This window comes from Bubalus kerabau, chromosome 5 (assembly GCF_029407905.1).
Source record: "Bubalus kerabau isolate K-KA32 ecotype Philippines breed swamp buffalo chromosome 5, PCC_UOA_SB_1v2, whole genome shotgun sequence".
NCBI classification, from domain to species: Eukaryota; Metazoa; Chordata; class Mammalia; order Artiodactyla; family Bovidae; genus Bubalus; species Bubalus kerabau.
Genome location: NC_073628.1, coordinates 2,425,568 through 2,564,512, shown reverse-complemented (window position 1 = coordinate 2,564,512; position 138,945 = coordinate 2,425,568). Strand labels below are relative to the sequence as shown.

Here is a 138,945-nt window from a genome sequence, read left to right as displayed (position 1 = left end):
CACCACCTGGGAAGCCCCATAAATATATGTATACACATATATAGTCAAAGCTGTGGTTTTTCTAATAGTCATTTATGGATGTGAAAGTTAGACCGTAAAGAAGGCTGAGCCGAAGAATTGATGCTTTTGAACTGTCGTGTTGGAGAAGACTCGTGAGAGTCCCCTGGTCTGCAAGGAGATCAAACCAGTCAATCCTAAAGGAAATCAGTCCTGAATATTCATTGGAAGGACTGATGTTGAAGCTGAAGCCCCAATACTTTGGCCACCTGATGAGAAGACCTGACTCCTTGGAAAAGAGCCTGATGCTTGGAAAGATTGAGGGCAGGAGAATAAGGGGAGGACAGAGGACGAGATGCTGGATGGCATCACTGACTCGATGGACACGAGTTTGAGCAAGTTCCAGGAGATGGTGAAGGACAGGGAAGCCTGGCGTGCTGCAGTCCATGGGTCTGAAGAGTTGGACATGACTGAGTGACTGAACAACAACAACAAATACATACATATTCTTTTTCATATCCCTTTCCATTGTGGTTATTATCACAGGATACTGAATATAGTTCCTTGTGCTATACAGTGAGACCTTGTTGTTTTTCTGTTTTGCATATGGTGGTGTGTATCTGTTCATCTCTAACTCCTAATTCATCCTCCTCTCACCAGCACTTCTTTGGTAACCGTAAGTTTGTTTTGCAGCCTGTGGGTCTCCTTTGTTTCCAAAGTCAGCTCATTTGTGTCACATTTTAGATCCTTGGATAAGTGATCTAGGAGGGTGTTTGTCTGTCTCGCTGACATCACTTTGTTTGACCATCTCTGGGTTCATCCAGGTCTCTGCTGAAGTCTTGCCCATTTTTATATTGGCTGTCTGGGTTTTCATTTTCTCATTTTTGATGCTTATCTAGAAACACTGATAATTGTTTATAAACGTGGGGCACAAGCTCTTTGTGTCGAGTATCTGGGCCTCTTGTGGACAAAGGTCCTTCATTTTAACAAGGTCAGGTTTGTGGCTGTTTTCTGCCAGGGTTGGTGTTCTTCCTGTCCTGAGTGAGAAGCTTTGCTCAGCTGGAGAAGGTGTTCTGTCTCATGAGCTGCCAGAAGCTTCTCTTCATCACTTACAGGACCGCAGTGGTGCCCGTGTGGTGTGAGGTAGGGGTTTTTCCCACTGCACACACGGACCACACCACATCGTTCTTTGAATCCAGTCTTCCCCGCCCTGAGTGTTACTGGGTTGTCAGTGAGCACCGTGGCCCCCTGGGCATCTCTCTGTTCCAGGGTCCATTCCGCCTTCCTGCTGGCCTTCTCCTTGGAGCCGGAGTCCCCATTGTCTCCTTCCCCAAGGTCATCAGACCGTCCTTGGATTCAGCATATACGTTTACATTTTAAAATAAGCTTCTTAATTTCCCTCGGATTTGAATAACGTAAAAGTGTTTTACTTTTTATTGGAGTACAGTTGAATTACAATATTGTGTTAGTTTCAGGGGTACAGCAAAGTGAATCGGTTACACATATATCCACTCTTTTTTTTAAAGATCATTTATTTAATTTTTTGGTTGTGCTGCGTCGTCTTTGCTGCACGCAGGCTTTCTCTAGTTGCAGAGAGCGGGGCTACTCTCTAGATGTGGAGTGTGGGCTTCTCATCACCGTCGTGTCTCTTCTTGCTGAGCGCAGGCTCTAGGGCACACGGGCTTCTCATCGCCGTCGTGTCTCTTCTTGCCGAGCACAGGCCCTAGGAGTGCGGGCTTCTCGTCGCCGTCGTGTCTCTTCTTGCTGAGCACAGGCCCTAGGAGTGCGGGCTTCTCATCGCAGTCGTGTCTCTTCTTGGCGAGCACAGGCCCTAGGAGTGCGGGCTTCTCGTCGCCGTCGTGTCTCTTCTTGCTGAGTGCGGGCTTCTCATCGCAGTCGTGTCTCTTCTTGCCGAGCACAGGCTTTAGGGCACACGGGCTTAGTTATCCTAGGGCGTGTGGAATCTTCCCGGACCAGGGATTGAACCTGTGTCCCATTCGTTTGCAGACTTAATTCTTATCCAGTGTACCACCAGGGAAATCCTATATCCACTCTTTTTTAGATTATTTTCCCATATAGCTCATTACAGAGTAGAGTTCCTTGTGTTACACAGTAGATCCTTATTAGTTAACTATTTTATATGTAATAATGTGTACGTGTCATTCCCAATCTCCCAGTTTATCCCTGCCCGCTCCCTCCACGCCCTCCCCGCCCCCCGCCGTCACACACACACACACACACACACACACACACACTGGTAAGCTTGATTTTGCTTCTGTTTTGTAGATAAGTTCATCTATAACCATCTTTTAGATTTCACATACAGGTGATAACATATAATTGTCTTTCTCTTTCTTACTTACGTCACTCAGTATGACAATCTTTCTATCCATCCATGTTGTTGCAAATGCCATTATTTTGTTCTTTTTATGGCTGAGTAATATTCCATAGTATATATGTGCCACATCTTCGTTATCCATTCCTCGTTTGTTTTTATAACTTTTCATTTTATATTGGAGTATGCACGTGTACGTGCTCAGTTACTAAGTCATGTCTGATGCTTTGCGACCCCATGGACTGCAGTCCACCAAGCTCCTCTGTCCATGGGATTTCCCAGGCAAGAATACCGGAGTGGGTTGCCATTTCCTTCTCCCTGGGATCTTCCCGACTGAGGGATCGAGCCCAGATCTCTTACTTTGGCAGGTGGATTCCTTACCTCTGTGTCACCTGGGAACCCATGTTGGAGTATAGCCGATTATCGTTTTCAGTTCAGTTCAGTTCAGTTGCTCAGTTGTGTCTGATTCTTTGCAGCCCCATTTACTGCATCACGCCAGGCTTCCCTGTCCATCACCAACTCCTGGAGCTTGCTCAAACTCATGTCCATTGAGTTGGTGATGCCATCCAACCATCTCATCCTCTGTTTTCCCCTTCTCCTGCTGCCTTCAGTCTTTTCCAGCATCAGGGTCTTTTCTAAGGAGTCCGCTCTTCGCATCAGGTGGTCAAAGGATTGGAGGATCAGTGTCAGCATCAGTCCTTCCAGTGACTATTCAGGATTGATCTCCTTTAGGATTGACTGGTTGGATCTCCTTGCAGCCCAAGGGACTCTCAAGAGTCTTCTCCAACACCACAGTTCGGAAGCATCAATTCTTTAGTGCACAGCTTTGTTTATGGTCCAACTCTCACATCCATACATGACTACTGGAAAAACCACAGCTTTGACTAGACGGGTCTTTTTTGGCATTATAGTTTCAGGTGGACAGCAGAGGGACTCAGCTACACATATACATGTATCCATTCTCTCCCAGTGGAGAAGGAAATGGCATCCCACTCCAGTATCCTTGCCTGGAGAATTCTGTGGACAGAGGAGCCTGATGGGCTACAGTCCATAGGGTCACAAAGAGTTGGACACGACTGAGCGACTAACAGATTCTCTCCCAAAGTCCCCTCCCATCCAGGCTGCCATGTAATATTGAGCACATTTCTCTGTGCTGTTCAGTAGGACCTGTTGGTTATCCATTTTAAATTATAGCAGCATATACATGTTGATCCCAAACTCCCTAACTATCCCTTCTCTTCTGTCCTCCCCCCACTAGCAACCATAAGTTCATCCTGTGAATCCATGAACAAGTTCATTTGTATCATTTCTTTTTAGATTCCATATGTAAGGGATGTCATACAATATTTCTCCTTCTCTGTCTGACTGACTTCACTCAGTGTGACAGTCTGTAGGTCCATCCAAATTCCTGTGAATAGCATTATTTTGTTCTCTGTAGTGGCTGAGTAATATTCCATTTTAAGTATGTACCCCGTTTTCTTTATGCATTCACCTGTTGATGGACATTGATGTTGCCTTCATGTCTAGGCTATTGTGAATAGTCATGCTATGAGCATTGGGGTGCATGTATCTTTTCAAATTAAGAGTTTTCTCTGGATATGTGCCCAGAAATGGGATTACAGGATCATATGAGAGTTCTATATATAGTTTTTTAAGGAACCTCTACACTCTTCTCCACAGTGGCTGTATCCACGGATACACATTCCCAAGATGAGTGTAGACAGTTTCCCACTTGTCCATGCCTTCTGCTGCATTTATTGTTTGTAGAGTTTTTGATGATGACCATTCTGAATGGTGTGAAATGATAGTTGATTGTAGTTTTGATCTTTATGTCTCTACTAATTAGTAATGTTGAGCATCTTTTCGTATACCTTTTAGCCATCTGTATGTCTTCCACAGAGAAATGTCTATTTAGATCTTCCACCCATTTTTTGATTGGTTTGTTTGGGTTTTTTTGGTGCAAACTGCATAAGCTGTTTGTATATTTTGGAGAGTAATCCCTTGTCTATTACTTTCTTTGCAAATATTTTCTTTCATTCTGAAGGCTGTTTTTTCATTTTCCCTATAGTTTCCTTTGCTGTGAAAAGCTTGTAAGTTTAACTGGGTCCCATTTGTTTTTGTTTTTATTCTAGGAGGTGGATCAGAAAAGATCTTACTCTGAGGTTTATCAATGCCTCTTCTGCCTCTGTTTCCCGTAAGGATTTCATAGCACTCAGCCTTACATTTTGGTCTTTATCCATTTTGAGTTTATTGCTTTGTACAGCGTTATAGACTGTTCTGCCCATTCTTTTGTGTTTACCTGTCCAGTTTTCCCTTCACCACTTTTTAGAGAGATTGTCTTTTCTCCATTGTGTATTTTTGCCTTTTTTGTCAGAGGTTAGGTGACCATAGGAGAAGGCAAAGGCACCCCACTTGAGTACTCTTGCCTGGAAAATCCCATGGACGGAGGAGCCTGGTAGGCTGCAGTCCATGGGGTCCCTAGGAGTCGGATACGACTGAGCGACTTCACTTTCACTTTTCACTTTCATGCACTGGAGAAGGAAATGGCAGCCCACTCCAGTGTTCTTGCCTGGAGAATCCCAGGGACAGGGGAGCCTGGTGGGCTGCCGACTATGGGGTCGCACAGAGTCGGACACGACTGAAGCGACGCAGCAGCAGCAGCAGGTGACCGTAGGTGCTGGGTTTTTCTCTGGACTTTCTGTGCTGCCCCATTAGTCTTTGTTTCTGTTTTTGTGTGAGTACCATACTGTTTTGATGACTGTAACTTTGTAGTGTAGTCTAACTCAGGGAGCCTGATTCCTCCAGCTCCGTTTTTCTTTCCCAAGATTGCTTTCGCAATTTGGGGTCTTTTGTGTTTCCATACAAATTGTAGAATTTTTTGTCCTGATTCTGTGAAAACTGCCATTGATAATTTGATAGGGCTTGCATTGAATTTGTAGACTGCTTTGAGGAATACAGTTGTGTTCACAATGTTCAGTCTTCCAGTCTAAGAACATGGGATATCTCTCCATCTGTTTTTGTCATCTTCTATTTTTTTCATCAGTATCTTATAGTTTCCAGAGTATAGATCTTTTGCCTCCTTAGGTAGGTTTATTCCTCAGTATTGTATTCTTTTTAATGTGGTGGTAAATGGGATTGTTTCCTTGATTTCTTTTTCTAATCTTTCATTGTAGGTGTGTTGGAATGTAAGAGATTTCAGTGTATTAATTTTGTATCCTGCACCTTTACCAGATTCATGGATGACCTCCAGCAGTTTTCTGTAGCATCTTTAGGGTTTTCTACGTATAGTGTCATGTCCTCTGCAAACAAGGACAGTTTCACCTCTTCTCCAGTTTGATTCCATTTATTTCTTTTTCTTCTCTGTTTGCTGTGGTGAGGACTTCTAAGACGATGTTGAATATTAGCGGTGAGAGTGGGTACCCTTGTCTGTTCCTGATCTTAGAGGAACTCGTTCATCTTTTCACAGTCAGTGTGATGTTTGCAGTGAGTTTGTTGCGATGACCATTATCATCTTGAAGTAGGTTCCCTCTATAACCTGCAAACACTTTTAAAGGCTCTCTTAACAGCAGAACTAAGGCAGAATGAGGAAGGGCTACTCTGAGAATAAAGAAGAGCCTTTAAGCAGAGTGAGGGTGCTGCGTGGACGACTTGCTCCTTCCTGCTCAGTCCTTGGTGACAGACCACATCAGCGCGGCCGAGTGTCCTGAGCTCTGATGGGCCTGCACTGCACCCAGTGTCTGCGTGGCCGCAGCTCCTGTGGCTGCTGGGAGCTCAGCAGAGTGAGGAGACGCCCCAGTGCTCATGGCACGCGTCTCCCCAGGGCGGGCCCTGCCCTGCCCCTTGGGCCAGTGCGGCCCAGCCTGGGTGCCGGGAAGACGGGCCATCCGCCCTCCCAGGCTCCTCCAGGCTCTGCCACCTGCTGGCCCAGGGGTGTACCTGCAGCTGCCCCCCACTCTCCCCTGAGCCTCTTGCTGCCCTGCTGGCAGGTCAGACCTGCTGCTGCTTCGAGGGACCAGAGCGAGATACCCGACGGCCTCTGAGCCCAGGGTTCCGTGAGAGCAGGAAGGATGAGCCTGGCTGCCGCCCACTGGGGAGGTCCTGGCAACCGTCAGCGGCAGGGAAGGAGTGCGTGGTGGTTTGGAGCACATCGGTGCTGCCCCCACTCCTGAGATAGCAGGTCACTCGGGTGAGGAAAGCATGCCTGACCCTGTGACCGCATCCTCTGTTTTGCCTCCTTCCAGGAAACTCGGGGTCATCAGGCGGCGCCTACCTGGGTGTGAGAGTGGAGGTTTACATTTTCATCATCTTCATCCTCAGCATCGTCCTCGTGCTCATCATCGTCATTGCTGCCGTGTGTTATTTTGTTGTCTACCCTGGAAGAAGAGGTTGGTCCGAGTCGTGTTGACCTGGAGGAAGCTAGGTCAACAAGAGCATCAGGAGCTCAGAGAAGGGGTCTGGGGTCGGTGTTACCGAGCAGGAGCCTCTGGTATAAAATACAGATCAGTTCACATTCTAACGGGGCCTCACGTGTGTGTGAGCTCAGAGCCACCTGCTGTGTGCCTCCCGACACGCAGGGCTTGAGGCCAGAATCCCAGGTCAGCTGCTGGACACAGGCTGTCCCGGGCGCCCTGGGCCTGGAAGCAGGGAGAAACTGGTGCTGCTCCAGCCAAGGCGCTCCTGGGGGAGGCAGCCCTGCGTGCTGGGGAGGCTTACCGAGTGAGTGCCCCTCCTGTGTTCCCAGCTGCACAGGTGTTCTGGTCAATTTTTTTTTTTTTTTTTTTTGCTGTAACTGTAAATACACTTTCTTTATTGTAAATTTAAAGTACTTCCTCTCGCTCACAGATGTCAGTATAATAGTTTATATGATTTGTTTTTATTTCTCTCTCCTTTTTGATCTGCAGAAAGTCGGAATAAGCTAAGAGACTCTGTAAGTATTGCCCCGGATTTGTCCAGGGGAGCCCCAGGAGACATCCCAGAGTGGGCGGGACAGCCCCAGGCCTTCCTACCTGCATCCACACCAGGCCTGTGTGGTGGAGTCTGGGCCCGGGGACATCTGTTCTGGATGACTTGAATTCTGCTGAAACAAAGGGGGCAGGGGGCGTCCTGTGGGTGCCTGGGGCTGCAGACAGATCCCGATAGAGGGGGACTTAAAACCTGCAGCACTTACTGTTCCCACAGTTCTGGAAGCCAGAAATCTGAAATCACGGGTTGGCGGGGCGGTCCCCTGGGTGCTCTGGGAGAGGGTCCTTCCTTGCTGCTCCTCGTGGGGGCTGGACGTGCCTGGCGCTCCTCGGTTGGTGGCTGATCGCTCTGCTTCCGGCCGTCTTCTCTCGGCCTCTCCTGCTGTGAGCCTGTGTCTCTGAGTCTCTCCTTGTGAGGACACTGGTCTCGGAATGTAGGTCCCAGTCTTATGCAGTGGAACCTCGGCTTCACAGACGCTATTTCTACATAGGCCCTCTCACAAGTTATAGGGGTGAGGATGTGAATATATCTTTGGGGACCACCATCCAGCCCCCCCACAGGTTGACCTGGGACCCCCAGAAGCTGGTGGCAGAGAGGAACCTGACCCCGGCAGTATTCCTTTCTAAAATTGCACACGCTCGGTTACCTGTCATTTATTCCCTAAAGTGGCTTGAGAAGGGCTTGGCCTGCAGGCTCCTGTCAACAGAAGGAATGTCTTTATCCTTTAGTCCCAAGGAATCAGCCAGTCCAGTGACCTTGAGAAGGGCCCACCAACCCCCAGTGAGGACATCAGCCTAGACTCGGTGGAGAGCTCAGCCCTGCTGGCCTCCAAGGGCCCTGGAGGTGCTGAGCTGCTGCCCGGGGACAATGGAAGTCTAGCAGCACCAGGGGAGCCAAGAGAGCAGACCCGAATGTTCGAGGACCCCAGGACCACCGGGCCAGGCAGAGCCAGCCACTCCATGGCTAGGAGTAGGTGCGCAGACTGTCCGGTGAGTGTGAACCAGGGCCCCGCCATGCGGCAGAGCGCTCGCTGAGGCAGGCCTGTGTGGGGGGCTCCTGCCGAGTTCCCGCCTCAGTCTCCTGGGCTGCTGTAACCACCCCACACCCGGGCAGGGAGTGGGTGTTCAAACACAGATTGTAGTGTCTCATGGTCCTGCATGGGAATACCAGACCGCCTGACCTGCCTCCTGAGAAACCTGTATGCAGGGCAAGAAGCAACAGTTAGAACTGGACAAGGAGCAACGAACTGTTTCAAAATTGGGAAAGAGGTATGTGAAGGCTCTGTAGTCTCTCCCTGCTTATTTAACTTCTGTGCAGAGTTTAACATCATGCAAAATGCTGGACCGGATGAATCACAAGCTGAAATCAAGAGTTCAGGGACAAATATCAACAACCTTAGATATGCAGATGATCCCACTCTAATGGTAGACAGTGAAGAGGAACTAAAAAGCCTCTTGATGGCGGTGATAGAGGAGAGTGAAAAACTTGGCTTAAAACTCAGCATTCAGAAAACTAAGATCATGGCATCTGGTCTCATTTCGTGGCAAATAGAAGGGGAGACAATGGAAACAGTGACAGACTTTATTTGCCTGGGCTCCAGTATCACTGTGGACAGTGGCAGCAGCCACGAAATTAAAAGACGCTTGCTCCTTGGAAGAAAGCAAACCCAGACAGCATGCTAAAAAGCAGACACATCACTTTGCCAACAAAGGTCAGTCTAGTAAAAGCTATGAATTTTCCAGTAGTTATGTACAGATATGAGAGTTGGACCATAAAAAGAAAATAGAGCTGGGAAGAATTCATGCTTTTGAACTGTGGTGCTGGAGAATACTCTTTAGCGTCCCTTGAACAGCAAGGAGATCCAATCGGTCCATCTTAAAGGAAATCAACCTTGAATATTCATTGCAAGGAGTGATGCTGAAGCTGAAACTCTAATACTTTGGCCACCTGATGTGAAGAACTGACTCATTGGAAAAGACCCTGATGCTGGGAAAGATTGAAGGCAGGAGAAGAAGGGGATGACAGAGGATGAGATGGCTGATTGGATCACCGACATGATGGACATGAGTTTGAGCAAGTTCTGGGAGTTGGTGAGGGACAGGGAAGCCTGGCATGCTGCAGTCCATGGCCTCAGGTCAAATAACAGGGAGGGAACACAGCCCTGCCCATCAACAGAAAATTGGATTAATGATTTACTGAGCATGGCCCCGCCCATCAGAACAAGACCCTGTTTCCCCCTCAGTCAGTCTCTCCCATCAGGAAGTTTCCATAAGCCTCTTATCCTTCTCCATCAGAGGGCAGACAGACTGAAAACCACAAGCGCAGAAAACTAACCAATCTGATCGCATGGACCACAGCCTTGTCTAACTCAATGAAACTAGGAGCCATGCCGTGAATGGCCACCCAAGACGCATGGGTCATGGTGGAGAGTTCTGACAAAACATGGTCCACTGGAGCAGGGAATGGCAAACCACTTCAGTATTCTTTCCTTGAGAGCCCCATGAACAGTATGAAAAGGCAAAAAGATAGGACACTGAAAGATGAACTCCCCCAGGTTGGTAGGTGCCCAATATGCTACTGGAAATCAGTGGAGAAATAACTCCAGAAAGAGTGAAGAGATGGAGCCAAAGCAAAAACAACACCCAGTTGTGGATGTGCCTGGTGATGGAAGTAAAGTCCGATGCTGTAAAGAGCCATATCGCACAGGAACCTGGGATATTAGGTCCATGAATCAAGGCAAATTGGAAGTGGTCCAACAGGAGATGGCAAGAGTGAACATCGACATTTTAGCAATCAGCGAACTAAAATGGACTGGAATGGGTGAATTTAATTCAGATGACCATTATATTTACTACTGTGGGCAAGAATCCCTTAGAAGAAATGGAGTAGCCCTCATAGTCAACAAAAGAGTCTGAAATGCAGTACTTGGGTACAGTCTCAAAAACAACAGAATGATCTCTGTTCGTTTCCAAGGCAAACGTTCAATATCACAGTAGTCCAAGTCTCTGCTGCAACCAGAAACGCTGAAGAAGCTGAAGTTGGACGGTTCTGTGAAGACATACAAGACCTTGTAGAACTAACACCCAAAAAGATGTCCTTTTCATTTTAGGGGACTGGAATGCAAAAGTAGGAAGTTAAGAAACACCTGGAGTAACAGGCAAATTTGACCTTGAAATACAGAATGAAGCAGGGCAAAGGCTAATAGAGTTTTGCCAAGAGAATGCACTGGTCATAGCAAACACCCTCTTCGAACAACACAGGAGAGGACTGGAGTGGAGTCCGTGAGTCGGGCACCCTTACGCATCGTCTCAGGGAGCCAGCCTGAGGCCTTCTCCGATTCTCCAAGGGGCCTGAAACAAATAAAATGCTGAAGTTGGGACCCCCAGCTGGTGTCCGTTGGGGACACTGGGAGGGTCAGGGTGGGCAGAATGCCAGGGCCTAAGGTCTTTCCGTTTGAGAAAGGAGAAGCTTAGGGAGCTTTCTTGTGGTCTGAAGATCCGCCTTTTCACATTCACCAGTGACATTGGAGCAACACTGATTTGTCAAATAGAACTTCTGTGGGGTTCATCAGGAAAAGGTAGAATGTTGGTTTTATTTTATTATACATTTGTGGGGGGTTTTTTAAGTTTTTTTTTTTTTTTTTTTTTTTTTAGTGTGGACCGTTTTCTAAAGTCTTTTGAATTTCTTACAATATTACTTCTGTTTTATGTTTTGATTTTTTGGCCACATGGTATGTGGGATCTTAGTTCCCCATCAGATGTCGAACCTGCACCCCCTGCATTAAGAAGTCCCAACTATTGGACCACCTGGGAAGTCCCTACATTCTTGCTTTTAAGCAAAAACATGAGTCATGATAGGAATTCTTATCTAACTGTAGATTATCAGGTCCCTGTTGACCGGGTTGCTGTGTGTTCACTGGCACAGGAATCCACAAGAGTCGAGATTTACCCAGCACATACTTCCTGCCGGGTGCTTTTTATAATCTTATTCTAACAGCCCTGGGAGACTATGCCATCACACAGATTTAAAACATGACCACCCAAAGCTCAGAGAAGCTACAAAACTTGCCCGAGCTCTCACGACCTGACCTGGCCCAGCATGCACAGCAGGAGGCTTCCCCATCCCAAGCCCCTCAACACGTCTCTGGGTGGCAGGACAGGGCAGATGCCCACGTGTGCTGCATCCGCAAGGCTTCTGACTTGCCTGCATTTCCTTGGCTCCTTCTAAGCTCACTTGCTCCAGTAATGAATGAGCAACGGACATGTAAGGAGACACGGCAGGTTGTAGCTAGACGGCTTCCTGGCCTCTTGGCTTGGTCCCTTCTTCAGGATCATCTGAGCTGGCACAAGGCCTCCCAGGTCATGGGCTGTGGTGTGCAGCCCAGCGCTGAGCCCTTGGGGCAGGTGGAAACGCCTCTAGGAGTACTCTCCCAGGGCAGAGTCACTGGGTACTCTTGTCTTCCAAGAATGTAAATAAACTCTTCCTTTTTTTTTTTACAGCCATCAATAAGAACTTGTGCAATTTGTCTTTAGTTTGCAGAAGTTAACTGGAAGATATTTATGGGCTTTACTGGATTTGAAGAAAATGACAACATCTGGAAAGGCTCCTCAGGAGCAGGGATGAGCTGGCTAGGGAGGGTCATTTGTATGTTTTGTGGGTGTTTTTTTTTTTTTTTTTTTTTTTGCTACATGGCATAGCATGTGGGAGGGAGGGTCAAAAGGGAGGGGAAGTGTGTGTTTCTACCACTGTTTCAGTTTCTTGTACAAAAGAAACTAAGAATGTTAGTAATTATACACTTGGGTTTTGTGTTTTTTGTTGTTTTTTTTTTTTAAGAGAATGACGTGCAATAGAGACCAGACTGTGGGTTGTCAAGGGATAAGGGGAATGGGGAGGGATGAAGTGGGAGGGGGAGGGATGAAGTGGGAGGTTGGTGTTAGCAGATGGAAGCTTTTTAATATAGATTATCCACAGTGTCCTACTGTATAGAACAGAGAACTATATTTCCTATCATACTATATTTAATATGACAAGTCATAAGTGGAAAGAATATTAAGAATGTATATAACTGTCATTCTTTACAACATTGTTAATCAGCAATTGTACAACAATGTTAATCAACAGTTCAGTGGCTCAGTCGTGTCTGACTCTTTGCGACCCCATGGACTGCTGCACGCCAGGCTTCCCTGTCCATCACCAACTCCCGGAGTTTACTCAAACTCCTGTCCATCAAGTCGGTGATGCCATCCAACCATCTCATCCTCTGTCGTCCCCTTCTCCCTCCTTCAATCTTTCCCAGCATCTGGGACTTTTCCAATGAGTCAGTTCTTCGCATCAGGTGGCCAAAGTACTGGAGTTTCAGCTTCAACATCAGTCCCTTCAATGAACATTCAGGACTGGTTTCCTTAACCTGAATAAAAATTGAGTAAAAAAAAAAATAAAAGATTCCCAGCATGCCCGGGGACAGCGGCGTCTGCGCGCGGGTGGTTGCCTAGCGACCGGGCGGATCCCGGAAGGCCGGCGGCTTGGGGGCGGGATTTCCGGGGCGGTGGTTGCATCAGATTCTGGGAAGCCGCGGCGGCCTCCGCGAGTGCGGGATTCGGGTGATGGCAGGGTCTACCACGGAGCACGGTGAGCGCGCGCGAGGGGCGGGCGGGGCAGCCTGGGCCGCGGGGCCACGCGGGAGCCGGGGGCGCTGGGTCTCTGAGGGGCGGGCCCCAGGGCGCGCAGAGGGCGGGCCGGGACCCCCGGGTTTTCCCCGGCGGGTGCGCTCTTCCAGCCCCGTCCGGGCCCTGCCGGGGCCGCCACTCCCCAGGTCCTCCCAGACCTCGAGGCCTCCGGGTCCCCCTGCGCCCCGACCTCGGGGGCTGGTTCTGCGTTCCCCTGCCAGCCGCTGGGCCGGACCTCACCGCCTCTTGCCCCCTGGGATTTGGGGGGGCAGGCACAGCCAGGGTCATTTGGGCCCGCCCAGCCCCACGTTGACACTTAGGAACGTGGGGCCGAGGGAGCCGGACGCGGACGCACGGGAAGGGGTTGGGGTTTCACGAAGGCTGTCATCTGCGGCTGCAGTGGCCACGGGGACCTGCCCGGTCGCGGCGTTACTGCCCACCCTTAATCGCCGCCCCCGGGGTTCCGTGAGCGTCTCAGGCTCTGTCCCCACGGATCACTCGTGTCACCAGCCGGCAGACAAGCCGCCACCAGGCAGCCTCTGGGGCATGCTGGTTCCCTGCTCACCCTCCCTCCTGCAAGATCGCGGGGTGCCAGGCAGAGCGGGTGTAGTCCCCGGATTCTGGAGTCCGGGGCAAGCTTTCCTTGGGAAGCACTCTCAGGGTGTCGTTTTTATTCTCTGGTTGCCCTGCTTAGACTGGACACACTTCCCTGGCCTCTGGGGTCCCCCTTGTTCCTGGGGTTCCTGGCTGGGAGCTCTAAGCAGCTGGACCCGGTGACGTGGGAGGCCCCTGATGACAGGGTTGCTGGGGTACCCACCATCCAGGCACCCCGCATTCCATCGGACAGGTGTGCCTGGACTCCAGCATTGGCCCCACCCACCCAGATCCTCGGCCTCCGAAGTCCCCCCGGACTCCTGAAAAATAGCAGCTTGGTTGATAGCCCAGTCTCTGGGGCCGGCAGGGCTGGGGTTCCACCTCTGCCCCTTCCCCACGTGGGGCAGATTTAAAAAGTCGCACCTAGGAGGATGCAGTGAGCCTTATAGGGGTTGGTAGAGGTTAAGAACACTTGGCTGAAATGGGTGCTGTGTCCGGGTTGAAAGCCCAAGATTGTTTCTTTTCTTCCTTCCTCCGTCTTTCTCTTCCTTTTTCATTTGAGATCAGAAATGACATATTCAGTTTTTTAGTTCTTTTTAACTGCTTCAGAACTGGAGATTTTCAGAGCCTTAGTAAGAATTGCCCTGTTTTTGGAAGATTCCTGCATAGATTAAGTTGTCTGGGGGGCTGACAGGTTGTCCCGGTCCTAAAATTAAGGGCCACAGCTCCTAGCCCACACTCTGCCCTCTCTTGTTTTAGAGCTGACGCCCCCCCGCCCCCCAACCTCCCCACACACACCCCTTGTCTAGGCTTTTCTCAAAGACAAGAACCTCGGACCATCCCCTGAGGAAACAGGAAACGAAATGGTAAGGGCTTCATACAGCTGCCAGAGTTCTAGATGTTCCAGGTTTCCGAGTTCTGAATGCTTTTTTTCCCCTTGAGCTTAGAATCATCGATAGTGACCATTTTCCCAGAATTTTTAAGGAGTCCCTCATTTAGAATAATCTTCCCATTTCGTATCGTCTTTCTTAAGTTGGTGGTCCCTGCGATGCCACTGGAGTTAAAGCTTCTCCTTTGTACCCTGAACACGAGGCCCGTTCCTGGGTGTTTTAGAAAGTTGAGTCTCATCCCTCATGACCCCCAGGGTGGACTGGGCACATCTCAGAGGCCTTGCCCTGCAGGTCAGGCCTCTTCGGTGGCCGTGAGTTAGGTCAGACCTGCAGTTTAATTTTTTATACTGTAGATTTCCAAGTTGTTCGTAATAACAGTTGTTCAGTCGCTCAGTCGTGTCCAACTCTTTGCGACCCCGTGGACTGCAGCACACCAGGCCTCGCTGTCCTCCATGATCTCCTGGAGTCTGCTCAAATTCTTGGCCATTGAGTCAGTGATGCTCTCTAACCATCCCATTACAATACAGGAGCATTTAGCATTTTTCTGAGCATGAGTCTGTGCTGAACACATCTGTGGGGGCCTTTCATCCTCGGAGCATGCCTTCGTGGTTAATACTACCCTTGCCGTGCAGACAGGAATCCTGAGGTTTAGAGCAGGTGAGTGATTGGTCTGAGGTCACACAGCTTGCCAGGGTCTGTACGACAGTAGCAGCAACCTTGGCTCTGCTTTGGTGACTCTGTTCAGATTAGCACCAAATGCCCCAATTCCAGAGTGGGTCAAGGCAGACAGGGGAGCAGGCTGTATTTTCTATGTTTCCCAAAGAAAAATGAAATGCATGTGTGTGTAGACTACAGATATTTGCTCATCCATGCACTCACGTCTCCCGGTATTCCCAGTCTAAGAGTCAGGGGAGATAGTGTCCTTGGGTGGTGATGAAAGCGCCCAGTGTCCACGCTCCCACCCCGCCCCACCCCTCCCCAGGCAGCGGTGCCATGCAGACACGTGTGTCCGGGCATCAGATGGTGATGCTCCCCAGGACCAACGAGTGCCCCGTGAAAGCTCACACCTGCTGTTTTGGGGGGAACTTGTCCAAGAGTCCTCAGCAGTGTGCTCACATGGACGTGTCACTTCATTTGTTCAGGAGACATACTTCACAGCAGGGCACTTCCGTAGGTCTTGGTTCATTCGGGGATGTGCTTCAGGCATCGGCTCTGCCGGACGCTGCTGGGCGTGGGGGTGCGGCCGGGGGCAAGGCTGGGTGTCGGGCTTTTCTGGGCTTAACATCCAGCGGGAAGGGGTGGCTGGAGCACAGAAGCCCAATGCTGCCCCAGCATGGACCATTTCTTTCTTGGTCACTTCCCCGTGTGCGTGCTGCTGGCTGGCCCGAGTCCGCGGAGGTGGTTCAGGGCCAGGGCCCCTTCCTCTGAGGCTGCAGAATCTGGCAGAACCTCGGCGAGTCCTCCCCTGCCAGCCGCCCACAGCAGGGTGGAGCACAGGCGATCACTGTGGAGACTCTACCGGGCCAGGTCTAGACACGGCGGTGGGCATCCATCCGTCTTCCGGCCAAGCCCAGCCCTGCAGCCCAGAGACGGAGCGCCATGTGGACAAGTGACATCTGGATGTCCAGGGCTGTGCTCAGGGAGGTGGGGCCCTCACTCCCGGGAGTGGGTGGTGTTGCCGCTGGTGCAGGAGAGCAGGGGTGCATGCGTCTCTCTGGTCCCCCAGATTCCTGTGTGTGTGTTGGGGGGGATGCTTTTGTTCCAGAAGGCTTATCAGACTGGGAACCCCCTAGGAAAGAGAAATGGGCCTGAAGGGGTCCCCCGGTGACAAATGGGAGCAGAGGCAGGTTTGGGAGCTGAAGGGGCCTTTGCAGGAAGGGCCTGATCCTCAGGGCAGGGTGCTCCCAGGGCCTCGCAGCCAGCGAGGGACAGGTGCAGACCCCCACTGCGCCCAGGCGGTCTTGGAACAGAAACAGACCTGGCCTGGGCGCTTAGGAGGAAGGCAGGCCTGCGGGGAGGAGTCTGAGCATCAGCAGGCTGCCTGTGGGCTCTTAGCCACTGAGGTTGGCAGGGCAGGGGCCAGGGTAGCCGCCTTACCCCCAGGCTCTGATTCTGAAGGTCTCGGAAGGCCTGGATCAGGTGCTTCTCGTAGCTGGTGGTGCTGCCTTGGTGCTGGAGCTTACCCGAGCAAGAGCCTAGCTGGAGCGGAGCAGGAGGTGTGTGTGGGGGGGAGTGCTGTTGGCAGGCACGGGCAGCTGTATACGCTGTGGGGAAGGAAGGAGCTGGGAGGCCACGACCTGCGTGACTTGGGCTCTCACCTGGCTCTCGGATCTGCGTAAGTTCAGTTAAGCGTTCGCTAAACCGTGATGACCACAGTGCACGCTCAGGGCCTTCCCACAGTCAGAAGCTGTGTGTCTGGGTGGCCCCGCAGTGGGCTGGTGGATGCAGTGCTGGGAGTCGTGTGTGCGCGGGGCTCCCGGGGGAGGGGGGTCAGGGAAGCGATGGGCACCCCGCTTCTGTGTCCACTCATTGCCTTTGGCATCATGGGCTCACCGCCAGACTGCAATCTGGCCCAAACCCACAGCCACTTGAAAGCTGACCTATTTTTAAATTTGTTTCCTCAAGTTAGGCTGGAACGCAGCTACCACAGTGACCTGATGACTGGCCCTCTGCCCTGCGGGCTCCCTGCTCCAGACGGGACTCTTAGTAATAAACGCGTGTGTGATCCCTGGGTAAACTCCTCCAGGGCTGTTACCGCAGCAACAACACAGGAGCGAGTAAAATAATGATAATAATAGTAGCTGATGGGCGCTGGCTGTGCGCCCGGCAGTATTTCAAACGGTTGACAAGTATAATCTCACTAACACCGCGGCTTTACGAGGCGTGCGTGCGTGTGCATCTGTTTACCTGGGAGGGGGACCGCCCAGCCAGGGAGGGGTGCAAACCTGCCGAGCCCTTGTCCCCTGACCTGTTCGTTAGCGCTTTAAAGCCATCCAGTTGGTGAAACATTTGATGTGTTTTTCTTACTGTGAAAAGGACCTGTACTTATTACAGAAAACGCGGGCAGTGAGAGAAAAGAGGGAGCCTAAACGCCCCGGGAGCACCTTAGCCCAGGGCAGCTACTGTCCAGGTCGGCGGGTCCTAGGGGGTGCCTCTTCCCTGGCGTTCACCTGGAGTGAGGGCAGTCTGTCTGTCCAGTGTGGTTCTGGGGGCACGAGGTGGGGGGCATGGGGGGGCAAGGCTTCTTTGTGCTCCGGTCCTGGCCCAGGCGGCTGCAGCAGAGACAGGGAGGGTGGGCTTGGGGGGCAACGTGGGGCAGCCAGGTGCTCAAGGGCGATGTAGCCCCCCCAGGACACGCACTGGCCGTCCCCCCAGCTCCGTCCACCCGCCGGCAGGCCCTCGACGTAGCTTTCTGAACTGAGTCTCATCCAGCACGAAAGAGGAGCCCGCCTTCAGTGTAGGGAAGCGGGCGGGGGCATCCATGTGTCCTGAACTAGGGAGAAGAGAGAGCAGGAGGGGCCAGGCCCCGGGTGCAGCCGGGCGCCTCCCGGCTCGGCTCCTCTGTGGAAGGAAGCGAGACCAGCCCGCTCCCCACGTCCACGGGGCCTGGTGCCTCCGCCTGCCCCACTCCCCGCAGGAGGCGAGGGCACCGGACAGTGGCTGGAGCTGTGACACAGGGTCACGCAGTGACCAGGGGGCAGGAGGGGGGCGGCGAGCGGGCTGGGTGGGGTCGGGGCGGGATCTCAGGGTGGTCAGGGCCCAGGGCCTTCTACTAGCAGAGGCTGCCGGCTGGTCCTCGCTCAGGCTGGGGTTCTGTCCTCCCACACCGGTCCTGTGGCTCCAGGGCAGAGCAGTGGCCTCGGGCCCCTGCCAGGGGCAGGCCTGTGCCAGGCGCTGGCCAGTTGGCTCCTCTCCGGGCAGGTGGAGCCACCTCGAGCAGGCGTTTCGGGTCAGGCTGCGGGCCTCCTCGGAGCTGGGCCTTGGCCGCTGGAAGCCTGGCCAGTGCCGGGTTTGGAGAGCTCCGCATTTTTCACCGCTGCCCGTAGCCCACCCGGGGTGAGGGGACCGGTCAGCACTGGCCGTCTGGCACCCAGTGCCTAGCAGGGGTGTGTGTGTGTAATTGAGGTGAAAATTAGCAGCCTGTGTGTGTGTGTAACGGTCAGCACTGGCCCTCTGGCACCTAGTGCCTAGCAGGGTGTGTGTGTGTATGTAATTGAGGTGAAAGTGTGTGTGTGTGTGTGTGTGTACTTGAGGTGAAGATCATCACCCAGTGCCTAGCAGGGTGTGTGTGTGTGTGCGCGCGTGTGTAATTGAGGTGAGCATCACCAGCTGTGAGGTTAGCCATCTCATTGTGCAGCTCACGCGTCTAACATTCACAGCCTCCTGCAGCCGTGTTTGTCTGGTTCTGAAATGTCCTCGTCCTGCCTGGAGCCCACAGGCAGTCGCTCCACACCCGTCCCCCCGCCCCGGGCTCCCGCCCGTCCTGGGTGTCTCCTGCCCGGAATGGGGGGCCCCATCCCCGATCCTGGGCTCACCCAGGTCCCCGGGCCCACTGACACGCATCCTCTGTCTTTGCAGCTCCCGACTACACAGCCATCCTGGGCATTAGTGACGAGGCAGCCCGGTTGCGGGCGCTGGACGCGTACCTCAGCACGCGTAGCTACATGCAGGGCTTTGCCCTGTCCGAGGCGGACGTGGATGCCTTCAGGCAGCTCTCGGGCCCTCCCGCCGACCCGCAGCTCTTCCATGTGACCCGCTGGTTCCGGCATGTGGCTGCGATCCTGGGCAGCCCCCCCACCGCAGGCCCACCCTGCGGGCTCCAAGCAAGTAAGTAGCAGAGCAGCTTCTGGCCGTGAGACCCTCCTTGCTGGCCGCGGGGGGCCTGCCAGCGCCCCGAGGGGAGGTTAGGATGGGAGCCGAGGCGCCGACCCCCAAGGATCACATCCCTGCACTGCTGCGGCGGAGCCACTGCGGGTGGGGGCCCGCCTTGGCTGTCAGCTCCCTGACCCCGCTTGGACTTGACTTGCTTCTCCTTAAGTTTTCCCCTGAGGTCACAGGTGTGTGTGCGTCCACCATCGGATCCTGAAGCAGTGTTAGTGGTGGGAACCCTGGGCACCCAGAGCGAAGGCGTTTCTGGGCTTTGAGAGGAGGGGGCTCAGAGCTCTTGCTCCCCCCGACCCCGGTTGTGGTGTGCAGGGGCGTCTGGCTGCTGGGTGGTCTCTCCCCTCCCATGAATCTGTAGATGAATCCGTAGTGGCCTGTGCCCTCGAGCAGCTGTCCCAGCCTGGCTTGGGGTGTGCACCCCCTTGAGCGGGGGGCGGGGAGATCCACGTGTGGTCTCTGTGGTCCCTGCTGGACCGGGCAGACTGCAGGGTCTTTTCTAGATCCTTCAGCTGGGACAATCCCCTGGAGAAGGAAATGGCTACCCACTCCAGTATCCTGGCCTGGAGAATCCCATGGACTGTATGGTCCATGGGGTTGCAAAGAGTCGAGTGAGCGACTTTCACCTGGGACGCTGGGGCCCTGCCCTCTGCCAGTCCCCTCTGTAACGGGGTGGAGGTGGGGTGGTGTTCCTCCTGGGTGGGGTGGGCTTTGGCTTCTGGGTGATCCTGCTGCAGTTGCCCCTTCCCCAGTGGAGGTGGTGCTTCTCCGAGGTGGTGCTTCTCCCCAGGGCGTGGCCTCTGGGGTGGGGTCACGGTGGGCGGGGCGCAGCCTTGGCGTGGCCATCTGTCTGGAGCTACAACCTCCAGCCTGGAGCTTGTGGGGAGAGTGACACAGGCACCCATTGGGAAGGCAGGTACCCCCCTGCAAAGGAGGGCGTGGGTTCCCCAGGGCAGGGAGGCCTTCCTGGTGCCCCGACACGGATGCCTCCAGGGTGCCCTTGGGGACCCCGAGTGGCAAGATGCCTGGTGGACTGGGGCTCAGAGCCCTCAGGGTCGGTATCCTCTGCTGAGTCCCTGGGTGCCAGTGGCCGAGCGTCTGCCTCGCTGGTGCGTCTCAGACGTCCCCCAGCCTATCCTGGGCGGGTGCCCCCCACCCCGGGGCGCTCTCTGCCGCCCCCCACTGCCCCATCCCCCTCCCAAGAGGAGCTTCAGGGCCTGCTCTTCCCCACAGAGGGTGGCTCGTGGCCCCGCGGGTCCCCAGGGTGTGACCCTCTGAGCCGCCCCTCTTGCGAGGCTGCGGTGCGTGTGGTGCCCAGGGCACGCAGTCGCGGGCTGGCACGTCCCCTTTGTCCCCCCACTCCCGACACCCCCTGCCCGGAGCCTCACTCTCCGGGCCTCGGTGAGCCGGGTGTGCTGGTGGTGTGCTCGTGGGTCAGAGCTGCGTTTCTGCACGTGCCCGGGCGGGGGTGCCAGGCGCAGGCATGTGTGCTGTTCCCAAGCAGCCAGAGGAAGGCTGGGCACAGCTAGGGGGCTGCGCCCGGCAGAGACCATTGGTGCCGGGCGCGGGGCAGCGGGTCCCCAGGGCCTCTGGCGACCCTCCCATCTCATTAAGCCAGGGCCCCGGGGACGCCTCCCGACTCTCTTAGGCCGCGGGATTTTGAGTGCCCATTTCTGTGACTGCTCACCAGCTCTTGGGCAGTAGCCGCTCTCCGGGGGGCGCGGAAGTCCGAGTGTGACCCCAGGTCCTGGAGGGCATCCCCCGCCTGTGCCGCTGGGTCCTGCCGCTGCCAGCCCCTCCCACGAGCCTTCAGTCCTGCGAGCCCCGCCTTCGCCCTGGCTCCGGGCGTGCGTGTGAGCAGCTCCGGCCAGCTCCCCGTCACCCCCCGTGGCAGCGGCATTTCTTGTGTGGGGACCTGCAGCTTCTCGGTGGGGGGAGCAGCAGGCGGCGTCCCAGCGGGCTCTGAGGAGTGTCTCCGGTGAGGCCTGGGTGTCTGCTGACCACAGGAGCCCTTCCGTGTGTCCGTGACTTGGGCCTGGAGTCGGGAGCTGCTGGGTGGTTCTGTCTGTCCCCCCCGCACCTGCTGGTGCGCGCACACACACGCACACGTACACACGCACAGCCGTCTCCCACCCCTTCACCGGCCGGTTGTGTGTATCCTCTGGGTGGCCTGTAGCCGGGCCCAGGGCTCAGGTCTCCGTGACCCTTGGGGAGCAGCGGGCGGTCCTCTGGCGGCAGGACGGTCGCCTTGCAGACACGGCAGCGGGGTGGGGGCGGCATTGAGACCAGAAGCCTGTGCCCGCAGGGATGCAGGGGGCGCGCAGGCCGTTGAGCTCGGCCAGGTTAGGCGTGCAGCAGTGCCTCGGGGTGGCGGGAGGGTCACTGGTGCTCCGAGTGGGGGTGGAAGGTGTAAAGACTTGGTGTCTCTCCCGGAGCCTTGGGACACAGCTACCCTCCAACCCCACCCACCTCCCAGGCCCTCGTTGCAGACCGTCAGGCCTGCCCTTCATGCAGTGGGAGGCTCGGGCTCACAGCCGCAGGGCAGGGGAATGGCCAGGAGGAGATCGGGGTCAGGGAGGAGGGCGGGGCTTCCCTGGTGACTGTAACCGGAGGAGGCTGGGCTCCGTGAGCCCCCTCCCCGCCCCCGTGACATGGCCCGCGGGCTGTTCCCAAAGGCTCTGGGACCAGGTGGAGCCCTGGGCGCACATCAGAGCCGTGCCTGGGAGCCCGCATGTTTCGGGGGTGGGGAGCCAGCCGCCTGCTGGTGGAGATGAGCCTGGGCCACAGGCCATGCCACTGACCATCCACGGCCATGGGCCAGTGGCTCTTTCTAGCCTGACCTGGCTCCTGGGCCTGGAGATGGTCCCCATCCCCTGAAGCCTCCAGAGAGGTGTCCTCCCGGGGGCGGGCGGGCATCAGTCCAGCCCTGTGGCCTGCCTGTGCACCTCCGGCCTCACGGGTGCCCCATGCTTGGAGCCAGCGGGGGAAGGTGGGTGTGGCGGGCCAAGGGGAAGGGGTTGTGGGACACGCTGCCGCTCAGACATGAGCAAGCAGAGCAGGGGTTGGGGTTGGTGGCGCTGGATCGGGCCACACTGTCAGAGCCCCATGGTATTCCTTCATCCCGCACTGACCCAGCTGTGCTCTCCCCCAGCAGGCAGAGGGCGGCGTGCACAGCCCGCATGGTCTCCTCCAGCCGGGTCTGAGCCATGCCAGCTCCGCCTGTACAACAGCCTGACGCGGAGGAAGGTAGGGGGCCGCGGGGGGCAGGGGTGGCTCTGGAGGACCCCTCGGCTGGTGGGCGAGCGTCCTCCGCAGGGCTGTGTTCAGGAGCGCGCGTGCACACCCGTGTGGCACACCTTGAGGGGCTGCCCGTCAGCTTCCTGGCTCTAGGTGTGTGCAGGGCCAGGAGTCTGCGTGCCCTCTGGGGGACATGTGGTGGCATCTGTTGTCATGGTGCCAGCCAAGCGGGGCCATTGCTTTCGGGAGCCCGGCAGGTGTGAGGGCGAAGGCTGGTTGGCTCTGGACTGGCCAGGGCTTGCTCAGCAGGATCAGGGCCTCCAGGGGTTTTGAGCAGGGCTGACAGGTTTCTATGGGCCAGCACCCTGAGCAGATGGGCGGCAGGGTCCCCCTTGTGGACTGGTTGGAAACAGCAGGCCCTGAACTGACCTGAGACCTTGGGCAGTTGGTGGGAGGCCTCACGTCCTAGGCCGGCTCCTCCAGGAGTGTGGGCCCCGGGCAGCTGGGAAAGGAAAGCTGCCTCCTCACGTTGTTCTGGGAGCGAGTGCTGGACAGTCAGCGCGCTCGGCTCTGGCCTGACTCACAGCAGGTGCCTGATGAACGGAGGCTGCTCTCGTTAAAGCAGCAGAATCAGGACGCTCGTCTCCCTGACCCCTGGCCTGTGTCTGTGAGTGGAGTCCCAGGGAGGAAGGGGCCTGCTCCCCGGGCCCCTGGGTCGTGGAGCTCACTGTTAGGGGTCCTGTGCTGCGCCCCAGCTCTAGCCCAGACCGCGGCTTTCTGCAAGCTACGCGATCTTGTGAACGTGCGCGAGTCACTCGTAGCCGCCGGCACTGGTCCTGCGCCCCTCGTGACGGTCATTCCCTCGTTTCCAATCAAGGACGTGTTTGTGCCGCAAGATGGAAGGAGGGTGACATGGTACTGCTGCGGGCCCACCGTCTACGACGCCTCGCACATGGGGCACGCCAGGTAGGAGCACCCCTGGGCTGAGTGGAGGCGCGGCGCCCAGCTCTAAAGGTGGAAGCTTCTCATTCCGCTAGTACTCCCTGTAGAAAAGCTAGAGTCCAGGCAACCAAGCAGAAGTAGTTCCCGCAGCCCCGAGGCTGCCCTGTGGACTCTGACCAGACGCTCTCCTTCCTGCGCCTGAGAGTCCTCCCCACCTGCTTCCCTGGGGCAGGCCGGGCCCCTCTCCCGCCGCGCTGCTGTGCGGGTGGAAAGGCTGGCCCCCTCCCGCCGTGCTGCTGTGCGGGTGGAAAGGCCTGTCTCCCGTCGCCGCAGGTCCTACATCTCCTTCGATATCCTGAGAAGAGTGCTGAGGGATTACTTCAAATTTGACGTCTTCTACTGCATGAACATCACGGACATTGACGATAAGGTAAAGGGAGTTCTTAGGATTAAATTTTAAATACAGCAGATGGCATGAGGGAAGAAATGACCTTGGATGAGTTAATAAACCCATGTTGGCTTGAGCCAGCTCAGCTCAGTACATGCTATTTGAACCCCCGCCCCCACCCTGCGGTACTTGTATTGCGATTTACGCGATGACGCTTTGTGTTCACCTGCTTTGATGCTGTTGAAAACCCCGGTAAATGTGAGCGACCCCCAGGGCAGGGGTGGGGGAGGGTGGGCTCGGGCTGACACCCTCCCCCCCCCCCCCCCCCCCCCCCCCGCCCCGCGCTCAGGAGGGCGAGGGGGAGCAGCGTTCTCGGATGCCGCCTGGAGGAGCCACCCTGCCCCCCCACCTGGCGTTGCCCTCTGCGCGGGCAACGTGCACCGCCCGGCTGACCCCGCTTTCCTCCTCTGCTCCCAGATCATCAAGAGGGCCCGGCAGAACTACCTGTTCGAGCAGTACCGGGAGACGCAGCCCCAGGCCGCGCAGCTGCTGGAGGATGTGCGAGCCGCCCTGCAGGTGGGTCGCTGCCTTTCAGGGTTCCCATGTCCCTCCCGTCCACCCCATCCCCAGCACGGGGACCGTCGTCAGCGGGCTCCGTGACACGCAGGGTCGCGAGGCCACCGTCATGGAGCTCCCCCGGGCCATGGGGAAAACCACCAGCAGAGGCAACCGAGGGGGGGGCGGGGGCGGGGGGCGCGGGTGACCCCTCCTGCCACTTACGGGAGACGCTCAGTGCAGGTCACCCTGGTCAGCACTGACCTGGGAACCTTCCACATGGAGTCACAACTGAATCAAAGGCATGTGACCAAGAGGTGAAGCTGCCGGGCTTCTTAAGTGGGTGGTCCTGGAGGTTTTCAGAGTTACCTGAATAAATTAGTTCTCTCCAGTCTAACATTTTGTTTTGAAAAAACAGTATTACAGATTATGGTTATTATATTTTGAGGTCAGATAAGGCAAGTTCTCTTTCTTAATCACCACCTTTAGTAATTACAGTAAGGATTGCCGTTGTGCTTATGATGTATTATCTCCGCCAGAAAAAAAAGGAATAAAATTAGAGCTTAGCAGTCATCCTCTAGGCTGAGCGGTGGGGCCTCTGCGATGGAGGCGGCGTGGGGGACACCTGTGTGTCCTGGCCGTGGCCTTAGGGCAGCTGCCTCAGTCCAGGGTCACATCAGAGGGATGGGCCCCGGCGCCCTTTGCACCATCTGCCTGCTGGGGACACGCGGGATGACGCCCTCGGGACCCAGACCCCCGGAGGCCGCGGGCGGGGGGCAGGACCGGCCTTTTCCGCGTGGAGCCGGCAGGGAGCCCGGGGCTCTGCTAAGCGGGGCTAACGGTGTGGCCTTTCCTCACACGCACAGCCGTTCTCCGCGAAGCTGCAGGAGACCGTGGACCCGGACAAGAAGCAGATGCTGGAACGCCTGCAGCGCTCGGTGGCGCAGGCCGCGGAGCCGCTGGAGGGCGCGCTGCGGGCCGGGCAGGCAGGGCAGGAGCTGGATGGCCGCGTGCAGGTGAGGCTGAGGCGCGTCCGGTCAAGGCGGCGCCGTCGGCAGGCGCGGGGGGCTGGCTTCTCAGGCTTATTCCGGCCTCCTCGGGGTCTCTGGCCAGCGCTTGTAGCAGCACCGCCTGGAGAAGCCGAGTGGAGACGCCGCGGGTCCCCTGGGGAGTGAGCGTGGTCTGCTGCCCCTGAGGGCAGTGGCGTCCTTGGGCCTGAGTCGCACACCCCGTCCCCCTTTGCGCACCCCGTCCGCCTTGCCTTGGCACGTCCCTTCCTCCGCGGTCCCCTCCTCCTCCGGCCTGAGCGCCGCCCCCCCTCCCCGGCCCTTCTCCTCGACGCCGGCGCCCCCTGCTGGCCGCTCACGGAAGGTGCGGCCGACCAGGCCGGGGGAAGGTGCAGCCATGTAGGGGTGCAGGCCTGCAGGGCCCCCGCTCCTGGGTGTGCGTGTCCCGAGCGAGGTGAGGGGTCGGGGGCACAGGGTCATGGGGACGAGGCTTTCCCGCGCCTGCATCTGAGACCACACACAGGATCAGGGATGCCTCAGGCCGGCCAGAGGCTGGGTACATTTCTGTTTCCAACAGCGATGCTGGGAATTTTCTTCGGCGATTGCAGTAATGTCCTTCTTATTAAAATTGTACAGTACGCGTAACATGCGGGTTCTCAGCTTAACCGTTTTTAAGCACATTCACGTCGTTGTGTGAACAGCATCACTGCCCATCTCCAGAAGTGCTTTTCATTTTCCGGAGCTGACATGCTCGCTGTCTCTGGGAAATGCTCACTCCTCACCCACCCCCAGCCCCTGGCCCCACCAGGCTGCTTCCCACCCCCGTGGATCCAGCTGCTCTCGGGACCTCACAGATGTGGGCTCATTCGGGATTCTTCCTCTAGTGGCTGGATTATTTCACGTAGCAAACTGTCCTCAACGTTCATCCAGGTCGTAGCCTATGTCGGAAGGTCCTTTCTTCTTGAGACTGAGTAATATTTCGTCACGTGGGCTGGACCACGTTTTGTGTATCCCTTCATCTTTGGTGAACGTTGTTTTCACCTTTGTTGTGAACCTTACTGCCGCGAGCACAGTGTGCAGATCCCTGCTCTTTGTTCTTTTGTGTGTATCCCCAGAAGCAGCTCGTACAGAAACTCAGCGCGGTGTTCTGAGGGACCACTGTGTTAGTTTGCAGTAGTAAGTGTTACTTCCTGGCTTTGCAGGACATTTGGTCCATGCCAAGAGGTCCTTGAAGTTTGGTTCCCTGATAGCTCAGTTGGTAAAGAATCCACCTGCAATGCAGGAGACCTGGGTTCGATCCTTGGGTTGGGAAGATCCCCTGGAGAAGGGAAAGGCTACCCACTCCAGCATTCTGGCCAGGAGAATCCCATGGACTGTAGAGGCCACGTACAGTCCACCGTATAGTCGTGTAACAGTCCACGGCTGAGCAACTTTCACTTTCACACGTCCATGGCCATACTTGGTCCATGCCAAATGGTTGTAGGTACAGCCGCCCTTCAGAGCCTTTTGGTGTGACTGCGCCCTCCTCCTCGCATGTTCCCGGGGTCCCGCTGGTGTGCCTGTCCAGCAGCGCGTTGTGCGGCCAGGACCGTCCCTGTGTGTCAGATGTAGACTGGCAGGTGGTGAGTCCCGCGGGGTGAAATTCTGTTTCTCTTGCCTCTCGTGGGACTGAGTACCCTTTCGTGTGTTCACTTCCTGGTCGTCATTCTGCACAGGCATCTTCCACGCCGTTTTCCCCTGGGCGGTTTGTCTTCTTACTGGTTTGTAAGTATGCTTATGTTTCCTGGACGCTAGTTGTTTGTCATTTAAATGTGTTGCAAACATTTTCTCCTAATTTGTGGCTTCTCTTTTAACACAGAGCCTTAGTTTTAATGCAATCAACTTTATCAAGCTGCTTCTTTTATCCTTAGCATTTTTGTCTTAAGAAATTTTTCTTACCCTGAAACATGACTATATTCTCCAGTATTTTCTTCTAACGATTTTAAAGTTGTACATTTCACATTTAAGTCTTTGATCCCCCAGAATTTGTTTGGGTTTTGAAGGTTTTTTTCTGTGTGCGTGTGTGCGTGCGTGTGTGCACGTGCACGTGTGCATGCACGTGTGTGCGTGTGCGTGCGCGTGTGTGCATGCGCACGTGTGTGCGTGCGTGTGCGTGCGTGTGTGTAGCTGTGCCAGGTCTTAGTTGCGGCACGTGAACTTCTTTTTTAGCTGTTTATTTTACATCGGGGTGTAGCCGATTAACAATGCTGTGATAGTTCAGGTGGACTGCAGAGGGCCTCAGCCATACGTATACACGTACCCACTCTCCCCCCAACCCCCCTTCCTTCCAGGCTGCCACATAGCAATGAGCAGAGTTCCCTGTGTCCGTCTTAAATACGGCAGTGTGTCCGCCTCAATCCCAAACTCCCTAGCTACCCCTTCCCTGCATTCCTTTCTCCCTGGTGACCGTAAGTTCATTCTCTGTTAGTCTGTTTCTGTTTTCTAAATAAGTTCATTTGTATCATTTCTGTCTCGGTATAAGTGAGATTTCTGCTTCTCCGACTTCCTTCCCTCACTGTGACAATCCCCGGCTTCATCTGGTGGCATGTAAGATCCAGTTCCCTGACCAGGGATTGAACCTGGGCCGCCTACACTGGGAGCGTGGAGGCTTAGCCACTGGACCATCAGGGGAGCACCCAGAATTAGTTTCGAAAGTCATCTGAGTAGGGATCCAGTCCTCCCCAAACATGGCAAGCCCTGCTGTCCTCGGGGACTGCAGACCCGTCTGCTGCGTGTCGGGTCTCAGCTCTGCCCGTCTGGTCGTTTAGCCGCCCTGCATGAATGTCGTGGTGTCTTGGCACCGATGCTGGGAGGGCAGGAGGCCTCACCCTGGGTTTGTTCTCCAGATGTGTTGTGAATGCTCCTTGGCTTGCCGATTTCCCACACAAGACACCTTGGACTTTAAATGTTATGTATTGAAGGATCGTTTCAGAGATCCGCCTGTGGCTGTGTGGAGCCTCTCTTTCTGTTTCACTAAGACTTTTAAAAAGACTTTTATCTTAGAGCAGTTTCAGGTTCCCGGTGAAAGGGACAGAACGGCGCAGAGGTTTCCCGTGGCCCTGCGCGCCCCAGCCCGCCCCCACGCACAGGGAGCCCCGCCCCCGTCAGCACCCCAGAGCTGCTGTTTGTTACGGCTGGCGAAGCTCCACCGACGCGTTGTCACCGCCCAGGCCCCCCGTTTACCCTGGGCTCTCTCAAGGTGGTGTGCCTCACGCAGCTCTGGACATGTGTGTGATGGCACGTCTCTGCCCTCATGTCCTCACACAGAGTAGGCTCCCTGCCTGAAAGTCCTCTCTACTCCATCTGTTCGTCCCTCCTCACCCGTGAACCCTGGTGCCCACTGAACTCCGTCTGTTCATCCCTCCTCACCCGCGAACCCTGGCGCCCACTGAGCCTTCTGCTGGCTCCAGAGTGTGGCCTCCTCTGAGTATCACAGACGCGGACTGTTGCAGCGTGTGCCCTGCTCAGATCGGCTGCTTTCACTTAGTGATAGGAACTGGAGGTTCCTCCAGGTCTCACTGGGGCTTGAGAGCTAATTTCTCTTTGACACTAAAGGTTAGTCCACGTCTGGATGGACTGCAGTGTACCTATCCATCCACCTACTGAAGGGCACCTTGCTTGCTTCCAAATGTTGGCAGTTACGCGTAATGCTTCTGCAAACACCCACGTTATGTGTGGACATAAATTTTCAGCTCCTTTGGGTGAATACCAAGGCGCTTAACTGCTGGACCACGTGGTGAGAGTACGTGTAGTGTGTTAAGAAGCCTGCAAGCTTCCGGAGCGGCTGCACCCCCTCCAGGACGGTGCGAGTTCCGGTCGTTCCAGCTCCTCGCCGGTGCCGGTGCCGGTGGTCAGCATCTGGCTGTTCCAGTAGCTGTGCAGCAGGCTCTTGTTTTCATTTGCGTTTCCCTGACAACACGTGAGGTGGGGCACCTGTAGGGGTGTTTGCTGCCTTTTATCATGTTTGGCGGAGTGTCTGTTACCATCTTTGAACCAATTTGCAATCAGGCAGTTTTCTCTTTATTGAGTTTTGAGAGCTCTTTGTTTATTTTGGATAACAGTCCTTTATCAGACGTGTCTTTTGCAGATAGTTTCTCCTGGTCCGTGGCTTGTCTTTTCATTGTCTTGACAGTGTCTTTCCCGCAGCAGAAAATTTTAAAAGAACCCAGCCTATCAATTCTTACTTTTCAAGAATCGTGCATTGGTGGTGTTGGGAGGAAGTCATTGCTGAACCCAAGGTCATCTAGGTTTTCTCCTGGATTATCTTCTAGAAGTATCATAGTTTCCCGTTTTATGTTCAGGTCTGCGTTCCAGTTGGAGTCAGTTCTCCTGAAGTGTGTGGCGGCTGGCTCTGGTTCGTGGTGTCTGTGAGGTGTGTGGCGGCTGGCTCTGGTTCGTGGCTTCTGTGAGGTGTGTGGCGGCTGGCTCTGGTTCGTGGCTTCTGTGAGGTGTGTGGCGGCTGGCTCTGGTTCGTGGTTTCTGTGTGTGCGGCCCAGCTGTTGAGCACACTTTGTCAGAGACCGTTTCCGCTCCCTTTTCCTGCTTTTGCTCCTTTGTCGACGAGCAGTTGACTGTGTGTAGGAGTCTGTTTCTGGACTGTGTTCTCTTCCATCACTTTACTTGTTAGCCCCACACTGTCTTTTTGGTTTTTTGCTGCGTCGGGGCTGCAGGGTCGTTCCCTGTGGTGCGTGGACTCTGCAGTTGTGGCACACGGGCTTACTTGCTCTGCGGCATGTGGGATCTAAGTTCCCTGACCAGGGATTGAACCTGAGTGCCCTGAATGGCAGGCGAATTCTTCCCCACTGGACCGCCAGGGAGGTCCCAGCGCTACCCGTCTTGATTGCCTCAGCTCGACGGCGAGTCTTGGGGTTGGGGAGGATCAGTCCTCCAGCCTTGTTCTTCTGCCTCAGTCTTGTGTTGGCTTTCCCGGGTTTTTCGCGTCCTGTCCTTGTAAACTTTAGATTCAGTTTGTCAATACCCGTGAAACGACTTGATAGGAATTTGATGAGATTGAACTGAATCTACAAATCAAGTTGGGAAAATCTGATACCTTGACGGTGTTGAATCTTTGTACCCACAGACGTGAACTCTCTCTCCATTTCTCTCTTCGGAGGTTTGTAGTTTTCCTCATGTAGATCTTATACGTACTTTGTAAAACTCACATGTAGGTATTTCATTTTGCAGGAGCTAACGTAAATGGCATTGAGATTTTAATTTCAAATCCCAAATGTAGTCTTGGCATATAGTTCTGTCCTTTTCCCCAGTCGATATGCAAATGGTCCCCGACCCTGGACAATACGACTTTTCAGAGTTTTTGGTTTTAAAATGGTGCAAAAGTGATAAATATCTGGTAGAAACCGAGTTTTGAACTTTGATCTTTCTCTGGACTAGCGATAGGCAGTCTGCTGCGGTCCCGGGTTGCTGGGCGTCAGCAGTGAGCCTCAGCTCCCAGCCAGCTACTCACCAGGGTAAACAACTCACGTACCAGATTTCCCTGGCGGCTTGGTAAGGAATCTGCCTGCCGGTGCCAGGGACATGGCTTGAATCCCTGACCTGGGAAGATACCACATGCTGTGAGGCAACTAAGCCCACGAATCACAACTACTGAGCCTGTGCTCTGGAGCCCGGGAGCCACAATGAGAGAAGCCACCGTAATGAAAAGCCCACGCACTGCAACTGGAGAGTAGTCTTCACTCGCTGCAACTAGAGGAAAGCGCGTGCAGCAATGAAGACCCAGCATAGTTCAGCTCAGTTCAGTCACTCAGTCGTGTCCGACTCTTTGCGACCCCGTGCCTCCCTGTCCATCACCAACTCCCAGAGCTTGCTCAGACTCATGTCCATTGAGTCGGTGATGCCATCCAACCATCTCATCTTCTGTTCCCTTCTCTTCCCGCCTTCAATCTTCTCCAGCATCAGGGTCTTTTCAAATGAGTCAGTTTTTCGCATCAGGTGGCCGAAGTATTGGGAGTTTCAGCTTCAGCATCAGTCCTTCCAATGAATATTCAGGACTGATCTCCTTTAGGATGGACTGGTTGGATCTCCTTGCAGTCTAAGGGACTCTCAAGAGTCTTCTCCAACACCACAGTTCAAAAGCATCAACTCTTCGGCGCTCAGCTTTCTTCACAGTCCAACTCTCACATCCATACATGACTAGTTGGAAAAACCATAGCTTTGACTAGATGGACCTTTGTTGTCAAAGTAATGTGTCTGCTTTTTAATATGCTGTCTAAGTTGGTCATAAATTTCCTTCCAAGAAGTAAGTGTCTTTTAATTTCATGGCTGCAGTCATCATCTGCAGTGATTTTGGAGCCCAAAAAAATAAAGTCTGACACTGTTTCCACTGTTTCCCCATTTATTTGCCATGAAGTTATGGGACCAGATGCCATGATCTTCGTTTTCTGAATGTTGAGCTTTAAGCCAACTTTTTCACTCTCCTCTTTCGCTTTCAAGAGGCTCTGTAGCTCTTCACTTTCTGCCCTAATAGTGGTGTCATCTGCATATCTGAGGTTTTTGATATTTCTCCCAGCAATCTTGATTCCAGCTTGTGCTTGCTCCAGCCCAGCGTTTCTCATGATGTACTCTGCATAGAAGTTAAATAAGCAGGGTGACAGGATATAGCCTTAACGTACTCCTTTTCCTATTTGGAACCAGTCTGTTGTTCCGTGTCCTGTTCTAACTGTTGCTTCCTGACCGGCATACAGATTTCTCAGGAGGCAGGTCAGGTGGTCTGGTATTTCCATCTCTTTCAGAATTTTCCACAATTTGTGTTGATCCACACAGTCATGGCTCAGCTGGTAAAGAATCCGCCTGCAATGTGGGAGACCTGGGTTTGATCCCTGGGTCGGGAAGATCCCCTGGAGATGGGAAAGGATACCCACTCCAGTATTCTGGCCTGGAGAATTCCATGGACTCCACAGTCCATGGGGTCACAAAGAGTCAGACACAACTGAGTGACATTCACTTTCAGGACTTCCCTGGTGTCTCAGATGGTAAAGCATTTGCCTACAATGCTGGAGACCTGGGTTCAATCCCTGGGTCAGGAAGATCTCCTGGAGAAGGAAATGGCAACCCACTCCAGTATTCTTGCCTGGAAAATCCCATGGATGGAGGAACCTGGTAGGCTCCAGTCCGTGGGGTCACAAACAGTCAGACATGACTGAGCAACTTCACTTTCTTTTCTTTCTTTGTACACAGTCAAAGGCTTTGGCATAGTCAATAAAGCAGAAATAGATGTTTTTCTGGAAATCTCTTGCTTTTTTGCTGATCCAACGGATATTGGCAATTTGATCTCTGTTTCCTCTGCCTTTTCTAAAACCAGCTTGAACATCTGAAAGTTCACGCTTCACATATCATTGAAGCCTGGCTTGGAGAATTTTGAGCATTAGTTTACCAGTGTGTGAGATGAGTGCAATTGTGCGGTAGTTTGAGCATTCTTTGGCATTGCCTTTCTTTGGGAGTGGAATGAAAACTGACCTTTTCCAGTCCTATGGCCAGTCCTGCGTTTTCCAAATTTTGCTGACATATTGAACGCAGCTCGTTCATAGTGTCGTCTTTTAGGATTTGAAATAACTCAACTGGAATTCCATCACCTCCACTAGCTTTGTTCATAGTAATGCTTCCTAAGGCCCACTTGACTTCACATTCCAGGATGTCTGGCTCTAGGTGGGTGATCACGCCATTGTGATTTTCTGAGTCGTGAAGCTCTTTTTTGTACAGTTCTTCTGTGTATTCTTGCCACCTCTTCTTAATATCTTCTGCTTCTGTTAGGTCCATACCATTTCTGTCCTTTATGGGGCCCATCTTTGCATGAAATGTTCCCTTGGTATCTCTAATTTTCTTGAAGAGATCTCTAGTCTTTCCCATTCTATTGTTTTCCTTGATTTCTTTGCATTGATCGCTGAGGAAGGCTTTCTTATCTCTCCTTTCTGTTTTTTGGAGCTCTTCATTCAAATGGTATATCTTTCCTTTTCTCCTTTGCTTTACACATCTCTTCTTTTCTCAGCTATTTGTAAGGCCTCCTCAGACAGCCATTTTGCTTTTTTGCATTTCTTTTCCATGGGGATGGTCTTGATCCCTGTCTTCTGTACAATGTCACGAACCTCATTCCATAGTTCATCAGGCACTCTGTCTATCAGATCTAGTCTCTTAAGTCTGTTTCTCACTTCCAGTGTATAATGGTAAGGGATTTGATTTAGGTCATACCTGAATGGTCTAGTGGTTTTCCCTACTTTCTTCAGTTTAAGCCTGAATTTGGCGATCAGGAGGTCACCCTCATCTTCCACCACAGTCTGGCCCCAGGTTACTAGCAGGGCATGGCTTGGTTTCACTGAGTTCGCCCAGGCTGTGGTCCGTGTGAGCAGAGTGGCTAGTTTTCTGTGATTATGGTTTCAGTGTGTCTGCCCTCTGATGCCCTCTTGCAACATCTACCATTTTACTTGGGTTTCTCTTACCTTGGACGTGGGATATCTCTTCACGGCTGCTCCAGCAAAGCACAGCCGCTGCTCCTTACCTTGGACGAGGGGTGTCTCCTCACCGCTGCCCCTCCTGACCTTGAACATGGAGTAGCTCCTCTCGGCCCTCCTGCACCCACGCAGCCATCGCTCCTTGGACATGGGGTTGCTCCTCTCATTGGGGTTGCTCCTCCCGGCCAACACCCTGACTTTGGGCATGTGGTAGCTTCTCTCAGCCGCTCCTGTGCCAACGCAGCCTGGCACTCTCGGTTGCCGCCCCTGACCTTGGGCAAGGGGTAGCTCCTCTTGGCCACGCTTCTGTGCAGTCTCAGCCAGTGTGCTTCTGTGGACAATTCTGAAAGAGATGGGAATACCAGACCACCTGACCTGCCTCTTGAGAAACCTGTATGCAGGTCAGGAAGCAACAGTTAGAACTGGACATGGAACAACAGACTGGTTCCAAATAGGAAAAGGAGTACGTCAAGGCTGTATATTGTCACCCTACTTATTTAACTTATATGCAGAGTACATCATGAGAAACGCTGGGCTGGAAGAAGCACAAGCTGGAATCAAGATTGCCAGGAGAAATATCAATAACCTCAGATACGCAGATGACACCATGCTTATGTCAGAAAGTGATGCTATGCTATGCTAAGTCACTTCAATCATGTCCGACTCTGTGTGACCCCATAGACGGCAGCCCACCAGGCTCCCCTGTCCCTGGGATTCTCCAGGCAAGAACACCGGAGTGGGTTGCTATTTCCTTCTCCAATACATGAAAGTGAAAAGAGAAAGTGAAGTTGCTCAGTCGTGTCCAACTCTTAGAAACCCCATGGACTGCAGCCTACCAGGCTCCTCCGTCCATGGGATTTTCCAGGCAAGAGTACTGGAGTAGGGTGCCATTGCATTCTCCTGGCAGAAAGTGAAGAGGAAGTAAAAAGCCTCTTGATGAAAGTGAAAGAGGAGAGGGAAAAAGTTGGCTTAAAGCTCAACATTCAGAAAACGAAGATCATGGCATCATCTCCATCACTTCATGGCAGATAGATGAGGAAACAGTGTCAGACTTTATTTTTTTGGGCTACAAAATCACTGCAGATGGTGATTGCAGCCATGAAATTAAAAGATGCTTACTCCTTGGAAGGAAAGTTATGACCAACCTAGACAGCATATTAAAAAGAAGAGACATTACTTTGCCAACAAAGGTCTGTCTAGTCAAGGCTATGGTTTTTCCAGTGATCATGTATGGATGTGAGAGTTGGACTGTGAAGAAAGCTGATCACCGAAGAATTGATGCTTTTGAACTGTGGTGTTGGAGAAGACTCTTGCGAGTCCCTTGGACTGCAAGGAGATCCAAGCAGTCCATCCTAAAGGAGATCGGTCCTGGGTGTTCATTGGAAGGACCCATGCTGAAGCTGAATCTCCAATACTTTGGCCACCTCATGTGTAGAGCTGACTCATTGGAAAAGACTGATGCTGGGAGGGATTGGGGGCAGGAGGAGAAGGGGACGACAGAGGATGAGATGGCTGGATGGCATCACTGACTCAATGGACGTGAGTCTGAGTGAACTCTGGGAATTGGTGATGGACAGGGAGGCCTGGCGTGCTGCGATTCATGGGGTCGCGAAGAGTCGGATGCGATGGAGCAACTGAGCTGAACTGGCTGAAATAGCAGGGAAGGAATGCAGCCCTGCCCATCAACAGAAAATCATCAAAAGATTAAAGATTTACTGAGCATGGCCCCGCCCATCAGAACAGGACCCAGTTTCCCCCTCAGTCAGTCTCTCCCATCCAGAAGCTTCCAGAAGCTTCGTATCCTTCTCCATCAGAGGGCAACAGCATGAAAACCACAGTCACAGAAAACCAGCCAATCTGAGCGCGTGGACCACAGCCTCGTCAACGCAGTGAGACTGTGAGCCATGCCGCACCGGGCCACCCAAGGCGGACAGGTCATAGTGGAGAGTTCTCACGAAACACGGTGCACTGGAGAAGGGAATGGCAAACCACTTCAGTATTCTTGCCTTGAGAACCCCATGAACAGTATGAAAAGGCAAAAAGATAAGACACTGAAAGATGAATTCGCCAGCTCGGTAGGTGCCCAGTATGCTACTGCAGATCAGTGGAGAAATAAATCCAGAAAGAGTGAGGAGACGGAGCCAAAGCAAAAACAGCACCAAGTTGTGAATGTGACTGTTGATGGAAGCAAGGTCCGATTCTGCAAAGAGCAATATTGCATAGGAACCTGGAATGTTATGTCCATGAATCAAGGCAAATTGGAGGTGGTCAAACAGGAGATGGCAAGAGTGAACGTCGTCGACATTCTAGGCATCAGCGAACTAAATGGATTGGAAAGGGTGAATTTAACTCAGATGACCATTAAATCTATTACTGTGGTCCAGAATGCCTTAGAAGAAATAGAGTAGCCCTCACAGTCAACAAAACAGTCTGAAATGCAGTACTTGGATGCAAACTCAAAAACAACAGAATGATCTGTGTTCGTTTCCAAGGCAAACCATTCAATATCATGGTAATCCAAGTCTATGCCCTGACCAGTAATGCTGAAGAAGGTGAAGTTGAATGGTTCTTTGAAAACCTACAAGACCTTCTAGAACTAACACCCCCAAAAAGATGTCCTTTTCATTATAGGGGACTGGAATGCAAAAGTAGGAAGTCAAGAAATACCTGGAGTAACAGGCAAATTTAGCCTTAGAATACGGAATGAAGCAGGACAAAGGCTAACAGTTTTGCCAAGAGAACACACTGGTCATAGCAAACACCCTCTTCCAACAACACAAGAGCAGATTCTACACATGGACATCACCAGATGGTCAACACCAAAATCAGATTGATTATATTCTTTGCAGCCAAAGATGGAGAATCTCTATACGTCGTATAGTCAGCAAAAACAAGACTGGAAGCTGACTGTGGCTCAGATCAGGAACACCTTATTGCCAAATTCAGACCCAGCACAGCCTTAAATATACAAGTAAATAAAAAGACCAGTGTTGCATTAAAAACCAAAACCCTGATGTGCCTGCAGTGGGTCCGTGCCCACACACACATTTTTGCTCTTCGCTTTCAGTACAGCATTCAGTACATGACATGAGGCATTCAGCTCTTAATTATAAAGCAGGATCGGTGTTAAATGGGTTTTCCAGCTGTAGGCTAACGTATTCCAGGCTAAGCTAGGATGTTTGGTAGGTGAGCAGTATTAAATACATTCTTCAGCTTAATGGTATTTTCAACTTAAGAAGGATCTATAATCCTGTCATAAGTTGAAGAAGATCTGTGTCCTTTTTCCCCCTTTTTCTTGTCTGATTGCATCAGCGGGGACTTCGAGTTCGATGTTGGAAGAGTGATAAGAGGGGACACGCTTGCATTACACGTCCCCTTAATGGAAAGGCATCACGTTTCTCACCCTTACGTCTGATACTAACTGCGGGCTTTCTGTAGCTGTTTCTGTCAAGTTGAGGAAGTGCCCCTCTCTTCCTAGTTGACTGAGGGTTTTTGTCATGAATGGATGTTGGATTTTGTCCACTGCTTTTTCTGCATTGATATGAAACGATACTGATACTGATGTGATCATATGATTTTTCTTTTTTGGTCTGTTGGTGTGATAATTTACAGTGTTTGATTTTATAAAGTTGAACCAGCCTTGCATGCGTGTGATGAGCTTGGTTGTGGGATATGATTCTCTTTATGCTTTTGTAGATTCAACTTGCTATATTTTGTTATCGGTTTTTTAATCTATGTTCATGAGAGACACTGTTTTCTTGTAGTGTCTTTGGTTCCCGTATTAGGGATACTGTCCTCTTCTAGCTTCTTAAGGTAAAATCTGATTTCAGGTATCTTTCTCTTCTGAGAAATGCATTCTGTGTTACAAATTTCTTCAGAACACTGCTTTTGCTGCGTCCCATGAATGTTGATAAGTTGTGTTTTCATTCTCTTTTAGTTCTAAGTATTTAAAATTTTTTCTTGAGATATCTTCTTTGGCCAGTGTCTTATTTAGAAAGGTGTTGTTTAATCTCCGTGTGTTTGGGGGATAGTCCAGTTACCTTTCTGTTGTAGGCTTCCAGTTTAATTTCACTGCGATCTGATAGCACACACTGTTTGATTTCTGTTCCTCTTAAGTGTCTCTGGGTGTGTTTCGTGGCCCGAGGGCCCTCTGTCTTGGTAGATGCTCTAAGTGTCTCTGGATGTGTTTCATGGCCCAGTGTCTGCTTTCTCTTGGGAACTGCTCCACGTGTCTGGAGGGGAATGTGTCTTTCTCCTGTTGGTGGGTGAAGCAGTCTCTTCATAGGTGTCAATTACGTCCAGTTGATTGATGGTGGTGTTGAGTTCGGCCATTCCCTCTGATTCTCTGGATCTGCCCACTAGTCTCCAGCCATGACGCTGGATCCATCTGTTCTTCCTGTTGCTCTGTCGGTGTCTGCCCCGCTGTGTCTGATGCTCTGCTGTGAGGTGCGTACGTATCGAGGGTCGCTGTGTCTCCGTGTAGAATCGCCCCCTTTATCACCATGTGATGCTCTTCTCTGTCCTCCCTTACAGATCCACCAGGAGTGGTTGACTCTTCACCGCGTGACACCCTTTCACTCGTTGTGGGGACAGGGTGGCGGCTTTCACTGGGAGGCGGAGCTGGAGCCTGAGTCCCCGATTCATCAGCCGCTGCCCCATCTCTGCTACCCGTTTCGTTCTTTTCTCTTTGGGTTTATTCTGCTCCTTTTTCTCTCACCACTTAGGAGTTTAGCTCATTTTTTGGTTTAAGCATTTAAGGCCATAAATTTTTCTCTAAGTAAAGTTTTTGCTGCTTCTATCTATATTGACATACTTTTGCTTCTCAATAGGTTTTTATTTCCCCTTTGATCTTGTGTTTTGAAACACATGAATTATCTAAGCATTCGTTTGATTAGGACCGCCTTCCTCTGCTCTGTCTTGTTCGGTGTTGATCCTGCCGGCAGCGGTGGGCTTTCTGCCCCTTCACATGGGGCAGGCCCAGAGCTCACTTCCAGCTGCAGCCTGACAGCGCCTGCCTCCCTGGAGCCCTGCCGCCTCTGCCCGCCCGCCCTGGGCACCAGCTGGATCCTGGGAGGTTTCCCAGGAGCTCTGCTCTGTCTGGAGGCTGCTCCGGGGCCGTCCCGCCCGCCTCTGCCCTCCAGGCTCCCTGCTCCCTCACTCCCACCTTGTTCTTTGCCTGTGCCCCTGAAGATGGAGGGAGCACAGACCGCCTGCCCGTCTGCACATCCGTCGCAGCTTCAGCTAAGGAGCCGAAGCCCTGGATCCTCCAGGGCAGAGCGCCGGGGCCGCTGGGCCGCTGGGGCCGGGGCGCCGCCCTGACGCTGTCTCATCGCGTCTGAGACTGGTTTCTGGGTGTGGCGTGAGGACCGCCGTGACCGGACGCGGCTCGGCCGACGCTGCGCCATTGCAGTCCTGACGTGGGGCCTTCAGCTGATGGCACGTGCCCGGCGGGGCGGCCTGGGCACGGAGACCTGCCTCTGGATCGCGGCTCCGTCTGCTGCTTTGAACCTCCCCTTGAGCAGGCGTCCAGGCTGTCGGTGACCACACCGCGTGCCCTCTCGCCCTGCACCAGGAAGCCCCGCCGCACCGCTGGGCCTCCCCAGGCCCACCCTGACCCTCCGGGCACGCGGTCAGCTCCGGCCTCTGGACGGCCAGGCCATCCATGGGAGCTCTGGGGTCTCCCCTAGGGTCGGGTGCTGGTCGTGCACAGCTAGTCTGTACGCGTGAGGCGGACACGGACGCGCATAGACCTCACCCGCCGTGGGCCCTGGAACTTGCATGCGGGTGCACACATCCTGCTTCCTTTTCTTCAGGCATTGCTGGAAGAAGCAAAGGATGTGCTTTCTGACTGGCTGGATTCCATGCACGGCAGTGAGGTGACGGACAATTCTATTTTCTCTGAACTGCCCAAATTCTGGGAGGCGGAGTTCCACAAAGACATGGAAGCCCTGAACGTAAGTGTCGCAGACGGTCTTGACCTTGGTCTCTTGGGCCAAGGGCCCCGTGACCGAAGGCCTCTCGGGATCCAGACCCTCTTCATTGCGTGTGCAAATTCATTTTGAAAAGACAGCGGGGGTGGGGGTGGTGCATGGGGGAGGGGCGGAGCACTGGGGCCCAGCGGTGCTCAGGCTTCTGGAGCCAGGCTCGCCTTGTCCCCAGGTCCTCCCTCCGGACGTCCTGACCCGGGTTAGTGAGTATGTGCCAGAGATCGTGGACTTTGTCCAGAAGATCGTGGACAACGGTTACGGGTGAGCTCAAGGCTCCAGGAAGGTGTGCCCAGGGGCGCGGGTCTCCGCCGGCTTGAAGAGGACCAGGGAGGCGCAGGGAGCCACCAGGGTGGTGGCGGCCCTGGGCTCCCGTCTCAGAGCTGCACGGCACATGAGCAATGGAAGGGCCACCATGCGGCTGCAGCGGTCCTGTGAGGGCACGCACCCCTCGTCCCTCCCTGGGCCCCTCTTCTTAAAAGGACACCAGTCGTGCTGGGTCAGGGCCCACCCTGGAGGCCTCGTTTTAACTTGAGCTCCTCTGTAAAAGCCCCTTTTCCAAATGCAGTCAGACGGCGAGGTGCTGGGGGTCAGGGCTGGCAGGCAGAGGCGAGGGCGGCATGCAGGGCAGAGTCACCCGGGCAGGGGGCAGGGCACGGGCTGGGACGTTGGGGAGTCGGGGGCCCCCGCCCCAGCCACGCTCGTCACAGCCCCGTTTGGCCCACTCGGTGGCCGTGCTGGAACAGCCTGCTGGCCGGCCTGCTGCACAGGGTGCGGAGCAGACCCCGATGGCCTCTGGGTCCCCAGGCCGGCCAGCCGGGCAGCTCGTCACGCCTTCCCCGACGGCTCTGTGTTCCAGCTACGCTTCAAACGGGTCCGTGTACTTCGACACAGCCAAGTTTGCCAACAGTGAGGGGCACAGCTATGGAAAGCTGGTGCCCGAGGCCGTCGGGGATCAGAAGGCCCTGCATGAGGGGGAAGGTAAGCGGACCTGCTGGGGTCACAGCCCGGGGAGCCGTGGCCTCACCACGCACGACATGGGGGCCTAGGTTCACGGGGACCCTGGCTTACAAACTTGAGGGATTTTAGGAGCTCTCTACACGGAACTCCTGAATTGCGTTGTTGCCTAGGGGACAGAGCAGTGAGCAGCCGCCGTGCGGCCCCGCAGAGCAGACAGGCCTCGGCGCCTGGGGTGGGGCCGACTGCTCTCTCAAGGGTCGGGCTGGGCCGGGCTGGACTCCTGCCTGGGGGTGTGGAGAGGACACAGACGGCCCCCTGCTGAGTGAGCGCCCGGCACCCTCACGGGGCAGCAGGGAGCCTGGGGAGGGAAAGCCCCAGGGCGCTTTTATGGAAGGCAGGCAGGGCACCCAGAGGGGCGGGAGACACAGGCTGTTCACTTACAGACCCCAGAAGGGGCCTGGGGCGGACGCCGAGTCGGGCAGGGCAGCCCCTGTCCCGGGACAGGAGCGAGCAGTCATTATCTGTACGGTCACTGCAGGGAAACCAAGGTGGGGGACTTGGGCCACAGTCAGAGCCTGTTCTGATCTTGACGGCTCGGCTCTGGGGGTCTGAGCACCTGTGTTTAATCTGTGTAGAGTTTGGTTGTGTTCCATGTCACAGTATGCTTCAAGCATAGCTTAGTTGCAACGTGTATGAGACTGTCGTTTAGACCAGGGAATGCATTTAGTACTAAACCATAGCCCGTCGTCCACCGTGGTCACTCACACTGACTACACGAGAGCCCTTGGGCAGAGCTTGGCAACAGGACGACACACTTGACAACGCCGGGCAGCCGCTTGGACGGCCGTGTTGCTGCCACCGTGACGGTGACCCGTGTGTAAAGACAGCCCCCCTGCCCTGCTTAACCCAGACATGTTAAACAGACATGAGACTTTTCCTGGACTGCGCTGGGCTCTGTCTGTCTTTCATTCATAAGTGTTTTCTCCACTCTCACCCTCTCACACCACCAGACGCGCTTGTTGCTGCTAGCGTTTCTGGAAGGCACTGGGGCCGTAAAAATGTTTATCTTGCCTTTTTTTTTTTAACCATGGATACAGTTTTCACATTTTATTGTCTTTACATTTAAACTTCACCATTAGCTACATGGAGCCTAAGTACATAGCGGACCCTAGTCCAAATTTTTGAAACGTGATGCTGAATGGATGTGTGGCTGTAAGGATTTATGACATATTGTAGAAGATAAAGGTTGTTAGTGGGTGTTTGCTTCTGTCTGTCTGCACTTGCAGCCGGACAGACAGACGTATGAGTCTCTGGGTCGTAGTTGGAGGAAGCACCGTCCAGGACTGAACAGGGGTCCCTGCTTGCTGACTGAGTCTCCACAGACTTGGGAGTCTTTGTCCCGATACGAGGGCGGCTTCGTTATACAGGTTACAGCTTCCTCAACATATGACTGTACAGTGTCATACGTTTGGGTCCAGTGACTTCTCCTTAAGGGCTCTGTTGTAAAGAGATTCACTTCAGTTCAGTCGCTCAGTCATGTCTAACTCTTTGCGACCCCATTGACCACAGCACACCAGGCCTCCCTGTCCATCAACAACCCCCGGCATCTACCCAAACTCATGTCCCTTGAGTCGGTGATGCCATCCAACCATCTCATCCTCTGTCGTAACCTTCTCCTCCCATCTTCAATCTTTCCCAGCATCAGGATCTTTTCCAATGAGTCAGCTCTTCGCATCAGGTGGCCAAAGTACTGGAGTTTCAGCCTCAACACAGTCCTTCCAATGAACACTCAGGACTGATCTTCTTTAGGATGGACTGGTTGGATCTCCTTGCAGTCCAAGGGACTCTCAAGAGTCTTCTCCAACACCACAGTTCAAAAGCATAAATTCTTTGGCACCCAGCTTTCTTCATAGTCCAGCTGTCACATCCATACATGACCACTGGAAAAATCATAGCCTTGTCTAGATGGACCTTTGTTGATAAAGTAATGTCTCTGCTTTTTAATATGCTATCTAGGTTGGTCATAACTTTCCTTCCAAGGAGTAGTGTCTTTTAATTTCATGACTGCAATCACCATCTGCAGTGATTTTGGAGGCCAAAAAATAAAGTCTGACACTGTTTCCCCATCTATTTGCCACAAAGTGATGGGACCGGATGCCAGGATCTTCATTTTCTGAATGTTGAGTTTTAAGCCAACTTTTTCACTCTCCTCTTTCACTTTCATCAAGAGGCTTTGTAGTTCTTCATTTTCTGCCATAAGGGTGGTATCATCTGCATATCTGAGGTTATTGATATTTCTCCCGGCAGTCTTGATTCCAGCTTGTGCTTCTTCCAGCCCAGCGTTTCTCATGATGTACTCTGCATAGAAGTTAAATAAGCAGGGTGACAGTATACAGCCTTGATGTACTCCTTTTCCTATTTGGAACCAGTCTGTTGTTCCATGTCCAGTTCTAACTGTTGCTTCCTGACCTGCATACAGGTTTCTCAAGAGGCAGGTCAGGTGGTCTGGTATTCCCATCTCTTTCAGAATTTTCCAGTTTCTTGTGATCCACACAGTCAAAGGCTTTGGCATAGTCAATAAAGCAGAAATAGATGTTTTTCTGGAACTCTTGCTTTTTCCATGATCCAGCGGATGTTGGCAATTTGATCTCTGGTTCCTCTGCCTTTTCTAAAACCAGCTTGAACATCTGGAAGTTCACAGTTCACGTATTGCTGAAGCCTGGCTTGGAGAATTTTGAGCATTACTTTACTAGCCTGGGAGATGAGTGCAATTGTGCGGTAGTTTGAGCATTCTTTGGCATTGCCTTTCTTTGGGACTGGAATGAAAACTGACCTTTTCCAGTCCTGTGGCCACTGCTGAGTTTTCCAAATTTGTTGGCGTATTGAGTGCAGCACTTTCACAGCATCATCTTTCAGGATTTGAAAGAGCTCAACTGGAATTCCATCACCTCCCCTAGCTTTGTTTGTAGTGATGCTGTCTAAGGCCCACTTGACTTCATATTCCAGGATGTCTGGCTCTAGGTGATTATCTGGGTCTTGAAGATCTTTTTTGTACAGTTCTTCTATGTATTCTTGCCACCACTTCTTAAAATCTTCTGCTTCTGTTAGGTCCATACCATTTCTGTCCTTTATTGAGCCCATCTTTGCGTGAAAAGTTCCCTTGGTATCTCAGATTTTCTTGAAGAGATCTCTAGTTGTTCCCATTCTGTTGTTTTCCTTGATTTCTTTGCACTGATCACTGAGGAAGGCTTTCTTATCTCTTCTTGCTATTCTTTGGAACTCTGCATTCAAATGGGTATATCTTTCCTTTTCTCCTTTGCTTTTCACTTCTCTTCTCTTCTAAGCCATTTGTAAGGCCTCCTCAGACAGCCATTTTGCTTTTTTGCATTTCTTTTTCTTGGGGGTAGTCTTGACCCCTATCTCCTGTACAATATCATGAACCTCCGTCCATAGTTCATCAGGCAGTCTGTGTGTCAGATCTGGTCCCTTAAATCTATTTGTCTCTTCCATTGTATGATCATAAAGGATTTTATTTAGGTCATACCTGAATGGTCTAGTGGGATTCTCTACTTTCTTCAATTTAAGTCTGAATTTGGCAATAAGGAGTTCATGATCCGAGCCACAGTCAGCTCCCAGTTTTGTTTTTCTGACTATATAGAGCTTCTCTGCCAGGGTCCAGCCCTGTGGATCCAGGGAATTTGAAGTGGGACGGCGTCGGCGAGGATCAAGAAACAACTGCTTAATTAAACGTTAATTAAGGATATAAAGAGTAATAGAATAAGGATAGCTCAGTGAGGAAATTCAGTGGAGAAAAGAGGCTGAATAATTCAGCCAGAAAGTGACAGAAAGAACGACATGGGGAGACCAAGTTTCGGTGAACAAGGCCTGCACTTTATTTTCCAAAGTAGTTTTTATACCTTGTTATTCATAGAGGATAATGGGGGAAGGGGTAGAGTCATGCAGTAAACCAGGCTTTCTTCCTGCAAACTTATCATATGCAAAAATTTAGGTGATTTGCATCATCTTCTGGCCCGGAGGCCTGTTCACATTTTAAGAAACTTATTTTTCTCTAAGGTGATTATTCTAAAGTCAGGCGCCACCCTCCAAAAGCATTAGATAAAGTTGCATTCCTATAGGGCAAAGGTGTGGTGGGCTATAACAAGAAAAAGAATTAACTCAAGGGTCCAAGATTACAAACATTAAAGCTACTACTTACACCAATTATATGAATAAATACACTGCCAGGGACACAGCAGGTGAGGGATATGGAAACTTAGCAGCAATCGTTGGTCCAACAAGTGAAAAACCCTTCACCAATACAATTTCTAATCAATCTTTTAACTGCTCAAAGGAATCTGTATTCAGACAGTTTAGAACATCTCATGCCTCTCACAGTTGGGAGGCTCTGAACAATCACATGTGGCCGGAAAAACCTATTCAGGCAGGCTAGAGGACTTCCAAAGGAGTTTGTAGGTGGAAACACTGTCACACCCAGGAATTATTAACTGGAGCTGTAAGTTAACTCTTTTTTCAGAGAGAGGTAGTGGGGGACAGCCCCCGGTAAAGTCAGAGGTGTAGGTGAGGGCACAAAGCAGAAAGTAGGCAGACTCTGGTTTTGGGGGCAGATGCTTGAGAATTTCCAGGGGGACTCCTGAGGCTCGATCCCACCTTTGCGTATGCCGAGCCTCCTTCCTCATGACCTTTGCCAGGGGCGGAGCTCCTGCTCCCGGCATCTCCCCCTTTTTTATTTCTTAAAACAGCCAGATGCAGCTCAGTTGCGAACTTCTGAATGTTCTGCCAAAGAATCCTGACAATACAAGGAAGAATGCTTATGAGAAGATTGGACAGACTGTTTTTTCCAGAAATAAAGTTAGAGAAGGTGTGAAAAAAGTCATTAGCTGTTCCAGCGGCAGTAAAATCCAGTCGAGAGTGTTCCAGGGTCTATATTTGATTATGAAGTTTCCCTAAGTCCAGGCCAATGTCAGAGCTGTTCCAAACACCTGAGATATGATTTTTGATTTTTTCCCATTCATAATCTGTCTCGTTTACCTTTAAAGATGTCACGCATATCCACCGGTAATCAGCGTGGCAAGACAGAGCCATTTTCACTTTTAAAGCCTGTAATCAGTCCCAGTATGCATTATAGCCTCTTCTAAGGCGTCTACTCTCATCTCTAATTTCCCATCTATAGCTTCCTGTGTTGCTAGAGTTAGAGGAACATTTTTAGACATGGTATCAACATATTGGGCAGTGTGCACTTGTTGAGTCAATGACATTGCTGCCGCAGTAACAGAAGCAATTGTGGTTATCAAAGCTGCTCGTCCCAGGATAAGCAAGCCCACAAACAGCGCGATCGCATTAAATCCTGTGGTTGTTGTAATACAGCAAGACCAATAATTATCATATCAGTAAGTGGTTACATCATAAGATAAGGTGGACGTTGTAACACTACAAAGGAGCAAACATTATATTGAGGGTTTAAACAAGACGAGAGCGTACATTGTTCACAAGTCACTACATTGGGCCCACCAGTGAAAGTCACATGTACATTAAGTTTTCCAGAATCTTTGGTAAAGAGAAAAACATAAGGAGAGGGTAGACAAGCCAAAACAGAATAAGTAGAATTATTTTCTGGTTGGAGTTCACACTGCAGCAGCCCCGTCAGTCTCGCCGGGATCTCGATGTTTATCTTGCCTCCCCTTCCGGCCGGCTCCTCTTTTGTGATCGAAGCAATGGGGGAACCAGATGTCTGGGGGACTGCAACATGGCGAATCAGCCTGTCCCGGATCTAAATTGGAGAATCTGCATCCTGTGGAAAAATACAAGCGCATCCTCGACCGCTAGTTAATAATGGGTCAGGACCCTTCCATTGTCCTGAGAGGAGGTCCTTCTATTTGACTAATGGTTTTGCATTCAATTGCTCCGGACACAAATGGCGAAGCATTGCAGTAGTTCCGGCTGAATCAGTATTTAAAATATTTATTATGAGAAGAGCATGTTGCAAGATTTGATGGGGAGAACTATACTTAAACTCCCCTTCTTTAATTTTTTGAATTTGGATTTTTAATGTTTGATGTGCTCTTTCCACAATGGCTTGTCCCTGGAGATTATAAGGGATGCCTGTATTATGTTTAATTTGAAACTTTATACAAAATTCCTGAAAAGACTTAGAAGTATAAGCAGGAGCATTGTCAGTTTTCAAAGCTTTTGGTAGGCCCAAATATGAAAAACAAATAAAGAGATGCTGTATTACATCTTTAATTGCTTCCCCTGTATGAGTAGTTGCAATAATAACGTGAGAAAAGGTATCTACAGTTACATGAACAAAGGACAGTTTTCCAAATGAAGAAACATGAGTTACATCCATTTGCCAGAGTACGTTAGGTTTGAGACCGCGAGGATTAACTCCCATAGGTAGACTATTATAAACAGTGGGGCAATATAAGCAAGAACGCACAATCTCTCGAGCAGTCTCTCTGGGAATTTGGAATTGATATCTTAAAGCAGTAGCGTATTGATGATGAAGTGAGAGAGAGGCTCTGGCCTCCTCAATCACAGTGGCCACTGTATTTCTGGTTAACAAGTCAGCCAAATCATTAAAGGCATTTAAAGGGCCGGGCAATCCGGAATGAGCCCGAATGTGTCCAATGAAAAATATTTTATTTCTTTTCCAAATTTGTTGCTGTAATTTAGTTAACAAATGAAATATGGTAGTTTTATTTTCAGGCAAAACCGCAGTTTCAATGTATGGAAACAACCTGACAATATACTGAGAATCAGAATAAAGGTTAAATTCCTCATCTGCAAACATAGCAAAAGCCTCTATGACTGCTGTTATTTCAGCTCTTTGAGCTGAAGTTTTTTGTGTTTTTAAAACTTTTTGGTGATTTTTAGTAACTATGGAGGCTTTACCGTTTGTTGACCCGTCAGTAAAAACTATTTGAGTATTTGGAACAGGAGATTGTTTACGTCTGACAGGAAAAATAACTGGATGTCTGGATATAAAATTTAGCAAAACATGTGAAGGTAAATGATGTAAAAATTTGACCAGAATAGTTTTTTATAGCAATCTGTCAATTTTTAAACATTAGAAGAGCATCAGGTTGTTCCTTATTATATGGAATTACAATTTCTGATGGCTCTTTACCAAATAATTCAATGCTCAGCTTTTTTCCTTTAATATCAAAGTAGCTATCAATCCTGGATAAGAAGCCGCTACTTTTTTAGTTTGAGCGGGAAGATGGACCCACTCTAGGGGGCCGTTTTGCCATAAAACCAATTTTTTGTCTGGCCACCCCAATTATACCTATGGGGGTTTTATGGCAAAGGAATTGTCAAGCAGTTGTCAATTTAATTTTTTAAATTTTTTAAATTTACATTTTAACAACATAAATTTAGAGATATGTTAATTTTGGTCTAATGTTTAGTTTAGGTCTCTGTATAAATTTAAATAATAAATGTATAACCTCCTTATCTCATTTTGGTATACAGATATACCTAAATGCAAAATGTATTTATATATGTATTTATATATGGCAACAAGTATAAACTTATTGACATAATCAATATACTTGAATTAATCTTTATAATTAATACATTAATATATATCACAGCAATACAACACGCACACAGCTAATACCAACCAACACAAACCAATGCACTGCAATAATACATGTCACACATATATAGAAAATATATCATCACAGCATCAATCCATACCAATTAATATTAGCCACACACACATTATATTACTGCAATATATATTTAATTATACAGTATATATATAATATGCATATATAGTATACATATTAATTTATATACAAATTAATTAAGTATAGATCCATAAATAGAATTAGGTATACCTTTATTATATTTTATCTATACCCATACCTAATTAGGCAAACTGTAATTAGGCAAATATATTTATATTATGTATTTATAACAATATATAAAGTACTGTTAATTGTACCGCCTGTTGATAACTAAGAAATTGAGAAAACCCTTCTCTGAGTATCTCCTATTTGAGACAGCACGTCCCTCCCCCATAGGGTAAAGGGGAGTGTAGGAACTACATAGGGTTGGAAAGTTCCACAGGTATCCTCAAACTGCCAATCTAACATTTTTGAACTTTTAACTACTGTGGGGGCTTGAGGGCAAATGAAACAAAATTTGACCCCTGAAATCTATCAGGGCAACTTGCCAATCATCACTATTTTGTAAAAGACTTGCAGGTGATCCTTATTGAATGGAATTACTATATTTGCTACTTCTTTTCTAAAAAGTTCCACACTTCTTTTTTCCTCCTTTTATAATTAATTGTGCCACCGAGCTGGGATAAGATAAAACTATTTTTCTTGGAGTCACTGGTAGATGGAACCAATGGGCCTTTTTGCCACAAGCACCCTGTGGGTGTGTGTTTTGTGGCAAGAATAATTTAATCTCATCTTTTGGTAATATTAATCCTAATTAACTGATCATTTAAAGTCTCATCTACTTAAACAAGAGCTGACTCTGTCTCATTTAGTCAACTTTCTCTTAGAACTGGAATTAGGGTCGCTTTTTAAGCAATCAAACAAAGGCTTTCAATCTGCAGTAGTCAGTTTTAAATGTGGGCGTATCCAATTAATGTCCCCTAATAATTTTTGGAAATCATTTAAAGTTAGTAAACAATCTCTCCGCAGCTTCAAAGGGGCATTATCAGTTTTCAAAACTTTTGGCAGACCTAAATATGAGAAGCAAGTAAAGAGGTGTTGCACAACATCTTTATAAGCTTCTCCAGTTATTGTTTTGTAACCTAAATCTGGTCTATAGCTTTTTAGATGACAAGCAACCATCTAATCTTTGCTTGAATACTTCCAGCAACGGGGAACTCACTACTCTTCAAGGTTTTAAACTCTCCCTCACCTTTTTCTCTACAGCATTCCCACCCCGCATACCACTTTCTCTAATCCCACCAACTCATTTTCAGTAGTATGTGTTGGCCAGGAGCTGGGTCAGTCTTTCCCAGAAGTGTTAAGAGACGTCTGTTCCTGTGTCTAATAGCCCTGACATTGTACTTTCTTGAATTAAAAGATCTTTTAAAGGCCTTGGAGCTGTAATTTCCTGCACCCAAAAACTAGATCACTAGATCCAAATCCTCTGGGGCCCCTAGCTTGAGAAGTCAAGGTTTTTCTTGTCTGATAGTAAGGTAAAAGCAAAAACTGTGTTATTCTCTGACCTTTATTAATTTTCACAGTTTTAGTAGGTAGTGAGATCAAAACCTTTAATTTCACAATATAATCAGAATCTACTACACCATGCACCACCGAAATTCCTTGAAAAGAAAGAGAGCTACACCCTAGCACAAGTCCTACAAGGCCCTCAGACAAGGGGCCAGCCACTCCCGATGGAATCGGAGCAACCAGCATGTCAGGGGTTAATACTGTTGCTAAATCCCCTTACCGTTCTGCTTGGTCATAAGAGAAACACTTTTTATTTGTAGAATCCTTTTCTATTACGATTATTTTTCTTTCCTTTTTTCTTTTTTTCACTTTTTTCTTTCTTTTTTTTTTTTTTTTGGCTTGAGTGAGGCCCCCCTGAGGGGTTTTTCTGCAAGGAGCAAGCTCTGTATATTGTGTATTCTTTAAAAGCTCCTTAGTTTAAAAGAAATTTTTTTTATCTTTTTCAGCCTTAAGCAATGGTCTGGGAGGCTTTGGATGTAAACTGGGGAATTCCTAGGCCCTGGGAGGTGCAAGCGGAGGTGGGGTAGTCGCCTTAAATCAGAAATTGTTGGATAAATTTTTAAAAGGTTTGTGTAGAAGGGAAGGGGGCTCGCCAGGGCGCCCAGCCGCAGCGTCCTGTAAGCCCTCTCCTTCCTCGGGAGGTAGAGCACAGTCTCCCTCCTTTTCTTCGTCAATGGCAGAAAATATGATCTGCGCAGAAGGTGGAGACCCACTACCATCCACCGCTATAGCCTCTCCCATAGGCTATCCAACAGCCTCATGACGAGGGTCCAGAACATTTTTAATCATATTTATAGGATAAGTTTTTAGGTTTTTTTTTTTTTTTTTTTTACCTTCACCCAAGTATCTAAATTAAGAGTACCCTCTTCTGGAAACCAAGGACACTATTCTTGTACAAATGAAAAAAATGATTGAATGGTAGATTTTTTTAACTTTGATTCCTCTCTTACTTAATAACTGCAAAATTACTCCTATAAAGAGCTGTCTTTCATTTGATTCAGTGTTTGATTTCGGTGTTGACCATCTGGTGATGTCCATGTGTAGAGTCTTCTCTTGCGTTGTTGGAAGAGGGTGTTTGTTATGACCAGTGCATTTTCTTGGCAAAACTCTATTAGCCTTTGCCCTGCTTCATTCTGTATTCCAAGGCCAAATTTGCCTGTTACCCCATGTGTTTCTTGACTTCCTACTTTTGCATTCCAGTCCCCTGTAATGAAAAGGACATCTTTTTTGGGTGTTAGTTCTACAAGGTCTTGTAGGTTTTCACAGAACCGTTCAACTTCGGCTTCTTCAGTGTTACTGGTTGGGGCATAGACTTGGATTACTGTGATATTGAATGGTTTGCCTTGGAAATGAACAGAGATCATTCTGTCGTTTTTGAGACTGCACCCAAGTACTGCATTTCGGACTCTTTTGTTGACCATGAGGGCTACTCCATTTCTTCTAAGGGATTCTTGCCCGCAATAGTAGATATAATGGTCATCTGAGTTAAATTCACCCATTCCAGTCCATTTAGTTCGCTGATTGCTAAAATGTCGACGTTCATTCTTGCCATCTCCTGTCTGACCACTTCCAATTTGCCTTGATTCATGGACCTAACATCCCAGGTTCCTATGCAATATTGCTCTTTACAGCATCGGACCTTGCTTCCGTCACCAGTCACATACAAAACTGGGTGTTGTTTTTGCTTTGGCTCCATCCCTTCATTCTTTCTAGAGTTATTTCTCCACTGATCTCCAGTAGCATATTGGGCACCTACCGAGCTGGGGAGGTCATCTTTCAGTGTCCTATCTTTTTGCCTTTTCATACGGTTCCCGGGGTTGTCAAGGCAAGAATACTGAAGTGGTTTGCTGTTCCCTTCTCCGGTGGGCCAAGTGTTTTAAAGACACAGCAGATGACACAGAAACGTGGAGAGAAGATCCAATGGCATGTCAGGCTCGGCCGCTGCGTGGGGTGGGGTTGTCGGGCAGACAAGTCAGACCACGGGGCACACGTGGGACCAGAAGTGACCCTGGGGTGGGGCAGAGGGAGGCGGGAGCACAGAGCCGGTGTCGCGAGGCCAGGACACGGGGGACACGTGAAGGCTGGGGGAGGAGCGTGTGGGACAGAAGAGCCTGTTAGAAGCCTTCAGAGTTAAGTTTATAAAGTTGGAAACACTCATGGCCACGTGTGTTATAACGAAGAACGTAAAGCCCCAGTGTGTGTTATCTGTCCTGGGAAGGGTGGGCAGAGAGGGTCCGTGCTCCAGGTCAGGTCACGCGTCTGAGAAACTGCCGACGCCGGGGTGACGTGATCACAGTGAGAACAGGCGTGCGGCTCAGAGGGGCGTGTGTCCCGCTCGGCGGGCGCCTGGGCTCCCCTTCCATGGATGAAAACCCCACAGACCCGCACGTCAGGACAGCAGGAGGTCCGCAGTCGTCGCATAGTTCTCGTCCTGGCGCGTCTGCCTGTGGAGTGTCTTCCTGGGTCTGTCGAGTCTCCCAGGGGCTCTGTGTTTAGCACCCAGCGCGCCGGCGCCACCCCTTAGTCCAGAGGGGCCTCCGTCCAGCTCTTTTCTCGGCCGCTGACACGCTGCCTCCCAGGCTCCTCCTGCCGTGGCCGTGTTTGCAGCCTGGATGTGAGACTCCGTGTCACTCCTGTTCTGGAGTTTTCCACCAGGGACCTGGAAAGACCCTCTCAGGCCTGAGTGCCTCAGCCAGCACAGCCCCGATCCCCAGGGGCACGCTCTGCGTGCAGGCTGGGCTCAGGGCGGGTGTTATGTTCACAGCAGCTGCTGTGCCCATGTGGGCTGGGGGCTCTCCTGTGGGTGGGTTCCCTTCTGGGGGGACCAGTGGGGGTCCCGACTTGCAGCCTCCAGGCCCAGCATGCTGTGCAGAGTGGCCCGGCTCACACCTCCCAGAATCCGGCCCAGAGGCCACCGATGTTAGTACAGGAGCCTGCCCACTCGAGCTGGCGTCCCCGAGGCAGGCCCGCGGGAACAGCCCCTCACGCCTGCACCCGAGGCAGGCCCGCGAGAGCAGCCCGTCAAGCCTGCACCCGAGGCAGGCCCGCGGGAAGAGCCCCTCATGCCTGCACCTGAGGCAGGCCCGCGAGAGCAGCCCCTCACGCCTGCACCCGAGGCAGGCCCGCGAGAGCAGCCCCTCACGCCTGCACCCGAGCCAGGCCCGCGGGAACAGCCCCTCACGCCTGCACTCCGCTCCGTCATCATCCTGATGCGGGGGCTGCGGGGGTGGGGGGCAGCGAGGGGCAGGGGTGGGGGTCCAATAAACACATAACTCACACATCCCTGGACTGAGATGATCCCACGCTCCCCACGTCCGCAGGCGACCTGAGCGTCTCTGCAGAGCGCCTGAGTGAGAAGCGGTCCCCCAATGACTTCGCGCTCTGGAAGGCCTCCAAGCCCGGGGAGCCATCCTGGCCCTGCCCCTGGGGCAAGGTGAGTGTGGCTGGGGGGGGTGGGGACGCATCCCCGCAAGCCCACCCGCCATGGGGTCATCACCTCCCTTCCTGGGACCGTGTCCTCCCCTGTGGCCGGTGGGCTGGGACTGGAGCGCCTCGGAGCCCTGCGTCCCGACCATCTCTGACCTGAGTTGTTGGGGCGGGTCCGCCTCTGACGTTGCCTCTGACGACAGCCCTGGTGGTGGGGGGCTGGAGCAGGGCTCCGACAGAGACACGGCCTCGGCCTTCACGGAGTTCGCCGTCCCTGTGGTCTTTCCACGTGTGGGACTCAAGCCCCTGCTCCCGCAGAGCTCAGTTTCTGAGGGTCGCGGCCACGGAGGCCAGGCGGGGCGCTCCCTCACTGAGTGTGGGTCCCCAGGGGCGCCCCGGATGGCACATCGAGTGCTCGGCCATGGCGGGCACCCTCCTGGGAGCGTCGATGGACATCCACGGAGGGGGCTTCGACCTCCGCTTCCCTCACCACGACAATGAGCTGGCGCAGTCAGAGGTAGGGGCCTCGGCCACTGTCTGGGCGGGTGGGTGGGCAGGGGGTGCGCGGCGAGTGCTCTCCAGCAGAGTCTGGCCTCCAAGTCAGGGGAGTGTGAATCGGATTGTTTGGTCTGATGCGCACATGAGCAGCCTGGCCTTCGCAGCGCAGGCCCGGACTCACCCGTCCTCACTTCCTGCCACGGCCCTGCCCAGCACAGGGGTCCCCCCCTTCTGCGCCCCCTTGGGCCTGCGGAGGTGCCCCTGACCCCTGCTCCCGCCCCTCCCGCCCTGTGTGTGCAGGCCTACTTTGAGAACGACTGCTGGGTCAGGTACTTCCTGCACACGGGCCACCTGACCATCGCGGGCTGCAAGATGTCCAAGTCGCTCAAGAACTTCATCACCATTAAAGACGCCCTGAAGAAGCACTCAGGTAAGGAGACCCCAGCGTCCCTGTCCGGGCGGGTGCAGCCGGCTGGGGCGGAGCCTCAGGCCCGCCTTTCCCGCAGCCCGCCAGCTGCGCCTGGCCTTCCTCATGCACTCGTGGAAGGACACGCTGGACTACTCGGCCAACACCATGGAGTCGGCGCTGCAGTATGAGAGGCTCCTCAACGTAGGTCCCGCCCCGGGCCCCCTGGCCTCGCTAGGGCCTCGCTCCTCTCGGACAGAAGGGGACGTGGGTGCTGAGCTGGGGGGGCGGCTGAGCCGCTTTGCCGATGCGCCCCATCTCGCCCGCGTGGGCGCCTCCCGTCCAGGCCCGCCTGCCGGCCACCCCAAGGGGCCCCAAAGCCGAGATGGGACTCTGGTCCCGCAGAGAAACCTTTTGGTCCCCTTTCTGCCTCCTGCTGCGTGCGGGGGAGGGTGATGCCCAGAGCAGCTCAGGCTCTTTTCAGAAATTCTCCTGAACGGGGTTTTCTAACTTCAGGAGTTTTTCTTAAATGTGAAAGACCTCCTCCGAGTCCCCGTGGAGGTGGCCGCTCAGTTTGAGAAGTGGGAGGACGAGGAAACAGAGCTGAACAAGAGGTGAGGCGGCACCTGCTTCCCAGGCCTGCACGGTCCCCCATCGTGCCCACTGATGGGGGGTGAGGGGGCAGCTGGTGACTCTGTGCCCGCTGTTTGTGCGTAACCGCGCTCAGAACGATCCCGCTGCGGGCCGCCCCAGGCAGCGCTGTCCGGCTGACGGCGCCGCGCCTTGCCCTCCCGCTCAGCTTCTGCAGGAAGAAGGCCGCGGTCCACCGGGCGCTCTGTGACAGCGTCGACACGCGCACGGCTCTGGAGGAGGCGCGGGCTCTGGTCGGCCAGTGCAACCTCTACATGGCGGCCCGCAAGGCCGCCCGGAGGAGGCCCCACCGCGGCCTGCTGCAGAGCATCGCCCACTACCTCACGCACATGCTGAAGGTGAGCCGGCCCGCGCCGCTTCCGCTGGGGGCCCGTGGGTCCTGGGAGCCGCGCCACCAACCTCTCCGCCTCAGCTTTCGTCCCTCTTGTCTGGGGTTTGACGAGCAGAAGTACTTCCCTGCCAGCAGTCCCCAGTGCCTCGTTCAGCATGCTGTCCTCCTGCTGATGAGTCCTGGGAGTCCCTGCAGGGGGCTCTGTGGTCCAGTGGCCTTGGCCGGGGGCCAGAGGGGTTGTGGGAACCGGACCCGTCCTGCAGCGGTGGGCAGGCACCTCAGCCTGGGTCTCCATCTCTAACTGCCCCACCACCACCCGCGCCGGGTAGGGCCTGGGACACCGCCGCCCGCGCATCACAGATGCGGTCCCTGCCTGCCATCCCTCAGCCATGTGTCCTGCACGCTTGTTTCTTTCCCTAGATCTTCGGGGCCATAGAAGAGGAAAGCTCCCTGGGTTTCCCCATCGGAGGAGCTGGAACCAGCCTCAATGTGAGTAAAGCCCTCCCGGGCCAGGGTACCCTGCTGCCCCTGCCCGCAGGAGCGCGTTCCCTCCTGGATGTCTGAGGCCAGGCTTCTGTGAGCCCCAGGCTCAGGCCACTGGGGCCCTTACTGTCCTGCCTGTGCCGCCATGCGGGCGCCCCCACGCCTGTGGCCCCATGTTGGACAGGCTCGCGCATCTGTTTGCAGCCCCGCCCTGAGGCGCGTGTGCTGGGCTCTGACCTTCACAAACAGGGCGCCGGTCACAGCAACCCGAACATTCTCTCTGCAGCTGGAGTCCACAGTCATGCCGTACCTGCAGGTGCTGTCGGAGTTCCGGGAAGGAGTGCGGCGGATTGCCCGCGAGCACAGAGGTGAGGTGTGCCTGGCGGGGCTCCATGGCCTGGGGCGTCCGCAGGCCGAGGACTGGAGGGGTCCTGTCCTTGCCCGCAGAGGCCCGTGGTGACTGCACAGCGTCTCCTGGGGCGGCTCTGGAGTCTGCTCCGGCTTTGCTGTCTGCACCCTGCCTGCCCCTCGTGCTCGCCCGAGAGCCTGAGGATGAGGGGGTGCAAACATGTCCTCTCAGGCGGCTCTGAGCGGTTGTCAGATGGGCAGCTAACCGCATCAGAAAGGCAGTCCGCTTCCCCCTCTGCTGGTCTGGACTCACGACGACCAGCAGGGCTGACCTGAGCCTGCGTGGGCAGTGAAGCCCCGGGCTGTGCAGGCGGGGAGGGCTGAGGCTGCAGCTGCAGGTGCGGCGAGGGGGTCCTGCAGACGGCCACTGCGGGGCGTGCTCCTTCCCGCCTGGAGCTGGGCTCAGAGCTTGGCACCTGCAAGGCCGAGAGGTGCCCCAGGGACGTCGCCTGCGGGCCCGCGTCCAGGATGCCCATTCTCCTTGCTGGCCTCCCTGGCGGCCACATAGCTGCGTCCTTCCAGGAGGCCTGCTGGCCCCTGGCCGCCCTTGCTTTGTGCACAGGCTCCCCCACCCCACCTGGGGCAGGTCCCCCCGCTGCCCTGCGCCCAGCCCACTGCTGCCCCAGACTCGGGGGCCGCTCCTCCAGCTTGGACTCTCCGGGTGGAAGCCTTGGCTTCAGTCCTGCCACTGTGGCGGTGGCGGGGCTGGAAGCTTCCATCGCCACCTGCGAGCGTCTCCCCTCCCCGGAGGCCAGCTCCCCCTCTGTGCTCCTCTTTTAGGGTCGTGTGAGTTGTTCTCAGAAATTTGTTCCATACATTTAAGAGTCGGTTTATTGAATTCCTTGAAAATATCCAACTGGGGTTATCCCTTAAAAAAAATAGTTTATTGAGGTGAAATTCACATGACATAAAAACCGGCCACATTGAGGTGCCCATTCGGGCTCCCAGTGCCTTCCTGGCCTGTGCAGCGCCGTCGCCTTCCGTCCCCCACACGTCCCCGCCCTCCAGAGGCGCTCCCCTCCCCCAGCCTCTGGCCGCCACCAGCCTGCCCTCTGTCTTGGGGTTGTCCCGTTGCGGGCATGTTACGTAAACGGATCATACAGCAGAGGAGATGGTCGGATGGCATCACTGACTCAGTGAATGTGAGTCTGAGCCAACTCTGGGAGGTGGTGAGGGACAGAGAAGCCTGACATGCTGCGGCCCATGGGGTCGCAGAGTGGGACGTGTCTTGACAACTGAACAACAAGAACCGCTGCGTGTAACCTCGTTTGTTTGTTTGTTTTCCCTGTTGTTGCCTGAGAAGTTCAGAGAGATGCCAGGGTCGGTGGACTCCCCGGGATGCTAACCCGGCGCTCCCGTCTCTTCAGTTCACTCTGTTCTCCCGGATTTCTTTTGAGTCTCATCCAGAGATAAAGATGGGGCTTTTCGCCAGCAGGGGCAGGGAGCAGACCCCTTCTAGCCTGTTCTTTGGCTGCTTTTGTCTGGCTTTTCAACAGAATGTTTTCGAGGTTACCCATGCTGTGGCACGTGGTCGTGCCCCCTTCCTTTTTAAATCCGTGATTTTCCACTGCACATGCATGCCGCCTTCTGTTCATCTGTCAGCCCTGGATGGATGGATGGACAGTGCGCACCTTTGCTGCACAGCGCTGCTGTGAACGCGCGTGTGTAAGCATCAGCTTGGCTCCCTGTGCTCAGGTGTTTTGGGTGCACGCCTAGGAGAGGAGTTGAGGGGCCTTCAGTAGTTCTGTGTTTAACGTCTGTGTAGTGAGTGTACTGAAAAGTGCTCAGTCGTGTCCGACTCTGCGACCCCCACAGACTGTAGCCCGCCAGGCTCCTCTGTCCATGGGATTCTCTGGGCAACAATACTGGAGTGGGTTGCCATTCCCTTCTCCAGGGGATCTTCCCGACCCAGGGATCGAACCCAGGTCTCCTGCATTGCAGGCAAATTCTTTACCATCTGAGCCACCAGGGACGCCCATTAACTTCTTGAGGACCTGCCAAAGCACTTTCCATAGCGGCTGCACCATCATGCATTCCCACCAGCGGTGTGCAAGGGTTCCCGTTTGTCCGAGCCATTGTCAAAACACCGGCCGTTTTCTGTTCATTATTGTTACAGCCGTCCTAGTGGGTACGTGGTGGTATCTCGTCATGGCTGTGATTTGCATAAAGTGATGATTAGCGACGAGCTGCTTGGCCGTCTGCACGCTCTGGAGAGGTGTCTGTCCGGGCCCTTGGCTCATTTTCAGTCGGGCCCTTTGTCTTGCTGTTGGGTTGTCGGAGCTTTGTGTCTGTTCTGGACGCTAGACCCTCTTCAGATCCATGATTCGGAGGAGGCTGGGCAGAAAGCGGTTGTAAAGTAACTAACAGATTTGGAAAGAAAGCCTGGAGGGAGCTTTGTGCTCCGTGGATCAGAGCAGGTCTCTGGGGAGGTGAGGAGCCCACCTAGAGGACAGCCCCTGAGGGGCCCCAGGCAGGTGTGTCCCACCCCCAGGCCGCGGTGGTGATGGTGAACCTGGCCCGCCTCCTGTTACGGTGCGAGTGGCCGCTGGACACTTGCCTCAGCCAGTGCCCTGAGGTCTCCTTGGGGGTCAGGCCGTTGAGTGAAGGCCCCCAGGGGCAGAATGAGAGGAGGAACCAGACATAAAGACCATCGTCCCCCCCCAGTCCTGCCTGGGGGTGGAACGGGTGTTGGGAAGCAGGAGACTGCCTGCTTCCTGCATGTGTGGCTGGGGCTCAGACGTCCCCTGGGACGTGCATGTCGCTTGTTCCTTCACCCGAGAGTGGACGGGTGGGGCCCCAAGCGGGCGGCGGGAGCACCCTGGGGCCTTGGGGCACGTGGGGACAGGTCAGAGCTGCAGGGAGGGACGCGCAGGCTGGGCGGAGGGCCCGTGGGCCCGGGTCTGCCCGCAGCTGAACCTGCCGTGCCCTGGGGCCGGGGTCTCAGGCCAGAGGGTCTCAAGAGCAGCTCTTGGCGTCAGTAGGATATGGGTTTAGCTGGGGTGAATTTTTAGCCCTTATGAGGGCAGCTTGTAAACAAGCCCTTCACGCCCGGTGTAGACAGGCTGGCCTCTCCCCCCGGCTGCATCCTCCCTGGTCAGGGCGCCTCCCGCGGATGGAGCCATTTCAGGGCTCTCACAGGGTCCCCCCGCTCCTGGGCCGGGAAGGGAGTGAGCCAGGGGTCGCTCGTGTTCCTGTAGGATGAACAGAGAGACTAACGTGTGGGTTAGGATTGTCTGGACCTGAAGGGCCTGTCCAGGCCGGCCCGGGGCCTCCCAGGGAGTCTGCTTGCCCTGCCCGCTCTGCCTGCTCTGAGTCTTTCTTACCTCCTGGGGGCCCTTCAAGCTGGGTTCTGGGCGGCCCCCTCCCTTGGGTGGGGTGGGCCCGGCCAGGAGAGCTGGTGCCCAAGGCAGAGTCGGGCCAGGGGGCCCTTTCCTGTCCCTCGCTCGGCCAGGGTCTCTGGGTGAGAGGCGCAGGCAGCCGTGGGGGTCACCCCCGCCTGCAGGCGCACGTCGGTTCCTGGAGAGCCCCGCCTCCACTCCCGCCTTTCTGGGTCTTGCCCGCGGGTCCCCAGGCCTGGTGTGCCGGCTGCTGTGAGCCGACAGCAGGGAGCTGGTCCGGGGCTGGTCGTGACCTCGGGGCTCGGAACAAGCCCCTGGTCCCGGGTGGAGAGACGCGGCTGCCTCTCCCAGGATCGCTGTGCCCTAGCCATGGGGCTCAGTGTTCCCGGGGGCCCCTCTGTGCAGCGGACCCCTGGTCTCCCCAGGCCTGCTGTCAGGCCGGGCTGTCCCCACGCAGGGTCCTCGGGGCCAGGCTATATGCCCGCCACTCAACAGGGCCCCGAGCTGTGCCCGGGCCCCGGGGGTCTGCTTTGCGCTCACAGTGGCTGTGGCGTCCGTGTTGGCTTCGCCTGCCTCCACCGCCAGCGGGCGGTGCCTGGGCTTCCCGCGCCCAGGGACTGAGCCGTGTCCTCCGCCCACAGTGCCCGAGGTCCTCCAGCTGAGCGACGCCCTGCGGGATGACGTCCTGCCCGAGCTGGGGGTGCGGCTGGAAGACCACGAAGGTGGGTCCTCTGGCTGTGATGGGGGCGCCAGCTGGGGTGCCAGGTGCGGCTGGCTCTCAAGAGGAGAGCTGCTGGGATGGTCTGAGGGCACCGCGCCTTTTACAAGGTCCGCAGGGCCAGATCGTGCCTCTTGGGCATCACGCCAGCCCCTTCTGTCTGAAAGACGACATCTGGGGCTCTGCTCCTGTGGCCTGACTGCCCGGCACCCCGATTCTGCAGGGACCTGTCCTTCGGGAGGCAGCCTGTGTCATGTGGATCGTCAGCGAGTTTCACAGCTTGTCTTTTGACTTGGCTGGGGTTTGGGCTTCACGGAAAATGATCGGGTTTTAAACCCTCAGGAGAAAGTCTCACTTTGTGACGCCTGGCTCTTCAGGCCCCCAACAGCACAGTTAACGTGTGGTCTGTGGGAGCAGTAAGAGGGGGCTTCCGTGCTGCCCTCTAGGGACCCCGAGGGCAGGAGCGGTGGGCACAGGGCTGGGCTTGGGACTCCCACGGCCGTTTGCCTTTCAGGTCTGCCCACCGTGGTCAAGCTGGTGGACAGAGACACCTTACTGAGAGAGAGAGAAGACAAGAAAAGGGTGAGTGAGGCCGCAGGGGCCGGGCTGGCTGTGTGCTGGCGTGATGACCACGGGCGTGTGTGCTGCACATGGAGGAGTCAGTGTTTCCAGTCTTACTAAGCCCCAGTGTTTGTAAACGTGGGAAGGGAGGACGAACCAGCTAGGCAACCACTTGGCAGTTAAACAACAGAATCAGCTCCTAACGAAGAGCGCGGAGCGTGAGGGAAGGTCCGCTGCTTCTGGTGACCTGGAGCGTGAGGGAAGGTCCGCTGCTTCTGGTGACCTGGAGCGTGAGGGAAGGTCCGCTGCTTCTGGTGACCTGGAGCGTGAGGGAAGGTCCGCTGCCTCTGGTGACCTGGAGCGTGAGGGAAGGTCTGCTGCTTCTGGTGACCTGGAGCGTGAGGGAAGGTCCATTGCTTCTGGTGACCTGGAGCGTGAGGGAAGGTCTGCTGCCTCTGGTGACCTGCAGACGTGTGGTCCCACCTGCCTGTCACCTGAAGTGTCACCCCAGCCCGGGAGTGTGTGTGTGTCCATCCTCCCCGTCCCCGGGGTGAGCGTGTCTCACCCTCCGTCCTCCCCGTCCCCGGGGGTGAGCGTGTCTCACCCTCCGTCCTCCCCGTCCCCGGGGGTGAGCGTGTCTCACCCTCCGTCCTCCCCGTCCCCGGGGGTGAGCGTGTCTCACCCTCCGTCCTCCCCGTCCCCGGGGGTGAGCGTGTCTCACCCTCCGTCCTCCCCGTCCCCGGGGGTGAGCGTGTCTCACCCTCCGTCCTCCCCGTCCCCGGGGGTGAGCGTGTCCCCCTCCGTCCTCCCCGTCCCCGGGGGTGAGCGTGTCCCCCTCCGTCCTCCCCGTCCCCGGGGGTGAGCGTGTCCCCCTCCGTCCTCCCCGTCCCTGGGGGTGAGCGTGTTGTCACGGCTCCCTCTGCCCCAGCACGCGTCCTTGTCACACATCAGACCCCCTAGACCTCTGGGAGCAGGATTGCTCCGTGAATCAGGACCGACCCTGCTCTCGGGGACTCAGTGTCCTGCAGAGAAATGGGACGGAGCCAGTGCCCTTCAGCAGCTCTGGGCACAGCTCATGGGCTGGGCCCACGGGGCTATAGGAGGAGGCCGCTGTCGACCTGCATTTGGGGGCTGGGAGGGGCCTCCGCAAGTGTCCGGGAGGGGAGTGGTGAGGCAGCAGGGTTGCCTGTGCCCCGGGGTGCCGCCGTGGACGCCAGGAGGGGTGTACACGGCGGGGGACTCGGCAGACCCACGGTGGGCTCCAGGCCACTCCGTGCGGGCACGCAGCCCAGCACCCAGGCCACCCTCCCGCCCCCGGGTGGCGCCACCCAGCGGAGCTCGCTGGGCCATCCCTGGTCCCTCCGCACGGCCAGGCCATCCCTGGTCCCTCCTTCACAGTGGCCGTGCTGAGGGTGACCTCACGTGTGGTGCCCACTCCCTGCCCCGTGTCCAGAGCGGGCCGGGCAGCGGGCAGCAGCAGTGGGGAGCAGGGGGCTTGTCCCATCGCCCTCCCCCTCGAGCGGGGCCTGGGCGGCTCAGCTCACGGGAGTCTGCTGTCCCACAGGCGGAAGAGGAGAAGAGGAAGAAGAAAGAGGAGGCTGCCAGGAAGAGACAGGAGCAGGAGGTAGCATCTGCCTGTGAGGGGCTTCCGGCAGGAAGGCACTTTGACCCCCACTCTGCCGTCCGTGTCTCTCGCAGCCTAGCTGCCCCCCACCTCTGTCCCCCGCGTCCACGTGGTGCCGCAGGGAGGCGGCGGCTGCAGGCTGGCGCCTGCCACCCTGACCCTGCCGTGTGCCCCGCACCCCTCTGTCCTACAGAAAACCTCCACTTTCCGCCTTTAACTCCCCCTGCCTGGGTGTCGCCTCGGTCTTTCTGTCGCTCCCTGAACTTGGGGGCTGGCGTGGGGCCCCCCTCTGGGCTCGGAGCAGTGACCCCACGTGTGTGTTCCAGGCAGCGAAGCTGGCCAAGATGAAGATCCCACCCAGTGAGATGTTCTTATCGGAAAGCGATAAATACTCCAAGTTCGACGAAAATGTAAGAGGAGCCTTTTTTTTCTTTTCAGGACATTGTTAGACCATAAAACGGGGACGGCAGGGGTTTGATCTTGGCTGAGGAACGTCTCTGCCCAGGAAAACGGGCTCATGTGGGCTGTTTAGTTCCAGCCTGTGTGCAGGACTGCCCTCCGTCAGTGCGGGGCTGGTTAAGGGGTTTGCAGAGCCTGTCCCCGCAGACGGTCCGGAGGGCATGGCACAGCCATGCCCCCGGCCAGGGCTTCCCCAGTGGGGCCTCCCGAGACCCTCCGGCCCCCTGTGCTTTTCAGCTCACACGAGCAAGGAGGCCGCCGACCCACCTGGGTGCCATGCCTCTCAGCCCGGGGCAGGAGGGTGCTCCCCAGAGGCCCCGGCGCTGCAGATCGGGGTGGTGGGTGCAGAGTGTGGTGTGGGGGCGGGGTGCCCGGGGTGACCACCGTGCTCTCGCCCCCCAGGGTCTGCCCACGCACGACACCGAAGGCAAAGAGCTGAGCAAGGGGCAGGCCAAGAAGCTGCGGAAGCTGTTCGAGGCGCAGGAGAAGCTGCACTTGGAGTACCTGCAACTGGTTCAGAACGGGGGCCCCCCGTGACCCCCCGGGACCCCGCCTGTGCTCCCGCCTGTTTACAGTGGCCCTCGGCCCCGAGTGAAGCGCTCTGTCCACAGAGGGCCGGGCTGCCTCCTGCTCTGAGTCATCAGTAATAAAGTCTTCCCAACCGGGGGCTGGGCTCTCTCTGCCGTCAGCCTGCACGGTCAGCGCGCGCCGGGCCGGCTGGGCTGCTGGGTCAGCAGGTCACGACTCGGGGGCTCAGACCGCTGAGTGGCTTCAGCCGAGGACCGTCCACCAGCGCCCCCCACCCCGCCAGTACTGATGGCTATCAGCTAATCTCTGCTGTGTGGGCGCATTGGGAGGCATTTGAGCAAGAGAAAGACGGGCTCAAACTGGCAGAGCCTGCAGCGCCGCACACAAAGCCTGCCCGGCCGGGCACTCAGGTCATGCTAGCTCAGCTCGCCGCGCTGTCTCCACTGCGATCCTGCAGGCGAGCGGGCGGCAGGGCCGGCTCAGCACCCCCAGGGTGAGATGGGGGCCGCAGCATTCCCGGGTCCCCGCCCGGGAGCATGTCCTCCCCACCCCTGTTCACGCGTTTTCACTCCCGGAGGAGGAGGAGAATCCCCACTGAGCTCCATGGTGTGTCTCCAGCCTTGGTCGAGGCGGGGGCACCGAGGGGCCAGGTGGGCTCCGCGAGCACCACGGTGGGGTCCGCGGGGCCGGGCCGACGGGCCGCGGGTCGTCATCCTGTTCTCGTGTGGCAGTCGGTGCCGTGACCCGGCCCATGGTCGGGGGGTGCCGGCCATGCCCAGGGCTGGGCATGCTCACCCTGCACCCTGCCCACAGGAGCACTGCTGGCAGAGCAGGTGGGAGCACGTGCCCTCCCGCCCTGGCTGCACTGGGGGCCCAGCCCCGTGGGGGCGCGAGGGTAGGACCCCCAAGGACAGGCTCTGGGCATTGGTGTTGGTATGCATGCTAGGGCGCTTCACTTGTGTCTGACCGCGACCCCCTGGGCTGTGGCCCCCCAGGCTCCTCTGTCCGTGGGATTCTCCAGGCAAGAATAGTGGAGTGGGTTGCCCACACAGCACATCCTGCAGGGGATCTTCCCGACCCAGGGATTAATATGTTCAACGACAAAAATAAATACCAGTAAGAAAAAAAAGCCCCAGAACAAAGTGAAACAAGCCCAGGCTAGTTACCCGGTGCTGCCCCGCAAGCCGCCCCCGCTCTCGGTGCTGACGGTGACCGTATCGTTGAGCCTGGCCCCACCTGGCGGGTCTCGGTCAGGGCCCCCACTGGGTGCGCTCAGGGCGGGGTCTGCGCTCTGGAGCCGGGGTGCTGGGTGGGGGCCCCAGGTCCGTGGCCTCAGTGCTCCCCAGAGAGCCAGGCACCACGTGCCCTTGGGTGTCTTAACTTCAGAGGTCTCAGGGCGCCCCCCATTACCCCCCGAGGCGGGGGGCACGGCGAGGGCGGGGAAGAGGGCAGCAGCCGTTTAGGAAAGCGCCCCTTCACCCGGTTGCAGTGGCTCCGTGGGTCGGGGTGAGAACGCGCCCCTGAGGCCAGAGCAGGAGTCACGTGGGACCCCAGTGCTGTGTCGCTGCGCAGAGCGCCGCGTGGCTGTCACCCCCGCGAGGTGCGGGGACAGAGCTCCGCGGGAGAGGAGGTGTCCCGGAGGGAGGAAACAGCAGGCGCTCACCCTCGGCTTGTTGGCACGGCGCTTCCCGGCCCTGCAGGCTGAGGGGCTGCCCTGGTGAACGTGAGCACCCAGACTGGTTCCGGCTCTGAGTGGCAGCCTCCTCCTGGGAGGAAATGTCCTGAAAGGAAGGAAGGCATGGGGCAGACCAGGAACCGCACGGTGATCAGGGGGTCTCCAGGACATCAGGCAGAGGGTCCCGCATGGTGAGATCCAGTGAGATGACCTCCTCAAGAGCCCGGAGGTGCAGAGCGCACCTGGTGGGGCTGGGGTGGGGGCTGGCTAGAAAGGGCAGCAGGAGGGGTCTTCACGGTGGCGGGCAGTCTGGACCCCTCACCCCTCGGCCGCGGTGGTGGCTGCAGGAGTCCATGCCCGAGGCCACGTGCCCCCAGGGCTGGTCTCCGGGTGCTGATGTTGGGTGAGATGTAAGCACCAGGAAATCACGTGGAAGGCACAGGAACCCTTTTGCTGCAGCTTCCTGGAACCTCTTACTATTTCAAAGTCAAAAGCCTCAGCAGTCTCCCCCAGCCCAGTCTGGGAAGACCTGGGCACTGAAAAGAAGGAGCCGTTGAAATCCCGTGTCTACATTTGCAAAGAAGACCAAGACGTCATACCTGTCACCGTGGGAGGAGACATCTGCCCCACAAACTTGGTTTTCCTAAGTGGCAGGATTAAGCATCTCTGCCCCCATGGACACTGCACTTCAGGGCCCCCAGTGGCCCCACTGAAAGGGGCAGCGGGCCAGTGGACGGAACAGAAGCGGATGGAGCAGGGCAGTTGGACAGCCTGTTCCCGGGCCCTGAGTGCGGCGCCGACTCCGGCCAGGGCCATTGGTGGGCTCAGCTCAAAGTTGGGAGCTGACGGTTCTCACGATGGTGGAGCGTCATCCCGCAGGTGGCTCAGAGGTGACGGGGACCAGGAAAGGTGTGCTCTGCCCATCACCCTTCCCCGCATCTCTCAGTCTCCGCATCCCCTGAGAGGGACATCGGGGCCTGAGGGGTCCCCTGCGGGGGAGAGCCGGGCTAACCTGCACAGAGAGGTTTTTCCACTAAGAACAAAGAGTCAGCACCGAGTGAAGCTTCCGGACCTGTGCCGCCCAGGCAGACCCTGGCTGGGACGTAGCTGAGGCTGGAGAGCACGCCGCCTCCAGTGCTCGGGTGAGGCCCCTGCCCCTGGTTGGGGGCCCCTCCTGGAAGCCTCACGTCCTGCTCACCGGCTGCACTGGGGAGCCAGGCACAGGCAGGCGGTGCCCACGGAGGCGGACGGGCTCCTCCAGGAGGCGGGGCCCGAGAAGCGCCAGCACCACCCCCAGCGTGTGGGCCTTGACGGTGCTGAGCAAACCTGCCGCAGAGACGTCCGGGGATATCCACGTGTGGACTGGGCGTGGGGTGACTAAGGGGTTCTCGGTTCTGTCCACGCGATCGTGCGGGCTGTGTCTTCGTGTCTTAGTTTAGGGCAGCGCGGTGTGAGGTCCCTCACGGAGTTGCCTTCGGCCGAAACAGCAGATGAAGCCAATCAAGCACGCGCTCGTGGTCACATCAGAGCCACCAGCGTCTGTCCCTAGGTCATCCTCTTTATCTTCCCGTGTGCGAGACTCTTCACGATCTGATATTCTTTGTAACATGCCGCCAGGGAACCCTCTCGTCTTTATTTGCTTATTTTTTTGGCTATGGCCGCACAGCATGCAGAGTCTTAGTTCCCTGACCAAGGACTGAACCCACGGCCCCTGCACTGGAAGCATGGAGTCTTCGGCACTGGACTGCCAGGGAGGTCCTTCACCCTCTTGTCTTTAGTGGAGAACATGAGCCCTTTGCCAGCTGCAAAGGACGGTGGGGAGTAGGGACTGGCCCCGGCCAGGGTGCCTGCAGGGGGTGTGGGGGGCGCAGGAGGTTCCCCACCCCACCACAGCCTGGTCAGCAGAGTCCTTGCTGTCCCCTTTGCATTTGGCCTTTGTACCCTCACGAGCCACAGCAGAACCTTTTGGAACAAGATGGGGTGAAAAACTTTTTTTAACTTGGAAAATATCAATTCATTAGTAAAATTTTGTTTCATTCATGTGTGTGTATGAAACCTCTTTCCAGCTTTAAGAGCCAGAATTGTCTTCCTGGATGGGTGTGTGCTCATCTGCTTCGGTCACATCTGACTCTGCGACCCTATGGACCACAGCCCGCAGTCGCCTCTGTCCATAGGATTCTCCAGGCAAGAACACTGGAGTGGGTTGCCGTGCCCCCTCCAGGGGATCTTCCCACCCAGGGATGGAACGCACATGTCTTACGCCTCTTGCATTGGCAGCTGGGTTCTTTACTACTGGCACCACCTGGGAAACCCAAAGTCTTCCTGTTTCTTCCCAAAGAGAAATCTTCCAAGTTTTCATTATTAAAAAAATATATATTACAGATTCACAATTTAAAAACCAAATCATGGGACTTCCCTGGGGTTCAGTGGTTAAGAATCTGCCTTAATGCCAGGGGATGCGGGTTCGATCCCTGGTCGGGGAACCAAGAGCCCACGTGCTGCAGGGCAGCTGAGACCAGGACAAAACTGAGGCTGCGCACCACGACTGAGACCCGACACGGCCAGATATGTTTTTTAAAAAATCAAATCATGCAGCAAACTACCAGAATAAAATCGCAACTGAGTGTCTCCTTAAGGCCATCTCTGAGTGAGCCTGTAACACTTTGGGCACAAGCTCCTGGCTCCTTCTCTCTAAGGGTGTGCGTTTACAGACACACCCCATGTCAGGCACCCCTCGCTCTGCACAGAATAGACAGGATGTTTTCTGATATCAATATACTGCGATTTTCCACTTCCTCTGTGTGTCCACATGTCTTGTGTTACGAGAGCATCATGACCTGGGTGCCACCACCATGGGGAGGCACATGGGTGCTTCTGGGGCCCAGGCTCCCCCTCTTCTACCAGCCCTGTGGGCTGTTCACTGAGCAACGGTCCCCCCAAGAGGCGAGGGCCAGGGTCCCCTCCAGGGCCAGATTGCTTAATTTAAATCCATCTGTGGCTGTGATGTGAGGAGCGGGGCAGAAAATACAGTCAGAGTGCAGGCAGGTGAGGATGGCTGCCTGATCTCAAGAAAGACGTGAAAAGACTGGGTGCAGTTTCCAAAGAGCCGCTGCGACGAGGCCAGCTGCAGGGGGTTCCGGTTCCTGCTTCTGTTGGGGAGTCCAAGACCCAGTGCCTGAGATCTGAGATGTTAGACCCAGGCAGGGGGCTTGGGATGGCAAGGCTGGCATCACTCTGAGCCCGACACCTGCCCATCACACCCACGGGCAGGTGGGGACACGGCTTGCCGCCTGGCCCAGCGAGTACCCCGGGGCACCGGCCCAGGCTCACCTCCCAGTGGGACTCCCAGGCGCTATCTTTAGGCCATGAGCCACCCTGAGCTATTTGCAGGTCCTGGAATGCGGCTGGGGTCATCAGAACAGACACTTGAGCAAAATGTTTTTATATATTAATACATTGCCTGCATTGAACTGCATTCCCTAGCATCACACAATGTTAGCACTAAAAGGTTATCTGAAAGATCACTCACCTCCTTTAGTAGATGAGGAAACTACTGTCCAAGACGGTGAAAGTCTTTCTCAAGATCATAAATCCAGGACAGGGTGACTGGATGGTTCATGATTTACAAGGAACAGTGGTCCCAATGTCAGCAGGTAAAACGAAAGTCTGGGGCCTCCCTGGTGGCTCAGAAGGTAAAGAATCTGCCTACAATGCATGAGACCTGGGTCTCGTCCCTGGGTCAGGAAGATCCCCTGGAGAAGGGAATGGCTACCCACTCTAGTATTCATGCCTGGAGAAGTCTACGGACAGAGGAGCCTCGCCGGCTACAGTCCATAGGGTCGCACAGAGTCAGACAAAACTGAGCAACTTAACACTTTCAGGACAAAAGTTAACGCTGGACAAGGCTCTAAATCACTCCTAACATGTAATATAGACACACAGCATCCCCACGCGAGTCCAGCAGAACATTTTCATCTAATACGGAAATGCTGCTTTTTCTTCCATTGAATCCCAGATAAAGCCGTTGGCTTGTTTTTAAGGGGCTAAGTTGCACAGGGGAATGGGGAGACAGAATAAGAAATACCTTTGACTGAAGGGACTTACACACACACCCCCCTGGGTTGTGGGGAGTAGCACTGTTACGATCTTTGGATGTAAAAAGTGCTTTGGATAGCCCACCTTTCCTTTATACTTCTACTTGTCTCCTAGTTGCATGCTTTTTTTAAAGATTTTTTTAAATGTGGGCCATTTTAAAAAAATACTGAATTTTTATAATACTGCTTCTGTTTTATGTTTTGGTTTTTTGGCTGTGAGGCAGGTGGGAGCTTAGCTCCCTGACCAGGGATTGAACCTGCCCTCTCTGTGGTGGAAGACAAAGTTGTAACCACTGGACCACTGGGGAGGTCTGTGATTTCCGCTTTAATGTATTAATATCACATACAAGTTGCACAGTCCTTGTTGGGCTTGATGACTTCTCTTATTGTCCCTGCTGTAGTTGATACTGCTGATCATGTTATCAGTAAGTCTTCACCTTAACCAAAAGCAGCCACAGCAAAACCAGGATCAACAGAAACGCCACACCCTAGGCTGTATGTCTCGGGACTGTGCAAGAGTAATGACAAAGAAAGAACTACTCATCAGACCTAAATTTGGATAGTCATTTACACTTAACTGTATTCTGAGAGTATTGTATTTGTTCCAAGGTAGCTCAAAAACCTTTAAAATTGCCCTTGAGGAAGTGGGAAAAACAATCTCATTGTAACAAGAATATACACAGGGACTTCTCGGGTGGTCAATGGATGAGTCCGCCGGCCAATGCAGGGGACACAGTTCGAGCTATTGAGGGAGCGTGCCACAACTACTGAGCCGGAGCTCTAGGGCCCACGAGCTGCAGCTGCTGAGCCTGCCCTGGAGCCTGTGCAGCACGAGAGGAGCCGTCGCAATGAGAAACCCTCACCCTGCAATGAAGCGTAGCCGCTGCTCACTGCAGCTAGAGCAAGCCCGCACACAGCAGCAGAAACCCAGCCCTACCACAAATAAGTAACATTTTAGAATTTATATTAAAATAAGAATATATATACAGACGTGAAACAGGGAGATAGGGGATCTGGAAACCTGTGATGGTGCTCGCCTCTGGTAGCTGAAAATACAGAAACTATCTGCAAGAATAAGAGCAAGAAAAGTCAGCACAGAGAACCCTTTAAATTCAGTCATGCTTTCCTTTCCAAAACGGATTAGACTCAACTCGTAGCAGTTGAGCTTCTTAAGTAACGTGGCCTCGAGAAAGCCCTTTCACCTCCTTCTGTGGATCTATCTGTTACCTCCTATAGACGCTAAGCCATGTTAATACATCTCTTTATTTCATCAGAGACGACAGCAAGTTAGGTGTCCACCCTAGCACCTAAAACTCTGGACTAAAGAGTCCTAAGTAAAAATAGTCATTTAAAAAAAAAAAAAAAAGTTTCATGTAAAGTTACCCAGGGACCCTAATGCAGATGTAGTATTTGAATTCTTTAGACACAAATGCAGCAAAATGTGTCAGTAACTAAGTTGCATCCTTTGTAATTCTTTGAATTTTTTTGTTTTTATATTTCAAAACAAAGTCCTTTGTTTAGCTTGTGAGCATAGTAATTAGATAATGTTTCAGATATCATTTTTGGAGCACAGGACTAAAAAACAACTAACTATTAGACAGCAGCCCACCAGGCTCCCCCGTCCCTGGGATTCTCTAGGCAAGAACACTGGAGTGGGTTGCCATTTCCTTCTCCAATGCATGAAAGTGAAAAGTGAAAGTGAAGTCACTCAGTCATGTCCGACTCTTAGCGACCCAGTGGACTGCAGCCCACCAGGCTCCTCTGTCCATGGGATTTTCCAGGCAAGGGTACTGGAGTGGGGTGCCATTGCCTTCTCCGACTATAATAAGGGACTTATATGAGGGTAATGTTTTCTTAATACATGGCTTCCCAGGTGGCTCAGTGGTACAGAATCCACCTGTCAATGCAGGAGACACAAGATCCGGGGTTCCATCCCTGGGTTGAGACAATCTTCTGGAGGAGGAAATGGCAACCTGCTCCAGTATTCTTGCCTGAGAAATTTCATGGACAGAGGAGCCTGGTGGGCTACAATCCACGGGGTCACAAAGAGTCGGAGGCAACTGAGTGCACACGCATGAATTGTATTTCTGAACTTGAGTAGGGATACTGTGAACTGTTTGGTCATATGTTAAATAAAATATTTTGTGTTTTTAAAAAGATTCCTGATATTACTCGATTCTTTCTCATGAGCCCTAAATATAATTCTGACTTTATTTCTCAAAACGATCTTCATCGTCTTTTAGTGGAAAATGTCACTTCATCAATCCGTTAGCAATTAAACTCCTGCTTTGGCTTGATTTTATTTTTTAAAGAGGATCTATGGAGACAGAGGCGGCCATGAGATGTCGCCACAGCCCGGAACCCCCAGAAGCTGAAAGAGGCAGGAAGGATCCTCCCTGGGAGTCCCCTGGAGGTAACTGAGCCCTGTGATACCTTGATTTCTGCCTTCCAGCCTCCAGAACCGTGAGAGCACACAAGGCTGTTGTGTTTTCTAAGCCCCACAGTTTGTGTCCCTTTGTTGTGGCAGCCACAGGAAGTTGGGACAGCATTCTCAGTCCTGATACCGACAGAAAGGCTTTGGACAAGGTCGTCCACCTTCCCACCAATTCACTAAAGCGACCTGGAGAAGGACAGGCTGCCTCACTGCAGCCAGTGGAGCGAGGACCAGGTCCAGTGGTCAGCCCACAGCCTGCCCAACCAACTAGTGCTGGTGTGGTGGGGGCTCCACCAGCTCCCTGCCACCTGCACTGACCACCAAACATCTGGGCAGGGCCAGACCCAGTGGCCTCGTGAATATGAGTCTTTATTAAACAGGAGGAGGAAGACCCCCTCACCTGAAAATTCTGGGGTTCTTTTCTGTTGCCGTTTACGCCTCCTCCCCCAGCTCTGCCCCATCCTTACCGAAAGCAAAGCAAGGTCACTGCAGAAAAGTCAGAAAAGCCAAGTAAGGCTTGGGATCCCATACCTGCTCCCAATACAGATGCAGGTCCCTACGTTGGGGGTCACACCTGGGCACCCGCTGGCCACCCTGTGGTTAGTGACCGTATGTCCTTAATAGTCCCTCCAACAGGAGCCTCTAGATGGTTTCCAACTTTCGCCCCATGAAATTTGCTCAAAGTTAGAACCTGTTTCAGGAGCAGGCTCATTCAAAGACAGGAATGTTTCGGAAGAAAGGGACAAAAACGACCCCTCAACTGAAGAGAGCGCCCAGAAACACACTCTGAAGCCCGGGCCTGTGGCATGTGGGCTTCCACCGAACTGTCATCTCATCTCACTAAAGCGCTTTTTAAGTTTTCCAGGAACTGCGTTGTGGGGAGGCCGGGGTCGGTACCCCAACCCCAGCGGCCCAGCCCTTCCTCTGGTCGGGGAGGTCAGCCAGGCCAGAACCAGTCTGAGACACTGGGCGCGGGCCTGTGCGCTGCCCTGGGAGAGCCCGTGAGTGTGCGGGGTAGGGTAGGGAAGGAAGAGGGGACCCACGAGCCAAGCCCTGCAGGCAGGACGAGCCTGGGGACCTGAGGGGGTAGACCTGGGCCAGGGGATCGCGGAGGTCGGCGGGGTCAGCGCGCGTTCCTGGGAGTGGAGCTCAATCCGAGGTACCAGGGGGCGCGGGAGGAATCCGAGACATTGCCCAGGCCCCCGGGGGGCCGGGGAGGGGAGAGGGGTGCGCCCGAATCGGGGGTAGGGGGCTGCACAGGCCAGGGGTTGGGCGATTGGGGTGGGGAATGGACTGTGCAGGCAGGGGTGGGTGGGTGAGGGGGCGAAAGGGGTGGCGCCCGGGTTGCTTAGAGGGGTGCGCGGCAGCAAGCTTCCTCCACGTGGGCCCCGCGCGCCCCCGCCCCTTAAAGAGGCGGAAGGAGCGCGCCCGCGCGCCCTGGTGACGCCACACGCCCTTATTTGCATGAGCGCGCGGGTCTCGGCGACGCGTCCCCAGGACTGCCTCCGATTGGCTGTCGCCGGCGGCGCCGAAGCGTAGCGGACTCGCGCCGCACTGGTCCAATAGCAGCCCATTTTGCTCGAGGAGGGCGGTGACAGCGGACTCGGCCAATGGGTGGCGGCGTTGTTGGCGGCCACGGCGGCGCAGTCCCGGAGCGAGCGAAGCCCAGACGGCTGCCGCTACTGCCGCAGGAGGCGCGAGGTGCGGCGGCGAGGGCTCGGCCGGGTAACGCTTTTGTTGGGGCCGGCGGGGCCGGGGCCGGGCTGGCGGGGGCCGCGCAGGAGGCCATCTCGGGGAGCCGCGGTGCCAGGGGCGGGGCCGGACCCGGAGTGGGGAGCGGGCGGGCGGGAGCGGAGCCCGCGGGGAGGCGGGCAGGGCCCGGCGGGCGGCCGGGAGGCGGCGGCAGGTGTCCGCGCGGCCCGAGGGTCAGGAGCGCTTTGTTCCCGCGCGGCCCCCGCCAGCCCGCCCGCCGGCCCTGCGATGTCCCGGGGGAGGTTGAGGCCACGGGCCGGGCCGCGAGCGCCCGGGGGAGCGCGGAGCCTCCCGGGGCCTTTGTTTTCGGCCCCGGAGCCCTTCCCCGGGGCGGAGTGACCGCGATTCGCGGCCGCCGGGGGCTTCGGGCCCGGGTTTGCTGGCGCGGCGGCGCTTTTAGCGGTCCTGGCCGTCGTCGGGGCCGGGCGGCCGCGTCATTCTGCAGGCGGGGAAGCGCTGCCGGAGACGGTGACGGCAGTCACAGCGGTGTGCCTGTTGGTACCTGACTGCCTACCCGCGTTCCCCTCCCTCCCCAGTCCTCTGTTTCCCGAATGCTTTCTGTGCGTCCCAGCAGAGGGCCGCCCGGTCGCGATCAGACTTCCTTCCCATCGTCCGCAGTGACTCCGGGTCTGGGTTCAGCATGAAGCCTTTTGGGCCCCGAGGAAGGCGGGGGTCGGGTTCCTGGCCAGGCGTGCCCATACCCTCCCTTGTCTGCGGGCCTGTGGTTCATATGCCCCCCCCCCCCCCCCCACCTTAACCCGTCCTGGTGGTTCAGTGGTGAAGAACCCATCTGTCCGTGCGGCAGGCCCCGATTCGATCCCTGGTGCGGAAGATCCCCTGGGGAAGGAAACGGAAACCTCCCTCCAATATTCTCATCTGGGAAATCCCACGGTCAGGGAGGCCTGGTGGGCCCCAGTCCACGGGACCGCAAAGAGTCGGGCATGACCGAGCCACTGAACAACAGCAACGCTGTGAAGTATAAGAATAGGCACCCGAAAGTTCTCAGAATGAGTCGTTGAACTAAGTTGTCTTCTTTAAAATTACTGTCTTTTTTTTTTTTTTTAAGTAACTGTTCCTCTTAAGTGATTAATAGTTGTCCTACACACCAGGACCTCTGATAGTCTCTTGGCTTGCGTTGACTCATTTCAGAAGTCTAATGACTTTTGAGATAAGACTGTTGTTTTCCCCTGTAACCACTCAGGAAGCTTGAGGCCCTGAGAGGGTTAAGTAAAGTGGTGTTTGCAGGGTGACAGAACTTGGGTTAAAATGCAAGCAGTTTTGTTTTTAAATTTTTTAAATTTATTTAGGCCTAGGGGGTCTCCATTGCTGCAGGAGGGCTTTCTCTAGTGTTTTGGGGGAGGGTGCTCTCCAGTGGTGTGCGGGCTCCTCACTGCAGTGGCTTCTTTTGCTGTGGAGTTGGGGCTTTTGGGCACAGGGCTTGGGTAGTTGCGCTTCCCAGGCTCTAGAGCACAGGGTCAGTAGTTGTGGCGCACGGGCTCAGTCGCTTCACGATGTGTGGGATCTTCCCAGACCAGGGGTTGAACCCGTGTCTCCTGCATTGGCAGGTGAGTTCTTGACTAGTGAGCCACCTGGGAACTTGGCCTAACTTTACAGCTTCTCTGTAGAGAGGATGAAAAGTTTTAATAAGCTGTTTTTATTATTGCAGTGAGCCTTAACTGCGGAGAAGGCAATGGCAACCCACTCCAGTACTCTTGCCTGGAAAATCCCATGGACGGGGGAGCCTGGTGGGCTGCTGTCTATGGGGTCGCACAGAGTTGGACGTGACTAAAGTGACTTAGCAGCAGCAGAGCCTAACTGAAGTCTAGGTTTTGAGGATTTAAGCTGGTTGATTATTTCCAGCTCCAGATTCTGTGATTCCACAGAATGCTAAGTGCTCTCCATAGTAGAATCTGGAAATGATTACAGACAGCGATTAATGATAGCTAGTGGGATTAATAATATGCTAACATAAAAAAGACTTTGCAAGAAAGAAAGATGGTGTTACGAGTAGGAATACATTTAAAAGATTGAGTGCTAAAGTGGAGGAGGGTGGCTTAAACATTAGCGTTATCTATTAGTGGTTAACTTGTTAAGATAGAGTTGACAGGAGAAGGAAATTGTAGAAAATGAATTTTCTCAATTTATTAGCTGCTTTTTTTTAAACTTGTTTTGTGATAGGGAAATTTTTTTCTTTCATCTTTCGAAGGTAAAGTATCCTATTTGTTCTGAGATTTGGGGATTGATTGAAGACTTGGTCAACAAAAATACCATTGGAAGACTTAATTTCCTATAGAATGAAGTGACAAAGGGAGATCGTTTTATAGATAAAATAAATTGTGACTATTTTAAGTTTATTTAGGAAAGCTTTCACTGGAACTTTGAGGTCTCTTCTCATGGAAAGATGAGAGTAATTATTCTCAAAATAGTTATTTATAATTATATAAAATAATTTGAACACTATAGTGCTGTCTTAAACACCAGTTACTACTTTGTAGTCTTTTTTTTGACCCATGTTACTAATTCAGAATGTCCACTGTTATTTGTGCCTCTGTATTTCAAATTAACATCTAAATACTTTTGTGACTTTTGCATTATTTTTGAAAATACTGTATAGAATGGTGATTGGAGACATTAAATTCTTCCCAATAGTTGATTCTTATCACTTTTGGTTTGATAGCTTTAGTAAACCAAATTCTGGAAAGGATACTTAGGTTTTAGGATTGTTGCCCTCTAAAAGTATACAGATACTGTACTGTGAATTGACCATTAAGATTATCAGACCTTTCTGTGATATTTTCTGTGGAGAGAGTTTAATCTGAGACCATGATTTTGTAGCAGTTGAGGGCTTAGAGTTGGTATGTGTTCGTCAGTGCGTTACAGCCTGTGAATTCTTGCTTGAATCTTTAGTTAAACTATTTCCATTAACCTGTCAGGATTTTTACCAGCTTCTTAATATTGAAAGCATTATTAATTCCGTGTCTGCAACTTGTGGCCAACTAGGGTTAAAATTGAAATCCTTCCCCTTTTTTTTTTTGAGCAAGTAGATAGTCTTCTAGCATCAGGAGGTGTGACCTCAAATGTAAATCCATACATGGACTGATAGAGTTCAAAATTACTTACATTCAGTTACTTTTCTTCCTTTTTGTTCATTGTCCACAGTTTTAAAATGGTTTAAGATTGTTTTGATTGTGTTGTACTTTTTGAAAGTTTTGCCAGAGAACCAAGGGTGGTTTTCTGTTTTTTTTTTACATGGGTAGTGTCTGTGACCAGTGGGTGGTTTAAATTCCCAAAGCCCTAAAGGGCCATCAGCTGTATGAAACAGGGAAAACTGGTGCTCTAAGTGATGGCATGTTTGAATAATAAGGCGGTGTTGAGGAGCTTGTAGGGAGATTGGTCTGGGACTGCTGTTTGGGGAGTGCTTACTTTTTTGTTTTTTTAAAGGAAGAGGTGTTTAGGCGGACAGTATTAGGTGGGTGCAAAAGTGATTACGGTTTAATATTAGGTTGGTGCGAAAGTAATTATGCTTTTCATTGTTAACTTTGCCATCTGACACTGGTATACGTTCTAAGCTAAATGTGGTAATGTTATACATCATTTTAATGTGCATTTCTTGCTTTATGTTTTTTGCTAATGACTTATTACTTGTGGTTTATTTTATATTTAGACTATAGAAATACTAGATAAAAAGCAAATTTGAGAGTTTTTTTTTAATTTGACTTCAAATGGGCTGTAAAGCAGCAGAGACAACTTGCAGCATCAACAACGCATCAGCAACTAGGAGGTGCTCCCGAGCACAGTGCTTTGCTGGCTCAAGAAGTTGTGCAAAGGACACCGGAGCCTCGAGGACGAGGAGCGTGGTGGCCGGCCATTGCAAGTTGACGACTAGAGTTGAGAGCATCATTGAAGCTATTCCTCTTGCAACTACACGGGAAGTCGCTGAAGAACCCAGCGTCGAGCATACTGTAGTCATTCGGCATTTGCAGCAAACTGGGAAGGTGAAAGAGCTCGTTAAGTGGGTGCCTCATGAGCTGATTGCAAATCAGAAGAATTGCAATTTTGGTGTGTTGTCTTAGAATGTAACAGCAACAAACATTTCTTGATCAGATGAAAAGTGGATTTTATACAACTACTGGCGATGACCAGCTCAGTTGGTGAACCGAGAGGAAGCTCCAAAGCACTTCCCAAAGCCAAACTTGTACCAAAAAAAGGTCATGGTCCCTGGTAGTCTGCTAATCCACTACAGCTTTCTGAATCCCGACGAAACCATTACATCTGAGAAGTACGCTCAGCAGATTGATGAGATGCACCAAAAACGGCAGTGCCTACAGGCGGCGTTGGTCAGGAGGAGGAGCCCAGTTCTTTTCCGCGACAGCTTCTGACTTCACGTTGATACAGCCAACACGTCAGAAGTTGAGTGACCTGGGCTATGAAGTTTTGCCTCATCTGCCATATTCACCTGATCCCTCGCCGACTGACTACCACTTCTTCAAACATCTGGACAACTTTTTGCAGGGAAGGTGCTTCCACAACCAGCATTAGGCAGAACATGCTTTCCAAGTGTTGATTAGATCCTGAACACAGATTTTTTTACTCTGGAGAAATAAACCAACTTATTTCTCGTTGGCAAAAATGAGTTGGTTGTAATGGTTCCTGTTTTGATTAATAAAGATGTGTTTGAGCTTAATTATAATGATTTAAAATTTAGGATCCAAGACATCAAGTGCTTTTGTATCAACCTAATAAAAGGCTGGTATTACTTAGACCGCTCTACCACTGGGGTGACTTCAGAAGTAGAAGGTAGCTGGTGCAGGGTTACTGCAGGAATCGCTCTCCTCCAGCATTGCTCAGTCTGCACACTGCCTCCTGGCTCAGTGAGCATGGCTTCCTAAACTGCACTTATGAGGTTTTCTTCTTGAGCGCTGCTGTTACTAACGGGCAGCGAAGAGTTTTGTGTTGGACTGTTCGTGGGATTTTCAAGAGGTAGTTTATGATGCTGTGTATTTGTTTTTGTTTGACAGCTTTTGGTTTTCTTCCGTGTCCTCTTCAGAGAAAGCAGGGCTGCTTTACATTGTTTGCCATTGAATTTTAAATTTCATGAGTATTTAGTAATCAGAGAGGCGGTGTATTTCTGTAGGGACAAAACTACAAAAGATCACTTCATGAACTCTACCTTTTGATCTTGGCAATTCACTGTGTAGCCTTAATTTTCCTCCTAAAAATATACTTTGTCAGCTGTTACGAAAGGTGCTTCCATTCTGGATCTGTGGGACTTTTTTTTTTTAAATGAACAGTGCAGAATCTGCCTGCGATGCACGGGACCAGGGTTTGATCCCTGGATTGGGAAGTTCCTCTGGAGAAGGGAATGGCAGTCCACTCCAGTATTCTTGCCTGGAGAGTTCCATGGGCAGAGAAGTCTGGTGGGCTACAGTCCGTAGGGTCACAAAGAGTCAGACACGACTGGGCGACTAAGAGAGAGACACACACACACACACACTGTGCATTTTATTCTTATCCCCAAAAGCCTGTTCGAAAACAAGCTAAAATGATTTCTGTGTAATAGTTGTGTGGAGTGGTAGAAAGAGCAAGTGTACAATTTAAATATGTGCACAGGTTTTAAGAATGAAGTTGGGATGTCCTAATTTAAAACATTAGTACTTGTTTATCCAGCTTCCCAGGTGGCTCAGTGGTAAAGAATCTGCCTGCCAGTGCAAGAGATGCGGGTTTGATCCGTGGGTCAGGAAGATGCCCTGGAGAAGGAAATGGCAACACAACCCACTCCAGTACTTTGGAAATCTCATGGACAGAGGAGCCTGGCAGCCACAGTCCATGGCGTCGCGGGAGAGTTGGAGCCCGACTTAGACAGCAAACAGCAACGACAGCAAGCACTGCTCCCCAGTTACCGTGAAGTAGCTTTCCCTGATTTTCATCTGTCTGTTCGTCCGTGAATGCCATCTCTGCTAGGTAGTTCTAGGGTTCTGGATCCTGGGGTGTTTTATTGCACTGAATAAAACAGATGAAAGACCTTGCCCTCACCTGTTTCCACAGTGGGAGACAGTTACGTTAGATAGGGATCGGTGCGTTTGAAAACAGGAGTAGAAAGAAGGAATAGGGACTTGGGTGTTTGCAGTTTGAAATAAAGGAGACAGTGTTACTGACAAGGTGACAAGACCTTGGATTAAGAAGAGTTTGAAATGTTTGGCTCATTCAGTCATATACAAAGAATTGCAGAGAAGAGAGTGTGGAGGAGGAAATTGGAGCTATAGCAATGAAGAACCACTGTGCCTCCAGTAAAAATAGGCTGTTTTGGTTAAGGAAAGGAAACTTTTTTACTTTCTTTGTGAAAACTGAGGGCTTGGTCTGGAGCAAGCTTCTGAAGAGACAGTCTGCCCTTGTCTCGTGGACAGAGGTAACTTCCTGTGTGTCTTGAGAACCTGCCTAGGAGAGGCTTCGAGTGTGCAGGGTCCCTGCTGTTGTGCTGTACACAGGCAGCTCGTGGCGGACCGTCCCTCAGCAGCGGGGAGTGCTTGAGTGCAGTGGGTTGCCTGGTCCTTGCCTTCTGCCTAGTCCTGTGCTGGACCCAGGGATGGCTGCGTTGAGCAGGTAGATAAACCTTGGCCTTCGTGGAACGTGGTCTTCAGTGGGAAGGCAGACATGGGTCATCTGTCAGCCGCCGAGTCGTGTCCGGCTCTTTGCAACCCCATAGACTGCAGCTCCCCAGGCCCCCTGTCCTTCACTGTCTCCAGGAGCTTGCTCAAGTTCATGTTCTTTGAGTCGGCGATGCCGTCCAGCCGTCTCATCCTCTGTCATCCTCTCCTGCCCTCAGTCTTTCCCAGCATCAGGGTCTTCTCCGGTGAGTTCGCTCTTTGCATCAGGTGACCAGAGTACTGGGGCTTCAGCTACATTGAATCATTTATCCATTCTTTTTCTAAAAAGCATGCGAGTAAAAAGCTTCAGACATTTACAGAAGTTGTGGTTCCCGCATACACCACTGACACTTGGTGACAGAAATTAGACAGAAATTAACTACCTGCCACTTGTAGTTCATCTGTAAACATGTAATACATATGGTTTTTTAAATAATTTTTTGATCATGACAAAAGAAAAAGTGCATGTAAGATAGTCGTTACACATGTTTGAAATCAGCTTGAACATAATTTTAAGACTACTTATATGAGTGTAGGACATGGACAGTTTTTTTTTTAACTGCTAAGAGATTACAAGTATACTGAAGAGTATGTTGATTTACAAAGACGTCTTCTGTTGTTCCAGCTATTTACATTAGTGATCTGATTGTTTGCTCTAGATGTGTTTTCACTTACTGGCTGGCACGGTGAATCCAACAGTTAACTCCCTGAACTAAGGCGTGCAGTGACAGAGACTCTCCTGGTCCGGCTCTGTACAGGGGCCAGGGTTTGTGGGTGGAGGCGTTGGGATGTCCTGGGGGTAGCGTCCTGATTCCTTCTTGAAACAGAGTGGCTTCTCTGCCCTGGGCCAGAACGTGGCCTGGTAACCCTGGAGGGCTGATGGGGCTCCACCTCAGGTGGGTAGAGTGGGGTCAGCAGCCCTCAGGCTTTTATGTGAACCAAGTGTTTGTGCTGTGGGGTTCATTTGACGGCCACCCTAGTTTAATAAGAATTGTGGACTCTGGTGAAATTCTGAAGTCTTACAGAAATACATTGATTACATTTAAGTTCATTTTAATCGTTCAGTTATGGGAAGATACTGAGGACCTTTGAGTTAAGATAGGTAATACATGTATAAACAGGTTTGGTTATGTGAGGGCCGACCACATTCCCCAGTTCACACTTTGTCCCTTGAGAGTGGCCCAGTTTGAAATTACGGAATTACTCTCTAACTATGGGCTAAATGTTGTCAGTTAAAAATTAAGAATTTAAAGTTACATTGGATAATTTACAACCAAAATATTTTCCCCTATGAAAAGTTTGGGGTAAAAAAATAATTTTAATCCATAAATAGAATTGTGAGGTGTCTTATATAAATAGCAAAACATTCATTTGTGTAATCATGGAAATTTGCATGCCAATCCAGATTTAGAGTTAGAGGCTCAGGGTTTTTGTTTGACCCTGGAAGGGAAACTGAACTGCTATGTTCTTTTGAAATTTTAGAATATTCTATTGCCTGGTATTCCTTTCATATTTCAACTTAGTTGCCTTTTAAAAGTAAGAGATCTTTTTGATGAGGTTTGGAGCTGTGTTTTCATAAAATTAATATTAAACTCAGTATGCTAACATTTGAAACGAATGGATGGTTATATTTCTTAAACCTGCAAATTTGGTAATTCCTTATAACTTTGTATTTTAAGAAAGTTTTGTTAAAATAGTGGTGATGAAGGTTGACTAACTGAACTCCCGCTTGTTTGTAACATGTCACCACACTAGGTGATTGTTTCTTAGATGAGGGTAGTCATCTTTACAGTAACCTGGTTTGTATGTTTTATGGCAAGCGATAAGTAGGATCTAACAGCGTATTGTAACAGCAGAGGGAGGCCCGGAGTAGACCATGTACTGGGCCCTTCTGGGTTTCATTCCATCTTCAAGGCCGCCTCTCAGGTGGGCCCTGGTTATGGATGTTGGAACCGAGGTTACACAGCAGGAAATGATAGGAATGGTTTTCAAACCCAGATCAAAACCAGATTGCTTTGTGTGTGCTCTGTGTTCAGTGTGGAGTTCTGGGTTTGTGTTGTTTTGACCTCGCAGTATTTTCCATTTTTTTAAACTCATTATCTTGTTTGTTGTTCTTTCCTTGATTCGGTGCCTTCTGGGGGCATGGGGAATGTTCTGTTGTGTTTAATTCTAACTGCTGGGTCGTCGCGTCACCCAGAATAGGGTCTCTGTATCAGTGTGGGGTCGCGTTGGAGTGGTGGCGTCCTGGGGCGAGCCGAGCATCTTTGGCCTCTGTCGTCAGGAGGGCGTTTGTCCATGACCAGATGTTTATCGTCAGCTGCTGTCTCAGTCCTTGAGACTACGGTGTGGCCGGCGGGGCGGGGGCGTGGCCGGCGGGGCGGGGGCGTGTTTCACACTCCGTCTGCGGAGGGAGGTGTCTTGGGTGCTGCTGCACCGCTGGCCCCGACCCTGACTGAGCGGTGCGTTGTCACCTGTTCCAACAGTAGCAGCCGCCATGTTGAATTGAGCATTGGGAGTGGCAGCAGGAAGTGAAGTCTGAGGTGGGGGTGGTTGGGAAAGGTCACCAGGGTCTGAATTTGAAATCTGCAAGGATTTTCATCTAAAATGGAATCAAAGGATACGAATGGGAAACTCATGCCTGCGCCCTCAGGAATATGAAAGTTAAAGACTGTGAGACTGATTTCCCGAAATTGCCCGATTCACAGAAGATCGAGCCTTGTGCTCTGACCAGTCGGCATCTGCCAGCACTCTCTGTCCATCTTCAAGTCAGTGAACTTCAAGTCAGTGAACTCCTCACTGGATTTTCCTCTTTTGCACCCTGTGCCCACAGAAGCAGCCTGCCCTCAGCCTTCAGACTTGATGTCGCTCACTTCTGCTTGCATGTTCCACATGCAGTTCCTCGGCTCTCCCAAATAAACTGGATTTCTGGTAACTTGAGCTGGCCTCAGTTTGCCTCATTTCTGGTAGGTTGTCATTACATGGTGTGAGAAGTGGGCTCCAGAGGAGACACCCGCCAAGGAGCGACCCCTTCCAGTGAGCAGGGGACCCCAGCGAGCCCTTGGTGCCCTTCCTCCCGCAGGCCTCCGTGACTTCGTCTGGGAAGTCTCCTCTCGGATCCCAAGCCCCTCCTTTTGGATGAGCTCTCTGACTGTATTTGGGGTCTTGGTAGGGACAGGTTGTCTGGTGAGGGCTGTTTCATTCTGAAGTCAAAAGCAGGATCCCGGTCATCTGAAGGTTCTAAAAGTGGCCCCTTCAGGAACTCTGATGTGTTTAAGGGTCTTTCCACTTACAAATGTGCAGATTTTTAACTAAATGGATCAGTCTTACTAAGGATAACTGAATTCCAAGGAACCTTTGATCTCCCCAAACTTATTTTTCTCCAAACCAAGTTAGAAAACCGCAGCTACCAGATGAGGCCATCCACACAGAGTAGTTACGGTAATTGTTCTCTGGAGCCTTCTAAATGTGTTCGGGATCATAAAATTGCCTCCTTACCAAATACTGTTTCCAAATGGAACCTAGTAAACAACAAGAGGTGGGGCTGTAAAGCGTTGGAGGCCTCTTCTTCAGCGTGAGCTGAGGCCCCTCCTACCCTGCTGCTCCATCTCCTCTGTATCTCTCTGCTCAGTCGTGTCCGACTCTGTGACCCCATGGACTGTAGCCCACCAGGCTCCTCTGTTTGTGGGATTTTCCAGGCAAGAAGACTGGAGTGGGTTGCCATTTCCTTCTCCAGTATCTCTCTTTGCTGCTGCCTCTTTATCCTCCCGCCCCCTCTTACCCGAACTTCCTTTCTTTCCTGTCACTGAAACCTCACCAGCCAAGCCCATTAAGACTTTCCCTTTCAGAATTAGACCTGAGGATCCTACTAAATCATAGCAAGTTTCCTACACCCCATGGGCACAGGTCAAGCTTAAGGCTGCATGGACTTTCCCAAGGTAACAGCATCCTCGTAGACCCGGGGGAGGAGTTCAGTACTGGGTCCCTGATTTGCCAGCTTGGCCCTCCGGCCTCTGTCAGTCAGGCCATGTGCTTGTCTCGGATAAGTCAGGCCTAATGCTAGACTAAGGCAACCAGCTGAGAAAACCCTGAACGATCCCTGAAGCTTAAATGAAACCAACTGCCAGCCCTTTGATGTGACCAAGCTGCGGTACAGCCGAAAACGTGCACAGAGCCTGGAGCCGGCCCCCAGTTCCTGGGCTGGAGTGCAAGGCAGTTGTGCACCCAGAGGCCTGCCGTGTCCATCCGTGGCTATTATAGCAGGCTCCAAATTGTTCTCGGAGGCAAGTCAGGCTTCTCTGTGCCAATGCTGAGTCCACAGAGGTGGCTTCTAATTCCATGTTTGTAAGTGACCTAACCAGAGACTTACCCTGTTGGAACAACCTGTATAGAATTGGAGACAGTGTCTACCTTGGTCTTGTCAATCTGGCCAGTCAGTTGGCCTGGATCCCTGAAGATGACACCAGAAGAAAGATAGCTCCAGCAGATGGAGACTCAGGGCGGGTCTGGCCTCCAAGAATCCACAGCCAAACCCACCCGTGCAACGCCTCCAAGGACGCCCAGGCTGCCGTGTCCCGCCGGTGAGGAGGCGGGGAGACAGGGCCTTCCCGGGCTGGTGGGCCAGGGAGGCTCTGTCCATGCCCAGCAGCTCCCCCTCGCAGAGGTGCAAGCGTTCCAGCAGGACCCGGTTCTCTCCCAGACTGGGCCACACACTCGTCCTTGCCATGCCCATTGACCTACCAGAAAGCCGACGGCCCAGGCAGGGGTGTGTCCAGGGCCTTGGGCAGCAAGCAGCGTTGTGACTCCCTGCTGCCCCGCGTCCCTAACCCCCACGTGCTATTGGTGTTCATCTCTACTGGAAGCAACTTTTTCACTGTGGGCGACTTGTGGTTTTTTGTTGTTTTTTTTTTTTTTTGTATTCCTGTTGATAAATGTAACTTCGTGCCTTTACTTGGGAAGGACAATATACCTGGACAGTCACGCATTGGAGGCTTTACTGAGGTTCCCTTTTTCACAGATTTTTTTTTTAAGGTGTTTTTAAAACATTGTGTTTTGGCGGTACTGGGTCTTCATTGCCACTCACAGGCTTTCTCTGGTGCCAGTGCCTGGGGGCTCACCTCTCGTGGTGGTACCTGGGCCTCTCGTTACAGTGGCATCTCTTGTGGAGCTCGAGCTCTAGGCTCAGGGACTCTAGGGGCGCAGGCTCAGTGGTTACAGCTAGAGGGCACCGGAGCATGGGCTCAGTAGCCGTGGTGCACAGGCTTAGTTGCCCTGTGGCCTGTGGAATCTTCCCAGTCCAAGGATGGAACTCATGTCTCCTGCGTTGGCAGGCAGATTCTTAACCTCTGGACCACCAGGGAAGCCTTTCTCACAAGTTTTAAAGGCTTGCTTAAATGCCATAGAGTTCTCTGGAGGGCCCACCTTGCTGTTAATATATAGATGGTTTGCTTCTTTGCTCGCCCTTCCAAAATTTCCACAAAGACATTGTTCACCTGTTAAGAATCTTAGCCATTAAGGGGTATAAGGTCTCAGCGGAAACACTGCAGTTTGTCCAAACACACGTTTGATATCCAGGACATGTAATCTCAGAGCACAGAATACACCTAGATCCTGATAGACCTCCAGGCATTTTAAAACTCTCCAGACTCTTCAAGTGTCAGTTACAGGGTTTCCTTTGGCTAGTGGGTTATTGTTGCAGTTGGATTCCAAACTTCTCTTTAATGACTGTGCCCCTATATGCCTTTTTGGGCAAGGGGCAGGAAGGGGGCTTCGCCATGCAATTTGCAAGATCTTAGTCCTCTGACCAGGGATCAGATCCACACCCCCTTGCAGTGGAAGTGTGGAGTCTTAACCACTGGACTGCCAAGGAAGTCCTGTATGCCTTTCTAAAGAGCAGCAAATCCGGCCTTGTTCGGGGTGACCAGGGTAGTTCTGTTGTTGTTCAGTTGCTCATGTCTGACTCTCTGCGACCCTGTGGACTGCAGCACGCCACACTTCCCTGTCCTTCACCATCTCCCAGAGCTTGCTCAAACTCATGTCCATTGAGTTGGTGATGCCATCCACCCATCTCATCCTCTGTTGTCCCCTTCTCCTCCTGCCTTCAATCTTTCCCAGCATCAGGGTCTTTTCTAATGAGTTGGCTCTTCGCATCAGGTGGCCAAAGTATTGGAGCTTCAGCATCAGGCCTTCCAACAAATATTCAGGGTTGATTTCCTTTAGGATTAGCTGGTTGGATCTCCTTGCAGTCCAAGGGACTCTCAAGAGTCTTCTCCGACACCACAGTTAGCCTTTGAAAGAAAGTTTAATAAATTCCACTGAACCTTGCATACCCAGATTATCAGCTACCCCTTTTCCTTATTGTGAGTGAGAAGGAAGGGAATGCCCTCGGGATTTTATCCAAAACTGACCCCTGGGTTACCGCCGCCCACAGTTAGATCCCTGGCTTGAGGATGTGGCACGTCTTAGAGCGGTGCCTTTTGCTGCCCTCTTGGTGAAGGCTGCCGTCTTTGCATCTGGCACTGCTCGGCTGTGTGGAGTCCCCTCCATGCCGCACCTTCCGGCAGGCCGTGTCACCCTCTGGAGTCTTCCCAGTCTCTGCGTGCATCACTCACTCACTGTGACAGTCTCAGCCTGACCCGCATCTCCCCGCCCCCTCTGGTGAAGTTCCTGTGACTTGACTTGGGTGGCGTCATAGGGACACCTCATAACTACTTACAAGAATCTCCTAACTGAGTCTTGATCTTGCGTAGTTTGCTAACTAACTAATGGTTCTTAACTGAAGCATGGAGGGGGTAAATCCCGTGCTGGGTGTGAGGTTGTTGAGACTGCATCCTCCCCTTTGGCTGCTTCCGCTCAGCCAGCTGAGCCGCACCGCTGTGCCTCGTCCTGCGGTGCTTCACAGACAGTGCTCATAAGCTGAAGGTCTGTGGCAGCCCTGTGTCCGCAGGACAACGGATGCCATTTTCCTAGCAGCATCTGCTCCCTTCATGGGTCTGTGACATTCTGTAATTCTCGCAGTATTATTTTCTTTGTTATGGTGATCTGTGATCAGAGATCTTTGATGTTACAACTTGCTGAAGACTCAAGTGATGGTTACCATATTTTTAGCAATTAAATATTTTTAAATTAAGGTATGTGTTATGCCAAAGAATGTTCAAAATTGGCAAAAACCAGTGCAATATTGTAAAGTAATTAGCCTCCAATTTAAATAAATTAAAAAAAAAAAGAATGTTCAAATTACTGTTTACTTGCACTCATTTCACATGCCAGCAAGATTATGCTCAAAATCCTTCTAGCTAGGCTTCAGCAGTACATAACAGAACTTCCAGGTGTACAAGCTGGAAAGGCAGAGGAACCAGAGATCAAGTTGCCACCATACGCTGGATCATAGAAAAAGAAAGGGAATTCCAAAAAAAAATCTACCTCTGCTTCGTTGACTATCCTAAAGCCTTTGTGTGGATCACAACAAACTGTGAAATATTCTTAATGAGATGGGAATACCAGACCTCCTTGCCTGCCTCCTGAGAAATCTGTATGCAGGTCAAGAAGCAGTGGTTAGAACCAGACACGGAACCACAGACTGGGAAGGACTGTGTCAAAGCTGTATATTGTCACACTGCTTGTTTAACTTATATGAAGAGTACATCATGCAAAATGCCGGGCTGGATGAAGCACAAGCTGGAGTCAGGATTGCCAGGAGAAATATCAATAACCTCAGATATGCAGATGACACCGCCCTTATTGCAGAAATCGGAGAGGAACTAAAGAGCCTCTTGATGAAGGTGAGAGAGGAGAGTGAAAAGGCTGGCTTAAAACTCAACATTCAAAAAATTAAGACCATGGCATCCAGTCCCATCACTTCATGGCAAATAGATGTGTCAGATTTCATTTTCTTGGGCTCCAAAATGAATGCGGACAGTGACTGCAGCCACAAAATTAAAAGACGCTTGCGCCTTAGAAGAAGAACTAAGACAAACCTAGACGGTGTGTTGAAAAGCAGAGACATCACTTCCTGACAAAGGTCTGTATTCATGTATGTCCACAGTCATGCATGGATGTGAGAGTCGGACCATAAAGGAGGCTGAGTGCCAAAGAATTGATGCTTTTGAACTGTGGTGTTGGAGAAGACTTGAGAGTCCCTTGGACAGCAAGGAGATCCAACCAGCTAATCCTAAAGGAAATCAACCCTGAATATTCATTGGAAGGCCTGATACTGAAGCTGAAGCTCCGATCCTTTGGTCACCTGATGCAAGGAGCTGACTCGTGGGAAAAGACCCTGATGCTGGGAAAGATTGAAGGCAGGAGGAGAAGGGGGCGACAGAGGATGAGATGGGACGACAGAGAGGATGGGATCTACCGAGGGCTTGTTCCTGTGGGGTGGAGTAGCTGAACTTAGAAAGGTAATTAGGGGTCTTCTGATTCACAGCTTTAACTTTTAATGCTTGTGTCAGGGTGTTCCAGTATCAACAGACCCATGTAGACAGCGTAGCAGAATTGTCTTTCAAAACTACCGAGCCCCAAACCTCCACACTGTATAGTATGGGGCATTTTTATTTTAGAAGTTTCTTCACTTGAGGTAATTTCCTTATTAGTAAACTTGTAACAGATATGATAATATTTAACTTATATTAAACCTAGGTACAATGAAAATATTTTACTTAATGTTAATTACTCTAAGACATGTTTATATTAGGTCAACAAACAAACATTAATATCAGGTATCTAATACTGAATATTTCCCAGTTCACATGAACCTGGAATTTATTGTTTAATTTAGAATTATTTGATTTGTAAGCTCTTTTCTTTAAGCCAATTAAATAGAGCTCATTTACAAATTAATCTCAAAAATATTATCCAGAGACAAAGACATACCAAGACATATTTAGACAGACACAACACAAGATCTAGCTTCATTTTCTAAGTTTAGTCATGAATCAGGTATTACAATATAAAATTTACTAGTTTATAAAAAAACAGTTGAAATAAAATTTTTAAAGGCTTTTCCCCATTTTCCCTCAGTCTCAGGGGTTAGAGATGGTCTGGATAAGTGTTCCTGAGAGCCCCGGTCTCAAGGCACGGGGAAAGAAAGTCAAGTTCTAACAAAATGGCGGCCAGACAAATCAAAATGGCCATCAAAAATCACAACACAGAATACAGTTAAAACACACATATATAAACCTGGCAGTCCTCATCAGACACTCCCTTAAATACAAGAATACAGTCGCTCAGAAAACCTCCTATAGAGACACAGAACTTCAGATCCAAGTACTAACAAAGGAAAATATCTCAGGTCTTCAAAGATTTCAAAGGGAGGAAAGGAAGCCAGGTTGAAAGAAGAGGGAGGAGGTGGGAGAGCGGGGCAAAAGGGGTGGCCTTACAGACGTCTCCTGCCACCTACAGACACCCAGGCGTTACGGGACTTTACCCTGGGCCTCTGGAGAAGGGAGGGCTGGAACTCGGCCCTACCAGAAATCAGACCAGACCAGAACCAGAATTCAAGTTTTTTGCCAAGAGGAGGTGATCAGTCTCCAATGGTCATCTCGGACTGAGGCCCTTCGACCAGATTCCTGCGTCCAGGACCGGGGGACTAGAAAAACGGGGAAGGATAGGAAGGGTTAAGGAGAGAAAAGAGGGAAGCGGAGAGAGGTCAATAAAGTCTCTTATTCCTTACCCGGTCGGGGCACTCTGGCCAGTTGTATGCGTCAGGAGGAGACCGGGGACAAAAGGGTCCCAGTTGCGGCCGCTCGGTCTGGTCCATTGGCAGGCAAGCTGGCCCCTGAGTACCCCGAGTGGTCAGGATGTCAGTCTCAGCGAAGAAGAGTCCAGATTAGTTTCCGGGCTGTCCTTAGCCATCATTCTGACTCGGAGTCCTTCCTGGTGGTGCACGCCTTGTTCAGCCAAGATGGATGTCAGAGAGAAGGATTCTGGGAGGTGGTCGGACATGTGTCTCCTTTTGATCTTTCCCGAATTCTTTCGGTTGGTGGTGGCTTAATTAGTTCCGTGTTCCTTAGCAGGTCCTCTTGTAAAACAACTCATGCAGATGGTTATTATGGTGCCTGGCCAGGGTGGGCAGTTTCGATTAGTATGCTTCCCCTAACACTTCTAGATTGACAGAAACACACCGTGCTAGCCATGTGACCTCGGGTCAGGCACCTCAGCTTTCCCTTCCTCAGCGTCGTCCTCTGTGCCCTGGGGTGCGCCTCCTTGCTAGAGTCCGTGTGGGGAGGCGCCTTACGCACGTCCCTCGCCAGCACAGAAGGGGTTGGCATCAGGTGTGGCCTGACTGGGTGGTGAAAGTGGGCCGTGGCTGTGAAGCGGGCAGCGAGGCTGCTGCAGCAGGGGGCAGGTGCTGCGTGCGGTCTGCACAGGAGGGGTTGGTGCACGTGTGTGTTAGGCAGGGCAGGGCTTACTTACGTAGCCCAGTGGTCGTTGGTCTCCGTGATTAACCAACTGGGCAGTAGGTGTCAGAATCCTTTCCTAGTCTTTGGCCCAGGAGTCCTGCAGTCACAATCTCCTGTTGCTGTGAAGAGTGACCTGGGATGGGGGAGGCCCTGTAAAATGAGATGTCTTCATGTAGACACTACCAGAGGTACATCCTGGGGGAAAAGGCTTTGGTATTTAACAACTGGTAAAAGCTAAGTGTGTTAGCTTTTAACATGTCATCAGATGTCATTTTGAAGGCCTGCCTGTCTCGTGTTTTGCGTTTATAGTATGTGAAACGGCAGAATATAAGCCTGGGAATAGCCCAGGTGCAGCTGTATGCATGCAGCCGACTGCAGGGGAGCTGAGCTGGGAAGCACAGGGATTCGAGTTTCTGTGTGGGGTGACTGTGGACTCAGTAGGAGGTGATGGGGACCCTTGGAGAGTGTTTTTCCACTGCTGGTTTTCATTTGCTTAAATCATTTAGCTTTTTGAAAAAGATAATGTAACATTTATGTACTATTTTCAGTTCTTAAAATAGTTGATAGTAGTTTAGTTGCTCAGTCGTGTCCGACTCTTGCGACCACATGGACCTGCCAGGCTCATCTGTCCCTAGGAGTTTCCAGGCAAGAATACTGGAGTGGGTTGCCATTTCTTTTTCCAGGTGATATTCCCGACCCAGGGATCGAACCCAGGTCTCCTGCATTGCAGGCAGATTCTTTACCGACTGAGCCATCAATAGTTAGCATGTTTTATTTTGAAACAAGATGCAGTTAAAATAGTTGTAGCTCATAAATTCCAATTGGAGCTATTTTTCCTAACTAGGAAGGGTTGTTATTCTCTTTGACCCCAGGGCACTGATTAAGGGGTTTCTGCTTTGTTCAGATGCCCAGAAAGGAGACATCCACCAGCTATCAGCCTGAAAATGCTCCTCGGAGCCCCGGGGTGGGTGGGGGGGTTGCTAAACGTAGGACTAAGAAGGTTGATCACCAAGCCCAACTCCTTTTACCTGTGCATTTGGATAGGGTTACTATCAAGATCTCTAAGGAGGAAATGTCTTAGAACCCGCCTTTTATGGGTAGACAGTCCCCTGATGTGGAGCTGGTCTTTTCTTTACGTCTCTTGTGAGAGTGGGATCATCCTGAGTGTGTTACGTGGTGTTTTCACACAAGCACTGCATCTTCAGTGTACAAGTCGTAGATTCAGTCCCAGATGGTTTCAGTTTTGTGATGGAGGAAGTTCCTCAGCCTTTTTATGCCCATAGCGGTAGTATCTATTTTACAGAGTGGTTCTGAGTATTAAAAGACCATCCAAAATAGATGTGCCTTGCCAGGAAAAAAAAAAAGACCATACGTAATAAACAAAATTTTAAACTCATCATGTGAGTTACAGTTTAAAAACAATATGAACACCAGTAAATGCTTTGAATTACTCTGAAATAATTGGCCTACCATAAATAAGTGTTCCTGTTTCTAAAACTTGTTATAAACACAAGTTAAAATTGATTAATTGTCATTATTCCAAAATCTGGTCATTTTAGTGCGAACAAGAGAAATGTTTTATGAGTGAAATGTGCTTGCACTGAAATGCATATAGTTTGTATAATTTGATGAGTTTTGACAAGTGTATGTATCCAGGTAACAAGTACCCCATTCAAGGTCTGGCACATGCCCAGCGCCCCAGAGCGTTCCCTCCTTGGGAGGTCCTCATGCTCATCTCAGAAAGTCACTGTTAGAAGAACCATCTGAAATGCTTGTGTTTGTGAATGTTTAGTAATGTTCATTCTTTTTTCATTTGTAGGAGATAGAGACATCCAGATGGCAGATAACAGGTAAGGCAGAGCGGGCTCCACGTGCGGCAGTGCACGCTTGAGGTGGCGAGCCGGGGACAAGTGTCGCCAGGTGCTCCAGCTGACGGGTCTTGTTAGATAAGAAAGATGGCCTGTGTCGTCTGTCTTGAAATTTTGTGGAGACTAATACCTTTAAATATATGATCTTAGTTTTTCAGATGGGGTTCCTTCAGATTCCTTGGAAGCTGCTAAAAATGCAAGTAATACAGGTTAGTGCTGCGTGTGGGAGGGTGAGCCTCTGGGGAACTTGCATGCAGAGCGGGGGCTCCTACTCTTGAACCTTTTAGTAAAATAGAACAAGGAATTCAAGTTCTGGGTTACTGTACTTCAGAGGCTTTAGCGGAGTTAGAATGATTAAAATGAAGGCCAGCGCTTCATTCAGACCCGGCAAAAGTCAGGTGACCAGCAGGCGCCTCAGGCTGACGGGGGAGGCCTGCGTCCGCCAGTCTCTCCACTGACAGGGACCTTGTAGTCAGCAACTGTCAGACACCGCGTTCTGTGGGCCTCTTGTCTTCCCTGAGACGCTCGCACGGGGATTCGGGCAGCACTGATGCTCCTAGCTGGATCGGGGATGACCTTGGGCAGCAGAGGGTGTTTTCCTGCTTCTGTCAGTCTAACTGACAAATAACATCCGTTAAAGAAGCACTTCCCGTTGTCCCTTTCTAACATTATGTAGACTCACGGGTTTGCTTTTTGTTCGGTGTTTTATTATTTGCCATCGTTATTCTTTTTGGGCTGCAGGTTGTCCCGTGTGGCCTGTGGAGGCCCCTTAGAGCTCGCCTCCGTGCCCCTTTGCTTCGTCTCCATCCGTTTTGGGTCCTCTCTGCCTTTGTGGCACAGAGGATGTTCCATTGTCTCTTGAGCTTTCCTTGCCCCAGACCTGAAGTCCACATTTATGCCAGGAGCCCTGTGTCTTTTACTGGGGACAGAGATTTAGAAACCAGAACATACGTGCTGTTGGTTTATAGGCCTTTCGGCGGCTGGAGCCCAGCTGCGCATCTGTGTGTTCAGTATTTACGTGCTGTGCGTGTGTACGGTTCTACAGACACACAGTCACATCCACGTTATATGCATGCACAGTGCTTCACGTTACCACTGTCCTTGTAGTTAAATGTTAAAAGAGAGTGCCTGCTGTTGTATTCAGCTTGCTCTCGTCACCATCTTACAGAAGGGTGGGCAGTGCTCTGGGTCTGTGCTTCCTCTCGAGTCAGGTGAGGACGTGGACTCTGGGTTTCTGTAATGTCGCTGAGGGCTGGTCAGTTCAGGGCAGAGCGTGTGTTGTGAGCCAGGGCTGTGCCGGTTTCCGGGACGGCTGATGGCCCTCAGGGTCCTCTGTTCACTGGGGGTCAGCACAGCGTGTGTGTGACTGGTGACCGTGTCCTCGCTGGGAGGTGGGGGCTTCTACCGCTCAGGTGAGGGGCAGGACCCTCGGGCGCCCTGTGTACATTCATAACCGTCCGCTTGAGTGACTGACGTAGATTATGCCTTTAAAAATAAGTGTTGTTGACACTTTTCACTTTGTCACAGTTCTGTGTACTGTAGTATTTTGTTGTTTAGTTGCTCAGTTGTGACCCCATGGACTGTAACCTGCCAGGCTCTTCTGTCCATGGGATTTCCCAGGCAGGAATACTGGAGTGGGTAGCCATTTCCTTCTCCAAAAAAATAAGTATTTTTGAAAAAAATGTTTTTTACTGTTGACTGTTGTGTGGTGGGTGTATGTTATGTTTTTTTGGCTTTGTCTTTTTTTTTTAACTCTTAACAGAAAAGCTCACAGATCAGGTAATGCAGAATCCTCAAGTTTTGGCAGCTTTGCAGGAACGACTTGACAATGTCTCCCACACTCCTTCAAGCTACATCGAGACGTAAGTATGCCCTGAACGAGACTTGATGCAAGTTTAAGAAACAAAGAAAGAAAACTCTGGGTTCTTAAGATTAACAATAAGTATGCTTTCGTTCAGTAGACCTTGCCTGCTGCGAGAGCAGGCCCTGGGGCTCCAGAGATGAGCGCGGGTTAAAGCCTGGCAGAGGACGCGGGCCTGTGCTGAGGGCGGTGTGGCGGGTCGGGCTCCCTGGGCCGTCCTGGGGCCTCAAGAGGACTTCACCTGTGCAGGAAGGGCCGGAGGGGGGCCCAGGGAGCCCGTGCTGCCTGCGCGGCCCCGCCAGCCTGTGGCGCCAGGCTTGCTCACTTGGGCAAGCCCTGTCTCGGGCGTGTGAGGACGCCCGCACTTGGGCCTTTGGATGGCCTTCGCAGGGCAGGGCTGGGCCTCAGTGTGTCCACCGTCTCCACAGGCGCCCCCGCACAGAACGGGGTGATGTCACAGGCAGGGCGCGCTGGAGGTCTGCTCTGCCCAGAGAGAGGGTGTTCCGGGAGATGAGCTCGAGGGAGGGGCTCTGTGAGGGCCTGCAGACTGGATCGGAGTGTGTGTGATGGTAGGCGGTGACCTGGGGGTGAGCCGGGGAAACAAGCGAGAATGTTGGTTTCTCCTTTCCCGCTGCAGACCCTGGGCTCGTGGGGGGCGCTGGCTGAGAGGAGATGGGAGCGGCAGGAGGCCCGTGGGGTGGAGCTAGTCCCGCGTGGCATGCCGTGTGTGACGTGCCTTCGTGGGGACAAGGCTGCGCAGTTGCTGCCACTGTGTGGAGGCCAGCTGGGAACGGTGTCGAGTCCAGTTGGCTTGAGCCCCCTGTTGTTCTTACTCCATTAAGTAGATTTGAAAAGTACGAAGTTAACTTCTAAGTTGCATAATTAGTGTAGAAGAGAAGCGCAGGTGTTGATGTGTTCCGTGCCATAAATCCCTGCCCTGCCTTCTCCGGGCGTCTTGCTCGGTTTCTGTGGTTGGGAGCCTGGGGTGCAGCACCGCTGTCCACGCTGCACTTGCCTGGTTGTCCCAGGACGGGGCCTCTGTGACCGAGGCAGTCCCAGGACGCTAGGCCGTCCGCATCTGCAGAGTCAGCCAATGGAGGATCAAACATTGGGGGACAGAATTTTTCCAGAAAGTTGCAGAAAGGAGAACTATTTACACAGCATTCACGTTGTATTTACAGTTTATGGAAGGACGTGCTGAGGTTATATGTGTGCACACGCTGCCCTTTTATACATAAGGGACTTGAGTGGATTTTGACGGCCACGGTCCCGGCCCCCTGGACGGCCGCACCTTCTGAGCAGTGCCGTGTTGAGAGCTGTGGGCGCTGTGTCCTCTTAGACTGATGCCTGCCCTGCCTCTGGAGGAGGACTCTGGGCGGGACCCAGGTCCTCAGCAGGGGGCTGTGTGCATCTTTGAAGGGCCCAGGAGGAGTCTGCTGTTTTTTTCCAGGTTGTGACTAAGGGCTTTGGGTTAAATACATAATTTTGATGGATTTAACATTTTTTTTCCTCCTCTTATGATTTATAAAAGAAAGGCACCCAAATGAAACTACTCTTTAGAAGGTAAAGAGTGCCGAAGGGCTGAGGAGCCCGTCGCGCTCTGGCTCTGGGGCGGCACGCCTGTTGTCTCTGGTTTCTCCTTTGCTGTGCTGGTAGGAGCACTGATTCTTTGGGAACACGTTGTACACCGGCCCTGTTTTAATCCTGTTCATCTTGTCCCTGTTCCCAGTCTTTAACTTTTACATCAGCAGTCATCCAGTCCATAAATATTTGGTTGTTTTCGTAGACTAAATTCTGAGAAGTTGAGACAAAGGATATTTTCAAGGTTCTCATTTGCCCTTAAGAAAGATGGGTCAGTAAGAGGGCCTCTGCCCTCAGCTTCATCAAACCTGGGAATTTTTTTTTAATTGCCAATTCGATAAAAGATAGCAGTTTTGTTTTGTTTTACTTTCCATTTTGTTGTTAGTCTATCTTCAGCCGTGTGCAGGCTTCCTCGAGTTGTGGGCAGCGGGGCTTGTCTTGCTCAGGAGCACGGGTTCAGTAGCTGCGGGCACATGGACTAGGGCCAGCGGCATGTGGGACCTTCCCAGACCAGGGACCGAACCTGTGTCCCCAGTATCGGAAGGTAGGGTCCTAACCACTGAACCATCAGGGAAGTCCAAGACAGCAATTCTTTTAAATTTAAATTCTTTTGGATATTTTGTGAGATTGGGCCTTTCTGCCGTGTTTGATTATTTGTGTTAGGTTGGCAAAAGAAAGTTCGACTTCTTCCTGTAAGATGGTTCTGGAAGTGATGGTTGTTGTCCAGTTGCTCAGCTGTGTCTGACTCTTTTCAGCCCCCGGACTGCAGCACTCCAGGTTTCTATGACCTTCACCATCTCCCGGAGCTTGCTCAAACTCACGTCCGTCAAGTCGGTGATGCCATCCAGCCGTCTCATCCTCTGTCGCCCTCTTCTCTTCCTGCCTTCAGTCTTTTCCAGCATCAAAGTCTTTTCTAGTGAGTTGGTTCTTACATCAGCTCGCCTAAGCATTGGAGCTTCAACTTCAGCATCAGTCCTTTCAATGAATATTCAGGGTTGATTTCCTTTAGGATTGACTAGTTTGATCTCCTTGCAGTCCAAGGGACTCTCAAGAGTCTTCTCCAACACCACAGTTCAAAAGCATCAATTCTTTGGTGCTCAGCCTTCTTTATGGTCCAGCTCTCACATGCGTACATGACTGCTGGAAAAACCATAGCTTTGACTAGGTGGACCTTTGTGAGCAAAGTAATGTCTCCACTTTTTAATACTTGTCATAGGTTTCCTTCCAAAGAGCAAGCGTCTTTTAATTTCATGGCTACATCACCGTCCACAATGATTTTGGAGCCCAAGAAAAAAAAGTCTGTGACTGTTTCCGTTGTTTCCCCATCTGTTTGCTATGAAGTGATGGGACCAGTTGCCATGATCTTAGTTTTTGAATATTGAGTTTTAAGGCAGCTTTTTCACTCTTCTCTTTCACCTTCATCAAGAGGCTCTTTAGTTCCTCTTCGATTTCTGCCACAAGGGTGGTGTCATCTGCATATCTGAGGTTATTGATATTTCTCCCGGCAATCTTGATTCCAGCTTGAGATTCATCCAGGCCGGAATTTCACATGATGTACTCGGCATATAAGTTAAATAAGCAGGGTGACAATATATGGCCTTGACATACTCCTTTCCCAGTTTGGAACCAATCCGTTGTTCTTTGTCTGGTTCTAACTGTTGCTTTTTGACCTGCATACAGATTTCTCAGGAGGCAGGTCAAGTGGACTGGTATTACCATCTCTTCAACAATTTTCCAGTTTGTTGTGATCCACACAGTCAAAGGCTTGGGCGTAGTCAATTAAGCAGAAGTAGATGTTTTTCTGGAACTCTCTTGGTTTTTCACGGATCTAGCAGATGTTGGTAGTTTGATCTCTGGTTCTTCTGCCTTTTCTAAATCCAGCTTGAACATCTGGAAGTTCTTGGTTCATGTACTGTTGAAGCCTGACTTGGAGAATTTTGAGCATTACTTTGCTAGCATTTGAGATGAGTGCATTTGTGTGGTAGTTTGAACGTTGTTTGTCAGAGACAAAAAAAGATTTGTGCAGTATATGGAGAGGGTGCTGTGACTGATCAAAGTATCAAAAGCGGTTTCATGCTGAGGTTTCTTGCTGGGTGACGCTCCGAGGTCGGGTAGACCAGTTGAAATTGATGGTGATCAAATTGAGACATTAACTGATGGCAGGCAGCGTTACCGTCCGTGGGAGGCAGCCTGTGTCCGAGTGCCCACATCAAGCACTGACAGTCATTGGCACAAGTTGGTTACGTTAATCACTTTGATATTTAGGCTCCACCTAAGTTAAGTGAAAAAAACCTCGACCGTGTTTTTACATGTGATTCTCTACTTAAACTAAATGGGCTTCCCTTGTAGCTCAGTCAGTAAAGAATCTGCCTGCAGTACAGGAGACCTGGGTTTGATCCCTAGATTGGGAAGATCCCCTGGAGAAGAAAATGGCAACCCACTTCAGTATCCTTGCCTGGAAAATCTCATGGACAGAGGAGCCTGGTGGGCTGCAATCCATGGGGTTGCAAAGAGTTGGGCACGACTGAGCGACTAACACTTTTGCCTTACTCTACTTAAATGTGATGAGAACGTTTTGTTTTTAAAATAAATTGTGACGGGCGATGAAAAGTGGATACTGTACAAGAATGTGGAATGGAAGAGATCATAGGGCAAGTGAAATGAACCCTCACCAGCCACACCACAGACCAGTCTTCACCCAGAGAAGGTGATATAGTGTATATGGAGGATTGGAAAGGAGTCCTGTGTTACGAGCTCCTTCTGGAAAACCAAGCAATTAATTCCAACAAGTACTGCTCCCAGTTGCTGCTGCTGCTAAGTCGCTTCAGTCGTGTCCAACCCCATAGACGGCAGCCCACCAGGCTCCCCCACCCCTGGAATTCTCCAGGCAGGAACACTGGAGTGGGTTGCCATTGCCTTCTCCCGGTTAGACCAGCTGAAAGCAGCACTCGACCGACAGTGTCCAGGATTAGTCAACAGCGAGCACGTGCTCCTTCGTCAGGATAATGTAAGACCATGTGTTTCTTTGATGACCAGGCAAAGGCTCAGCTTGGAAGTTCTGGTTCATCCGCTGTGTTCACCAGACCTTGCACCTTCCAATTTCCACTTATTTTGGTCTTTACAAAATTCTTTTAATGGAAAAAAATTTCACTTCCCTGGAATACTGTAAAAGGCACTTGTAACAGTTCTTTTGGCTCAAAAAGATAAAAAGCAGCTTCCCTGGTGGCACAGTCATAAAGAATCCGCCTGCCAAAGCAGGAGATATGGGTTTGATCCCTGATCCGGGAAGATCCCACACGCCGCGGAGCAGCTAAGCCCACATGACCCAGCTCTCAAGCCTGTGCTCCAGAGCCCAGGAGCCTCGACTCCTGAGTCCTGACGCTGCAACTGCTGAAGCCTGCACTCAGCAATAGGAGCCCCTGACCTGAGGGGCCAACTAGAGAGCAGCACCTGCTCGCCAGCCAGAGAAGATTCAGTGCAGCAACAGAGGGGCAGCAGAGCCAGTGAATAAATAAATGGAGTTAGGAGGTTGCCTAAAAAATGGCAGAAGGTAGCAGAACAAAACACTGAATATGTTGTTCAATGAAATTTTTGATGAAAATGAAAAATGGCTTTTATATATACTTAAAAAGCAACAGTTAGAACTGGACATGGAATAACAGACTGGTTCCAAATAGGAAAAGGAGTACGTCAAGGCTGTATGTTGTCACCCTGCTTATTTACCTTATATGCAGAGTACATCATGAGAAACGCTGGGCTGGAAGAAACACAAGCTGGAATCAAGATTGCCGGGAGAAATATCAATCACCTCAGATATGCAGATGACACCACCCTTAGGGCAAAAAGCGAAGAGGAACTAAGAAGCCTCTTGATGAAAGTGCAAGAGGAGAGTGAAGAAGTTGGCTTAAAACTCAACATTCAGAAAACGAAGATCATGGCATCTGGTCCCATCACTTCATGGGAAATACATGGGGAAACAGTGGAAACAGTGTCAGACTTTATTTTTCTAGGCTCCAGAATCACTGCAGATGGTGATTGCAGCCATGAAATTAAAAGACGCTTACTCCTTGGAAGGAAAGTTATGACCAGCCTAGATAGCATATTCAAAAGCAGAGACATTACTTTGCCAACAAAGGTTCGTCTAGTCAAGGCTATGGTTTTTCCTGTGGTCATGTATGGATGTGAGAGTTGGACTGTGAAGAAAGCTGAGTGCCGAAGAATAGATGCTTTTGAACTGTGGTGTTGGAGAAGACTCTTGAGAGTCCCTTGGACTGCAAGGAGATCCAACCAGTCCATTCTGAAGGAGATCAATCCTGGGTATTCTTTGGAAGGACTGATGCTGAAGCTGAAACTCCAGTACTTTGGCCACCTCATGCGAAGAGTTGACTCATTGGAAAAGACTCTGATGCTGGGAGGGATTGGGGGCAGGAGGAGAAGGGGACGACAGAGGATGAGATGGCTGGATGGCATCACTGACTCGATGGATGTGAGTCTGAGTGAATTTCAGGAGTTGGTGATGGACAGGGAGGCCTGGCGTGCTGCGATTCATGGGGTCCCAAAGAGTTGGACATGACTGAGCGACTGAACTGAACTGAAAAAACAATGGAACTTTTTGGTCAGTCCAGTATTTTTTGTGAATTATCTTTTCAGCTTCCTCTTCTCCCACCACCCTGCTCTTGGTGGGGGTGGGTGTTTGTTCTTAATGATTTTTAGAAGCTGTGTTTCATGGTGGGGATGTTAATTCTATGTTAATATTGTTGTAGTAAAAAAAAAAAAAAATAAGTACTTCGCATTCATCTGGATTTCTTTTCCCCTCTCTAGTTTACCTAAAGCAGTAAAAAGAAGAATCAACGCATTGAAGCAGCTCCAGGTGAAATGTGCGCATATAGAAGCCAAGTTCTATGAAGAAGTTCATGACCTGGAGAGGAAGTACGCAGCCTTGTACCAGCCTCTCTTCGACAAGGTCAGGTGCTGTTAGTGAGTTTCAGATCTTTCTCCTGGAAAGACATCCAGAAATACCCAGGGATCACTGAATGTCTGACTTTAAGCCTCAAAACTTAGCATCTTAAAACAAGCTATGCTATGCTATGGTATGCTAAGTCACTTCAGTCGTGTCCGACTCTGTGTGAGCCCATAGACGGCAGCCCATCAGGCGCCCCCGTCCCTGGGATTCTCCAGGCAAGAACACTGGAGTGGGGTGCCATCGCCCTCTCCAAAACAAGCTATAAAGGCATCTAGTTTTCAGTCTTTTCATTCACATTATTTACAGGTTCATTGTCTTGACTCTCGAGTTTCTGAATAACTGTAAGATCTTGTTTTTTACTCTTAGAGAAGGGAATTCATCACTGGTGACGTGGAGCCCACAGACGCAGAGTCGGAGTGGCACAGTGAGACCGAGGAGGAGGACAAGCTGGCTGTAAGTGTCTTCCTGGCGGCGCCGCTGGCGTTCTGTGTCAGCGCTGCTGCACACCGCACGCCCTGGGCGGCGGTCTGGGCTTAGGGCCTGCTGCTCGCTCCGCCACGGCCCGGCTCCAGTCCTGGTCTGGGGAACTGAGATCCCAAGCTGTCAGTGCGGTGGGGGATGGGTAAAAAAAAAGATGGTTTTCCTCTACGCAGAGGAGCGCTCCTAACAGTAGGCGTGGCTTCACCCTTAGGTTGAGTGTTTAGGTGTCTTCAGGACGGTGAAACAGGGTGGCTTGCAAGTCTGGCGTCTGACTGGCTCTGGCAGTTACCAGACACGGTCCCCCTTCTTGGCCGTCGGGCACCTGTGTGTAGTGCAGACCGTTGGGGAGGTGAAGGAGGCAGAGACCCACGAGGGCAGAGCACAGCGCGCCCGGGAGGGCAGGTCCTGGAGGCAGGGCTGCGGAGGGCAGAGCTCACAGGAACTCAGTGCTGGCGAAGCGGCCCTGGTGCCTCTCACCGCTGGACGCTGGAAGATGCTGCTCAGGCCACGTGCTCTGACCCCCCTGCTGGCAGCCTTCTCCTGGGGCTGGTGACGGGCGCCAGTCCAGTGCTGTGGGAGCCCCAGCACGACCCGGTGAGCTCTGTCGCCCGATAGCACATTTGGAAGTCGTCTTTCTATCCCACAGTGTAAACGTTGAGAGAGGTTTTTTATGTTATTTTCGGTCGCCGTGTGTCTTTTTGATCATTTACAAACATGTCAAGTCTGGTGTAGCTGAAGCTGTGCTGTGGATAGCTGTGCATCAGGTCTTCACTCTGGGAGGAGAATCCGCCTCTGCTAGCTTGAAGACCCCCGTCGTCCCTGCCCCTGAGAAGCACGCATCAGGGCTGTGACACAGAAAGACGCCCTTCCCCCCGGGCACAGCACCGTCCTCTCACCACCCTGCTGTTCGCACGCTGCCTCTGTCCCTACACCCCTGCAGCTTGGGTGAGCAGCGTGCTGGGCATTTCTGTTGTGGAGGTCCTGGAGTGTCCTCTGCTGGTGATTGTCCCGGGTGGATGGCGAGCCAGCGCTAGGCGGCCTCTCCCCGCTGGGGGCCTGCGCCAGTCCCCAGCTCTGCTCCCCGTGGTTTAGAATTACACGGAGGAATTACATCCAGATATGGATGCCTGAAAGGCTTTGTTTCTCGGAGACATTTGAGTGTGTGATGGCACAGTGGTCCTGGAGATGCAGATTCAAAGACAAGGAGTTTGATAGAGGTTTTAATGGGATTCTGAAACTATATTCTGTATTAAATAAGCCACTGCAAAATCTGTAAACTTGTTGCTTCATAATAAGTATTCTATTTTGCATCTTTCTTTTGTAGGGAGATATGAAAAATAAAGCAGTCATAGCAGAAAAAGAAGCAGCAGCAGCAGCAGAAGAGCCTGCCCCCAGAGGCATTCCGGAGTTCTGGTTCACCATTTTCAGAAACGTGGACATGCTGAGCGAGCTGGTGCAGGTGGGCTCATGGCACCTCCCCCTTGGGCAGGCGAGCTGGCTGTGAGCTCGCGGCAGGTGCGCAGCGGTGGAAAGGCCTCTCGTGTGGCCGTTGCTTGGCGGAGGAGTCAGCGGGGCCCCCGACGCCCTCGTGCCCTGGTCCCCTGGGAAGGCCCACCTCTCGGAGCCTCTGCCGAGCCCGAGGCAGCGGTGCTGCTGGTTGCAGCCTCGCCCCAGGAAGAGAGTAAGCAGATTCCCAAGCCTTCCCCGCTCACTCACAAGATGTGGACACGAGAGAGGTGTGGGGGCGCGGGCGTGGGCCCGGGTGGAAGCGCTGGTGCTGAGGGGCCCAGTGTGTGCACACACACGTCTGTGCACGGTGACACGCAGGCACACGCTGACTGAGTTGTGGCTTTTGATCGATTTCTGAAATCTGAAATGGCCTGTCGTGCAGTTTTGCTAATTGTACAATATTTAACAAGTTGCTGTTGTTCTTCTAATAATTTTCCTTGAAAAAGGCTTTTTTTCTTTTTTTTTTTTTCAATGGCAATGGCCAAGCTCTCTTTGTCTTGCTTTATGGACCTTTCTATAGTGAAATGGTGAACCACTTAAAAGGTAACAAACGTGACATTCCCTGAGATGAGTTTCCAGAATTCAGAAATTAGTACTGCTCAGAAGTCCACAGAGAGGGTGGGCTCTGCATTTGGTCGGGTGGGTCGGCACAGTGCTTTCACATCGGAGAGCGTGGCCGTGGCGGGCGTGCAGACGGCCCTCGCTGCTGCAGCTCCTGCGCGATTCCAGGGCGGCGGTTGTTGCGGTTCCGAAACGCGCTGTGTCGCCGCCTCCGCCTGCCTCGTCGGACGCGTGTCTGGGCGCCGGAGCCTGAGAAGGCGTGGCAGGAGTCTGCTCCTGCGCTCCATCCGGGCTGGGGATGTTTCAGCGTATTAGAGTAGCCTGTGTTCGTTCTCTCTTAATATATACGTTTTGTAGAAGTACAGCTGCCTTACGGTGTTTCATGTACATAGCCTGGTGACTCAGTGACGCATATACAGACTTTCCCTTACAGGTATTATAAGGTGATGGCTGTAGCCCCTGTGGCGTACAGTAAACCTTTGTTGCTTGTTGCATATCTGTTTTTTTTTTTAAATTAGAACGCAATGGCACCCCACTCCAGTACTCTTGCCTGGAAAATCCCATGGATGGAGGAGCCTGGTGGGCTGCAGTCCATGGGGTCGCTGAGTCGGACACGACTGAGCGACTTCACTTTGACTTTTCACTTTCATGCATGGAGAAGGGAATGGCAACCCACTCCAGTGTTCTTGCCTGGAGAATCCCAGGGACGGGGGAGCCTGGTGGGCTGCCATCTATGGGGTCGCACAGAGTCGGACACGACTGAAGTGACTTAGCAGCAGCAGCAGCATTCTACTCAGACTAACTCAAACAAGTGGAAGCAAAATGTCATAAATTTTTCTAGCAGGCAAGAATTTGTAAGTTTTCTAAAATATGTATTATCCATGTTATTATATATATGTATACAAAAGCTTTTCTCCTATACTTGATAAAGACTTGAGAAAGAATATCAAAAAAAAAAAAGAGATGGAGAAATGGGAAAACAAATGAAATGGGAGCACTGAGCGTGAAGCAGACGTGATAAAGGGTCAGACAGTCCAGTTGTCTCTGAGCATGGCTGCTCAGCAGAAGCGCAGCTGTGGCTTTGGAGAATAAAAGCAATACCTGGGCATTTGTATTTTTCAAAAATTCCAAGATTATTCTGATATACATCTTGTTTACAGGTTTTTACAGGTGATTGCAGGCTTTTCTCGGAGAAGGCAATGGCACCCCACTCTAGTACTCTTGCCTGGAAAATCCCATGGATGGAGGAGCCTGGTGGGCTGCAGTCCATGGGGTCGCTAAGAGTCGGACACAACTGAGCGACTTCACTTTGACTTTTCACTTTCATGCATTGGAGAAGGAAATGGCAACCCACTCCAGTGTTCTTGCCTGGAGAATCCCAGGGGCAGGAGAGCCTGGTGGATTGACGTCTACGGGGTCACACAGAGTCGGACACGACTGAAGTGACTTAGCAGCAGCAGCAGCAGGCTTTTCTATTAAATGGTAGTCTTGGTGATACAGGATTCTGTTGTTTTTCTGTTGACCAGTCATGATACAATGATATTAAATGAGTAATAGTTACAAAATCACAAAAGCGAAAGATGCTTATCAGTTTTCACAATCAATAGCCAGACAAAAAATTAAAACTAATTACAATTGCCTGCCATAATGGGAGCATGATTAACCTAACAATAAAAAATAATCATTCATAATTTGGGGGGTCAAGCAGAGTGATACGGTCAGTGGAGGTGCATACACGAAAGGCTGTGCAGACAAGCGAAAGTTAAGAAGAGTCAGCCGCACCAAACCAGCTTTAGAACAAACACTGAAAGAACTTCTCCAGGCAGGAGCACAAGCCTATGTGTTCTTATCCGAGCTTCGCTTCCATAGGGAAAGCTGTGCTTCAAGAACAGCAGACCGTTAGGGGTTCCTAGCGGCCCAGTGGTTAGGGCCTTGTGCTTTCACTGCCGGGCCCAGGTTTGACTCCTGGTTGGTAACTGAGATCCTATAATCCGAGTAGTGTGGTCCAAAAAGAGAAAAGGGAGAAAGAATACTGGATCGTGCTTTTGAAAGAGTGCCGTGAGCCAGAGATTTATTGAGAAACTTGAGCAGTACATGCTAGAACCAGATTCTCACTGACTGTTAGAGTCTCCTGGGCAAGTTTTAAAGCGAAGTCGCGGCATCAGTGCTTCCCACCCCCAGTCAGTGAGGGTGTGAGGTGCTTGTAGAGGCTCGGGAGATTCTGATGTGTCTTTATGACTGAAGCTTGTGGGGAGCAGCTTTAAATCGGCCCTCGAGTAGCTTCTACTGCTGGCCCTTAGTTTTGGACCACCATTTAGGCCATGGAACGTCCTCGCGCTCCGGTGCTGATCCATGGCTGGTTGCGGAAGTGGAGGCCATCCTGGTTGTTTCTCCATGTGGCACAGTCCCGTGGGCGCTGCTGGTCTGACTGAGCCCCAGGGGGGATGCCGGGGGAGCCCCAGGCATCACTGTGGAGCCTTGCTTTCTGCTTCTGGAATTTGGAGTTGATGTCTCATATGGATGTGGCCTTTAAGAACTGTTCTGAGCTTACCTTTTGTCCAGAGACTTGCAAGGTGCCTTTGATATTGCTGGTTTTATACAGGCTGGCCTCAGAGACATTGTGCATTTGGTTCCAGCACCCTGCAGTAACGTGAACGTAACATTAACGTGAGTCATGTGAATTTTTTGGTTTCCCAGTGAATAATAAACATTAGGTTTCCACTATATTATAATCTGCTAAGTGTACAATAGCGTTATGTCTAAAAAATGTACATTTTTGTTGTTGTTCAGTCACTGAGTTGTGTCTGACTCTTTGTGACCCCGTGAACTGCAGCTCACCAGGCTTCCCTGTCCATCACCATGTCCCGGAACTTGCTCAAAATCATGTCCATTGACAAAAATGTACATATCTTAATTTAAAAATACTTTATTGCTAAAAAATGCAAACCGTTGTCTGACAACCTAGGGTTAACAGAAGCCTTCAATTTGCAAAACAAAACCCAAAATATCTGTGAAGTGTGTTAAACGAGGTCTGCCTATGATGTAGAAAGAACTTAAAATAGGGAAACTGGAGTTTTCAGGCTTAATGAGCCTCAGGATATCCTTTAGACTTCTGGGGTGAAGAAGTGACTGTTTTACAAATAAAGCACCTTTCCTTAGTATGTGGTCTCTGGGTTTCAGGTCTTGTGATTTTTTTTCCCTGAGTTCTTCTCAAATAGCAGGCATGGTGGACTTGTGCGTTTGCATAATGATGACTTGTGGAGCCTAGAGCCGCAGTCAGACGTGCGTCTGTAGTGCCCATCGTTCAGGTCTTGGGTGCGCTTTGTGAGTGGTCTTGACTGTGAGTGACTGGATCCTGACTGCCTGGGGCACTGAGGGGATGGCTGCCCAGGTCAGTAGCTTGTCCGGGCGTTTCTTCTGATCCTGCCTCTCTGGGGATGTGAGGACCATCAGTCTGCACGGATGGCGTTTCTGATTCCGTCTGCACTGACAGCTGTGGGTGGTGTGAGAGCCGGCAGGGCTCCTGCCCCACGGCCCCTCCCTGCGGCCACCCCGGGGCTGCTGGTGAGTGAACGTTTGGGTGGCTTCCTGGGAGTGACAAGGACAGAATTTCTGCAGGGCTAATGATCCAGAGTCTAGGGGGAGATGAAGCAGTGACTCAGTGGGAACAGGTATGTTGTCTTCTGCCGCTCACCAGGACCTTCTTTTTTTCTCTTTGTGATTAGGAGTATGATGAGCCAATCTTGAAACACCTGCAGGATATAAAAGTGAAATTTTCAGACCCTGGACAGCCTATGGTGAGTACTGCCTGGTGTCAGAGGGTCAGGGTCCCGAGGGTGATGAGCTGGGAGCCAGCGAGAAACGCGCCCGCCTGCTGGGTGCCTTGAGTGATGCGCCCACTCTCAGTCTCCCGCCTCGCTCAGCAGCGTGCGGGCCAGCTGGTGACTCGGTGGCAGGCGCAGCGGTCGGCGGGGGTGCGCTGTGCCGTGCTCTGCTTCCTGAGCCGGTTTGTTTCCTCCGTCCTGTGGGCTGGTGTCAGCCTTCTCTCAGGTGTCCCCCAGGGTTTTGAGGATAGGATGTATATAGAGCCGGTTACAGAGGGCGGCGGATGCGTCCTCAAGTACATGCAGTACTTTAACAGAGATCCTCGAGGCTGGGGGAGGCCGGCGCCCTCGGTTTTGAGACTGACTCTGGTGGGTACGACGGAGAGGCGTTCCTCTGCTCCTTGAGCTGTGCTTCCCAGAATTCTTGCTTCTGTGGGCTGCGCGCCAGTGAGTGAGCCTGCCAGCCCCGCTCTCTGCAGCAGTCTCAGCTCGAGGCTGCCTGCGCTGGGTCCTCTGAGAGTGCCCGGCGGGGCCCGTTCCAGCCCCGCTCTGCAGCGGTCTCAGCTCGAGGCTGCCTGCGCTGGGTCCTCTGAGAGTGCCCGGCGGGGCCCGTGCCAGCCGCGCTCTCTGCAGTGGTCTCAGCTCGAGGCTGCCTGCGCTGGGTCCTCTGAGAGTGCCCGGCGGGGCCCGTGCCAGCCGCGCTCTCTGCAGCGGTCTCAGCTCGAGGCTGCCTGCGCTGGGTCCTCTGAGAGTGCCCGGCGGGGCCCGTGCCAGCCCCGCTCTCTGCAGCGGTCTCAGCTCGAGGCTGCCTGCGCTGGGTCCTCTGAGAGTGCCTGGTGGGGCCCGTGCCAGCCGCGCTCTCTGCAGCGGTCTCAGCTCGAGGCTGCCTGCGCTGGGTCCTCTGAGAGTGCCCGGCGGGGCCATGCCAGCCCCGCTCTCTGCAGCGGTCTCAGCTCGAGGCTGCCTGCACTGGGTCCTCTGAGAGTGCCCGGCGGGCCCGTGCCAGCCCCGCTCTCTGCAGCGGTCTCAGCTCGAGGCTGCCTGCGCTGGGTCCTCTGAGAGTGCCCGGCGGGGCCCGTGCCAGCGCCGCAGCAGCTGCAGCGCCACCTGCTGCCCGTCTGCCAGCGGCTCTGCGTTTCAGCTCTTGGAGACACGGCGCCTGCGGACCGCAGGGCTTGTCCCCTTTCCTGTCCAGTATGTGGCCTGTGGGGCCGCACACCTGTGTCTGTCCCTTCCCTGCCGGCTCCACCCTGGAAAGATGTTCTGACACCCCTCTGCAGCTGGGGTGGGGGCGCCAGCTGGAGTGATGCCTGTGCACGGCTTGGGGGCCTTCTGGTAGCGAGGGAGCCCCCGCTTTCCCGCCACGCCCCACTCACCGCAGGGCCTTCCCCTGTGGCTCTCATCCCCCGGGTGAGGCTCGGCCCCACACCCCAGAGGCGTCCTGTGGCAGTGTGCTGAGTGCGCTGCGACGACTGAACCCTTGTCCCCGGGGTGGTGGGGGTGTGCGTGCGTGCGTACATGTGTGATTTGATGATTCCTGCCTTCCTCAGCTTCCCAGTGGATGCTGGAGTGCCTTCCTGACTGCAGGGACCGATCTCGGGTTTCTGGCGCTCCCACTCCTGCAGGCAAACTCTTTACCACTGTGCCACCTGGGAGGCTCAGAATTACACACGCGCCCCTTCCTCTTGAGTCTCCCTCCCACCCCCACCCCCACCTTGTTCTCAACTAGACAGAGGCCTAGGAAAGAAGGAAAAGGAGGAAAATGTGAAGAAAGGAAGTAACACCCTTGGTTTGGAGAGATAACAGGGGAAAGAGAGAAGTGAGTAATTCTGTCCATTCAGCAGTAGGGGGTGATGAAGGACAGTGGAACAGAGCTGTTGGTTACTCCAGCCCAGTCCCCAGGGTGGCCCGTCCACGCCTGTGGTCACGACCCTCAGCAGTTCTGACGGAAGAGCGTATGCTGCTGGAGCCCAGCGTGGAGATGGGTTTCCGGGGGACAGGTCAGGAGAGGCCTGGGGAGGGTCCCACTGACGCTCTCACTGCCTGTAGCTGCCTTCCTGTCTTGTACCAAAAGTTTGACTTCAGTTTTAGAGTCAAAGGATTCAACAACAAAACAAACCTCTTGTTACACACAATTTCAATTTTTTGTAGAAGGTTATTTGACTTAATTTAATAAATGGTCATTAAAAGAAAAGAATAGAAACGACAGAGAGAAGTGACCGTGCGTGTCTCACCAGGTTGGGCCCACAGCCCACACCCAGACTCCAGCAGGCTGGGGTCCTGACTGGGAAGGGGTCCTGGGCGGTGCGTCTGCCCCGTGGGAGATCTTCAGATTGGAGTTTGGGGGTTTCCTGTTTACAGTCTCAGGCCACGAACGGATACGGTGATCAGTTTGTGCACAGAAACGTAGCTCTGGTTTCACTTTAGCTTTCGAAATGCTGTTTGTTTCAGCTCTAAGATCTATTAGACGTGAGGGGCTGGCCAGGCCTCCCGGGCCTAAGATTCCGGGAACCATCCCTTCCTTATCTCAGGCGCCACCTGACTTGCTTGTGCTTGCAGAAGATGCGGGTTTGATCCCTGGGTCAGGAAGATCCCCTGGAGGAGGGCATTGCAACCCACTCTGGTATTCTTGCCTGGAGAATCTCATGGACAAGAGGAGCCTGGCGGGCTCCAGTCCCGGGTCACAGAGCTGGGCATGACCGCGGTGCGCGCTTCAAGGCTGTTTGTTTCACCTCGTGCGTCATAAGACTTCTTAGACCCCGAGGGGCTGGCCAGGCCTCTGGGCGCTTAAGAGATTCCAGGACCCGCTCCTTTTCTTATCTAGAGTGCCACCTGACTCACTGAGCTCGCGGGCAGGCCTGGAATCCGGGCAGGTCAAGAGCAGGTCAGAGCCCTGCTCCCCGCTTCTGAAGCCTGAACAGGACGGTTGTCTGTTTGTTTCCTTGATACTGTCCTGACTGCGGTGTGGTCTCCCAGAGCCACGGCGTGTGCTTGTCGGCCTCCCTTCCCTGCTGCCTGGTCTCTGGCCGCCTGTGTCTGCCTCCCAGGCCTTTGTGGCCCTTCTCTTCCTCCTCCCCTTGCTGCTGCTAAGTCACTTCACTCGTGTCCGACTCTGTGCAACCCCATAGACAGCAGGGATTCTCCAGGCAAGAACACTGGAGTGGGTTGCCATTTCCTTCTCCAATGCATGAAAGCGAAAAGTCAAAGTGAAGTCGCTCAGTCGTGTCCGACCCTCAGCGACCCCATGGACTGCAGCCTCCCAGGCTCCTCCATCCATGGGATTTTCCAGGCAAGAGTACTGGAGTGGGGTGCCATTGCCTTCTCCGCCTCCTCCCCTTAGTTTTCCTAAATTACTTTCCCAGCTGATTGTTGTACCCTTGGAATAAACATGGGAAGAGCTAACATTTCACTGGCAGTGACTTCCCGGAAGCTGACAGCACCGATGGACAGAGGCCATCCAGGCCCAGAGTGGGTCCTTTGGGCTGTCTGGTTCGCTGAGCTCTGGGGAAGCAGGGCTGAGGGGAAGGCCTGCACACGCTGCTGCTCCTGGCCAGGTGTCCTTCTCAAATAGAACACGTTCCTCAAAACCGGATTATGGAGTCCCAGAGCATTTCATTTTGTTAACGTTTGGTATCGCCAAATTGCCCTTTGCAGCACACGAGTGCCCTTGTTTCCCAAAATGCAGGCCAGTGCTTTGTTCCTGGGACTTCTTACCCAGAGAGGGGGTATTTCATTTTCTGTCTGTTTTGTCCTGTGGGCACGCATGTCTTCTTTGTTGCCATTTGATTTGTTCCCACTGCTTTGTACCCCCTCTTGTCTGTTGAGCGCCTTGTGAGTGAAGGGTGAGCGCGTCCGTGGTGGGTCCCAGAAGGCTTCTCTGCCCACGTGGAGTCTTGCGCTTTCACTGTGGGGCTGGGAGGAACTGCTCTGCCCGAGAGGAACGGAGTGGGGGCTGGGCTGCAGCTGGCCTCCCCCTCCAGACCCCCGCCTGCTGTGACCATGGGGCTGGGGTCCCGGGCAGCAGGCCCACGTGCCCATGTGTGCACTCAGGCTGGCGGGGGTTTCCCTGGCCTGGCCTGGGCTCTACCTTTGGGCTGGTGGTTTTGCAGTAAAGACATGCTCGTTATGTGGGCACGCCTCCTGAGCTCTTCGGTATTCTGCCTTAGGGAGCTGGGTTCCAGCAGGCACTGCGTGGTTCATAAAATCTGTCCCCAGTTACCTGTAGATTTTAAATGGTGTTGACCCTGAGTTTTTTTTTCCCAGTCTTTTGTATTAGAGTTCCACTTTGAACCCAACGACTACTTTACCAATTCAGTCCTGACAAAAACATACAAGATGAAGTCAGAGCCAGACAAGGCCGATCCATTTTCTTTTGAAGGCCCTGAAATTGTTGACTGTGATGGGTAAGAAAATGCCATTAAGCTTCTTTTTCTGAAACACAGGAGATGGTTTTAAAACGTCACACGTAAGGTGGAAGTTAAGAATTAAGCAAGAAGCCTTTATCTGTTTTAAAGCCCAGCAGACAGAGATGGAAGTCAATGAAAGAGTCTCTCCATTTGGGGATATGACGGCTAGCACTGGGAAATGTGTCCTGTGGTTCCCTGGGCCAGCCTGTAGGGTGGTGGCCCAGTTTCCCCAATTTAACGCAGGCCTTGGGATCCTCAGTCTCCCAGAGGGACGCAGAGACCATGAAACTAGTCAGCTTCTCTTGGCAGGGCCCTGGTGAGTGAGTGGCTGGGCAATGCAGGGACGCGTGATCTCGGGACCCAGCGCCTCGGTGCTGTGGTCTTTGGACCACCAAGGAGAGCAGCTTAGAACGTGTCCTCTTGGTTGGTTTGAGACAGTTTGGGAAATCATTTTATTCCTGATTGAAGCAGTTACTTACTGAACCAAGGACTTACCCTGATGAATTTCTCTGTGTGAGTGAGTATACAGAGCTTGATTAAAATTCTGCTGGACTCAGATGGCTAGAATGCTTTAGAAAGATTGTTGCCCAAGCCCAGGCCACCGAGTGAGGAGCCTTCCTCTCCGCACTCTCTCTGTTGGCCAGGGTGACTCAGGTCAGCCCCACCGAGGCCCGCTCAGCGCCCCGGAAGCCAGATGTCCTTCACCAGCCAGTGGCCGCTGTGCTTTCCCATCTAGTCCCGCTCACTTAGTTGCTGAGACCTTGTGCCTGAGTGGTGGCTTCCTGTGCACTGTGGGGTCTGTAAAGGGGCAGCAGTGACAAGCTGCTGCCCAGGCGTGGTCATGGGAAGGACCTGGCGGGACCCTGCAGAGTGTCTGCGGGGCCGCTGCGTGGCCTCCTGCGCCTGCGGCCTCTGCCTCCTCTAGGCGTGCCCAGTGCCCACTGGCAGGTGCTGGCGTCCGGTTCCCGGTGAAGCGCCGGGCTGGGGCCTGCTTGCCGGGCACACGGTGGTGACGGTCTTACCCCTGTAGGTGCACCATTGACTGGAAGAAAGGAAAGAACGTGACTGTCAAAACCATCAAGAAGAAGCAGAAACATAAGGGCCGAGGCACCGTCAGAACAATCACCAAGCAAGTCCCCAACGACTCCTTTTTCAACTTCTTCAGCCCGCTGAGAGGTGAGCAGGCTGGGTTGTGGCTCCAGTACAGATGCGATGGGATTGCTAGTGACCGTCAGGGTGTCCCCCGGTCCTCTGGCGAGGACGGTGCTGTGAGTTGCCCTGCAGCTGCGGCTGTCCTGGTGGGTCCATGGGTACCCGTCCTGCCAGGCAGCCCCCAGGCAGTCCTCAGCCCCGGGGCGGGGCCCACGGGTGCTCTCACACGTGCACAGCTTGTAGACCGTCCACCCACCCCTCTCTCAGACTGGGGTGTGGAGCGCGAGGCAGTTGGGCCTTAGGTGTTGTGACAAATGTGGACTTAGGGCAGAGTCGGGGCTGGGCAGCGGCCCCTGTCCTCCCCCCCAACTCTGAACCCGAGGTGGGACTCGGAGGGCCGAGAGCACGGCTGCATGGCCGTCTTCATGTGACTTACTACTCCCGAGAATTCGACAGCCAAGCCTGCTGGCCGTGCTGGAATACGGATATGAGGGGAGAACACTATTTTCCGTGAACAGGAGCCAGTGAGGAACAGCAGCCCCGCTCCAGGTGATGGTAGCCCTTCGGGCTGTTTGTAGAGGCCATCCGGTGGCGTCACTGGGCTCTGACCCCAAGCCGAGGGGCAGGCTGCCCGTCCCCACCCAGTGCCTTGTTTTTCACTGTTGTGGCTGTTGTCTGGGTTTGTTCTTGAGCCTGAAAGGTCCCAGGGTGTGTCAGTTTAGGGGATAAGATCAGCTGTAAACATGAGTCTCAAATTTCCTTATTGGGAAAGATCCCTTTCAGAGCCTCGCTTGGGAATGCTGGAGGTTTCCTGTGTGAACTCACCGTGAAGAAGAGGGGCTTTGAATCCTAAATTCACTGAGCTTGTTGGACTTCCAGATAATTAATAGCAATTAAGATGGCATTAAGTGGACTTGAGGATTTGGGGGGAGTTTAGTGGGGTTCAGAAACTATGATGTGGTGGTTGTTCCATTGCTCATTCGTGTCCAGCTCTTTTCAACCCCGTGGACCGCAGCACGCCAGGCTTCCGTGTCCTTCCCCATCTCCCCACGTTCGCTCAGACTCAGGCCCATCGAGTCGGCAACGCCTCCGACCGTCCCACCCCTGTCGCCCCTTCCCTCCTGCCTCGTGTTGTGGTTGCACAAGTCTGAAGGTGTCAGAGGTCACTAAGTCGTGTATTTGAAGTGGCTGAGTTTTAGGGTGTGTCGCTGTTGTGAAACAATATTAAGTGATCCGCTGTATGAAAATGAGTAGAGGGTGACGGTGGGGGAAGGATGGTGGTGTGGTCGAGGGAAAAATTAAGATCAGTAAAAGGCCTTTTCAGATGTAGGAAACCACCTCTGCTGGTCCAGCGCCTCTGTGGTATTAGTGCAAAACGGGCCCAGCAGTCGGGGAGCAAGCCCTTGTGATTGCTGCCCCAAGGCCCGAGTCCCAGAACCTGCATCTTGCTTGCATGTGAGGCTGGGGGCCACCCTGGGGGTGGGGCTCACACCCCACCGGGACAGACCTCACAGCAGTGGGGCTCCGGGGAGGTGGGGGACAGCGCGTGCCCAGCAGAGGAGACTCACGCACCGCGTGCACATCATCGGGCCCTGCTGAGCACTGGTTCAGGCCCGCTCCTCTGCCGCGCTCGGCTCTGTGCTGGGCTGTCCTGGCGTTGGGCGCTGGAGGCTCCGTGGCTCAGCTTCAGTGCGGGTGCGGGGCGCTGCCAAGGGCAGCGTCAGTGCTGGCACCCCGCCCGCCGGGAGCCGTCCTGGGAGGGGCGGTCAGCACTGTCCCCTCCCTTCTCCTTTGCAAGCACACAGAAGTAGAGCCCCAGCCTAGCTGAGGTGCAGCGCCTCAGTGCCGCGAGGATTTCCAGGGACTCAGAGTTTCCTGTTTTCTGTTGACTCATCACACGGAGTTACACGAGGTGAAGCGCCACCCAAAGCACAGATGCACTGAGACCTGCAGTCTGGCCCCCAGTGCACCATTCCACCCGCGAGTGGCCTTCTCCAGCTGGGCCTGGGGGCTGGGAGACCCTGGGCAGCTTCAGTCTGCGGTGGGAGGAGAGCAAGTGGGGGCATCCCGCTTTGGCAGTTTCTGGTATACCATGCTGTTTATCTGTCAGCCAAGCGTCCGGGGGGCTTTAATTATCTGTGTAATCAGATGTTTTCTTTTTTCTAGCATCAGGGGATGGAGAATCACTGGTAAGATTTGCATTGTTACTAAGATCTATTCTGCTGTTAAGGCCTATTCCTGACTAGTTCACTGCTTCCTTTTTAACCCGTTCCTGCTCCCCTAAAAACCAGGGGTGAACCTGTATCCGTTGCACCGTGGTGTGGGACAGGGGCGTGCTCTGTGGGTGGGCTTCAGGGGCAGCTATGTCCTTCAGCCTGCACCCAGCACTTACCTGCCTCTCCTGCAGTATGCAGCGCCAGCGCCCGCACCTCTAAACCAGGTCCCAGGCAGTGGGGTGGGGTCTGGTGAGAGAAGGTGACATTTACCCTGTGGAAACAGGTAAGCACTGAGCTTCCCCTCCCAGGATGAAGACTCCGAGTTCACGTTAGCCTCCGACTTTGAGATCGGACACTTCTTCCGTGAGCGGATCGTGCCGCGCGCCGTGCTCTACTTCACGGGGGAGGCCATCGAGGACGATGACAACGTAGGTGGTCCGGGGGGCGGGTGGCCTGGGGGGCCCTGCATTGGAGCGGTGCTCTCTGGAGCCTGGGGCAGAAGGCATGGCCCAAGTCAGCCTGTGCAGTGACGCCTTTCAGGCTGTCCTCTCCAGACCTACAGTCTCACTGCTGCATTCAAGGTGTGTGGCTGGGGTGACCTCCAGACATGGGGACTGTCACTCAACGCCACGTGGGGACTCTCAGAGCCGAGTCATGCTGGCATGTGGCGTGTTGACTCCAGAGAGAGAACCCCACGCTCCACAGGAAGACGGCCCCTGGGCCAGCCCCTTCCGTTGGGCCTGGAGGAGTTGGCCTCTCGCAGGCAGAGCTTGGGAGCGGGGCCCCTGAGCTCGCCTGGCCAGCTGTTCCTGAGCTGTCACCCGAGACCATTCTCCGTCGTGACCACGGCCCGGGTGCCGCCAGCCTTCTTGCTGTGTGGAGAGGAGGTTTTCGTCCTGTAGTGTTACTGGAAGCGGCTTAGTTGACATTTACTCCCTCATGTTGAGCACTCTGAGGTGTCCTCTCTGGTGAGGTCTATGGGGGCTCCCGGCCGAGCAGCAGAAGCCGGGCGGGCCTGCGCTGCTCAGCACCCTCCTGTGTGCTACAGGCCCTGGGGCGGCGAGCGTGGGCCAGCTTGGGCGTGCGGCTGCATCGCCTGAGACCACTGGGCTTCTTAGGTGCAGTCTGCCCCAGGAGCATGGACACGCCCGGCATGGCGTATCCAGGGGTCATGAAAGCGCCCAGGTCATTGCTCAAGGATCAGCTTAGGAGACACTGGTCGTACAGATTCTGATCCGATGCCGTCCAGTAGCACCTTCTGCAGCGAGGGCACCATCCTGCACTGTGTCCACTGTGGCAGGGCTGGCACTGCATGACACCGGGCGATGTGAGATACGGCCGTTGGCAGCTGAAGAGCCAGAGGATTGGATTTATCTAATCTGGCCAAGAACACTGGAAACCCCTTCCAGACGAGGGTCCATAGGCCTTCTCATGATCATATACCCACCATTGTAAACACCTGATGATGCAGCGTGTATATTTATTTACTCACAGTACACGCCAGGCAGCTACTCCTGGTGACATCTGTGTCTGTTTTCACTACTGATGCCATCGGCCACACCGCAGGTTCACGGTGTGGTCCAGGGGCTCACTCAGCCTACAGGCCTGAAGCCCCAGCTCTGCAGGTGCCCGCGTGTGCGCTGGGGCTGACGTAATCACTCTAGCTACTCTTCAGGCTCCTGATTGAGGAAGCGCAGGGTGTGGGGACAGGCGTGCGAGCCCCCATGTCAGACCTGCTCGGAGCAGCGCAGGGGCTGGGTGTCATATCGGGGTGGCGTGCACGCAGGCGTTCGGGCTTGGGCTTCCACATGCTCGGAGCCTTGGCTCTGCCAGAACTTGAGGTGGCTGCACAGAGCTCTCAGAGGTCGGTCCAGGGTGAGACGGTGCCCGTGGAGCCTCAGGAAACCAGCACGTGAGCCTGTCCAAGGCTGGTTCCCGTGGGACGGGCCGCCCACACTGTCATAGGCTGCTCAGGACATGGGTTAGGAAGGAGCACGCGACGTCCCCATCCTGCTGCTGCTCAGGCCAAGGGGGCGTGCAGACCAGGCCCAAGCTGCGCTCTGCCGAGTGGCTTTGAGCTGTTGCTGAGGACTTTGGGAGGGGGACTCCAGGAAGAAAGACCGTGAGAGAAAGCCTGCTCCATCTGCAGGTGCCTTGTCAATGCAGCCAACGGGAATGAGGTTCTTGTAGTTTTGTTTGCTTCTGGGAGCAGCCTAATATCTGGGACTCGGCCGGGAGCCTGACCAGCAGTGTCCTTGGACACATGAGAGGTTGGATCCAGACGTTCATTCAGCCACAGTGTTGGAGTTTCTCCTGGCATACTTTAAACACCAGGTTTTATTACGTTCCTAGATACAGATGAACGATTTCCCCTTGTCTGAGATGTAGGGTGACACTGAGAGTCCTGTGTGTAATAAACCATGCGGCCGGCTGCCTTAGATGGGCCTGGTTCCCGGTTGAACACGGCGCAGCCCACGCTGACCGGCTCCTGGGCCCCAGCCCCACCCGTAGTCTTTGTTTGGGGCGGTTTTCAGATACCTGTTGTCCCACGAACATGGCACGACATGGCAGGAAGCTGGCTTCTGCTCGGAGGCTGGGCCACTGTGGACACGGGGCAGGCGCTGTGTCTGGGTCAGGCTGCCACTGTGCTTTGTAAAAACCTCTTTCCTTTCCTTGCAGTTTGAAGAAGGTGAGGAAGGAGAAGAGGAGGTAAGAGCTGGCTCACGTGAGACGCCGTTCCCCGAGGTGGTCCTCGGCCCTCTCTCCTGAGTGGACGGGGGCTGTGGGGTCTAACTGGCCACGATACCCTTGTCTTGTGGGGACCTGCCCTGGAGGCCCTCGGCCCTGGCGAGTGCTCGCTACAACGTGCAGATGGGTGGCAGTGTTGAGTTGGACCCTGCAGTTGGCTGACGAAAGTGCATCTTACAAAATAACCATTGATCAGACAAATCCACTTGATCAGCAGTGTGTTTACTTCAGGGTCATCTGTGAGAAAAGTGTCCAAAGGAGGGATTTGGTTGAGTGTGGGTGATAGTGATTGTAGCCAGTCTCCTTGTGAATCAAAGGAGTCCTGTCTGTTCAGCGCGTTGTCCCTCCTTTTGATGCAGGAGCTAGAAGGAGACGAGGAAGCAGAAGACGATGATGATGCCGAGATTAACCCCAAGGTGAGTTGTCGGGAATCCCCGCACCTGTGTCTGCGGTACTGCTGAACTTTTAAAACACATTCCTAGCTTTGAGCCGGGCTGTTATGAACATGTGCCTGTTTTTCTCTAATTAGAAGTTAAAATTGTACCAGAAATATACTCGGATGACGAGCTGTTTAGATACCTGATAAACAATTTGAGTGTTAAATGGCTTTCCAGCTCTTTCTCAGTCTGTGTCTTATTTATGTAAACTTACTCTGGAGAGCAGCTTTATGTTCCTTATCTTTATGGTGTAGTTGGCAGCGTGAATAAACCTTTTTGTTTTGTGTTTGTTTTTGGAAAAAGTACAGAGACAGGGTTTGGTTTGTCTTGATGACTAGAATACGGAACAGCAGGCATAAGTTTACAGTCGTAACTGTGCTGAGACTAGTGAGGAGATACGTCTCAACAGCTTAGATAATTTGAAATAAACCAGGAAGCTTTGCAAAAACCAACAAAGAAGCAACTGATGGGGATGAGTGGCAGTCCAGTAATTTTACATCTAGTTAGGTTTCATCTGTCGTCTGAGATGAGCTTACATCAAGGAGCTTGCCCTTGGCGCGTATTTTACACACAGGGCTGTGTTGCTGCTGCTCTGAAGCTGCGCCGAGAGCCCTCTTGCTCGTGGGAAGCTGCGGCTCTCCTGCCGCTTAGGACTCAGGGCGCCACAGCTGTCAGAGGACGAGCTGTGCTCGGCGCTGTGGGCTCTAAGGAGACGTGGTTGTCTGTCTCCCCAGCTCGGGCCCGAGGCTGGCCATGGGTAACCAGGTCTGAGTGCTCCGTGGCACCAGCCGTGTCTACGAATGCACGCTCACAGTGGTGCTTCCTTCTGGGGAAGGGTGTGAGTGCGTTTACCACCTCAGCGTACCGTGCAGGTACTGCTCTGGGCATGGACTCGGACACGTTCATCTTCTCTAAGCCAGCCTGTCCCTTTCACGGTGGAACCGTGCACACCAGGGCCCCAAGTGCCTCGCCCTTCACCGTCAGGTGAGGAGTCGTGCCCTGCCTGCGCCCAGGTGTATGTGCCTGGCTGCTCTGCAGCCCCCGGGGGCCTGAGGCACACATTCACAGTGGGATTCCAGGCCAGAGGCAGACGGCTCCGGCGGCTGCCTCCGACTCCAGGGCCAGCCTGCCGCCCGTCCCTCGCGGCACTGAGGCTGCTCACTCCTGTCCTGTCGTCTCCCGTCGTCGTCCGCCTCTTCTCTCCATGGCCAGGCCTCCTGTCCTGTCTCATGTCTGGGCCTTCTAGAAGAGCAGCCTCACCTGGTGACCACAGAAGGAGGGGATGGCCAGCACTAACCATGAGGGCTTGGGTGTGTTTCGCTGGTCGGGGGCGGCCGAGAGGGACCGGGGCTCGTGGTGTGCGGGGCCCCTGTCGGGCTCGCCGCAGGGTCCGGTCTGGTCCTCTGGGCCGTGAGGGGACAGCACTGTTCTGCGGTGCTCCTCTTCAGAGGACTCTCAGGCCAGTCTGCCACGAGCAGAGGGCAGTATGGAAGAGGGGCTGTTCGGGCATTAAAGGTGCAGGTCTGCGTGTGAGGTTTCCCGTCTTAGGGTTGATACTGTGCAGCCCTTTGGGACTATGGGAAATTGTGGCTCTTTCCTCCTGTTTAATCTTGTGCATTTCATTTTCTCTCATGCTGATGGTTCCTTTCAATTTTTTTCCCCATTTAGGTGTAATTTTTGTCTGTTAATCATTCATGCGTTTCTAGGTAAGGTGGAATCCCATTCATTCATACCTTCCAAACTTGTGGTCTGTGTTTTGTAACAATGCCACGTTGTGACGGGTAGCGTGTCCAGGGCCGCTCGGTGTGTGCGGGGCTGGACAGGGCTTTCCGAGAGCAGGTGTCTGCCATGTGCACTTTGAAAACCAGCCGACAGAAGCCACGTCGGGCTCCTGCTGGCCGAGCCCAGAGTTTGTTGCCAACCAGGTAGTGGCGATGTCACTGGTGTGACATCTCTGTTGACAGCAGGGCTGCCCCCCTTCCCATCCCTCCCACCCCCGCTCCCCGCCCCGGGTGAGAGGCTGGACCAGGACGCCCAGGCCCCCCAAGCAGGGCCAGCCTGCTGCCCACCGTGACCCCCCCCCCCCAACCTGTGTCTGCTGCCCGTTCATGCTGCTTAAGTTCAGGTGCAGACCGGCAGGGAGTAAAGGGTGGACATTAATGTGCCAGAATGTTCTGTCTTGGGAGCTGCTGGCGCCAGCATCCCGTGGGCGTGGGTGAGTGCTGCGGAGGTTGCCGAGGTGTGTGCGGCTCGACTAAGAACCAGCTCCAGACTGAGGCCGTTCGCCCCGTCCCCTGTGGGGTCCCCTGCTCATGGCTCTGCCCGTGTCACGAGTCCCCCTCACGGACGCCACTGTTGGCTTCTGTGGGAAAGGGAGGGAGGTGCGAACAGGAGACCCGTGTGAAGCCGGGGTGGCAGTGTTGGCATCCAGGCGGGAGCAGGGCTCCCCAGCCTGCGCTGGTGTGGGGGCTCCCGGAAGAGCAGGGCTGTGTCTGCACCTCCGAGCTGGAGAGGGCGTCTGTGTGCACCCCGTCCCTTCGCTCCGGCGGGCTGGCTTTCTCAGGAAACCGAGGCAGGCAGGCGGATGGGGCTATAGAAGCCTTTGGTGGGCAGCGTGCACGCCCACCCTGGGCTGTCTGTGAGGGGTTAGAGCGGTCGTGTCGGGTCGTGTCTCCTTGCTCTTGGCCCCCACTGCCCATGTTGTCCAAGGGATGGCACCGGGCCTCTTGGGCCCAAAGCCCCTCTGCTCCCCGACCCTAGCCGGTGGAGCGCGCCGTCTGTGAGCAGCCCAGCGTGTCCTCTGGCAGAACCAGTCACGCTGTTGAGCGTCTGTCTCTCCAGGTCCGGAGCCCCTGTGGAGGAGGCCGCCCCCAGGACTGGGCCACCAGCGCTGAGGCTAGGGCGGGTTGGTGGGGGCCTACCCTCTTGGGGAGTTGCTATCTGTGAAGGGCTTTCTCCTAAATGCCCCCAGCTGGTAGGGTGTTGGCCCTTTCATCCCTTGATGACCAGGCTTCTGACAGCTCGTGATGTGAGGGCAGGAGTTCCTGCAGGTTGTTTTGGGCTCACAGGCCAGAGCCTGGTGTCCTGTTGACAGAGTTCACTCGCGGGACTGCAGGGCTCTGTGTCAGTGCTCCAGCCTGGAAGTTGGGTCTGTGTGGACGCTGGCCCGGGGTGGGGCTGTGCTTGGGGGAGGCAGCGTGCCACAGGTGGCCCCGCTCCCCCGCCTGGTGAGCTCCCCTCCGCCTCCCCCACCGCCACCCCCACCCCCACCCCCACCGCCAGTCCTGGCCTTGGGACAACCAGTTCCCTCCAGTGTCTGCAGCCCCCGAGGTGAACAGTTGGTGATGCACGCTCGTGGCAGAGGAGGTGTGGCCCCGGAGACGGTGCGATGAGTTGCATGCTGCTCCGTGTGACACGGCATCCTGTCTGTCCTCTGCGTCCATTTCCCTGGAGGGAGGTGGTGCCACGTCCTGGTTCTGAGTCTCCTGCCCGGGCCCACCTCCTTGGCCTCAGCTCTCCAGCCTGGAGATACACGCCTCCCTTTGTCCCCAGACGGCTGCACGCCGCTGCCCCAGCCGGAGCACCTCTGCACACCCAGTGAGTCTGGAACCAGCCTCTGAGCCCTGTGGCCACGTGTCCAGGCTGCCTCCAGGCCCCCTTTGAGATGACAGTTTGAGTTAGGTCTCTTCCAGGTAGAGCTCCTCGTCGGGGAGCTCGCTCCGGGCCCAGGCTCCGGGCGGTGTTCCCGGGGAGTGTGTGAGGCGGTGCCGTTAGCCCAGCGCTGGGCGGGCCCGAGGCCAGGCCCGGAGCGAGCGTCCCGCTTGGCCCTGTGCTCACGCACTCGTGCGTGAGGGGCTCAGCCTGGGGCCTGCGCTCCCTGTTTTGTCTCTGTGCATCCTTTACACGTGGGCTCTTCGTCCTGCACGTGTGGGTTCCCACAGGATGGTGCCCGGCTTGTTAATCCTCAGCTTTGGTTGTGTTATCCCAGATGTTTCTTTTAAACTGTGTGATGCTACTTTTTCTTAGACTCTTAGACATGCCAGGTTATATTCAGAGTAATTTGTCATCTTCCCAGCCAGAAATCATGGGTTCCTGTTGAGTAAATCATTGGCTCAGAAGTATTAGTAAAATCGTTGTCTGTGTCTGAGGCTCTGGTGGTCTCCACACAAAATTCATGGGGTTGCTAAACAGGTTGAGACGCTGTGAGCTGTTCTCCGTTAGACTGTAGTCAAGTGAGTCTGCTCTGGGGAGTGGTCTCCCCTCCTCCTCTTCTGGAAGGCTAGCGTGCCCTCTGCGGGGCTCCTGGGAGGGTTGGGCTTGGTCTGTGGCGCTCTCAGTGGCCCCTCATCCACTGTCATGGCCTTGTCCCCGTCAGTAAGCGGAGCTCTGAGGCCTGGGCCTGGGGGCAGGTGTGTCCCAGGCAGGGCCCTGAAGCCTGGCCCATCAGTGCTGTCCCAGAGCCGGGGCCTTCCAGCTGGGGACGGGGCGCTGCTCTGTTTAATTACTCTGTGCCCCTGAAGGACCTCCCCTCACCCTGAGATCCTCCTGCTGACAGCTAGGATGTCTTTAAACAAGAAAAGGCAGCCCCACTGTGCCCTTGTTTATGGGAAGTTAGCTTATTTTTTTGTTACTATTTTCAAAGTGTATGTTAGCAACCAGTTTTTTAGTAAGAGCAAGTGACGTATTGAGTCTGTGTTGTCGTTGTTGGATGGAGACACCTGCTGACGGGTGGCCCGGTTCTCTACAGTCTCGGTTTCTCTCGTTGACAGAAGGAGCCCAGCCAGCCCTCGGAGTGCAAGCAGCAGTGAGGCGGCCGCGTGGACAGCGTTGCGCCTGACTCGTTTTCAAGTGCATGGTTTTCACTTAACTTCTCCTTTTACTTTATTATTTTGCTTAACCTGTACAGTGGCAGCTCAGACGCATTTCAGAGATAGGAGGTTTAATTCCAGCACCCTCTACGGCCTCGGGCACAACTCAGTGGACTCCCCCAGCCCGGCCTTGGGGAGGGCCCTGCAGATCGCATTGGGGATCCCTGGACGCCAGGGGCACGTGTCCAGGGGTGTGGTTCCAGGGCATCTAGGACTCGTTCACCCTTCCGCCATCGGACAGGATGCGTTTTGTTTGAAGACGCCCACGCGCTGTCGCCAGTCCCTGCAGCGCCAGCGGGGGTAGGCGCCCTTCTCACACTGCTCCTTCTTTAGTTTTATTTTCCTCGGGACTGACCCTGAGGCTCCCGCTTTTGTGGTTCATCTCGTATTTATTTATCTTTCACGCTGGTGACGGCTTGGGGGCGTGCACTCTCGCTTGTCGTCCAAGTTTCTGAGACCCTGTGGGGACCAGACACCCGGTGCCCTGAGCCGGAGGTGCTGGTCAGGCTGCAGACCCCGCGGAAGAAGCTGCCCCCTCAGGACTCGCGGACGGTGCTTGGCCTTGGGGACGGGGGTGGGGCTGGGGGCAGAACCGGGGTTTGCCAGGCTTCGCGGGGAGGGGCTCCGGCCGGCAAACACGGCTTTCCTCCGTAGTGCCACACGTCTTGCTTTCTCGTAGCTCCCATTTCTTGGCCCCACACTCATTTTGTCTTAAAAGCCTTGGGTTCCGAGCGACCTGTCCTTGGTGGCGTGTGGGTTTTGAGTGTGTGACCTCTGGCCCGGGGAGTTCAGGCTGTGGCCAGGCTGTAGAGTGCTCAGCCTTACTTAACATTTGTAACTGAATACAGTGTTTTCAATTTGTACAGAATAGTTAGAATATTCTATTAAAGTTGTGAACCATGGACCCAGCGCGTGTGTGTCTTCCTTGGGGGGCTGCGGCGGGCGGGGGCCCGGGGCGGGCGGGGCTGCAGGACGCCGCAGTCTGGGGCGCTGGGTGTGGGCAGGTCCAGGGCTTCTGGACTCCTGGGGTGTGTGTTCCTGAGGCGCGCTTCCCTGTCGATGGGTTGGGGTCCCCGGCTCCGAACCCAGCAAAGAGTCGTTTCTGAGCATTTGCAGGTTTGCACCCTCTAGGTTGGAAGGTTCCAGAAGGGACGCTTCCTGAGAGAGGGCCGTGTGCCGTCGGTCTTCTCGCGCTGCTTTCCCGGGGTTTCCTCCCGCCCCCGTCTCAGGAGCAGGAGCTCTTCCCGGAAAAGACGCTTCCGGCGTGAGGGCCGCGTCTCGTCACGCGTTTCTGGTTTCCGGTGTTTGCTCCGCCCCCTTCCCAGAAGCACCTGCTCCCCAGGTCTCGTGCTCCAGCGCCGCAGCTGGGACTCTGCCGGTGCGAGGTCGCGGCGCCCAGAGAGGGAGGAGGCGCCAGGGCAGGCAGGCGGGTGGCTGGCCGCCTCCCGTCCACACAGGCGTCCAGCTCACCCCATGCCCGCCTGCCTCCGGGGCTGGCGTCTCACGAGAGCGGCCAGAAAGGGGAGGGCACTGGTGGCCATGAGGGAGGGTGGGAGGCGCAGAGCATGGCTGAGGGGTGAGCCTGCGTCCCGGGACCACTGTAGGGCTGGAAGGTCTTGACTGAAGTGGCGGCGGCCGAGCCTCAGACCCCCCCAGCGGTGGGGGGGGGACCCTTGCCCGTGCCCGCCCCAGAGGCCATCAAGGAGAGGCTGCCTTGTTCCCACCCACACGTAGCCAGTACCCCATCCTTGGGGAGTGCGTGAGGCCCCCACACCCCCGCCCTGTCCCCTCAGGAGCCCCCACTCTAGGGTGGTGGTGCAGGGCACCGCCCGGGGGGGCTGCAGGAGGCGAGCAAACGGCATGGCACTGTGGGCACCTTATCTCGCTGCCCCTGGTCCCTCTCCCACTGTCCTCACCAGTGGGACATGGACCTGAGTTCACATCCGAAGCAGCGGCTCCACCCTGAGCGTGGAAGGATGCTGGGCGAGTTAGGCGAGCAGCTACTCTTCGGTACGTTGGTGGGCACTGGTGAGCGTTTGGCAGGTTGGTGTGATGAGAGCCAGAGGAGACGGTTAGGTTCTCTGCCCAGCACCTTGTAGGCTTCAGGAGAGGAGGTGTGTGTCACCTGGGTGCGAGTCTGTGGACATGGTTCGCTGTTTGAGATGGCCATAGGGTGGGGCGGCCCCTCACTCACCCCCAGGAGACAGGAGGGGTCGAGTCCCCTCCCTTGGCGAACTCCTGGCCACGATGGACCAAGGCACCTTCTTGCCCGTGAGGAACATCTGGCGTGTGTTGGGAGGAACAGAACCTATGTGGTAAACACACTTATGTGTGAGTGCACACCAGTGCCTGGGAACACCTGTGTGTGAGTGCACACCAGTGCATGGGAACACCTGTGTGTGAGTGCACACCAGTGCTTGGGAACACCTGTGTGTGAGTACACACCAGTGCATGGGAACACCTGTGTGTGAGTGCACACCGGTGCATGGGAACACCTGTGTGTGGGAGCACACCGGTGCATGGGAACACCTGTGTGTGGGAGCACACCTGTGCATGGGAACACTGTGTGAGTGAACACCTGTGCATGGGAACACCTGTGTGTGGGAGCACACCAGTGGGAACACCTGTGTGTGAGTGAACACCTGTGCATGGGAACATAGCTGTGTGTGGAAACACACCAGTGCATGGGAACACAGCTGTGTGTGAGTGCACACTGGTGCATGGGAACACCTGTGTGTGAGTGCACACCGATGTACAGGAGCAGCTGTGTGTGAGTGCCGAGTCATCCCATGAGGCTCCCAGCTCAACAGGAGGCTGGACAGAGGCACTGCAGACGGGGAGAGACACTGGGATGGCCCCTTTCTGTGTCCGCTCTGGGGAACCGTGTGAGGGCCTGGGCAGACGACGTGGGTTTACCTCAGGACAGTCAGGGTAGAGGGCAGAATGTTGAGGTTACTCAGAATGCGGCACCGGGTTTTGTCTCCCCTGTGGGGTAGGAAGGGTGGGCGAGGGTGCCCGGCGCTGGGGCTGCAGGCTGCCGCTTGGCTGTTCCAGGTACACTTGGCAAGACGGCCGTGCGGAGCCCTGCAGCTGTGCCCTCCCCACCGAGCACTGGGGCTCTGACCCCACGGCCACGCCCTCACGGGCCCCCGCGTTCAGTCAGGCCTTGCCATTGCAGCTGGAAGGTCACAGCATCCAGGAGGATTGCCCAGAGCCGTCAGCCTGGAGGCAGTGGGGCGGTGGCTCTTGCGGTGGCCTGGCCAGCATGCCCGCCCGGCTCTGCCTGGAGCTGCGGCTGCCTGGGCCCAGCGCTGCCAGTGCGGACAGGCCTCCGCCTCTGCCCCCTGACTGCCGCGGGCCATGTAGAGCTTTGATGGCCAGGGCGCCCCGCCCGGCCTTCACAATGCTCCTCAGGGGTCCCCTCCCTCCCGTGGTCTCTGCCATGAGGCTCCCCAGGCCCCGCTTGCTCTGTCGCAGGCCTCAGGGTCTGGTTCCCTGCCTCCCTCAGGGCCTGCGCCTCGTCTGTCACTGTGTTCTCAAAACTGAGGGGTGGACTCCGGGTCCAGTGGCCACTCTGACCCCCTCCTCCGGCAGCCTCAGCACCCCAGCTTCTGGGAGACATGCGGCCCAGCGCCCAGGCCTCGGGGGACAGGAGCCCAAGGTGCTGAAGGTGGCAGCAGTGGCCGTGCACCTGGCGTGGGGCGACCCTTGGCAGCAGGAGCCCAGCGACACGGGGCTCTCAGAAGTGTCACCTGAGTGGCTGGGGCCTGTGCACACTTGTCAGGGCGCACACTTGTCGCGTGGGGAGGTGTGGTTGTACACTTCACCGCAGCTATGTTTTCACAAGCCCCACAGATGGGGGTGCTTCCGCTTAAAACTCGGGTTTTCTTTTACGGGTTAGGGGTTTTGGCCCCAGAGCCTGGCGTGGGCACCAGGCCTCCCGGCCCCTGCCTCACCCTGGTGGCCGGCCTGCCATGTCGGTTCACGGCCTCCACTCTGGGGCAGGGGCCGCACAGAGACTTGACTCACTTCTTCCAGGGCCTAGCCGTCCCCCCAGGCCCATGGATTCCCCCTTCAGTCCAGGCCGTGACAGGGCCAAGCTGGCTCAACCCAGTGGTTCCTTCTCCCTGAACTCTTCCCAGCCAGGGGGGCGGGGGTGGGTGGGCTCGCCCCGGAGGTGGGCGACTAGGCTGGACAGAGCGGGAGGGTGGAGCCCAGGGTAGGATCTCTGGCCTACCGTCCACTCAGTCTCTCCTCCCTACTTCCCCTTACTGCCTCCAAGCGCCCAGTGGGCCAGGCAACGCTGGCTGGGCTGCAGAGGCCTGGGGGGACAGGGACCACCTCCAGCTGTGCCGCCAGCCAGGCCCCTGGTGGAAGCAGGCGCTGTGCTGGGGGCTGGGCCCCACAGGAGGGCACCGTCCTGAGCACGGGTGGCCCTTGGCTAATGGCTGCCGCACCGGACTCGGGCCCCTGCCTCCAAGCCCTCGTGAGCAGCTTCCTTCCTGTGGGGGCAGATGTTCCCCCCGGCCCCAGGCTCAGAGGGCAGGGCCACGTGGGCAGCAGGAGCCCATGACCCCAGACCCAGCCGTCCCCCCACTCCCCCCAGAGTCACTGGCAGGCAGTCCCCGACAGCAAGAGCTCTGGGACCCTCCTGGCCTGGGCAGGCCTCTGAACTCGCCCTGATGCTCTGGACACCTCAGCCTCCTCCAACCCTTCTCACAGCCCTGGAGCCTGTCTGTGGATTCCCACCAGGCACTGGCGCTGGAGACCCCTGTGAGCCCCGCCTCCTCGGGCCACCGGGAAGGTGCAGCCTGGCTACATTCCGAGGCCAAGGCACCATGGTGCGCCTGGGTGCGGCCCCCGCCCACCCCGAGGTGTCTGCTGGCCCAGTCACCGGCCCGTCTGGCCACGTCGACAGCTCGGGGAGGCAGCCGGACGTGGCTTCCCACGACAAGCCGACAACCCCGGCCCAGCGGGGATCCACGCTTGTGGGGCCTGTGGACCTCGCACAGGCCACAAACAGCCTCTGTGGTCTCCTTCCCTGGGGGCTCCCCAGGGCCCTACTCGGCTGCGGCCTGCCCAGGTCTTGGTTCTGCATCTGGGGCCTGAGGGGACCCATCATTTCCTGCCCTGGGGATTCAGGGAGGGGAAGCCGGGTGCGAGGCCAGAACCGCCTCCTTCCCAGACTCTGAGTACAGGGCTGGCTGCCCACACCGCCTCCCCAGAGCCTGCGGGCTCAGAGCCCTGGGCCTCCGTGGGGCTCAGGCATCCTCCTGGGGACAGAGGCTCCTGGGGCCGGCGCTGGGCCTCCGCGAGGCTGGGGCATCCTCCTGGGGACAGAGGCTCCTGGGGGTGGTGTTGGGCCCCCGTGAGACAGGCGTCCTCCTGCCTCGGGAAGTTCCAGGGTCGGGGCAAGGCAGATGGCTGCAGAAAAGGGTAGGGTGGGCAGGAGGCAGGGGAGTGGGTGCCAGGACCCTGGTCCTCAAAGTGGGAGGCACAAGGGGACATGTGAGAGCATGAGGTGCCTGGGCTGGTCTGAGGGGCCCGGGGACCCAGGGCCAGGGTGCCCGGCCCCTTAGCAGCTCATGGGTGGGCGCCGAGATGGGGCTGGCGGATGGCAGGGGCCTTGTGCAGAGACCTACCTGAGACTGCAGTGTCCAGCGAGAGGCCGATGGGCCAAAGAAAGCAGAGCCTCCACCCAGAGGAGGGGCTGAGGAGACCCCCTGGCCAGGTCCCTCCCCACTGCTGGTCCCCTGTCAGCCATCTCCTGGGGCAGCCCAGGCCCCTTAGAAGGTCCCAAGCCTGCTCTCCTCGCCTCTGGCTCCCCTCCTGGCCAGGAAGTATTTACTTCCAGACCACGAGGAGCTCTGTCTCCTTGTCCACGCCTGGGGAGAGTCAGGTGATGTGGAGAACCCCAGCTCACCTTGAGAACCCAGCTCAGAGTCACCGGTGGTCTCAGCACCCGTGGTCAGCTGATGACCCCATCACGCTGTCTCACACGGGCTCTCATCTGCCAGCCACCTGGCTGCAGGCCCAGGGGAGGGTGAGAGTGGGTGGGCGGGGTTGGAGGCAGGCTCACCATCAGGCTCCCTGGGGGATGTGTCAGTGTCCTGGGGCGGCCGTCACAAACGGCCGCAAAGTGAGTGTTGTCCTCGCGCAGCTCTGGAGGCCAGAAGTCCCGGATCAAGGTGTTGGTGGAACCACATCCCCTGCCAAGGCGCTACGGGAGGGTCGTCCCGCCTCCTCAGTACTTGAACTGAGAACTTCCAGATGTACGAGCTGGGTTTCAGAGAGGCAGAGGAACCAGACGTCAAATTGCCAACACCCATTGGATCATCAAAAAAACAAGAGAGTTCCAGGAAAACATCTACTTCTGTTTTATTGACTACACCAAAGCCTTTGTGTGGATCAAAACAAGCTGGAAAATTCTTAACAAGATGGGAATACAGACCACCGTATCTGTCTCAGAAACCTGTGTGTGGGTCAAGAAGCAACACTTAGAACTGGACATGGTACAACAGACTGGTTCAAAATTGGGAAAGGCGTATGACAAGGCTGTATGTTGTCACCCTGCTTATTTAACTTATATGCAGAGTGAAGTGTTAGTTGCTTACTCATGTCCAACTCTTTGCAACCCCATGGACTGTAGCCCGTCTGGCTCCTCTGTCGGTGGAATTCTCCAGGCAAGAATACCTGAGTAGGTAGCCGTTCCCTTCTCCAGGGGATATTCCCAACCCAGGGATTGAACCCATGTCTCCTGCATTGTAGGCAGATTCCTTACCATCTGAGCCACCAGGGACTCCCTTATATGCATGGCATATCAAGCAAAATGCCAGACTGGATGAATCACAAGCTGGAATCGAGATTGTCTGGGGAAATATCAAAAACCTCAGATATGCAGGTGATACCCCTCTAATGGCAGAACATGAGGAGGAACTAAAAATCCCATGATGAAGGCGAAAAGCTTTTTTCCATAAAGCTGGCTTGAAACTCAACCTTCAAAAAACTAAGATCATGGCATCTGGTTCTATCAGCTCCCTTCAGTCGCTCAGTTGTGTGCAACCGTTTGCAACCCCATGGACGCCAGGTTTCCCTGTCCATCGCCAACTCCCGGAGTTCACTCAAACTCATGTCCTTCGAGTCAGTGATGCCATCCAACCATCTCATCCTCTGATGTCCCCTTCTCCTCCTGCCCTCAGTCTCTTTCAGCATCAGGGTCTTTTGTAATGAGTCAGTTCTTCACAGCTGGTGGTCAAAGGATTGGAGCTTCAGCTTCACCATCAGTCCTTCCAATGAATATTTAGGACTGATCGCCTTTAAGAGTGACTGGTTTGATCTCCTTGCAGTCCAAGGAACTCTTAAGAGTTTTCTCCAACACCACAGTTCAAGAGCATCAATTCTTTAACGCTCAGCTTTTCTTTTATGGTCCAACTCTCATATCCATACATGACTATTGGAAAAACCATAGGTGTGACTAGCTGGATCTTTGTCAGCAAAGTAATGTCTCTGCTTTTTAATATGCTGTCTGGGTTGGTCATAGGTTTTCTTCTAAGGAGCAAGCATATTTTAATTTCACAGCTGCAGTCACCATCTGCAGTGATTTTGGAGCCCAAGAAAATAAAATCTCTCACTGTTTCCACTGTTTCTCCATCTATTTACCATGAAGTGATGGGACCAGATGTCATGATCTTCATTTTTTGAATGTTGAGTTTTCAGCCAGCTATTTCACTCTCCTCTTTCACCTTCATCAAGAGCTCTTTAGTTTCTCTTCACTTTCTGCCACAAGGGTGGTGTCATCTGCATATCTGAGATTATTGATATTTCTTCCAGCAGTCTTGATTCCAGCTACAGAGTACATCATGTTAAATGCCGGGCTGGATGAAGCACAGGCTGGAATCTGGTCCCATCACTTCATGGCAAATAGAAGAGGAAAAAGTGGAAGCAGTGACAGATTTTATTTTCTTGGGTTCCAAAATCAGTGATAGTTGAACCATAAAGAAGGCTGAGCACCAAAGAATTGATGTTTTCGAATTGTGGTGTTGGAGAAGACTCTTAAGAGTCCCTTGGACTGCAAGGAGATCCAACCAGTCCATCCTAAAGGAAATCAACCCTGAATATTCATTGGAAGGACTGATAGGAAGCTGAAGCTCCAATACTTTGGCCACCTGATACAAAGAGCCTACCCATTGGTAAAGACCCTGATGCTGGGAAAGACTGAAGGCAGGAGGAGAAGTGGGCAACAGAGGACGAGATGGTTGGATGGCATCATCAAGTCAATGGACATGAAGTTGAGCAAACTCCAGCAGATGGTGAAGGACAGGGAGGCCTGGGGTGCTTCAGTCCATGGGGTCGCAAAGAGTCAGACACGACTGAGCAACTGAACAACAGCATCCATGGATGGGCACTTGCTTCCACTGTTGGCTGCTGGGATACTGCTGTGAACACGGGTGTGTGACCATGTATTCAATTCTCTGCATTCACTTCTTCTGGGAAGAGACCCAGAAGGGGGACTGTTGGATGACATGATAATGCTATTCTTAATTTTTTGATGAAACACCAATACATTTTTTAAAAAGAATCAAAGGTCAGTTGCCACATCGAGAGTGGGTCTGAGGTGGAGTCGTGAGAGAGCAGTGCTCAAAACTTCGAAATCATTTCATCAGTTTCTTAACTTTTTATATGAACAATTGGTCATTTATTTTGGTAATTTTTTTAAGTAGTAAAGAATTTTATTAACATATACATGATGGGGCTTTTTCCCTGGATGGCTCAGTGATACAGAATCCTGCTGCCAATGCAGGAGACAAGGGATTGATCCTGGGAAGATCCCACATGCCGCGGAGCAGCTAAGCCGGGGCACCACAGCTACCGAGCCTGTGCCCTGGAGCCCGGGAGCCACAGCTACTGAGCCCACACGCCCTGGAGCCCGGTCACAACAAGAGAAGCCCCCACAGTGAGAAGCCTGCGCCCCGCAACTGGAGAGTAGCTCCCATTCTCCGCAATGAGAGAAAAGCCTGTACTGCAATGTAGACCCAGCACAGCCACTAAAATTTATATATATATATACACACACACACACACACACACATAGACACATTTACAAAAATCAAAGCCCAGATGACACAGCCCCACCCCAGACTTGCTGCCTGAGACTCCGAGGCCCTGTGGCTGGGAGCAGGATGCCCCGCCTGTCCTGGGATGGCACTGCCCAGGCGACTGAGCACCATCCAGGAGGTGGTGGCCGTGCCTGTCCACTCGCCCTCTCTCCTTTCCTCTATTATGCTCATGTGTTCGTCTGAGCGTCCAGAAAGGTCCCTTGTCTCCCAGCTGGCTCCCCTCTCCTCTCCCCACGCTATGATGACAGGAGAGGACCCTCTTCTCAGCTCCCACAGGCCTGGACCTGCCTGGCCCTGTCCCCACCACGGGATGTCCTAGCTGTCCAGTCAAGGAAACAGTCTCCACCAGCATCAGTTACTCTGACTCCAGAGAGCTGGGTCTCTTGGGCAGTAAGGTGGTCCACTCACATCCAGAAACATTTCCTAAGCACCTGGGCTGGACCCCAAGGGTCCCGGAGCCTAAGACCTTTGTCTCTGCCTTTCCAGGACTGGCAGTGACTTCTGAGCGGGGTACTGACGGATGAACAGGAGTTCGCCAGGGCCCGAGGAGGGGAACAGTGCTCTGGGCAGCGTCACTGTTTCTCACGCGATCCCCAGTGCCTTGTGAGGTGGGCCCGTTGGACTCCAGCTGAGGGGCTCAGGGACACAGCCCTGAGGGACCAAGGCCGGGCTGACAGTGAGAGCCTGGAACCAGGTGGGGATAGGCCTCCTGCCTCCTGCCCTTGGAGCTCTCGCCTTTCCCAGGCCACAGCTTTGAGGAGAAGGATTAAGGACAGGCCTGAGTCACAGGCCATGGCCAATGGGCTGTGTCAGGCTCAGGTCACGTGGTGTCAGGCCATCTCTCAGATGCTGCAACTCCAGGCAGCTTGGACCTCCCCAGGCCCGCACTGGAGTGACACCCCAAGTGGTGTGCTTGGTGAGGGCCAGCTTGAGGTCATGCCTGGCAATCCCAGAGGGCTTCCTGGAGGAGGGGGACTTCCAGGCACGGGAGCAGGGCCGGCCTCAGCACTGTCACCCGCAGGAAGGACATGGCAGGCAGCCCCAGGCTCGGGGCTGCCATGACGCACGCTTCCTCACAGGCTGCCTTTTGCCAGGCTGGTTGTGCTGGAGCCTGGAGGCCTGGCCTCATCACCGCAGGGAAATGACCTCATGGGGAGTTTTGAAGAGGCGCCCTCGCTCCACTCCGGCCTGCCTGACACCCTCACCAGCTGGGAAGGAAGGCAGGAGTCCCCAGCCGGATGTTTGGGGACCAGTCTCTGTCTGCTTGCTGGAAGGGGGTCCCCTCGGCTCCCTGAGAATCCCGGAAGCAGCCCTTGGATAAATATTAGTAAACTTGGCTCAGACCAGTGCTGCCTGACTCCGGTGTCCCGAGGCAGGGCCCCACGAACACCGCCCAGCCAGCACCCGCTCAGCCCCTGGGCAGAGCCAGTTCCTGCCCCCAGGCTCGGGGCGTGGTCGGATGCGTTTGAGGCCCGCTGGCCGGCTGTGTGACCTCCGCTGAGTCACTCAACTTCTCTGAGACCCCTTCTCCGTTCCTTGCAGAACCAAGAAAGCCTCCCCAGCGGCCCCCAGCTAACGGGGTGACCCGGAGGGAGAAAGCAGGGCCCACACTGGCCTCCCCAAGGTGCCAGGCCCCGTCTCTCAGGCCAGGGTCCCCCCTCCCTGCCCCCAGCACCAACTCAGCCCAGAACCCGCTGGGGCCGGAGCTCCCTGTGGGTGCAGCCCGAGTCCACACTGCACGCCTCCGTCTTGGGCAGGAAGCCAGCCTGGCGGGTCCTCCCTGCTATCAAACGGCTCGGGAGGTGTCCCCCTAGAAGACCCTCACGGGGGTTGCAAGGTGAGCCCTTCGCTTCGTCCTCACGTTCTGAGGACCCTCCAACAGGCCTGCATGGGAGGCGGGAGCAGGGTCCCCTCCTTGCTCCAGGCCCACACTGGCCTGGCTGAGCCAGGCAGGGAGATCTCTGGCTGGTGGGGGTCCCAGGCCCCCCACCTCTGGCTGGTGGGGGTGCAGCTGCCTGGTGGGGGGTGGGGAGGGCAGCGGTGGTCTCCCACCCGATGACCTGCCCTCCCAGCTCCCATGGACCCACCTTCAGGACACCACCCCCAGGCCGCTGGTCACTGGCTGGCCCTGGGGGTACCTGGCCAGTGGGGATGGAGAAGAGTGCCGGGTGGGCCTGCTGATCACCACCCGCCTGGCCTCACCTGGACTGCAAGTCCTCCACACCCTTCCTGCCTCTCTCAGCTCGTCCTCCCCAGGGCTTCCGCTCCACGTCTGAGAAAAGGGGCACGAAGAATGTCCCCCGGGACCTGGCTCAGCTGGCTCCTCAGGAAGCCCTCTCTGGCACCCTGTCCCCGCCAGGGAGACTGCCAAGCCGTCCTCTCGGTCCCACGGGCAGCGCCCTCCCCACGCCGAGTGCTCCCCAGGCAGGCGGGGTTCCTTCCTTCTCCTCCAGGCCCCAGCACCAGCCAGGCCTGCAGGTACCCAGTAGATGCTCAAGCAATGCTGAGCGTCTGTGGTGTGCCTCACCCTGACTGAGCTGCCACTGCCTAGCACCTGGGTCAGGGTAACGGCCAGAGGGCCTCAGAGGGGTCCAGGCAGGGTGCCAGGCACCCAGCCAGCTCACAGTGGCTCCCTAGAGGCAGTGGTGGAGAGCTCGGCCCTGGTCTGCCTCCCTGCATCCCCCAAAAGCCCAGGACACACAACCTGGGGAAGGAGGGTCAGCAGTCTCACCATTACCAGCTCTGCTGGGATGCTCTCAGCAATAGGGAACTCACCCCTTACATCTCTGCCCTGTGCTGCCTTGAGGGGAGCTGTGTCTCCCCACCTCCCACCCACCCTGTGCTTGCTTCATCCTCGGCCTGCTCCCCTGCTCCGCGAGCCTGCCGATTCCTGCTCCCCCGTGCTGCCCGCAGCCTGACCAGCCGGCCCTGTGCTTGCTCTCCCTTCCACAAGCCAGAGTCCTGGGCCCAACTCCACCTCTCAGCTGCCCCCCTTCCACACCCCTGTCCATCCACTCAGGCCTGGCCCGAGCCGCCCATCTGAACCAGCCAGTGGCGCCCCTTATTCCTCACGGTGACCCTGCAGGGCCCGGGCTGGGACCAGGAGGCAAGGCCAGGGCAGGTGGCAGAGGGCCGGCTGGCTCAGGGCGGGCCTGCACCCAGGAGGTCCCACCTGTGGCTTCATGCTCCGCCTTCGCTGCCTTGGTTATTAATCCTTTTTGAACCAGAGTACCTGCGTTTCCACTTTGCACCAGGAGGTGGGGTGACTGTCACACCCAGCAGGACTCAGCTCACCTTGCTCCCTTCGCTTTGCAGTACCTGCCCAGGTCATAGCCAGGTAAGCTGTTTTGAAAGTGGGGGCCCTGGAGCAGGTGGGGCCCCCACAGATCAGATCCCCTCTGTCGGCTGGACCCCCACCCCTGGGAACCCGGCAGGATCTAGCAATCACTTCCTGCTCCTGTTAAACCCTTTAAAGGACGATGGTGAATAAGGAGACTAGTCCGGCTGGCAGGCCATGACTCCACGGCCCCCACCCCAGCCCAGGCTGACCCCCTCCCCGGGCAGGCACCAACCCCTTTCCCACTCCCTAGGCTCCCAGGCCCCCTGGAAGGTCCCTATGTGTCCCCCCTCCCCCCACAGTGGAGAGGCCTGGAGGGCCCGGGAGGAGGGCTGACCCAGGAAGGGAGCTGGAGCAGCCTCACCTGCCCTCATGCTTACTGGACACTACGGGGAGCTGTTCTAGCACTTTCCGTGGGTTGCCAAATCTAACAAGTGGCTGTTGTCTCTTAACCGGAGTGAAAACTGAAGCTCTCGACACCTGCTCTCCTGCCGGGCCGAACCAAGGAGGAGAGGGCTGGCGGGCGGCAAGGTGGGAGATCAGGCCGGCTGGGGCAGAGCCCCTAAAGGGTTTCCCCAGGAGGGACCCCCGGACGTAGGAGGAACGGGGCGACCGCTGCCTCTGCCCCACAAGCCCTGCGCTGGGTGTCAGGGCACCTGGAAGGTGGGGGTCTGGGTCCCGCCATCACCCCTCTCCGGGCCGGCCTGGGCCGAGGGCGCTTGCCCGGGTCTCCCGAGCAGTGAGTCATAGCCGGCAGGGCCGGCGTCCGGGGCGGGGTGAGGACCGTGAGTCGCCCCACCGGGCTGGGGGTGGGGGTTGGAGCGCCGGGAAATCAAGGGGGGGGGGGCGCGCAGGCTGCAGACACGTGGACTGGGTGGCCCGGGGCGAGGATGCTGTGTGCAGCCCCCGGGCGACCGCGGCGGGCAGGGAGGGGGAGGACGACGGGGGGCGGGGCCGGGGGCGTGCCCGGGGCGGGGGGGGGGGGGCGGAGCGCGCCCCGCGCGGCCACTATAAAGGCGGCTCCCACGCCGCCAGAGCGCATCACTCGCACTGCCATCCGTCGCTCGAACGTCGTCTGCCTCCAACTGTCATGCTGGCGAACATGAGGAGCCCGGGAGAGGTGCTGAGAGAGGGCGAGCTGGAGAAGCGAAGTGACAGCCTGCTCCAGGTGTGGAAGAAGAAGCGCGGGGTGCTCACCACCGACCGCCTGCGGCTGTTCCCCACCGGCCCCGGCGCGCGCCCCAAGGAGCTGCGTTTCCACTCCATCCTCAAGGTGGACTGCGTGGAGCGCACCGGCAAGTACGTCTACTTCACCATCGTCACCACCGACCGCAAGGAGATCGACTTCCGCTGCGCGGGCGAGAGCTACTGGAACGCGTCCATCACGCTGGCGCTCATCGACTTTCAGAACCGCCGCGCCCTGCAGGACTTCCGCAGCCGCCGCGAGCGCGCCGCGGCCGCAGCAGCCGCCGCGGCCGCCGCGGCCGCCGCGGAGCAGGAGCCCGAGGCCGGGCCGGGCGGCCAGCCCTAAGTCCCACCACGGTGAGTGCCAGCAGCCCGCTCGCCCGCGGCACGCGGTGGTGGGGGAGGACGATTTCGATCTCTGACGTCGGGTGGAGGTCCTGCCCCGTCTAGGTGTAGAGAGGGGACTGGGTGCCGCGCCATCGCGGCGCGCCTCGGGCGCGCGGCAGATGTCGCTTTCACCTTCGGTGTAGGGGCCTCGGGAGACCAACAGGCTGGACCCTGGCTGGCTCAGCCCCCGGGCTCGGGCACAGCTCCCTGAATCCTTCTCTCTCCACAGAATCATGCCAACCGCACCATCGGGAGCCCAGAAGTTGTCCGGGGAGACAGGAGCCCCGACAGCACCCAATTGCTGACCAGGGCAAGGATATAGCCCGGTGCTACTCTACTTCACACACAATGACCTTTCCGTGCTGATTCACTGAGCCTCACAGAGCCCGCTGTGCGGGCAAGCTAAATTATTAGCTATCTATGTATTTATTTCGATGGTGCCTGTATCCAAACCATCTGTCTTAACGTTTGTACTCCACCACCATTCCAATAAAGCACTCAGTTCATTCTCTTTTCTATCAGCCAGTGTGTGATGCCCTGAGCTTTCTGTGGGAGGGGAGTCGGTGGTCCCATCACTGGGTGGTGTTGGGGGGAGCGGCCACCCCAGGTGTCGGAAGGGCAAGGAAACGCACTTTGAGTGCTCACCGTCATCTCCCAGGCCCTGGTCACCCTCTCCCAAGGTGGAGGAGTGCTCCCCGGGGCCCCTGGCTCACTCCGGGTGTGAATGGGGAGGCTGGGACCCTGCTTGCTGACCAACTGGCCCTGTGTGGCCCGCGTGCCTCCCCATCCGAGCGGCTCTTGTGTGCCTGACCTCAGCTGCCCCCTCCAGCCCCGTCTTGCTCACCTGCCCATCCCTGAAAGGAAGCCCTCAGGCCTCTTGACTGCCCACCTGCTGCTCTCCTCTTAACCCCACCCTGGGCTGGACCAGCTGTCAGGCCCTGCTGGCCCGTACCTGACGCGTTGGGCCAGCGAGGCGGCCAGTGCTTCTGGGAAAACGGGAGAGTGGTCTGCGCCCCGGGTAGGAGGCTGAGGCCTCCAAGGGGCCCGGGATGTGTCATCAGGAGGGAGGTCTGAGATCTCTGACCAGTGGGTAGCTTCCACCCTTCCAACTCTGGAAATGGGGTGTCCAGGGTTGCCCCCCAAGCCTTGGGATGGGGAGGGGACATGTGTCCCTCCACGTAGAAGTTCTGTTGGTGATGAAGAAGCCAAGGATGGAAGAACGAGATGGGACTCCGATCCTGGCCTGGCTAGGGCACCTTCACGTCGCCTTTGGGGCTGGAGGGAGCCAAGTGTGAGGCTGGGAGATGCTGAGGTGGGGGCAGTGAAGGGCCCCAGTTGGGCCTTAATGTCGGTCTTACCCTGGACTGGGGTGGGGGCCACCATCACAGGCCTCCTGACTCCCTGGGTTGCTGGGGTCAGGCTTGGGAGGGGTGTAGTCCTGCTGGGAGGCTGGGTGCTGGGTCCAGAGAAGAAACCATTCCTGCGATGAATGTTTTCCTCCACAACAACACTGTGAGGCCCCAGGGCAAATGGGAGGGGGCTCCTCCGGAGAGGAGAGGCCAGCTCCAGGGCCCCCACTGACCTGGGGCCACCTCCATCCTGCGCCACCCTGGAGCTCTCTCCCGCCAGAGCCTCTGGTGGATGACGGAAGTCAGGGAGTGAGGCCCGGGTGCCTCGCCAGTTCCTGGTGGGGCTCACGGGGGGCGGGGTCTGACCTGAGCTCTGGGGCTGGGAGCATGTATGTGTGCTTGTATGTGTGTGTGTGTGTGTGTGTGTGTGTGCGTGCGTGTGTATGTGTGTGTGTGTGTGTGTGTGAGTGACAGCGTGCACACATGTGGATCTCGGCTCTCGGAGGCTCCTCCAGGAGGGGCTGTGGAATATTCCAAGTTTAATAGCTTT

At 54.0% G+C, this 138,945-nt stretch overlaps 4 protein-coding genes across 6 annotated transcripts in view; all 4 read left to right on the top strand.

The window, feature by feature from the left end:
* Nucleotides 1-8,287, top strand: part of LOC129653523 (tumor necrosis factor receptor superfamily member 26-like) — a 21,580-nt gene extending 13,293 nt beyond the window's left edge. Inside the window, 4 exon segments of the mRNA XM_055583251.1 lie at nt 6,574-6,717; nt 7,234-7,259; nt 8,023-8,187; nt 8,189-8,287. Coding sequence (XP_055439226.1) covers nt 6,574-6,717; nt 7,234-7,259; nt 8,023-8,187; nt 8,189-8,287 — 434 coding nt within the window.
* Nucleotides 8,288-12,792: 4,505 nt separating this feature from the next.
* CARS1 (cysteinyl-tRNA synthetase 1) lies at nt 12,793-63,689 on the top strand. The gene is made up of 23 exons (XM_055580550.1): nt 12,793-12,922; nt 19,023-19,271; nt 22,477-22,571; nt 23,440-23,528; nt 23,838-23,934; nt 24,370-24,468; nt 25,314-25,463; nt 39,769-39,909; nt 40,115-40,203; nt 40,799-40,920; nt 53,441-53,553; nt 53,935-54,063; nt 54,345-54,474; nt 54,551-54,654; nt 54,967-55,064; nt 55,250-55,439; nt 55,853-55,921; nt 56,202-56,283; nt 60,303-60,383; nt 60,894-60,961; nt 62,505-62,564; nt 62,891-62,974; nt 63,426-63,689. The coding sequence occupies exons 1-23, from the start codon at nt 12,898-12,900 to the stop codon at nt 63,558-63,560; spliced, it is 2,499 nt and encodes an 832-aa protein (XP_055436525.1). The 5' UTR covers nt 12,793-12,897; the 3' UTR covers nt 63,561-63,689.
* Nucleotides 63,690-73,316: 9,627 nt separating this feature from the next.
* Nucleotides 73,317-123,925, top strand: NAP1L4 (nucleosome assembly protein 1 like 4). Of its 3 annotated transcripts, XM_055580549.1 has the most exons (16): nt 73,335-73,479; nt 92,367-92,397; nt 92,566-92,624; nt 94,178-94,277; nt 100,679-100,820; nt 101,187-101,273; nt 102,625-102,759; nt 107,096-107,167; nt 111,458-111,597; nt 112,631-112,776; nt 114,919-114,941; nt 115,277-115,396; nt 117,648-117,677; nt 118,076-118,132; nt 119,822-119,859; nt 122,923-123,925. In XM_055580549.1, the coding sequence occupies exons 1-15, from the start codon at nt 73,365-73,367 to the stop codon at nt 119,825-119,827; spliced, it is 1,263 nt and encodes a 420-aa protein (XP_055436524.1). In that variant the 5' UTR covers nt 73,335-73,364; the 3' UTR covers nt 119,828-119,859; nt 122,923-123,925. The 3 variants fall into 3 exon arrangements, with proteins under 3 accessions (XP_055436523.1, XP_055436524.1, XP_055436522.1); XM_055580548.1 differs by lacking the exon at nt 119,822-119,859 and having other exon boundaries at nt 73,317-73,455; XM_055580547.1 differs by lacking the exon at nt 119,822-119,859.
* Nucleotides 123,926-136,538: 12,613 nt separating this feature from the next.
* On the top strand, nt 136,539-137,567 carry PHLDA2 (pleckstrin homology like domain family A member 2). Its single transcript, XM_055583287.1, has 2 exons — nt 136,539-137,016; nt 137,276-137,567. Exon 1 carries the CDS (start codon nt 136,565-136,567, stop codon nt 137,003-137,005), a length of 441 nt encoding a protein of 146 aa, XP_055439262.1. The 5' UTR covers nt 136,539-136,564; the 3' UTR covers nt 137,006-137,016; nt 137,276-137,567.
* Nucleotides 137,568-138,945: the final 1,378 nt, after the last annotated feature.

Excerpts from the sequence above, each read along its gene's own strand:
- CARS1 (XM_055580550.1), top strand. The coding sequence starts at position 12,898 with ATGGCAGGGTCTACCACGGAGCACG. Across the intron at positions 23,935-24,369 it reads TCACGGACATTGACGATAAG|ATCATCAAGAGGGCCCGGCA; the intron begins GTAAAGGGAGTT and ends CTCTGCTCCCAG. Across the intron at positions 54,475-54,550 it reads CGCCCTGAAGAAGCACTCAG|CCCGCCAGCTGCGCCTGGCC; the intron begins GTAAGGAGACCC and ends CCTTTCCCGCAG.
- NAP1L4 (XM_055580547.1), top strand. The coding sequence starts at position 73,365 with ATGGGTGGCGGCGTTGTTGGCGGCCACGGCGGCGCAGTCCCGGAGCGA. Across the intron at positions 73,480-92,366 it reads GGCGGCGAGGGCTCGGCCGG|GAGATAGAGACATCCAGATG; the intron begins GTAACGCTTTTG and ends TTTCATTTGTAG. Across the intron at positions 92,625-94,177 it reads TAAAAATGCAAGTAATACAG|AAAAGCTCACAGATCAGGTA; the intron begins GTTAGTGCTGCG and ends AACTCTTAACAG.
- PHLDA2 (XM_055583287.1), top strand. The coding sequence starts at position 136,565 with ATGCTGGCGAACATGAGGAGCCCGGGAGAGGTGCTGAGAGAGGGCGAG.